Raw genomic sequence first — 142,816 nt, 5'->3', positions numbered from 1 at the left:
AATGTTCCCATCCCACTAATAAAAAAAATGCTGAATTTGTTGTTTTATAGCAGGATGTCTGTCTCCTAGAGAATAGCCAATATTGGTAATATTTTTTTTCATGGGGCGACTGGAACATTTTGCTTACTTACATGATTTACAAGGCTACTTTAGAAAAGGAACAATAACGACTCAGATGTGGATTTGTTCTAAAGTAGAGAAGTTACATTAGAGATTTAGGATGGTGGACAATGTAAAACATACATTATCATACAGAGGATATGGAGGCGATATGAAAATAAGGAGAATCATATGGAAAAGGAGGCAATACGAAAATAAGGAGAATCATAATTCATTTAAAGAAATTCAGTCAAATGTGCACTTTGCACTAAATACTTCCAGAGGTCTGTATTTGATTTTGCATCTTTTGTTGTATCCACAATCCTAGCAAAGACTTCTGTTACCATTTAATGTTAACAAATCACTTATCAAACATGGTGACTTATGGTAATCCATGTTTGCTTAGTCAGCTGCAAAGTCCTTAATATGCGTCAGGTCCAAGAGTCAGTGGTTACGGATGAACTATGTTCCTTAATAAGGAACTTGGCTTCAAATAGTGATAAGCTTAATCTGGTAAATTTGACTGCTGGTCATCATTGCAACATGAATGAATAAAACCCATTCTGACCACCTAATTGTTCCTTAATCTGACTATCACCACTCATCACATTCCTAAAAAAGTCCTATGAGACTTTCTCATTTAAACCTAGTTGATAGCTAATTTAACACTATCAATAAGGTGGCCAAGTAGCTTTATCTGCTTCTTTGAGATCATGAGCTGTCCAGGGATGGAGGTATTCAAAAAGGAACCGGGAGATCTCTAGGGCCACTTTCAAGACTGTGCCTCCCATTCTCTAAAGGAATGTGTACATGATAATGAGAATATGGGAGATGCTCACATGGCTGGAGAGTATTGGACACAAAGAGCAATCAGAGTTGTGATTGCCACTTCAAGCAGAAGCAAATTCAACCTGAAATTGCTGATATCACCAGTGAAACGTTCACCCATGTGTTATAAAATGAAAAGCAAAGGTCTAAAAGTCAGGAGTTCCAAATGCAAGTTACAGCTCTGCCACTAAATAATTGTATGTTCTTGTGGCGCCTGGGTGGCTCAGTCAGTTGGGCAGCTGACTCTTGGTTTTGGCTCGGGTTGTGGTCTCAGGGTTGTGGGATCGGGTCCCACATCAGGCTCCACACTCAGCGGGGCGTCTGCTTGGGATTCTCTTCCTCTCCCTCTGCCCCCCGCCCCGACTCTCTCATTCTTTATCTCAAATAAATAAATAAATAAACCTCTTTAAAAAATAATTGTATGCTCTTAAGCAAGCTTCTCAATTTGTTTTCTGGGCTGACATAGAACTCACTAATCCTTTCCAGCCTCAACCTTTTGCCTATTACTTGCCTGTTTAGACTAAACCAACTTTATTTCCATTTCTCAAGGAGACAGTTGTCCACCTCAAGGCTCACCACCTCTCTCAGCTGTTCCAGGTAGAGCAGAGAATGCAGGGAAGGTATTAAGAGACATGGGACCTGGCTTCAAGGACTTTATAATCTAACCCATAGTTCAGATGGTTCTCACCCACAGGGAAGGAAGAGTTAGCCTGCACAATGTTAGGTATAATAACTGCCCAGAGAGGAGAATATGGTGCAACAGTTGGCGACGACTTTGCCAAAGCACAGAAGGAATGGGGCTTGGATGACACTTGGGCTGGACACTCTTGGATGGACAGAGTTTGCTCAGGCTGAGGGCACAAGGAAGGTTATTTGAAACAGGGTGAGCAGCATGAACAGAGTCAGCAAGGTAAGAACAAGCATGGCATGTGGCGGAAACAGTGATTTGCTTGAATGAGAGAAGGTGGGACGTAAGACTCACTGGAATGAGAGCATGGGACGTAAGACTCACTGGAACAGTAATAATGAACCCGATTATGAGGTCACTGAAAAGTAACTTAAGGAGTTCATATGTGGCATGGGAACCAGGAGGGGTTTGGGAATCCTTGAGTAGGTGGGTGTTTTGGTCCATTTGAGCTGCTATAAAAGAATCCCACAGACGGGGGGGGGGGGGGGGCTTAAACAACAGAAATTTATTTCTCACAGTTCTGGAGGCTAGAAGCCCAAGATCAAGGCATCAGTGGATTCAGTGTCTGGTGAGACCTGCTTCTTGGTTCATAGATGCCTGTCTTCTTGCTGTGTCCTCTCAGGGTGGACAAGGATGAGGGAGCTCTCTGGCATCTCTTGTATAAGGGCACTAATCTCATTCATGAGGGGTCCACCCTCATGACCTAATCACCTCCCAAAGGCTCCACCTCTTAATAGCATCACCCTGGGATTTAGGTTTCAACTTATGAATTTGGGGGACCACCAGCATTCAGTCTATAGCAGAGTGGTGAAGTTCTGTTCAGGGAAGGTTAGACAGATGTGCCTTTGTAAACTGAGTACTTATAGGCAGAGAGGGGGAAAATAAGATAAAATAGGATCAGAAGCAGAAGAGATGAGTGGGGAGAGAAGAAGGGAGAAGAGGCCTCTTTGCAAATACCTAGGTGGTTCAGGAAGTGAGGCTAGAGTGCAGGAGAGTTGTCAGACTGACATCTGGATATTGGAGACACCTCATGAAAAAAAAGTGACTTTCTGTATATCCCCAAATTAATTGAAAGGGACTAGAAGACATATTTGTACACCCGTGTTCACAACAGCATTATTCACAATAGCCAAAAGTTGGAAGCAACTGTCCAAAGAGGGATGAATGGATAAAAAAGGGTCCATAGAGGGGTGAATGGATAAAGAAAATGTGGCCTTAGAACATTAGAACATTATTCAGCCTTAAAAAGGAAGGAAATTTTGACACACACCACAACATGGATGGACCTAGAGAACACTATTCTAAGTGAAATAAGCCAGTCCCAGAAGGATAAGTAGTGTATGATGACATTTATTTGGGGTACCTGCAGTAGTCTAATTCATAGAGACAGAAAGTACAATGGTGGTTTCCTGGGGCTGGGGAAAACAGGGTAACAGGGTGGGGGAGTTATTGTTTAATGGGTACAGTTTCAATCTTGCAAGATGAGGAAAGTTCTGGAAATGGGTGATGGGAATGGTTGTACAACAATGTGTACTTACTGCCACTGAGCTGTATACTTAAAAATGGTTAAGATGGTAACTTTTATGTTAAGTGTATTTTACCACAATTTTTTAAAAAAGAAAGAAGAAGTGATCTTCCTTAGTCCAAGGCTCTGAATGCCATCATCCCCAGCTGTCTCAGGGGCTTCATTCCATTTACCATCCTGTCTCTTTCTCTCTCTCGCCTGGACCTTCAAACCCTCCCTTTCTCTCTCTCTATCAACTCTTTCTAGCCAATAGTCTTCAAATAATTTTCTATGCTTTGTAGAATCTATTTTTTCACTCTTCAGCCACTACCTTCAGACAATTGATCAACAACCCTCTTCTCCTAAAATTCAACTCATGCTTTTTAGTTCTTACCTGGTTGAACCACCAAGCCAGGGTTTATCCTGTTGACCTCCTCCTCCTTCAAATTGTTTCTGCCCCTCTTCTGTCCCACCGAACTCTCGAGTTATCTTCTACCTTTGGAGTCCCTCCCTGACTCACATTCAGGCTTCTTTGTGGTTGCTCTTCCAGTGTGCATAGTGCTGGGGGCCCCCAGTTCCATGTTGGATTCTCTTTTATCTCTTTTATCCTCACACTTTTTTAGTGGTCATATCCACTCTTTGGCCTCAGGTACCATTAAATGTTGATGATGCCTAAGTCAACATCTACAGTAGAGATCTCACTCCAGTACTTTCCACCCATAGTCACTGGCCTTCTGGACATCATCACTTGGATGTCTCACATACATTTCAAACTCAACATATCCAAACTAGAACTCATTTTGGCCCCTCCCCACGATGCACATACCAACTTCTCCTCTAATATGCCATTTGCTGAAATGGCAGAATTACCAATAACTACCCAAACCAGAAAGTTCCCATCATCCTCTACTTCTCCTCCTCTCTCATGCCATTTCCCATCAGTTATAATCCTGTCGATTATACTGATTCTGGGAAATTGGAAAATCCCCAGGTAGGCCAGTGCTCTGAGAAGAGACTTATAGTGCTCTGCCCATCTGAGGGGCCATGAGAAAGCTTATTAGTGTCAAAAAGAATATTTTAATGTAGTTTGATCTGTGTGTTAGGAAAAAGGATTTGAATATTCAAATGAGTTTACTTTCATTAGTAGTAAATGTTTCGGGATGATGTAGTCTATCCCTGGTGTTGAGTATACTCTTTAAAGTCTGCTTTTGAGGCATTTGAACTGCATTTGTTATAGAAGTATTTAATATCAGCAAATGCGATAAGTTACTTCTAGAAGAACCAGGAACAGCATCTGTTGTTAGATGATAAGGCATCAGTTTTAATGCCTCAAAGCCCTGTTAAGTAGGGAGAAGGCAGTTAGCTGGAATTTGCCTGGGAGGGTTGGTTGAGGGAGTCCCTATCTCCTCCTCCAAAGCCTGTTGGAGGCTGATCTAGATTTCCAGAGCCCCTTTGAGGCTCAAACTTTGGCTCACTCACTTCAAGTGGGAAGCTACATCATCCTACCTGCCAGGACCCTCCTTCCCACACAACTAGGCGGGAAGAAGGCATCTGCAGGGTGATGGCAATTAGCATTCATGAAAGAGAAACAACAGCTGTTGGCTACTGTATTGTCTTTGCTGTGCTTGAAACCTCATAAAGGGTGTTGTAGATTGACTGTGTTTCCCCTCAAAATACGTTCAAGTCCTAGTCCCTGGTACCTGTGAATGTGACCCTATCTAGAAATGGTCTTTGCAGATTTCATCAATTTAAGACGAGGCCATTGGGTTAGGTCCTACTCCAATGACTGGTTTCCTTACAAGAAGAGAGTAATTGGGACACACAGACACACAGGGAAGAACACCATGTAAAGACAGGCAGCAACTGGAGCAATGTGTCTGTAAGTCAAGGAATGCCAAGGATTGCTGTCAGCTACTGGAAGCTAGGAGGGACACATGGCCCAGATTCTTCCCTAAAACCTCAGAGGGGGTCTTGGTTTTGGACTTCGAGCCTCCAGTACTCTGAGAGAATAGATTTCTGTTCTTCTAAGCCACTCAGTGTGTGGTTCTTTGCCTAGGAAAAGAAAACAATGGGGAATCCTGGGTGGGACAGAAACAGGAGCCAAAAGGGAGGCTCCCAAAATGTCCACCCCAGGTTTAAATGGCAGCCAATCAATACATTGTATCTTAAAGAGCTCTCAGGTCGGCCCTCCTCTCTGAACTAGGCCCTGGGGCCCTCTTGCCTGGATTCCACACTGGTCTCCTAACTGGTCTCTCGACTCCAGTCTTACACCAGGGATAGGGGAAACCTAACACTAATCATAGTCACGTGGATCGAGAACTATGGTCTTAATAATGTCGGAAGCAGCTGGCCTGCTGTGTGAACGTGCCGGCAGAATCCCAGTGAGGATCCTCATCCTCCTTTCACTAAATCTTGACGAGAGTCCTGTGATGAGTAATACTATAAACCTCACTGGGGGCATGGGGACATTGAGTAATTTGCCTGAGGTCACACAGCTAGAATTTGAACTCGGGCCCGGCTAACTCACCACCCTTTCCCGTGTTACTCTATCGCCTGGGGAAGGGGGTGGCAAACCACACTTCAGGGCTGGAGGAGCAAGCAGAGCCCCTTAAAGAGATGGAGTGCCCATCTTGAGACAGTCCTTTGAAACTGGGGTGAGGTATCATCACGATTTCTCGGCGGAGACACTGAACTCTGCAATTTGCCTCAAGTGCCAGTGTGAGTCAGAATTGGCCTGGAAACCGCACTTTCTACACTCTCTCTCCCCCCACCAACTGCTGCTTGTTCTTTCCTGGGTCCCCCTCCAGTCTGGGCTGGGAGTGGAGCCCAAAGGACCCCCCGGCCCCACCAGAGGCTGACAAGCCAGAACTCCTGGGGTGATCAAGGCAAACGCTTGCTTACTCAGAGCTCGTGCCTTATCAGTAACTTTCCCAAGAGTGCAGTGAGAGTTAATGTTTATAAAGTGCTCTGAAAGCCTCTGATAAAAGATGTTAAATGGCATTAATAGAACACATTCTGCAGGCCCCATGTCTCACTTGGGCTTGATTGATATGCATCCCTCTTGCGCAGTAGGTGGACGCTTTACTTCAGATGAATTGAGCTCATTAATTAGGATCCTGTGTGCAGTTTATTGTGAAGGATGCTCGGTTATTACCATAATTAGGACCCTGAGCCAACCCCAGACTATCTCACTGTAAACATATGGGGGAAGGAGACTGTCTCCTTGAACCCTTTGTGCGCTTAGTTGCTAAATTCAAGCCCATTATCTTGCACAGACAGGCACCTGAGACTCCAATAAAATAAAGTATCACTGATTTCAACAGGGCTTTTTCTTAGATGACTCTCCGGTAAGCACGTGATTAATGCATTGCTTAATAGTACTTTCCTGTTTCCAGACATGAGCTCAACGCTGGTCCTATAACACCTCTATTCATCATTTCCACTCAGCATCTAATAGACATTTTGAAGCAAAATCAAGCTTCTTTACCCATTTGCCACCAAGGGGCTACTTCAATTAGCCAGAAAAGCAGCAGTACCCTTAAGGCAAATGTTCACAAACCTGGTTGCACATTAGAGGCCTCTGGGGAGCTTTAAGCAAATCTGGATGCCCAGACCCCAGCCTTAGAAATTCTGATTCTGATTCATGTGGTCTGGGGATTAGGCATTAGTGTGCGGGTGTGGGCATCTTTCTTTTTCTTCTTTTTCTTTTAATTAATAAACTTTATCTTTTTAGAGCAGTTTCAGGCTTACAGAAAAACTGATGCTGGTCCAGCTGGGAACCCAGAGTCCCCATATACCCATTCACAAATACCATATAGAAAATATATGTATATATATTTAATGACCTGAGTGATTCAAATGTGCAGGCCGAGCTAAGAATTCAGTTTCAGTGCAATCATTATCTACACAACTAGAATTCAACAGCTTTGGATAAAAATAATTTCTGATTGAACCACAGCCCAAACTGTTCCAGGTTTTCTCAACACTTGTCCCTAATGTAGCAGCCCAAGCTTGAGAGTGGATTGGCGTTCATTCAAAGGAAGATGACTCTGTTCACCATCGTGGTTTATGCCTTATGCATAATGAATGGCCTTATTGATTATTAGAGGCCTTGGAGGGTTCTCTTCCTTGTTAGATTAAAAAGAATATAAATAGAAATAATACAAGTTGGGGCAATCTAGAACTCTTTGAAATGGTTGATGAGTTGCAGTACTTAAGGAAAATTAACATAAAGTGTCACTGATTTCAACAGGGCTCTTTCTTAGATGACTCTCCAGTAAGCACGTGATTAATGCATTGCTTAATAGTACTTTCCTGTTTCCAGACATGAGCTCAACGCTGGTCCTATAACACCTCTATTCATCATTTCCACTCAGCATCTAATAGACATTTTGAAGCAAAATCAAACTCCTACTTCTAAAAAGGAGTTATTTGAGTATTTTTGATATTAGTGGTCTTGCTGTAAAGATAACTAAGTAGAACAAAGGAAGTTATCTGTTTGATAGAGAATAGAAAATATGGGGGGGGGGAATGTATTTTTTCATAGTACCTGAAAGAGAGCTACACACGGAAGCAAGTGTTTTGGGTCCACAACCATTATTCATTAAACAAATATTTATCAAGCATTTACTATGTTTCAGGTTCTAGGTGCTGTGGAAAAACAATAAACCAAGTAGGGCAATAATGCTGCTCTTATAGCATTTATATTCTGGTGGCATATTAGAATATGTACTCTCCCACTTAGGCAAATGCTGTTGGAATTGTCTAACAACAGTTGGATACCTCTGGAAACGTGAAATATTATGTAAATTGTAAACATTATTGACATCACCACGGCTTTTCATTAGACTGGCAACAAGATAAAATGAAACTCTAAAATTCACTATGAAATACACTTAATTACTGAATTTTGACTTGAGAGAAAGTTAATGCACTTTGATACCAGTGTGTTATAACAATTGGATTGTTGAAGTATAAATCATAAATCATATGTAAAATATAGAGAAGAAATGAATTCAGGGTGTCTGGGTGGCTTGGTCGGTTGATTTCTGCTCAGGTCATGATCTCAGGGTCGTGGGATCGAGCCCCGCATCGGGCTCCATGCTCAGCACAGAGTCTGCTTCTCCCTCTCCCTCTGTTCCCCTCCCTGCTTGTGTATGCTCTCTCTCTCAATCTTTCATAAATAAATAAAATCTTTTTAAAAAAAAGAAAAGAAAAGGACTGAAGTTCTTTCATAAGGTTAACAACTTATGGGTATGTTGGGTCTATTTCAGTTGATAGACATGTTTTAGAATTTTGTTAGGAGGAAATGGTATCTTTAACGAAGGGCACTGGTTCTATCAATTAGCTTATGGTGTATAACAAGCTTCTCTGAAATGAAGTACCTTAAAACAACACAATTTAGCTTTTGTTTAGCTCATGATTCTGTGAGTCACCTGGGAGTTTTTTCTGGACTGTCTTAGCTGAGCTCTGTTGGGGCCTCTCAGGTGCTATGGCCAACTGATGAGATGGCCTTGCTCACTGATGGCTGGTCTAGCGCCCCCTAGCTGGGATGGCTCATCTCTTCTCCATGTGGCCTCTCATCCTCCAGTCTCCTGGTCTCCTTCACATGGTGAAAGCAAGGCCCAATGCTCAACTAGTTTTAAGTCTGTGATTGTGTCACATTTGCTATTGTCCCCTTGACAAAAGCAATTCACATGGCCAAGCCTAGAGTCAGTCTCAAGGGCAGAGATGGAAATTATAGTGACATTTGTGCAAATGATTCATTCCACTATCCCATTGCTAGGTATGGGTTTTTAGGTGAGACTCCTAGAAACTGCTATTTTCTGAGAAGTTCCCCCTTTGATCGTGGGCCCCGTGTACACTCAGCTCTAACTGTTCACAGTGCATACAGCCCAGGGAAGACGGCACCTTGCTGCATCACTCCACACAGTCTGGGATCTGGAGATGCACACTTCATCCCCTGGACCGTACTAGGTTCCACCTCTGGGAACCATGCTTTCCTATCCTAAAACAGCTTCATAAATTTCATAAATTTCATATACACCCCTAATTTCCGCACAGACCACACCTCTGCATCTTTAAGAGAAGAGAAAGGTGTTTGTGATAGTGCTATGAATATCTCTCTCCCAGGACTCAAACTCAAACGATCTGCCTCTTCCTTAAGCCAAAAGTATCAGGTGAACAACTAACCGCGTGTAGGGGATTGGAGACCTGGAATTCACAGGGACCGGGTCAAGAAAGAGGCTCAGGAAAGAGAGAATATACCTCTTGGGGGGGACTCAGATTGGACTCCCCAAGAAGAAGTGCAACAAGAGAGGAAAACCAGAAGAGTGTCTTCCAGCATCTATACGTCCTTATTTAGAGTCTGATAAAATTCATTAAAAATTTTGTTTCAACAAGATCAGCCAGGAGTTCAATACTCTACTGCATATTTGAAAGTTGCGAAGAGAGATCTTAAAAGTTCTCATCGCAAGAAAGAAAAATTTGTAACTATGTGTTGTACCAAATGTGTGGATGTTCACTAAACTTAATGTGGTAATCAATTTATAGTATATACATGTATCAAGTCATTATGTCGTATACTATGTTGTACATTATGTTGTACACCTAAAACTCATACAATGTGTCCATTATATCTCAGAAAAAAAAAGATTAGCCTTGTGTTGATGATTGTTTAAGCAGATGATAGTTACATAGAGGTTTATTGTACTATCCCCTCTACTTCCGTCCATGTTGTAAATTTCCCACTAAAAAATTATTTTGTTTGTTTGGAAAAAAAAAATTTTGTTTCAAGTTTGAATATAATTGCCATGAGTAACTCCCCGTCCTGGTACAGGCGGTAGTATAGTCCAGTGGTTAGGCACGCAGGCTTCCACCACGGACTACCTGTGTGACCTTGAACGAGTTAGCCTAGGTAAGCCTCACTTTCTCCCTCTGTTGTGGCCGGTGTTGTCCAGAGAAACAGAACCAATAGATAGAGATTGAGACGGAGATCGATTTTAAGGAACTGGCTCACAGAATTGCAGGGCCTAGAAAGTCTGAAATCATAGGACAAGCTGGGGGTCAAGAAATTCTGATAGTCGATGTTGCAGTGTGGACTTAGAGCACCAGAGAGCAGCGGGCTGGAAACTCAGGCAGGGTTTCTATGTTGCGTTCCTGAGGATAATTCCTACTCCAGGGCGGGGGCTCAGACTTTGCTGTAGATGCCTTCAAATGATTGGACGAGGCCCACCCAAATTATGGAGCATAATCTGCTTTACTCAAAGTGTACTAATTTAAGTGTTACTCATCTCTAAAAAATACCTTCACAGCAATATCTAGATGAGTGTTTGGGCGAACAATGGGCACCATAGCCTGTGCTAAGCTGACACATAAAATTAACTATCACACTATCCATTAAAGGGAAACAAATAGTATATACGTCATAGAATTGTAACACAATGAAGCATACCAAGCAGGGAGAATGGCTCCCAGCATTCATCTTGGCTGTCAATTTTCTTCCCATGCCCTACAGAAGTAGTAACGGCTGGTCACCCACGTACATTGGGGCTATCTAGTTTGGGGAAGGGGTGAGCAGAAGGTTGGGTGGATTTATGGCAGGTAAGTGGTTTTATCCCTTAAAGAACCAGAGTGGGGCATTGGGGGTTAGTTTTAAATTGATGTTTGTTTTCAAAAGAAAAGGAATTTAAAAAGTGCTCTGATCCTTTAAGACTGAACGATTGCTTTAGAGACCCATCACCTAGCAACAGGAAGATAATACCTTCTCTCCTCCAACAGGTAAACCTCTGGCTTATCTAATTGAAATTTCAGGCTTCCTGCCACACTCCTGAAAAACTATCACTTTAAAGGGATCAAACTGTACGCCAAACAGAGTCAAATTTGAATGTGCGAGTTTCCAAATGGCAGGCTAATGAGATTTTCATTGGGAGAAGAGATGTGAAGCTCTGCAGCTCATAATTTAAGTGGCTTTGTTCCACTGGCATTCATTGAATTTCACAAAAAGACTGCAGTAAAATTCCTTTTTTGACTCCTGTCTGGGGATCAAAGATAAGTGTTAGAAGCAGAAACAAAGGGTAAATTGTAAGAAAATAAAGAATTATCTAGACTTTTCACCAGCTTGAGTTATCTTTTATTCTTCCCTCCCTGTTCCCTGACCCCCCCTCCCATGTTCGTTACAAATGCTCTCCATTCTACTTCTGAAATGACTGCTCATTCCATGCTTTTCCACTCCACTGACATTGCCCTTGACAGTACCCCTGATCGATCTCCCTGACCAAACTGTCTAAACTATTCTTGACACCATTGAGCAGTTTATTTCTTTTAAGACACAGCCTTTCCACATTCTATTCTCTGCTCAAAAGTTTCAATAGCTACTCTTGCTTTCTTTTCAACAAAATTCAAACTCCTTTGCTTGGCATTTAAGACCTTCTGTGATATAACCTCAATTTCTTTCCAAGATTATTTCCATATTTCTATGCACCAGTTCTAGCCAAACCCAAATTTCTGGTCCTGAGCCTTTTTAACTCCACATCACTATTTACACTAGCACCTCCTCAAATGCCCTCTCCTTGAATCCCAGTAATTCACCTAGGCCCAGGCATGCCAATTCTTCCAAGAAGCCTTCCTTGATTTCCCTCTTCCCAAGTAGTAATAGATTCTCACCTTTCAGTGCACCTCTCTTGTGATATTTATCACATTTAGAGAAGTCAGTAGGGTGTAGTAGTTAAGTGTACAACTTTGGAGGCAGAGAACCGTGTTGGAGGCCCAGCTCTGCTACTTCTTATCTGTGTTACCTTGGACAAATTGCTTACCTTCTGGGAATCACAGCTTATGTTTGTCTTTTTGAAAAATGAGATAGCCAGTGGTTGTGAAAGTTAAATAAGTTAAATCATGGAACGTGCCTGGCATGTAGCTGACAGTCAGTAAATATTAACTCTTATTTTCTAAAAATCACATTTAACCTTTTTTATAGTCTATATAGTCCCCATCTCATTCCTCCATTGTGAAATCCTTTGGGGGTAGAATCTAGATCATAAACCCACCTGGTTCCTTTCCCCACCGTGCTTGCCATATATTAATATTCGAAAAAAATTGCTCATGGTGGCCTTCCCTGGGTACCCTATCTAAAATGCCCTGCCACCCCACCCCAGTCACATGATATATCTCTTCACTGGGCCTTATTTTGACATGACACTAATTCTCATCTGAGTTACAGTATATGCCTATTGTTTTTGTCAGACATATATTTCATTGTCTATCTCCCCCACAAAAATACACTTTCAAAAAGACAAGGACTTTTGTGTGTTTTGATTATTGCTGAATCCCAGCACCTGGGTCAGTGTGCATAGTGGACATTTAACAAATATTTGCTGAACACATGAATGAATGAGGATCTCCTTTCTCTCTCTCTCTCTCTCTTTTTTCCCTGAGTTGTATCTCTAAATAAAGTGATGATGTTTATTGCCAATTCCCCAAAGCTAGGTTTACAGAGAACAATTGGAATATTAACCAGATGATTTTGGTATATATGTCAGGTGAAGAAACTCCAAATGTGATTGGAAATGTACGGTAGTGATGTCTAGTGCTTACCCATTTCTTCTCTGCCTCTCCTTTGGGGCATGTGAGGAGATCACATCTCTCTGCTCCCCTTCCAGTCAGGCAGGACCATGTTCTGGAGCAGAAGTGAAGCACGTCACTCCAGGCCAAAGCCTTTAATTATCCCTGTGAGACATTCTTCATCTGCCCCATCACCTGAGGAGGTCACATGTTCTAGGAGGCTCAGCTCCAGGATGGTGAGCCCTCTGTTCAGCCAGGATCCTGCAATGTTGCAGAGAGGGCACCTGTCTTAGACTGAATCACCTAGACCCACAAACAGCTTTGTAAGAGTGAGAAATAAGCTGGGTGGGACTCAGCCATGAGACAAAGGGATTGTTTGTTACTATGCATAACCTAGCTACCCTGACTTGTATTAAGGTGGATGGTATGAAGAGCCAGAAGGAGAGTCTTGGTATTTACCAACAAATCTATCAATGCAAAATAGTCGTTCACCTGAAATATTAAGTAACTCACAACATAGTTTATTTCAGTGATCGTGAAAATGTCTTCTTATCTTCCTTGATTATCCCTCATTCTTTGTAGATAAGGGGAATGTACCAACCTTTACTGGTCTTCAGTGGAGTCCTTGCTTTGCATGCTACTATATTTACCAAACCCTGTGCACCCAGAACAATATGGTCATGATTCTAACACGCACGTGTTTCAGCTTACGCTGTACTATGCAAAGAAAGGACTGCCCGAATTTGACTTTACTAGAAAGTACTGAACTATAAAGGGACAACACTTTGAAATTCAATTTCCTGACAGTTTCCTTTGGTTTTCTTTTTTTCTTTGAAGATCCAGAATGTTTTTCCTATAAATTACTGTGACTTCTCATTAACAATGAACTTCACATACTCTATCTTAACATTGCTGATTGTCATGGTCTTCTCTCTTCATACCCAAACCACTGTTTCTCCTATCACATAAGTAATACTGGTTACTGAGTTATGATAATTAATTCATCATCGATTCACTCAAGATATAGCAGAATGAACTTAAAAACAAATAGCTGCCATCTTTTATAAAAATACCTTGACTCTCTGGGGGACAGCCTCCTTGTACAAAAATAATAAGACCAACCCAGGAGCCATGAATTCTTCCCCAGGACTAAGGGATGAATTTGCATGGGTCCATCATTCTTTCTGCCTTTTGAGCAAGAACAGCTATTGGTCAGAGGATGAGATATGGCCCATGTACCCAGGATGGGACAAGTGGATTGACTTTTCAAGGGATGAAGTCCATGTCGTTGGCTGCATTAGCACAGTTCTCTAAACAGCTGAACTCATGAGTCATCTGAGTTCTTAAGGAGGTTCCCAAACCTATTGATTCATTATTGACACCAACCCAACCCATGCTGGTGCTAGGAAAATCAGATGTTTTGAGGTGTAGTCTATGAACTGGAGGGTCTTACAATCTAGTTTGGGTCATGAGTGACTGAGTCTTCTAAAGCAGAAATAGAGAGTAGTGCAAAATAATTACATTTGCTGTTTCAGAAAGTCTAGAACTTTCTGTCATGTCCATATTACATTATAAAAGATAATCCGTGATGAGGGCCAAGAATAGTGTAGGCACAGTAAGAGCTATAGGAATGAAGAGCTGCCAAGGGAGGGGATTGGAGGTCTAGGCAGTTTTATTGAGGAGATGAGATAAAGGGCAGGTAAGACTTGCATCTGAGATAGGAACTCAAATGCCCAGGGGGCCAAGCTGAAAACAGGAGTGAGTGAGAGCAGTTTGGGCTGGAAGTGCCAGGGGCACATGCCCAGGCTAGACTGGACATCCACCACCCCTCTGCTGCGCACAAGCCTGGGGCCCCATTACCGGGCCTTTCAGATGTTTCCAGAAAACTTAGAAATCCATATTTGTAAGAAATGGCCAGATCTTAAAATATTGGCAACTCAGATAAACACGATCGCAGGTCAAATAAAACAGTTTCTGGCAGGATTGGACTACTGCCTTGCAACTCTTGCCCCAGGACACCCAAGCGGGAGGCTCAAGAAGGATTTTCTTCTGCTCTCGGCTGACCCCTCACATTTCCAATGACTCTACTTCTGCTGTATGCAGAATAGAGTGAGCTCTGATTAAATAGATATGAGATATGGCGCATTGACTTTGCATAATTCCTTAATTTCGAGGAGGAAATTTATATCCCCCCACCCCTACATACACAATTTTGCTCTGTCAACAGTAATTGTCCTGAGCCACTGCCCCACTGGGGAGAGCTGCTGAAGAGGGGTTGGCCGTGATTCATTAAATTCTATTTGCTGAGAGCAAATGGCAGAGCCCTCAATCACGCTTCGCGCCTCTTCGGCGGCCTCCAGAGGAAGCCGCTGTCCGGGATTATAAAACTGCCATTTTACTTCTTTTTTTCTTTTTTTATTGTGGTAATATATACACGCTCTTTACCATTTTTACCATTTTTAAGTGCACAGCTCAGGGGCATTAAGTACATTTACAATGTTGTGCAACCGCCGCCGCCATCCATTTCCAGAACTTTTTCATCATTCCAAACAGAAACTGTTTATTCATTAAACAATCACTCCCATTCCTCTCTCCCCACCAGCCCCTGGTAACCTCTATTCCACTTCCTGTCCCTGTGAGTTTGCCTACTCTGCGTACTTCATCTGAGGGAAATCACGCAAGCATTGTCCTTCTGGGTCTGGCCTATTTCATGACGCATGATGTTTTCAAGGTCCATCCATGCTTTGGCAAAGATCCCGTTTACTTTTTATTTTGTTCATTTCCCCCATATTCCCTCACCACTTTCCTTATTTTGGTGGTAAATATATACAAAAAGGATAATACTTTGAGCATAAAAACCACCTAAGAATGCATCATTCAGAGCTTTAACTCTCTTAAAAAGAAAGGATCCTGATTTGTCCAAATCTCTGGCTTTCAGACTGTCTGGATTTGAATCCTGACCCCGCCATTAACTATTATATGGTTCTAGGAATGTTATTTAACCTTTCTGTGCCCTGGAATTCTCACATAAAAAAACCAGGAAAATAATAATTCATATATATGCTAATATCCAATGTTATAAAAACAGAAGGAGCATTCATACAGAGGAGTCTTAGTAATCCAATTTTTTGGAAACATAACCAGGGACTGATTTTATATCTCCATGTGTATTCTAAAAATCTATTTAAATAAGTCCTTGTTAGTAAATGTGGCCTGTTGGCTAACCAGGTACTGCTCTGAGATCCCGGACTATTAGCTATAGGAGAAGAAGCTGCCACAGGGCCTTTGCATAGCTCCCTGTCCAGGGGTCCCATCCCCAACCATCATGCTAAAGTTTGGGAGCAGAGGACACCCCACACAATAGGATCACAGTGACCACTCTCAGTGGGGAAGCTGACCGAAATATTTGTAAGTTCTTTGAATGAAGGAAAAGAGAGAAGAAGGAACAGGGCAGGGGTGGGTGGAGAGGAGGGGTCTAATCCATTGAACAAGGCCATTCAGTGTAGGGGCAGAAATCCTGGCATACCTTTTATCAGCCCCAACAGCATCCACTTTTTCAATAGCCAAGCACTGTTTGAGAAGTACCAGTGAGAGAAAAGATACAAGAGAGAATATTCTCTACGGATCATTTACACAAAGAAACTAAGGATGCCTCCCTACAGGCAGATCACAATCAGCTAGGGGAGAGAGGTAGGTAAGCCAATGAGTTCTGAGAGTGCCAAGCAGAAGAAAGGTAATAAGTTACCGACTACCACAGAGGAGGGACTGACGAACTATCTCTCGGAGGGTCAGAGAAGCTTCCTGGCATATATGACATCAAGGCTAGGAAATTGAGTAGTTTCCCGGTCAGACCAGACAATTGCATTCAGGGAACATTTAAAATCCTTTAACACTGTTGGAGCTTAAAAATAAGCTGGGGAGGTAGGTAGGGGGAGGAACCAGGAGCCCTGTGTGTGATGCCAAGGGACAGGGACCCTGGTCTTATTGATGAGGTGGAGCCAGGAAAGGGTTTAATCAGGAGTGGGGCATCTCAGAGATCTGTGGTTTCTGAAAGAACACACTAGCGTTGGTGAAGAAGACACAAAGTGGGTAGTAGAGATAAAGCAGAAGGCAGGGACATCAGCCAACAGTTGATTGGAGTTTCCTGATGAGCATCGAAACCAGGGCAGTGGCCGTAAGAATGTAGAAGAAAAATAAACAAACTCGATGCTTCTTTTATTGTTTTTTAGTCTTTTTTTCCCCAAGAGATTTAATTTTTTTAAGTTATCTCTACATCCAACATGAGGTTTGAACTGATGACGCTGAGATCAAGAGTCACATGCCCCACCAACTGAGCCAGCCAGGTGCCCTTAATTTTTTAGTCTTTATAGCCATTCATTTGACAGGCATTTAATGAGCATTCACTGTTAACCGAAGCATTTCATTAATACATGCTATATTTTTAAGTTTTTTGAAGCATTTTCACAAGCGTCGTTACCGTGTTTGAGCCCCAGAGCAACTGTGCAAGGTAGTAAGTTCCATCATCCCCATTTTACAGATGCAGAAACTGAGGTCCAGAGAGGTGAACTGATTTTTTGCAAGGTTACACAGAGAACTAGCTGCAAAGCCTGAGCTGGGACCCAAACTTTACCTGGAGCCAGGTGTCCTCTCTGCCCCCACCCCATGACATCAAAACTATTTCCCTGTTTACGCATCCCCAGAAAATGAAAGGCTGCTTGGCAATAGGTTATTGGTCGAGGGAATGGAAAATTTCAAAGAAAGCCAAAACTTTTAGTGAACTATAGAATTCGTGGAGTTACTGATCTAGATACAAGTGGCCCAGCAAATGAGAAGGAATGCAGGGCTGTTTTTGGTTTGTTTTTTAAACAAGCGGGGAGTCCACTTATCCATACACACAGCTCTGGCTCAGTTAATAACCAGGGTTTCTGGGTGCCTGATAGGATGCCTGGGCCTCCTTCCTGCTGTGGGGGTAAAATCTATAAAATCTCTGCGTTAGATGGAAAGGCGGGTGGGGCCGTGAAGATCTGTCTTGGTCACGAAGGAAAAGCAAAAAGCACTGGGTGAGGCTTTAATTTGCTTTCAGGCTTCTCTACCACCTGCGGATGCTGGGAGGTGAGCCTTGTGTGGCCCATCAGCGCCCACGGATTCTGTGTGGTGTCTCCGTTCGCCTGCGTCCCCAACAGGAGTGCCTTCAGAAAGCCAAAGTCACCACTTCGACCTCTTGCTAAGTTGGTCATGTATTTGTGGCTCCCAGACCTGTTTGTTGAAAAACATTTTCCATTCAGAGTTCAATCTGGCTGATTCCGCCACCGTATTTATCTGCTTGGGTCTGTGTTTTATTGCTGTAAAAAGAGATTAGTCCTGCTGTAATAATTTTTTTCTATTTAGAGGGCACTTTGGGCTGAGAGGCCCATTCGAAGCCACAATGTGTTGATGCTGCTCCTTTAAAATCAGCCACTTTCTCACATCAAACTCTGTAAAAATGACAGATGGGCTCTGGGCACAACCCCCACAATCACCACAATCTGTAGAGAGAACAGCCTTAAGGAAGAATGTTGGCAATCTTTTCCTGAACCCCCGTGAGAGAGGTTGCCCACACCTCAAGTTTAGACCCAAATTAGAGTCAACCCAATTCGTGGGGAAAGATTGGCTGGAGAAAAAGCAGAAATCACCTTAGAAATCACCAAGAAAAGTGAATGTCAAGTTTATTTCTTCCAGTAGGACTCCTTTTACCAGACAGAAACCAATGACAGACTGGTCGACACTGCCACAATCGTCCCCTTGCCTTCCCCTGGCAGCCCTATGGCTCCCAGGGAACGTTCTCTGAAAACGTCTATGCAGGCCAACTTTCTCATTTTTTTGGATAAGAATACGGAGGTCTAGAGAGATGAGGTGACCTGCTCAAAGGCTGACAGCAAGCGGCAGGGACAATGTGGTGTCCGACGGGTCTCTTCAGCTGAGGAGGGAATCAAGGGAGCAACCCAAACAGCATTCTGGATCCTCTTTGATCATGTCACTGTTCGTGCTTTTCTCCTGAGTGGGAAACTTAGGAGGTCTTCAATTTTGGTTCTTCTTCAGTGTGCTCCTTCCTGACCTCCCCTTGGGGGGACCAGCATCTTTCTTTTTTTTGCCTTGAACCTGGGTTGAAACTCCATGACCTTTTGAGGACATGCAGAATCATCCACCCAGAACCTTCCCCTTTGTGAATCGAAAAATAGACCTCCAGCGGACAGAGCCCAGGCCTTTGCCTAATGGCTGGGGGGCACCTCCCCCACTTCTGGGTCCCCCCCACTGCCCCGCAAGGGGCCCCTCTCTGCCCACCTTCACCCAGGAACCTCTTTCTTCTTGTCGTATTTGTGAAAGAAAGAAAGAAAGAAAGAAAGAAAGAAAGAAAGAAAGAAAGAAAGAAAGAAAGAAAGAAAGAAAAAAAAAAAAAGCAACAATGTGAACATAAAATGTCAAGATCCAAGAAAACTGAAAGACCAACCTGCTTAACCAAGCATTTCTGGAAGGGAAGAATCCTTTTGACTAATGTTTTCAGATGGTTTGCTCACTGTCCATTTATCACCAGTTCTTGTTTGCCAGTCCCAAGCAGATCATTTATATGTGCCCAGAATCCCTGGGTAATGGGCATGCTGTAAAAATAAATAGAATAAATAAATTAGTTCTTGAGCTCCTCAAATAAATCCAGTTGAATTAAATGCACCTAAAGTCACTCAGTCTTGAAGAGCAAAGTGAAGACTGTAATGAAACAGACTTTTTGTTTGGGAAAAAGGGAAAAGAGGGAAAAAAACTTCACCCAAAGGCATGAAAAATTTTAAGAAACAAAGGGAGTCATATTTGCACAAAGAGTTAGTCATTGTTATTTTCTAAAGGCTTTGTCTCCCAATTGCCTTTTTCCATAGCCTCAATTTCACCTTACATTTCTAGAACCTTCCACTGAAATTTGAATGCAGGTCTTTTCCAAAGTGGAGTCAGTGACAGTTACCTGACAGTTACTATATATGCCCAAAGAAAAGGTAAGATCGTTTACTTCAAAAAATGACCCCTCCGAAAGGAGAAAGTAGTCCAAATTTTCACATCCTTATTGTCTTTCCTGTTATGAGGTTTATATATTTTGAATAACAAAGCTCTACTGGATTCGGCACGTGGACTAGAAACGCACATGCCCACACACAGGCAGGCATGCACAGTCCTTGGATGAGACCTCACAGCATACCAGGCGCTGTTCTAAGTCCTTTATTGCATTAAATGTTTTAACCCTCACAACAACCCTGTAAATCATGTACTATTATGATCATCTCCATTGTAAAATGAGGAAATTGCTAGTTTTTTTTTTTTTTTAGTTTTTAAAAAATATTTTATTTATTTATTTGACAGAGAGAGACACAGCAAGAGAGGGAACACAAGCAGGGGGAGTGGGAGAGGGAGAAGCAGGCTCCCCGCCGAGCGGGGCGCCCAATGCAAGACTCGATCCCAGGACCCTGGGATCATGACCTGAGCAGAAGGCAGACGCTTAACAACTGAGCCACCCAGGTGCCCCTAGTTTTAAATTTGTATAGAGGTCACCTGATAGAATTTTTTTTTAAAAGGCACCTAAGATTTAAAATATATTGTACAATTAAGGTAAATTATATTTAAAGCAGACATTTGATATCTATGCCTATAAAAGTTTATATATTCAAGTTGACCTAAACTGCATTTTTTTTTTAAGAACTTCTCACTGGAAAGATAAGGTATCACCTTATAATTTGGATTATTTTCTACTTGAGCACACTCAGTGTTTCCTGAGCACCTACTGTGTGCAGAGCACCTCCTGTGTGCAACTGTTGGGGAAACCGACATGTATCTGGCGCCACCTTAAATCCAGTGCAGTCAGTACTCATCACCCTCACACACACTCACCGATGCACACTCATGCTCACACATACTCACCCACACTCACACTCATTCTCACACCTGCACTCACACACCGATGCACACTCATGCTCACACATACTCACCCACACTCACACTCATTCTCACACCTGCACTCACACACCGATGCACACTCATGCTCACACATCCATGCTCACGCTCACATACTTACCCACACTCACACTCATGCTCACATACTTACACACACCCATACATCCATGCTCACGCTCATCTATTCACACTCACACACACACACACACACAGTCACACTCACACATATCCTCCCTTGCTCCTCCCAGAGCCGGGACCAGGCCGAGGCAGCGGATGCCTCTCAGAGTGAGCGCCTCCCTACGTGTCCCACCCCAGCAGCCTCCCCTGTCTCCCCCGACTCCCGGCCCTGCCCTCTCCCTCCTCACACACACACACACCACAGACCATAATTAAAGGCAACAAAATCAAGCGCCGTCCTGTGTGCCAATGGGCTACGGGGAACGCACAACATCTGTAGATGGTCAGGTGAGAGGGCTGGAATAGACGTGACATCAGTTCCTTCTGATTAACAAGTGAAGTCACCAAGGCAGTCAGCCTCAAGCATGAACATTTTAAGGAAGAGAAAATGACTGTATTGTAGGAAGACAGCTGAACAGGAGCAGCTTATTAAAATGAGCTTGATGGGCAGGAAAGAGAAAGCAAACTATTCCCACAGCAGTAGCAAGAATCTAAGTGCGGAAAGTGATGAGATCTGCAAAGAAGAGAATCCCGGCCCCCTTGGGTATTCCAAAACCCGCAGTGCATCCGAACCTGACCGTGCTGAGCCATCCCAGCAGACGAAATGACTCATACCCTCATTCATTCAGCAAATACTCACCGAGCCTCCATCACTCCTCTGAGTGCTCGGGGGTGCAGTGCTGAGTGTCAGGCACAGATAGGTCTATCAGGATAAATCCAGGGCAGGACTAACCCGATCCCCTCTCTCAGTGGTACCGTGTTCAAATTCTCTTATAGGAAGTCTTTTCCCAGGCAGTCGCACATCCACTAATTCTACTTCTCCAAAATTTACATATTCAATCCTTTTTTTTTAAGATTTTATTTTTAAGTAATCTCTACACCCAACGTGGGGCTTGAACTCACAACCCTGAGATCATGAGTCACATGCTCTACTGACTGAGCCAGCCAGGCATCCTATCCTCTTTTTTTTTTTTTTTAAAGCAGAACACCATGTTTCAGAACTATATAAACTGAAGTCATTCTGAAATTAATAATGGTTTCCATAGAAATAAAAGCCACCAAGTATTTGCTTTGGAAAAGGCTAGAGGAGCTGGGCTGAAATTTGAGGAAGTGCAAAGCTTCTACTTTGGAATGAATGTTACCCTTCTGATGGCTGGGGGATGAGGCACATTAGAATGGGGTAAAATCAGGACCATTTCTTGGTTGTCTGACATAAAGCTAGGAAGGAGGTGTGATTTGTCCTAAATGGTGGGGGTGGGGGATGTAATTTAACAGGGAACTTAACTGTGCAGTGGGGCCAATTGTGTTTAAAGTTTATATAAACTGATAGAAATTTATAGAAGCATAGATAACCCTTACATTGCTTATGCATTGAGTATATTGAAAGTAATTATTACATGGACACCTGGGTGGCTCAGTCGGTTAAGCATCCGACTCTTGATTTTGGCTCGGGTTCATGATCTCAGGGTAGTGAGATGGAGCCCTGCATCAGGCTCCATGTTCAGCAGGGAGTCTGCTTGAGATTTCCTCTCTCCCTTTCCCTCTGCACACCACAGCCCCTACCCCCGCCATGCTCAAGCATGCGTACACATGGGTGCGTGCTTTCTCTCTAAAATCTTTTTTTTTTTAAAGATTTTATTTATTTATTTGACAGAAAGAGACACAGCGAGAGAGGGAACACAAGCAGGGGGGGTGAGGGAGGGAGAAGCAGGCTTCCCACCGAGCAGGGAGCCCGATGCGGGGCTCGATCCCAGGACCCTGCGATCATGACCCGAGCCGAAGGCAGACACCTAACAACTGAGCCACCCAGGCGCCCCTCTAAATATAATCTTTTTTAAAAAAGTAATTATTACAACTATTGATTTTATTCCACGAAATTTATATTTCTATTAAAATGATTTTCTATGAAATAAAATAATTTTTTAATTTATGTTTTGCATATATTCGTAAATTCCTTTATTTGTTTGCCTAATCCTCTATGTAGTGGTTCTCAAAGTATGGCCCTCAGCCCACGGCAGGGCCAGCGAATCTTCCCAATGGGTTGCCCTTGACAATTCTAAAACTTTTTCTTAATTTGAATGAGATCAACCCATTAATAACTGTCTATATATGTTTTGCTACATTTGGTATTTTTAAACTAAAATCAGTGCTTTTTAGACTTTGGAGAATGTAGGCATGGATCCAATTCAGTATTTTACTAACACTGCAAGGTTCCAGTTACATGTGTGCATATGCAAGTGATTGGATTCCTACAATCTGGGGGAAGGATACATATTAATTATCAGTACTGCCTTGAATAATCATGTTTTTTAATTGCCGCTCTTCTGCTTCTTAACAGCAAATTATTGTTAGTTTTGTTCATCATTATCAATTTAGTTTGTTGTGAGTTGTTTTTAACCCCATAGCATATAGTAATGAATATTTATGAATTTTTAGGCTATAATTTTCCAAAATTACTCTGGTATGTATGCACTGTGTTCAAGTATGAATCATCCATTCCCTTATTACTAAAGCAGATGTATACATATTTCCCCCATAATTTGTTAATATGAGAACATTTCATCAGGAATGTGTGCAGTGCATGGAATTTTAGCTTGCAAATTACAATATAACATGAAAGTAAATCTAATAAAAGTATTGGGTTATTTTACATTTACATGTTATTGTCTTAAAAAGCAAACATGAGTAATGGTTTAATCTTATTACATAAAAAGTAAGCACTGCATATATATATATATATATATATTTTTTTTTTTGGCCATATTTTGATTATCTGGAGCAAGACAAAATTGTGAATCATTATTCAAGGTCAATAGTCTCCAAACTGTTTTACCAGATGTTAATAGGTGTTCTGCAAACAATGAATTCTTTACTCACATAAACTGGGAGGAAGTGATATGTATTATGTTTCCTTTTTCCAGATTTGCAAGGCCCTTTAGCATACTGTGATGGTTAATTTTATGTGTCAACTGGGATAGGCCATGATGCCTAGATATTTGGTCAAACACTGGCCTGGATGTTGCTGTGAAGGTATTTTGTAGATGAGATTAACAGTTAAATCAGTGGACTTTGAATAAAGCTCATTGTTTTCCCTAATGTGGGTGGGTCTATTCACTAAGTTGAAGACCTTAAGAGAAAAAATAGTGACCTCCGAGGAAGAGGGAATTCTGCCAGCATTTGGTTTTGGACTCAAGCCTGCAGCATCAACCCTTCTCTGGGTCTGCAGCCTACTGGCCTGCTCTGAAGATTGCCAACTGCTACAGGTACACGAGCCAATTCCTTAAAATAAATCTCTTCATAGATAGATACATACCCTAATATGATAGATTTATACACATCTGTATATTCTCATGCATAAACATAGAGTTTTCACACACACATCCTATTGGTTCTGTTTCTCAAGAGGACATGCCACACATGTTAAAGGCTCTAGAAAGTTCTACAATTAAAAAAAAAAATCCCTGGGCGCCTGGGTGGCTCAGTTGGTTGAGCGACTGCCTTCGGCTCAGGTCATGATCCTGGAGTCCCGGAATCGAGTCCCGCATCGGGCTCCCTGCTTGGCGGGGAGTCTGCTTCTCCCTCTGACCCTCCCCCCTCTCATGTACTCTCTCTCATTCTCGCTCTCTCAAATGAATAAATAAATCTTTAAAAAAAATAAAAAAAATAAATCCCTGTTTAACCCAGTGTTTTCCCAGGTTATTTAACCACAAAACCTTTTTCATATAATACCTACAACTATCACAAATACCGCTTGGGCAATGTTTTTCTCAAGACTTGACCTTAGAGCTGATCTGTAGCCTCTTGTCAGTAGCATCAGACTCTAAACCTGTTCAACTCAGAAACTAATAGCATAACTATTGGAACAAAAGTCTCCACCTGTCCTTTCCTTCCGCACAGGGCAGCGGCAGAGGGAAACTGCCGTGTTTTGTGGGCGCAGCAAGGTGAAATAGTCACTGTGGGGTCGGTTCCACATACAGTGCTGTCTGATGAAAATAACTACTGGTGCAACAGACCCTGTAGCTGGGCTTTTGTAAAATGCTCTTTTGTGGGTATTTCTGGGGACTGGCGAGTCGTCCTGAAATACCATCAATTACAGTGCGACGTGACATAAGGCAACGCATGAATGGCAGGGAGCCTGACCAGAAAAGCCAGTTCTGCCTCCGTAAAAGGCATCATGCCTCCTCTGTCTTATTATCCCTTCTTACATGTGTTTTCACAAACGGTCCTCACTGACCCCAATTTATCCTTCAGAGCTTATTCTAGAAGCCATTGCCCTTTCTGACTGATCTCTTCCCCAGAACCCACCAGATCAGCCTGCCCTGTTCCCTGTCATGTGCGTTCAAACACCATGTGCCCCTGCATTGGACAGAAACTGTATTTATTAGTGCCTGTCTTCCCTCCAGGACTGGGAGGGCCAAGAGGACAACGGCCATTTCCATCTCGTTCGTCTGGGCAGCTCTAGTGTCTGGCGAGCAGCCAGAATGCCCCGAGAAGGAACGAGTGACCCGAGAAGAGCTTCCTCCCGCCTCGTTTTCCAAGGGAGTCCATATCAATTTTCCTTTCTTGGTAGCCCAATTGGTGTACTTTTCTCTACTTTGATCTATCTCGAAAGATCTTCACTCTTTCAACCTTTAAAAAAAATCCATGCCAAGAGCCCATGACGTGTTCACATGTATGTGTATGCACACACACACAACGCACATGCACGTGTGCACACGCAGGCACACCTCTACCTTCGCTTACTCTTACAAATAAGAATAAATACATTCATTTATCAAGCAAAATAGTGTGAAGAGATGGGGAATGCAAGGAACAGGAGGAGGAAAGAGAGACTGAATCCAATTACAGCTGTATCATTTTCTGGGTCAAGTAGAATTGTGCAAAAGTTTTCAAACCTATAAAAAGAAAAGCAGAGGCTCAGTCAGGTTCCAGGATCAGTTCCTTTCCCCGCAGCTGCCATTTCCCCAGCCTAGTGCTACACTCTGTACGCTGAACATGGGTTTCTCTTCAAGAGTCCTCGCTGGAAACAAAAGCATTGAGAAAACTCATGCATTGGCAGGTAAACAGGCTTTCATTTCAGGAAATTTGGCCGAACATTTGGAGGGGACGCAGATGTAAGGACTGAGGGGGAGGGTGGCAGACAGTGGATGCCGGGCCTGGCTCTAATCACTCCCTGTGCATCCTCTACCATCCCCTCCAGACCCTCGGTTACTCACACAGTACCCCTTGGCAGGGAGGGGCCAGAATGGCAAAGACCTTGGGGTTGACACAGGTTCCCCCCCACTTCTTCCAACCCTACACCCAGAGGCAGAAAACTTGCACTAGCTATCCAAATAGAGCCTCATCTGAAAGAGGTTGCCAACATGGGCCTCCCCAGGCAAGATATGCTTGCAGGGCTCTCCTGTGTCCCCCTGTCATTTACCCCAATTCCCACTAAGTCTACAGAGAAGTCTCTAGATAAGGCTATAGGTACAATCCAGTCCTGGGCATGGAGGAGCTAAGACCTGGAAAAGCTAAGGTCTTTAATAAATGCCTTAAATGCCTTTCTGCCCCTTTTTAGAAAAGCTCAAGCATGCGGAAGCAGTTACTATAAGGGAATCCCTACTGGCCCCAACACACACACACATGCCCGCTCACTCTGAGATCAGAGAAATCCATATAAGAAATTCTAAAATATGTGAAATAAATTTCACATTTCCAAAGATCTGGACTCCCTAGTACAGAGCTTGCTTTTTGGTACAAGAAATGGGTATTGAATCACAGTAATCTTACACTTTTAAAACTATGGGGATTGTTTTTTAATTGCCCAGAGAGCCAGGTCATGCTTATACAAGCATGTGTTATCAGATCATTGATAACCCCTTAAGAAGGATTAGGCCACTTGCTAAACTGAACTGAAATTCACTGATGTGATCCAGAGTTATTGAAAGACAGGATGCTTTTATCAAAAAAGGCTCTCCCAAACACTCTCAGTCCCACTGATGAAAATACGCATTGAAGGATACCTTTCCGGATTCAGAGCCAAGAGGCAGATCACACTGCCTCTCACTACACGAGCGCCTATGTGAAGTTGTTCTACACATAGTATAATAAGATGGTCCATCTGGGGCCTGACACACGCAATGCCACTTCTAAACAGGAGAAGGAGAAAGGTAGGGCCACCGGAAGTCATGAAAACTCAAGTTACAACACCATCCTTGCTACTACTCATTACAAATGCGCTCTTCGGCTTCTTGGAGGAGCCACTTGAAGGTCACCTCCGCTTAAAATTCTTGGCTCAGGAGCTCCTTGTTGCTTTATTACCTAAGTCTATTAAAATTCTTAGAGTAGCTGATGATGAAAATTCCAGCCAATTTTTTTTTTCTCCATGGAGTGGGAAGAAAAAAAAAAACAAAAAACCAACGCGTGAGTCTATTTGAAATCGTTTTATGAATTTTAATCATAGCAAATGTGTTTTAACAGTAGTCATAAAATCAACATTACCACATATACAAAGGACAAGACACCAGTTTGGCATACAAAAATACCATATATTAAAATTGGGTTCATTGGAAAAACTCAGGACTTGCTAAGACACCATCTACACCAGAGAGAGCAAGCAAGAATGCTTTTAAGACATTCAGATTTATAAACAGCAGCTTGATATCCCCCTTACAAAGTCAATTATTTGGCAACATTTGAACAATATTTTCTACACAGCCCAGCAGCTCATTTATTTGTAGGGCTATTTGGCCCTTTAAAAGAAAAGCTCCTAAAATAAATAATCTACATAATTGTGAATGAAACATGTCAAGGACTTGAGTTAGCCTCTGAGCAGCATTAATCTAGCCATCTGACTGGAGTATTAGTTATCAAGAGGGCCAGGGAACCCACCAGTGGACCTGGAAGATCGGCAGGAACCCTCCAGAGCAGCCGCATGGCTTATGATGGGGAAGTCTGCATCCACCCCAAGCTGACACCAGCCTCCCCTCCTGCAAGTGTCAAGTGAAGCAAACAGGAACATGTGGTCAAATAAAGAAAATATAATAAATGACAACAACCAGGATTGAAAACCAAAATATTCTTGAACGAGTCTTCCCAAGAGCATCAACCTACTCAAGTCGGGATACATCCACAGGCATGGGCATTGCATTCCACTGCTAAGAGGGTGTTATTAGAGTTTATCTGTAATGACTCAGCAACCAACTCTAGAGCAGGCTCTGAGATTGTCTAGCGTGTGGACAACCCAGGGGGGCCCTCCTTGGATCCTCTCATTGGCCGAGCGCATTCCCTATAGGTCTTCAACTTAAACATCTGGGATTTAATTGTGCTTGTCTAAGTTATTCCTAGCCGTCCTTGTGTTTCTTTCTTCAGCTGGTTTCTGCCACGACTGACCTTCAGCTCCTATATATTTTGTTCTCGACCCAGGTTCCCATTACAGATTTCTCTCCTTTTATGCAACTATTTTCTCACTGTCTTGAGCACATCTCTCTATTGCTATAGACCTGAGGCCACATCTCCACTGCTCCCACAGATCTGTCGTTCAGCCAGAAAAATCAGACCAGGGTTTCCTCAACCACAGCAGCTACTCTGTCCTCCCATTTAAATAGAGATGACACCGATTGAGGTCGAACCTTGCTCCCCTTCAAGGGGACGTCTTCCTCCTCTTTTTCCGCCTTCTTACAGCCCATGCAACTTTACCACCCTCACATTCAATCGTCTACTTCCAGATTCTCAAAAAGCAAATGTCAAATTAAAAATGGAACATCCCCTTTGGAAAACTCTTGTTGGAATAACCCAGTAACTCACAGGGAGAATACAGAAAATTGTCACACAGGCTACTAGCCCTACAGCCCATAGTGATGAATTTAGAGCAGCGTTCTAGAAGAACAGGGACACCTATAAGAGAGCACCCCCGGAAAAACAAAGAAAATGCATGCTGTTGCAGACTTCAAGAGACTCCTCTGTACTTTGCCCCAAATATTACTGATTGTCCCTAAAAAGATCATAACATGAATCATATCAAAAATCTTAGACTAGAATAATAAAGTCCAGCTAGCGAGATGAGTGTTTTCAAGCACCACTACATCATAAGTGAGATATACATAGTGGGATACCCCAGGCAGTGAATCCTGAAAAAAAAAAAAAAAAAAATCCCTTGGTCCAACTGTGCAAGTAAACTTGTGCTGAAAAACTGGAGCCATGCTGCAAGAGTTCAGGAATAATGGTACTCCACCCATGATGCCTGAACAGAGCCAAAAAACAAGGCATTTGAAAGACAGAAATTAAATGCCCCACCTGCTTATGTTCTTCGATCATCAATGGCTTTCCAATAAAATGTATACAGTAGAACCCACCTCTTCATATGCTTGAAGTCTCAGGGGTTTATTCATCTAGACATTTCCAAAGGTGGTTGGTTTGATATAATGTATGCAGCCCATAGCATTTGTTAAGAAATTAATATCTAAATTCAACATTATATAACCCACAAATTGGAAAACATGACTAACAATATTTTTTACTTGATTTTTTAACTCCTGCTACAGCTAAGTCATGTGTGTGTATCTACCTATATGTCTATACCTATATGAGACAGAGATATGTGTATCTATATATAGTGAATCGTGTCAGAAAAAAAAAATCAGTGGCTTGAATTTCCACTTATTTTTTAGAAGTATTTCATGCTTAATAATATTTAACTGATCTTCATTGCTTTTGAGATAGACTACTACTTTCAACAGTTACTGAATTTTCTTGATTCCTTCATTCTTTTTTGGAGCTTCTGTTTTGGTAAGGGTTATATTGTAAGTGATCTTTTACTGGGAGTGATGAAAATGGCAAGGAACAGTCTCTCCTTCCAGGTCAAGGATGACAGATCAACTGATGGGTGACACGACTTGTGTGGAAACAAAACGCTGACTGATTGGCAGCATCATTCTTTTAGGAGAAGATAGAAATTCAAACCTTTTCGATATCACTCCTCTCATACCAATAACCTCTGGACCTCTAAATTCCTCTTAAGTCTAAAGAAAAACTACCATTTTGGCAAAAAAAAAGAATTAAGCAATTTTAAAAGCTAAAAAGGTCATGCCCACTGACAAGTTCTAGAAAAAAAATTCACCAGGTTTTGCTAAATTGACACAAATGCATGTTTACGTTACATTCAGCAACAATGAAAAGCAGACTAGCCAATTTTGACACAGTACAGGATTTCAAATAAAGCAACGGTAACTCTTCAAATCAAAATCTAGACCATAATAAATACCATAGTACCAGGAAGAGTCTCATCTTTCTATGAAAATATACCTCAAACTGAATTTTCTGCTTTCCTTTACTCACTTAAAAAGCAATTTTAGTAACTTTAACAACCCTCAAGTCTTTAAATTCCATGGGCAACGTTTTTTAATGTAAAAAAAAAAAAACATGTCTTTGTGCAAGGCTGCAAATTGGCAGTTTGTTCAGGGACAAGGGATAAAAGGAAAAGCCAAACAAGACGACAAGTGTCCAATCTCACTCTAAAAATAGTACCTCTGTTGTAGTCTGGTATTCGAAAAAGGATGCCCACATGTGCCCACACCAAACACGACGACGAGCCGGCAGACTTCAGGGGCAAACAAAAACCCTCTATGAACACTGCAGAACATGATTGCTCTTGCATTTCACACCTTACTCATGCAGTGATGAAGTCTGGGTAAGATGCTCGAAGTGAAGAGGAATTTCATTAGGCTTTTGTTTTGTTTTGTTTTTCTGTAACATTTACTTTTTGGCCTAAGACCCTAAACACAGTTTCAGAGTACGGGTCACGCGTAGCTTGCGAGTCAGAAGTTTTTGCAGCTACTGTCTAACTACTATTTCTGGACAATCGATTCACATGCAGCTACTGATCCCAGAAAAGGGGCTTCATAAAACACTCTTTAAGCTTCACTGACCATTCTTTGGCCCAAAGTCTGGAAGTAATAACCCCAAAGGGCAATCGATGAATTTTATTTTTTCAATCAATGAATTTTAATCGTCATACTTGAGATCTACTTTTTAAGCCCAGAAAGGATTTTTTTTAGCCAACTGCATGTTACTAAACCACAAACTGTCTTCCTAGCCTTACTCTGTTAACACTCTCATGTTCGATCCTACTGTGCAACCCTCCAGAATTACACGATCCGATATGGTGGCCACAGCCAAAAGTGAGTGACTATGTTTAAATAACTTAAAATGAAATAAAATACAAAATCCAGTTCCTCAGTCGTACTAACCCCGCTTCAACTGCCCACTAGCCAATGTGGCCAGTGGCCACTATATTGGACCGCAAAGGTCATAGAACACTTCCATCATTGGAGAAAGATCTATTGAACAGACTAGATCTCAAAGGCTGCACCAGCACATGGGTTAACCTTCAATGGACCTACTTTTAAGTCACGCTCGAGACTGAACTTAATTATATTCTTAAAGAAAATACCTTTTAGCTTTCTAGTCATAAAGTATGACTGAAACGGAGAACCAATTTGCCTTTTCATCACAACTTACGCCCCAGGTCATTATACAAAAATCTCCCAAAGACAATGCTTTTTGAGAGCATACTCGGTTGGCTCTACGTAACATATTAAGCATTCTCGCGCTTATGTCAAGATCATTAATAAAGAAGAGAATCATGCTTCTTAAAGTTTACTATTTACACAACACTCATTGTCCTTTACATAACGGGGGGGGCAAATGGTTTGCAATTTTAAAAATTCAAATCACATCATCTTTCTTAAATGTCTATACTCATCCTTAAATCAACCCTCCTTTCATTTCCCAGAAAGGTAGATGCTAACTAAAACAGATATATATATTTAAAAAACAAAAAACAAAAAACTAAAACACTATTTAGTTAAGGGAATTCATCCACTCTCCAAAAGACCATAGCCCAATAGAGATATCAACAGGCCTAGGAAGGAGCAAGAGAAACTATAATGTAGTTCTTGTCTCCCTTTTGCTGCAGAATTATAAGGGGCCACATACCTCTGTGGGCCTCCATGGATTCATGTACAAAATGAAGCCACCAGAGGTTGCTTTCAGCTCTGAATTTCTGTGCTTTCAGTTGTGATTTTTTTCATTGATGTGCAACTGTGAATTCCGGTTGATTGTGTCACTGGACTTTTGTCACACGGGGTAGATGAATTGCTAGTGTCGTGGGGAAATGCCAGAAGAGGCCAGCAGGATGGGATGCCAACTAGCATGAAAACATCAAGTCTACAAAAATTCTATCTGCAGGCTGAGATAGGACGCACACAAACACACACACACACGTGTGCACAACTGCACACTTTAACAAGCAATGCACAAATAACTGCAGGCAGAATCCATTTAAACAAGATTTCTTAGGTCAGTAAGATGCACACACAAAATTCTGATTTTGGTGTTACTGTTACCTTAAATTGTAAAGTCAAGAATCTATCACAGAGCCGATTAATTTTGCACTGCTTCACTGCAGCTCTAGCATGGGATAGTTTTTAAGTTACGTGGACATTTTTACTCTACGGCTTTGCACTAAGAAACACAGGGCGCTCTATCACCACGCACATTAGTGTCTATGTACAACCTACTTAACACGTAGAACTCTAGGACATACTACACTACAGGGCCAGTCATTTCATACTGTACATAAACAGATGTAGATATCATTCACAAAATTAACTCAAATATGGCCTGGCTGAAAATTGCAAGGGTCAAGTCCATTTGAAATGTAGCATTCTTAATGCAACATTTCCTGTGGGGTTTTTTCCTCCGAGAGGAATAGAAATTAGGTCAGACATGCATCACGGCAGCCTGGCAGAGTTTGAGAAATCAACACTAACCCAACAGTACATTATGTTACGTAATAGAGAATAGTATTCAGCTAATATGATACCTAAATTGTTAATACCAAATAAATCCTAGATTATTTGTTGTATAATGCCCAATAGCTTACACAATAAAATGGCATTTTAACCTGATTTCTACTTTGAGCTCTCAAATACACTTGCTTCATGAATTCCATAAAAGAAATTAGAAGAGAATTGTAAAGCTCACAGCTTTTTCTGAACACACACACATCCAGGCACAGGAATTTACCACTTAACGCCAGCAGACCTTTCTTCACCAGGGTCTGTAGACCACTGCACACTTAAGAGTATTTGAGAATTTATGATGAACTGATCCACTTAGATTGGGAATGTGAGTTGTTAGTTTATCTTGTCACTTTTCTCAATAAAAACATATTTTGAAATACAAGAGATTTTCTCACTTATACCAACAAGAAGAAACTGGAATCCTAATGGTTTAACTTTCACGGAACATCTTTCAAAAAGCAATCATGGACTGTCTATTAAAATGTCAGTCCAGGTTTGTCATCGATGAACAACGCTCACGTCTATTACAATACCTCCAAACTGGGAGAAAAGACAGAATCTTCTGTTACTTTCCATTTGTGCCTCACAGAATACAGGACTTGAATACACAGAAGAGGAGCAAATGTTGGAAGTGACGGGTATGCGACACTTCACTGGGCAGATCCCGGTGCCCAAGAGGTGGCCACCGAGTCAGACCCTGGACTCATTCAGGCCCACAAAGTCTTACTCCTGGGATTCTTCTGAAAAGATTCAAAACCTGAGGTAAGTCAAATGACACACATACACATGAACACACATACAAGTACACAATATTTACATTTAAAATTCTTATTTCTTGAGATGGCTTGAGAAAAATTGGCATATGGGGTTCCTGTGGGATTAGGCATTTCTCACTATTACTCAGTTTATTGCTCCCCTGTTGGGCTTTCAGTTCAAAAAACACATAGCGAGCTCTAATTACAAGGGAAGAAAAATGAAGGTATGTAACAAAACACAACACACTGGAAACACTTGTTCAGACGTTTTCTCCAAAAAAAATGACCGTCCACTTCACTTATTTTCATTTGAGTGCCATTCAAAAAGTATAAAAAGCCTCAGCAACTAAATGAAGACTGGATTTCCATTAAAAAGGGGAAAGAAACCAGCACTGCATGTCATCGCTGAATTTTTACGTGGATTCTCAGGTTTAATTCTACTTATATACATAAGCATCTCTGTTTTAATCTACCACATTTAGAGAAGATCACATTGTATGCACTTGCACGGTTTAACGTCTAAGTAGATTAGGTCTATCTCGTAACACGATTTTGACAAATCATAAATTACAGTCCATTTAATAAATGATTATGAGGATGCATGCAATCGTCTTCGAAGCTGTTGCCACCAACACTCAGAACGATTTGCCCGGTATCTCGCTGAGACCTCACGTCTGCCCTTCGTGTCTGTCTCCAGTTAACCAAGCAGTAGCCCAGAGGCCATGGCTGGCACCAAATGATCAGCGTCGCCCCCCATCTTCTCGCTGCGATCCCATCACCAACACCTGCTCAACCCCGAGTGGGCACCCACGAGAGACTTCCCTGCAGCCCTGTTCAGCCACAGGAGATCACAGTGAAGCGCTTGGAAATGCAGGACATGTTGTGTAGCACGATGCCCAGCAGGAAGACAAGGACGCAGGCCACCAGGATCACAGTGCACACCCCAGACCAGGTGGAACTTTTCGCCACACCCCGCCTGTCTGGCTCCTCCTCCCCCGCCTCTGGCGGCGCCCCGCCCTGCAGAGGTTGCTGCTCGGCGGGGACGGTCACCACGGTGACGGCCTTCTGCTGGCTCCCGGGCAGCAGGCGGCAGCTCATGTCTCCTGGCAGCAGCGCTCGCTCCTTGGAGATGGGCAGGGGCAGCATGTAGCACCCATTGCTGGGAAGTTTGATGAACACGGGGGTGTGCTCGGACGCGTGCGGGATGGCGATGACCGCAAGGACCTCAGGGTCGTCGGGGAGCTGCGACACGGAGAAGCCCGGGGGCAGCTTGGTGATGCCCCGGCACCAGGGGCACCTCACGTCCTTCTGGCTTGTCCTCATCTGCTGGAGGCACACCGAGCAGCAGGTGTGTTTGCAATCCAGCAACTTGGGCCTTCGCCGGGGGCTGTAGTAGTTGAAACAGATCTGACATTCCAGCAAGGAATCTTGGGAGAGCGTCTCCATCGCGGCCGTGCCTGTGGCCGGGAAGCAGGAGGGCCAAGGCCAAGGGCAAGGAGCTTGTGTTCAGGGGCCGGCACTCCCACGCCTTCCTTCTTGTCTTTCCAAAGTCGTCAGGTGACTGGGGAGCTCACGGACATAGAGCATACTCAAGTGTGTTCATTTCTGAAGAAGATAAAAAAATGCAGAAAAGTTAATGACTTCAAACAAGCGGAGATGTCAGCACATCTGCTGGAATTCAAAAGTCTTGACACTGGGTCAAAAACGTAAAAATGTCCCACTCGAGAGAGATTACAGGAGTTCCTTGGGTAATGCCCAGTGGAAGGTAAATGAGTTGTCTCAGGCGGCTTCTTAGGGTAAATACTTTGCTCATTTCTAAAGGGAATACCTTCATGGGGGTACACAATGCCCCGTATTTCATAAAGAGGGAGTCTTGATTCTGTTTTGTGTATTTCGGTGGACCCTGGCTTGTTCTTCTAAAATACACGGGAGAAATGCTCTTGCTTCCAATAACTTTGTAGCATCTCCTAGAAGTAAATTTCTTTCCTTAGACCCTCTGGTCTTCTTTTCCTGACTCTACTGTAAGTATTCATTGCCAGATTCAGGCGCAACTTCCCAAATCTAGTGACTCCATGTAACTAACTAGTTCGCTCAATTCCTCTCTCATAGGAAATTAAAACAATGCTGCCAAAGAAGTGCACACAGGCATCTGGTTTTTGGTTTTGTTTTTGTTTTTTTCCCACCAAATCACTGAAACAAATTCTTGTCACTTGGTTTTAAAAGAGACAAAAACTCAAAACAACTGCAACAAAGACCAGCGGCAACAATGAACCTTCAGGCAGCAGGGGTCACAAAGGCACACAAGGACCCCTAGTATTTTTCAGTCCATTCTTTTAATTGCATTACTATTTAGGCTTGCACCAAGTAACAGGACTGCAAGCAAATACTATTAACTCACCAGTCAGAATCAAGTACTGTCTAGCAAGAGGCTGTCAGTGAAGACTGGCACCCCCCCACCAGGCAGCCCCCCACCATAAAACAAAAAGAGTGCCAGCCTCCTGGTTGAAAGAAAGCAAAGTAACTTAGTTCAACTTAACTGGGGTCTGAGGAACCCAGGGTTTCAGTGAAGGCTGCCCAACTCTGTTTCCTATTGAAAGCGTCCAAATTACGGGTCTCTGGATGGAGTCATAATGACTCTGGAAAGAACTACCCAACCACTATTGTAGAAATAATTGCCAGTCATTGAACCCCACCCACTCCCAGAGCCAGGAGCTAATAACATGGAAAAGCTCCAGCACGTTTCTTAAAAAGCAAACCTTCTCTTTCTAACTTCCCTTGTGAAATTAAGAATGTACTCCTTGCCAATGATATGATTTGTTAAAAATCAAAATTAGAAATGCAGAAAAAGCATAAAGCAAAAAATAATCACTGGTAAAAGTTAACAATGACAGTCAAAAAGAGCAACATAATTGTAAAACATTTTAGCTGTAGTAAGAGCGCCTAGATTAAATTACTGAAAGTCAAATACAGTAATACAGCATTCGGAAAGTTCATATCATAATCAACTGCTTATCTAGCTACTAATTCAAGAATTTTTTATAGAATAATTGAAATTTGCTAAGGGTAGAACTCAACTGTTCTCACTGAAAAAAATATACCTATGAAGTGGTGGACATGTTAATCAGCTAGATTGGGGGGGTCCTTTCACAATGCATATAGCAAATCACCACCATGCACACCTTAAATACCTTACACTTTTGTCAGTTATACCTCAATAAAGCTGAAAAAAAGTAAAAATTAAAGATATCTGTGGAGCATATCAGGAACAAAGCACAATGCTAGCTAGCTACTCTAGGGCATCAAGATGAATCAGGTCCAGATCCTACTCTTAAGCAATTTCAGGTTAGCTAAGAAAGAAAACATGAATAGATTTCCTCTTCCATTCATTTATTCATTCAAATTCTTATTGAACATCTGCCATGTGTCAAGCATTATGGTATTTGTTTTTGTCCCTTGTAACTAAGACCTTGTCACTGCCCACAAGAAACTCCCAGCCTAGCGGTAACCAGTTATGCATGTGAACAGTTGAATAGAGTGATTCAAGCCATACAGGAGCCGGAGGAATCAGGGATGGCTCAATGAAAGATCTGGATATGGAGAGGATTTAGACATGTAAAATCAGGGGGCAGTTTATTTTCAGGTTCGGAAATCAGTGTGAGCAAAGGAAAGAGGGTGAGCAACTACAGAATTATTTCTAGACTCTACCTGTGGCACTGGCTAGACGATTTTTTTCTTAGTACAAGAGTAACTTTAAAATGCCCCCTCTAAGAGTTTTATAGTTTTAGCTTTGATGTTTAGGTCTTTGAAACAGATGCCTTTTTAATTTATTATTATTTTTTTAAGGTTTTATTTTTCAGTAATCTCTACACCCAAAGTGGGGCTCAAACAACCCCGAGATCCAGAGTACAGGCTCCACCAACTGAGCCAGCCAGGCACCCCCAGATGCCTTTTAAAGAAACAAAATTCTTACAGCACCTGCAAGCACCCTCCTGCTGGCCCAGCCGGAGAGCACAGTCCTGCAGGGAGGGGAGAAGTGAGCATTGCCAGGCACAGACCACACACCGTGGACAGCCTTGAGTGCCAGGCCAAGGATGCGGGGCTTTCTAGCAGGTGATGGGAAAACCCAGACAGGTTAAGAGTATGAGAATGAGGGGACACCTGGGTGGCTCAGTCGGTTAAGCATCTGCCTTCCCACTCAGGTCATGATCCTGGGGTCCAGGGACTGAGCCCTGTGCGGGGCTCCCTGCTCAGTGGGGAGTCTGTTTCTCCCTCGCTCTCTGTACCTCCCCATCCCCACCCCCTGCTCATTCTCTCTCTCTCTCTAAAAAATAAATAAAATCTTTAAAAAAAAAAGAGAGCATGAGAATGATTCATTAGGTAGTCATATTCGGGATACACTGGAAAGAACTGCTGGGAAGCTATTATAATATTAGACAAGAGGTAACGAGTCGTTGAAGGAAAGACTGGCAATCAGGATGAAGAGATGAGAGGTGCCAAGTGATTCTAGGGAAGCCGAGTGGGATCCGGCAGTGAATTACAATGTGGCTGTACGGTGGGGAGAAGGCACGGAAAGTCTGGAGAGGAGAGTGGCATCATTAAGAGAAATAGGGATCCCGAGAGAACGACAGTGAGTTCTGCTTGGGCCATATTCCAGTTGAGGTGCTGGGAAGATATACGAAATAAGTTATGCAGGAAGATAGGAAAGAGTCAGACAAAAGCTGAAAGTGTGGGGCTGATATTGTAGAGAAGAGTCAGGTGTGGACCTGGAGACCCAGGTGACGGCCACAGAGAAGAGCTATCAGCCAGAGACAACGGAACAGAACAGAGAGACACCCTCGGGGAGCACACAGCTCCGTCTCATGGAAAGGAAGAACGGGGACAGAAGCAGAAGGAAAGCTATCAACATCTCCCAGCACACATCCCCAGGCCTGAGCAGCATAAGGGTATGGAGAGGGAACCTCGGGTTTTCGTGACCAGGGGATCCTTAGTATTTTTAAGAGTGTTTTCAATGGAGCATCAGGGAGGTGATGCAGTCGGCAGGGATGCTAGAATGGGAGCACCAGAGCCCCTTTTGAGGTAGTGCGAGACGAAGGGGCAGGCCAGGAGCTGAGAAGACCAGGAATCGAACACTTTGTTTTGAGAACAGAGAAATTTGAGCAAAGAGAAGCAGGGGAGGCAGGAGCGCTCCAAGCTTCAGGCTCTGCGCTTTGCTGCCCAACGCCGTGACCGCCAGCGACAGGTGCAGGTGAGGGCAGCGTGTGGAGCTTAGAGGGGGGAGAGCCGACAGACCTCTGCAGTGGCGAATGCGTGACGGAAATCCCCAGTGGGCCAGCAGTTAGGGTAGACCCTTCTAATTTCAGACCCCAGGTACGGAATGTATTCTTTCTTAAAATCCAAAAGCAAAACACAGGGTTTGCTGGTGAATCTTGGCAAATGCTCCTCTCTATCCTTAGCGTTAAAGCCCAGGGACAGAGATAAGGCCACAGCGACAGACCACAGGGAGATGAGATGTGAATGTGTGTGGATGGGAAGGATTGACTGCTTGGAGCTATGGAGGCAGAAATGACAGAATTGGGGAGGGGTAAGAGAAAAAGCACAGATTCTTGCAGTTTTATGAATTTGGAGACAGCTTTCCTTAACAGTGGCGCTCAGGACTACCACCCTCAAGATACACGGAGCTGGGACAAAAAATATTTCTTGACACCAGTATGGAAACAGTTACCATCGATTTATTACCCTTCCTGCCGTATTCTTTACCTTACTTCCATATAAAAATGTGGGAAGCGGCTTAGCAGAGGAGGAAGAACAGAGGCTTTGGCCTCAATGAAATTTGGGTCCAATTCTTGCTCCGTCACCACCAGCTGTGACACCAGAGTGAGTCACTGAACCTCTGGAAGCCTGCGTCTTCACCAGCTAATGAGGGAAAATGGAGTTGTAGCAGAAGTCAAGTGAAGGGCTCGGGGAGCACCGGTGTTATCTCCCTCCCTCCCTCCTGACTCCAGACTCCTTCCGGTGCCGGGTGCCATCTGCCCAGGGAGCTCTCCCTGGCTCTCAAAGAACTGCCATTTTGAACAGCTTGGGAGGAAGAATGCAAGTGTTCTCCTTGGCCCTGCCCCAAGACCTGACACACCATCATTTTTCAACAAAACCAACATGCAATTTTATTCATGAATTTATGTTCCAAGTAATGTTCACTTAATTGGCGTTGAGCTCCCTTAAAACTAGATTATGCTACTCAATTTCCAACTCTATCCAAGTAAGCCTAGGCCCTAGGATAGAGGCTGAACACCAAAGCAGAATGGGGAAACAGTTCCTATCTTCCACGCTTAGCCACTCAAGCCATTTTGGCAGCAGCATCTCTGATTTATCCGTGGACGTGTTCGGTATGAAGCCAGCCTATAGTGTATTCCGGTTTATTTTCCACAGCATAATTAGGAATGATGATGATTAGTTAGGTAAAGAGAAGAAAATTTATGAGCCTATGGACCGAAGCTAATGATGAATCATCCCTTTTCCTTTTCTTCGGAACCTGGAAAGGTGTGAGTCAATCACAGAAGAAAGGGAATGCAAACAAAGCCCATGTAAGCTGGAAAATAAACTCGAGTGCCTGGTCAAATGCATCATACACAAGGCACACACTGGCGAGAGCCTCAGGAACCAGAGTTTGATGTTATTTCCTTACTGGAGCAAGATACGGCAGTCAAGTGAAACACCCATTACATTTAAGAGGAAAGGGCACTTCACTGGAATGCATACAAACAGGTGTATACTGAAATATATTGGAACAATTTATTTTGAAAGAATCTGAAAAACCAGATCACAAGAAGAGAAATAGCCCCTGAAGGAGGACATTCTCAAAATAATTATGATTTATAATAAGATAGAACGTACTTTCAAATATTTTCATAAAACAGTACTTAGTTTCATAAATGATGTCAGTAGTACAATATACAGATAAAAGGCCTTGAATAATCACTGAACGCAGTCCTAACGCATGTCTTGGTTTAAAATGCCTTTAAAAAAAAATTTTGTTTATTTATTTAAGAGAGAGCAAGCACGTGGGTGGGGGGGGCGGGGAGAGAGAGAGAGAGAAGGATAGAAGCAGACTCCCCACTGAGCGTGGAGCCCGATGTAGGGCTGGACCTCATGACGCTGAGATCACAACCTGAGCCTAAATCAGATGTCGGGCACTCAACCGACTGCACCACCCAGGCACCCCTAAAATGCTTTCCTTGGTTTCGGCTCAGGTTGTGATCTCAGGGTCGTGAGACGGAGGCCCGCATTGGGCTCCCTGCTCCTCTGAGTCGGCTTGAGATTTTCTCCCGCTCCTTCTCCTTTGGCCCCTTGTTCACGCGCACCCTCTCTCTCTCACTCTCTCTCTCATATAAATAAATAAAATCTTTTTAAAAAAAATGGATTGAGATTTGTGTAACTAGAGGAGGCATGATTGGGGGGGGGAAATGCCAAGAACTAAAGGGTTGTGTATGTTGCTATTGTTTGGGGGCAGCGGATATTCAATGCTTTACCATATTGATGCATGTTCACAAAATAAAACTTCCCCCTTTTTTTAAACTATATAATTTTTTAATAAAGATTATTTATTTATTTATTTGACAGGGAGCGACACAGCGAGAGAGGGAACACAAGCAGGGGGAGTGGGAGAGGGAGAAGCAGGCTCCCCGCTGATGTGGGGCTCGATCCCAGAACCCTGGGATCCTGACCTGAGCCGAAGGCAGACGCTTAACGACTGAGCCACCCAGGCGCCCCTAAACTAGATAATTCTAAGCACCTTTATAAAAAGTGTGGGCATCATAAAGTGCTACTATGAACTCAGTGGGTGGTAAAGCAGCACAGATCTCCAATACCGAGTTTGTATAGTCCCAGTTACTTTTATTTTTTTTTTTTTAAAGATTTTATTTATTTGACAGAGACAGCAAGAGCAGGAACACAAGCAGGGGGAGTGGGAGAGGGAGAAGCAGGCCTCCCGCCGAGCAGGGAGCCCGATGCGGGGCTCGATCCCGGGACCCCAGGATCATGACCTGAGCCGAAGGCAGACGCTTAACGACTGAGCCACCCAGGCGCCCGTCCCAGTTACTTTTAGAAGTCCAGGCACATGAGGATAAAAAAGCTGATGAAATAAATAATCCAGATAATTTTACTCTGCTTAGACTCTTAAGACCTTTCATACATTCTGATTTAGATTTGTGGCCATGACATTCATTGGGCGGCCTCTCCTCAGAACTGTGGCATGGACTAATAGTGATTACATCTGGCTGACCTTGAACCTTTCCACCTGATGGTCTCCATCAGGACCTTCAATTCAATGGTCATGTTGAGAAAAATCTCAAAGTCAGAGATTAAACTAGACACTGTACTGCTTTTCTTCCTCTATTGAAATAGCACGTCTTTCTGACGCAGGCCATTTACTTCATTCTTCAAGAAAAAGTAAATATTTGAAATGGGATCAAATGAAATAATTACAATTCCATTTAATGTGGTATTTCAGTTGGCAAGACCACTTGGTTACATTGGATCTTAGCAAACAGTCTGATTAGTGGCAACAATAGGAATGGCCTGGCAGTGACCGGTGTGTCGCTGACTTCCTTCCGGTCCTCTGGTAGCAGAAAGCAATCCTCTCAGGACACAATTGCCTGATACACGCAGAGTCCAACTGGTGTTAACCGCTCTCTCTGATTTAATGGAGAAGGAGTGGATTCGAGGACTCTGACAAATGTTAAATGAGAATTCCATCGGCCCAAACTCTAATATTTGCATTGTTTCCTCCCATGGGCACCCGTGGTTTGCTGTATTTAATGATGTCAAGAATCTAGAAAGTGATTGGTCTTGGATGACCACAGGGATGCAGCAGGGAATGGTGACCCCATCTGGAGGCAGAGTGGCCTTGGTAGCAGGGGCAGGCCAGGTGGGACAGAGAGATCGTGGCTAAACAGGCAGAGGGCAGCAGACCAGCCAGAATGCCAAGGTCAGCCTTGGGGACCTGCCACACGACCCGCAGTCCTGACAGACCGGGCTCACGACAGGCGCCAATTCTGTTCTCTGAAAATGCAACTAACCGAGCAGCTGAAGCTGAACCATGGTCTCTGGAGATGTTATTTACTTGGGGGCATTTCATTTACTCAGAAGCATTTAAGTCAAGTTGGGAAAAAGGTAAATGAATGTGATCCATCCACAGTTTGGCAATGCGTATTTAAAATCCAAGTATATTGGAATCAAGACATTTTTAGGAATTAAAACCAAATTTCACAATGGCCATGAGTGACAATAACCGCTGGTGTTTGTGGGTTTGCTTCTTCTAATAGCTATCAAACAATCAGTGCTCTTAGGGGTCAGGAGATGAAGATTTTAGCTCTAGTTCTGCCCTAATCAGATGGGTGACCTTAAGCGAGTCACCTCTCTGAGAGCTGCAGGGTCCTCACCTAGGAGGACACTGGACTAGATGATCCTAGCAAACAGAGATCTACTACGTGAACACAGTGCTGGGTTTCCGACAGCATGACAGCGCTGTCAGGCAATTTGTTCCGTGCTTATGATACCCAAGAGATAATTTGTAAATATCATGTTACAAGAATGTACATCTATGTGAGAGAGTGGGCAGCTAAATAAATGGGAGGCAACTTACATTAGAAATTTCTTCCTTTGAGCACTGGGTATTATACCCAAACAATGAATCATGGAACACTACATCAAAAACTAATGATGTAATATATGGTGATTAACATAACATAATAAAATAAAATTTAAAAAAAAGAACATCATTATTGGTAAAAACTTAAGCATTAAAATCAGGGAAGTAAAAATGTTCTCACTGCTAGGATTCATTCTTAATGTGGAAACCATAGTTAAGACAGACAAGTAGAAGAAATAAGCAGCATACCAATTGTAAAGAAACAAAGATAACTACTTATGGACTAAACAATTGTATATCAATAAAAAATATCAGGGTAAATGATCAACATAATAAAAAATAACAATACTAGCAGAAATTTGTACAGTACTGGACATGTATAGAATGTGTTCTGAGTCTGTAGACATATTAAAATACATTCTTTATAACAAAAAAAAAAAAGGAAATTTCTTCCTTTGTGCCTCTGGTTCAACGAATGAGTCTAAGCAGAGCTAACGTGCTAACAGAAATAGCCACAACTTTGATTTGTAGCAACAATCCAAGGAATAACTATCTTATGTCTAATCAATAACCTTCTTAGACCAAGGAAGATATCGCTATTACCCAAACTTGTTACCGGGGTAAGGTGGTCCCAACTTTCCCTTGAAGAGCCGCCTGCACAGCTGTCCACCTCATACAGAGGTTAACCCTGGCATAAATTAGATGCTCTGCTTCACCTTCACTTGTTCTGATCACCCAGTAATGGTAAAGAAAAAGTTGCAGATGCTCATAAAAGCAGGGAAGAGATATAAAGGACCGTAAGGGGATCCCTAGGCTACCTAGAGAGAAGGGATAATAAAAGATGCCATCAGACAGACAGACAGACAGGTAGAACAAAGGGAAAACGATCCATTACTCCAACTCCTAGAATTCTGAGTACAGCTGAAGGAACTGACAAGTCAGGCATATAAGTAAAGCCAAAGAAATGAAAAACGAACAAAAATCCTAAGCCTTCCCAATGGCTGGACATCTACTAAGGCAAAACATTCGGTAGGTAAACAATTATTTACTGGGAATCCATCATGTGCCAAGCATTATCCAAGACACCGAGACACTATGGCAAACTAGTGCTTTTGCCCTCAAGGAGCCTAGACGTGCACTTGAGGGAGGAGCTATGGAAAGAGAACCACAGGAAGGGGTGGGCGCAGACAGAGCACTGAAAGGAACTGCTTCTTCAAGTGATCATATGTGTTCTTCAGTTGATCATGCACAGGGCTTAGACAGAACTACCAAGCAAAGAACTATCACTGTCTGTTAGAACCAGAGAGGATGCTGGAATGGAAGGGGCTACCAGGCGGCCCACTGTTCTTTCTACTCCAACGACACTGGAGAACAGGAAAAGTCAGAGGGAAGGACACCAACATTTCCTTTTATGATTAAGCATCACATCGGACCCATGTGGGCATCACCCCAGATAGCAAGGTGGGCTCTGAGCCTATAAGCCTCAAGAGAAGCAGGAGTTTGAGGTGGTATCTCAAGGCCATCTAAAGACGGCCCAGTGCCAGGGAAGCACATTAGGTCATCACTGGGGAGAAGGGTCTGAGGGCTTGGAGTTGTGCATTAATGACCGTGAGGCTCTAAGTAAGTAAGCTCCCTGGAGAGCAGAGGCCCCTCTCTGCCGTGGGTCCCCATTGCCCTACTCTTCATGTGCGGGCTAAAGGGGAGCTCTGAAGGCCCCAGACAGACTTCCTATGTATATATTTGCATTTCTATAATATGAACCATGTATGTGCATTCCCCACTTTGTTTTTTCTTGCCCAACCACAAACAGAAACCTTCAGGCAATTTGTTGTTTAATTTTTTCCCATTGTATTTTATCTTTTATCTATATCAGAGACCCTCAACCTTCTGTAAAGAGGCAGATAAGTATTTTAGGCTTTTAGGCTTTGCGGGTCATACAGGCTCGTTCACAAATACTCAACTGTGCAATCAAAGTGTGAAAGGAGTCATAGACAGCAGTCAAGGAACAGTGCCTTTACGAAAACTGGCCTAGGCTGGAGTTGGCCAACAGGCTATCATTTGCTGACCCCAGATCACCACCATTTCTCCTCAGCCCTGCCCTTAATCCCCTAAATTCAGTGTATTACTCTGGAGACACCCATCCCCACATCAGCTTCTTGCTCTAACATTAGTTATCTCAGCTGGTATCTTTCTGTCATGCCCCAGAAGGCAAAATATTTTCATAGTTATTTAGGGAAGATAAGAGAATATCAGCTATATAGATGCAATACCTTTTTAAATCACTGTTTTCAGACAACAGGAAAAGAGGTGAGCAAAGAACATTGACAATGACCATCATTCATCATTCACCATCACTGACGGTCCTCAATGACCATCACCCACCAACAGCAAGTACTACGACCATTTGTGAGAACACAGAGGTAGGGTTCCAAATTTCTTTCCCACTTAGAAATATGGATCTATCACTTCGACAAAATGGGCAATAACTCTAGAATTTATCATGACCACTCCAGATTAAAGACAACCCCTAATTTGATGGAACTTCACAGAGACACAATGGTAATGCTGCCTGACTGCCTGAACTTTGGATACAATCCTGTGTTCATCTCCACAGTTATGGTAAGCCAAGAAGTAGCTGAACCAATTTAGATATGGCCAGGCTGATCTCAGCTTTATGTTGCTATCTCATGGTGCTTCACCTTTATCAAGAAGGGACATTGGGTACATTTCCCAAACACATGGAGAAGTCCTTCGAAGTGCCACAGAACATGCATGATGATGATAACTCCATTAATCTGAGACACCCTAAGGCTAGAAGGAAGTGCAGGACAGGAAAGTCTTAGCTCAATTTTATCTTTTTTTTTTTTTTTAAGATTTATTTATTTTAGAAAGAGAGCACATGGGGGGAGGAGGTGGGCAGAGAGAGAGAGAGAGAGAGAGAGAGAATCTCAAGCAGACTCTGCACTGAGCGCAGAGCCCGACGCGGGACTCGATCTCACGACCCTGAGATCATGACCTGAGCCACAACCAAGAGTCAGACGCTTAACCAACTGAGCCACCCAGGCACCCTTTGGCTCAATTAAAAAAAAAAATCTAAATATTAAGACTCACCTACTTCTACACATTTAAAAATATATGTATTTCTTAAGATTTCTTCAGATTTCCTGGAAAACATTCTAAATTAAACATTTGAAAAGAACAGCACATTAAAAACCTGGTGGGTTTTATGGATATCTCTTTAAATAAATCTATTCAGAAGCCATTCGTAAGATTATTTTCTTTGAGCAGAGTGTTTATTGCTGCAGTCTCCCTACCTAGCATCAATTTCAATGATTCGTGGCGTAAGTTAAGTCTCAAACTGAAGTTGCAAAGGATCCCTAAAGGCACCAGTATTGAACCAAACCCAAGAAGGGCCATGGGGCGTGGGGTGAGGGGGTAGTCAGCTGTCAGTCTGCTTGTTACACTTCTGCTTTTTCTGGCATCCAGCTGTAGTAACTCAGCAAGACCTGACTTTCCATTTAGGCAGGGTAGGAAGAAAAAAAGCCTACCCCCCTCCAAACTGGATATCGGACGGCGGTACAACCAAATGCCATCAAGCATTAATCCATCTTTCCTAACCTCACAAGAAATCCAAAAGACTTCTCCTTTGCTTTCTTATATTTATTTCTAAGTCAACTCTGAAGTAATATTTGGCAACAATAAAATGCACATACTTTAAACATACAGTTCAATGAGTTTTGACAAGTATATACAGCTGTGCAACCACTCTGCCAATCAAGTTATTTCCATCACCCCACAAGGTCCCTTTGTGCCTCATCCAGTCCATCCTCCTTCCCTGCCTCCAGCTCTGATCTAGCTTCGAATTTGTAGTTTATCTGTAGGTGTAGGTTTAGGGGAAGTGGCAATATTCGGAGTGTACTTTCAGATGACCCAGGACCATGTTCTGAGGAATAAGGTGTTGAACCAACTTCACATTCATATTTCCCAGAGAAAACTACAGAGTAACAAATAGTACTCTGAATGCATTCATTCAAATACGTACTGAATACAAGGCACTATTCTGGGTTTGGGGGATCCAGAGGGGAAAAGATGGGACCCTCCCTGCAAAGATAACCATGTGCTGTGGTCTGGGCTTCATGTAGGGTATCAGATGGCAGTGGAAGAAGAAGAAGCAGCACCTGTGTGGGCCTGGGGAAGCCCGGCAAGATTTTTCAGGAAAAGGTGGCATTTTAAGCTCAGGGACGAGGCCACAGCATGAGCAAAGGCACAGAGCCCTACGTGAGGCAGTCCAAGTGGTTAGGGGCAGGGATCGAACCCGTGGCCTCAAGCAGTACTCACATATGTCTGCAAAAGCTGGTAATAACAGCACTTCATAGGCTGTGCAGATTAAAATGCGCTATGACACAGGTAAAACTCTTAGAACAGTGCCTGCCACCCAGCTGGCTCTTCCTGGTATTATCAGTACCTGATGAGGAAGGAAAGGGAAGGCGTGTGCCGAGCCTGACAGACGGGGAGGTGGTAGAGTCTGAGCAGCGTTAACTAATCAAGCAATTAAGCACAGTCCTTCCCTCCGGGCTCTGAGCCCGGTGGAAAGGCAAAGAAACAGAGGTGGGGGTTAAAATATAGCCTTGGCTTCACCATCCCAAAGCAAGACAGGAGGAAGGCCCCAAAGCCAAAATGGCGCTTCCTGTTCCTTCGCATGCGGGTTCCAATGAACACAGCAGCTGTCCCTAATGGCTGGGGAAGGTCAGGTCACTAGGTAGCAGTAGGAACAGGGGGCAAAACATGCCCCCAAGGAAGGCAAATAAGTCAGCTAGAGAAGAAGGGAGGAGAGAAAGAGAATGAGGAAGGAAAGGGGAAGGAGGGAAGAGGGGGGTAGGGGAAGGAAAGAAAGCAAGACATGGCAGGGCCCTTCCCTGTCCTCCTTGCAAATCCCCAGCAAGGGGCACTGAGAAAGGCCCAGCACCTGGTAGCAGGCAGAAGCAGCAGTTTTGATTTTGTGGGAAGCTCAGGAATGGAAGGGCGGGCCCCTCCCCTTCCTATTTCTCAGGGTTTGGATTTTATCCTGTGAGTGACAGGGCTGGTGAAGACTTCACTGGGGACGAATATCACAATCATAACTGCATGATCTTTTCTTTTGTTCCTTTTTAACCATTTTACAGTACACAATTCAGTGGCATGAAGCGCACTCATAATGTCCGGTAATCATCATCACTATGTCCAGAAACTTTCCATCATCCCAAACAGAAAACTCTTGGAGGGCCAAGGGCAGGCTGCCCCAAGATGGGCCACTCTGACTTGAAGATAATTTTGAGTTGAAAGCAATCCAAACCCAGCAGATTCAGGAAAAGCTCTTTACCTCCCCTCAACTGTCTGCCTGTACCAGGAAGAGATGTATTCACAGAGATTCCTCTTTACCTAGAAATTTATCTGCACAACAGGGCAACCTCTGTTTTCCAAGCATCTCCTCCCACCTCCCCACTAATGGTCTTTCTCCCCTTAGTGTCCACAGACCCTACCCCTCTCCTTAGCTCACATAAGCCCCATGGTGCCTCACTGTCTTTGGGATTTCACGTCTGTGTGGATTCCCCTTATGTATGAAACTACATTTGATTTTCTCCTGTTCATCTATCTCTTGTCAATCTGATTCTCAGTCCAGCTAGAATTTCGGTTTGGGGCTCCTTGTGAAGTTGAATATTCTTGAAGGGCAGAGGAATTTTTTCCTCCCTGACACTCAGTACTCCTGAGTAACAGTAACTCCCCACAGCCCATGGTAACCTCTATTCTGCTTTGGTTTCTCAAGGAATTTGCCTATTCTAGGTGCCTCATATAAGTGGAATCATATATTTGTCCTTTTGTGTCCAGCCCATTTCACTAGCATGTTTTCAAGGTTCATCCATGCCAGAATGTCATTCCTTTTTATGGCTGAGTAATATTCCACTGTGCATTATTTGTTAAAGTTCCTGGGGCAGCAGCTTGGGGAATTAATTGGGACTGGTTTGGGGGGACGGGTGGTGTCACTGCTGGAACATAGGCAGTGGGGATGAAGGGAAGGGGGAAGAGCAAACAAAGAGAACTTGAGGCTGGTTAGAATTTGACAGGAGAGGGAGTGTCAGGGAGCCCTCTTACGCAACTATAGACCCCAACAGTTAAAACCAGACATAGACAAGACTGCTTAACTCATGCTCTAACTGAAACCCATGGTGCTTATTTCTTATCACACTATCTTGAGGCATTGACCAAGCTGTTTTGCAATGACTGGAACATTCTAACTGCCAGGCCAGAAAAGCCCTGATAGCAAGGTCATGCCTAGAAGACCACACCCTGCACACCCCCTTTCTGGCCCATGATCATGTGCTGGAACACATACCAACCCCCACCTGTGATCACATGCTCCCTGCCTGCTCTTACACATAGCCCCTCCTGAACCTCTCCTATAGAACTCTGGTTTCGGGGCGCCTCGGTGGCTAAGTGTCTACCTTCTACTCAGGTCATGATCCCGGGGTCCTGGGATGGAGTCCCCCATCGGGCTCCCTGCTTGGCGGGGAGTCTGCTTCTCCCTCTCCCTCTTCCCCTCCCCCACTCTTGCACACACATGCGCTCTCTCTCTCTCAAATAAATAAAAACCTCTAAAAAAATAAATAAATAAAACTCTAGTGTCCACCTTGCAGGCATAGAGGTCAGTTGTTACGACTTGAGCCTGCCACCTCCCCTGGCTTCCGGCACCCAAAATAAATTTTTCCCTTTCTCTTTTCCAACTCTCATGTCTTGAGTTATTGGCTTCTCTTGCAACAAGTTTATCCAAGTTTGTTTGGCAACAATGTTGGCCAACCCAGCCAGAAGCTACGCTTTCGATTTGTCCGGTCCCCTTGGGCTTTCGATTTGTCCGGTCCCCTTGGGTTCCCCGGGATGGAGCAGTTGGCCACAGCAAGGCTCAGGCGTGCGTTTCCTGAGTTAGTGACTGTGCTAAATCGTTTGGTAGCACGACGGGGGAGGGAAAGATCCCGAGGTTTCTGGTTCAGACAACTGAATGGAGGGCAGATTTCTGAGGAGAGCTGCTTACGAAAATGCAGGACAGGGTCTGAAGGTTACAGAGATGGCCAAAATGCTCTGAATCTTCAAGTTTTCCAACTACTCGAGTCCTGACTTCTATGTGAAACTTAGATAAGCACTGGGAAACTAGCATTACCGCATAATTTTAATTATATGATGTTATATTTCACCAAATCAATTATTAGACAACAAAGAAATGGGTGTTTTCATTACTGGGTCCTCTAGAAAAAAAACAGGGGAGAAGAGACTATGAACTACAAATGTTCAAGTTCACAGAGATTAAACCTTAGCAGTGTTCAAATTATTCTCATCTCTAAAAAGGCACAGTATAAAGTATTTGTAAAAGGTTCTGTGGTGCCAGGCTAGAGCTGTTTATTGGGACATCACACTGTCAAATAATGACTGTCACCAAGCTCGAAGCTATCTTTTGCCATGTAAATTCCTTTCTCTAAACCCTGGCTGTGGTCACCGCCTCAACGCAAGGAAATGCTCAGATTTACCATCTCTCTCTTTGTTGCTTATTCAGTTTGAGATCCCCCTCCTCTTCAAACAGACATTTCTTTACAGATTAATAAAGTTTGCCAAGTCCAGTAGATGGTATACAGTGGGTGCTCGTTTATTAAATTACACCCAGATAAAAGAGCATATCTTCATCTTGCTGTCATATTATCTCAATAATAAGAATATTCAACTTCACAAGGAGCCCCAAACCGAAATGTGAGGTTATAGATTATCCAAATGTTTCTATCCAAGACCACACACAAAGTATTTAAGTTTCAAGAAGAAAAAAATTAAGCAATTTTGGACATCATGCTCTCCCCCCTACTCTCACCAAGTCCCCTTGAAGCAAAAAAACACTGTAAATACTAAGCCTGTTTAATCTTCCAATTAACTTATTGAGTTTCAGCTTTCATTTCCTTTGTGAAAAAATTTCTCATAACTTACCTTTCTCAGAAGAGTCACAAAATATATCTAAAACAATAGGTTAATATTTTTTTAATATTAACCCAATTCTACTTTGAATTTAAAACACAGAGATGTAGCAACAATAGGAGGAAAACAACAAATACAGATTTAAATGAAAATAGATGTCTCACAAACCGTTAGCCGATGTAGGTCATGGGAATCAGATTATATTGGTTTATTGAGACAGCCAGTCCATTTCAGAAAATAATTCTCTAATGCTCTCAAGTTACTGAGTAACTTAAAATAAAACAAGGTCGAATTTAACCTACACTGAAAGGAGGGAAGAGGTAGCAAAGCCTCAAAGAAATTCCAATCTAAGGTGATTCACAGCGCAGATCCCGCCCCACCCCCACTCCCCCTCTGCAGCCACGATCCAGTTCCACTCCGTCCTTCCCTCTAACTGTGGCAATCCCTCCGTGTTCCCGTCAATGGAGTATCAATGAGACCAGAGAACCACAGACTCACACACAAATACAATTTCCTGAGGAAGTGATTCTAGAGCTAACATCACTGAACACAAGGTCCCGTCTGTTAGTCCCATCGGTTTGTTTTTCTTTAGCTGATGGGAAACATTCTAGGGCTCTCAAGGCCAAAGGGACTCTGCATTTTTGAAATGCCATCTATCCCTGAAACTGGATTATAATAAGCAGATAAAGAGACACAAACATCATGACAATAATTTGAAATTTTTATTTGAAATTTTTTTTTCTGTCCATCAAGCCGGGATGGGGCAATACATCATACAGGTGACTCTTCCCAATTACGGATACTTTCATAACCTGATTGCCATTTGCATTTTAAAAAAAAAGTTCATCCACAAGATAAAACATCAGATACACTGGCACAACTCCTTTTATTAGGGGTGCAAAACGCTAATGCAAACCTGCTTTATTCCACAAATCAGCAAGTCATCATTCATGCAATCAGCCATCCAGTGAATTATTGAGTACTTACTCTCACCAGGCACTGGAGCAAATGATGTGGCCCTTGGTTACTTATTCAAGTACTTGTCGTGCCCTGGCTTGAACTCCACCCTCCAGCCACTCTGAGTCACTTGCACTTCTATAAAAGCAATGTGCCTCTCTTTGAGCCTCTAAGCTTCTACACACCTCATTCTCTTAGCTTAGCATGCCATCCCCTTTTCTGGCCTGGAAACATCCAGCCCAGATGTCCACCACCAACTCTTAGCAATCATCTCTTACCCTTCTAGCTGGGTTAGGTGCTACACTTATGTTCTCATATTCTGTTTACTTGTGTCTCCCCATTGGAAAGGGTTCCTTCAGGGCAGGAACCTACACACCCCCTGTGTCTGACGAACTGAGGGGTTCAGTGGACTCCTGTTCACTGGCATCTCCCCCCACCCCAGCCAGAATGAATACCTGAGGACAGGGATCTGGCCTGTATTCTATTCTTTCCTTAATGACTGCCATCAAGTGAGTGCTCAATAAATGCTTGGAGACTGAATGAAAACTAACTGAAATCAGGCCATTTTTGAAAAATTAAGGACATACGGTCACCAGTATTATAGGCAATTCAGAAATCATGAACATGGTAAGATTCATGCATTAACAGTATGCTTTTATTTACCTCTTCCTAGAATGGTAAGTTAAAGGAAGGAGTTACTGGGTAGGAAAATAAACTCAGATGTTAAACTAGGACTTCTACAAAATAATTTGAGTCCATGCCTCATAATGTCCACTGAAGACTGAATAAATCAGGGCCTGGGAGTGGGGGCCCAATGTAAATATCTGCAAAAACCTCCTTGGAGGATTGTCATGGCAAGTGAGGTTTGAGAGTCACTGATAATGCCTTACTCTAACCAAAAAGGGCTTTAACATCTACCCCACAACAGGCACTCACTCTCACACACCGCTCTTGGGAGAACACAACGGCAGGAGGGGGTGGTATCCTTATCTAATAAACCCATATGTGATTTACCTGTCGACCCAGTAACTCCACTTCTAGGTATTCACCCTGAAAATACACCTCCATTCATACAAAATAAAACATTCACAAGGTAATTCATTTCACCATTATTTGCAACAGCCATATGTTGGGGGGAAAAGAAATTTAAATTCCCATTCACAGAAGCTAATTGGTTTCTATCCACTCAGTGGAGTAGTATGGAATGTGGTCATACAAAAGAATGAGGAAGATGCTATGAATTGCTTTGTAATGACAGCCTGGTTATACTAAGTGGGGAAAAAGCAAGGTGGAAGAAAGAAGGGGAGTAAGAAGATACATTCGCTTATTTTTATGAAAGTAAACAGAGAATAAACCAATTAATGTCACAATGGTCACAAATAAGGGGGTGGGTGGGAACGAAGAGGAAGGGCATGGGGCGGGTGAGGTCTCTCTCAGTATATCTTTTGTACAGCTGTGACTTTTGAATCACGTACACATTTTACATATTTTAAAAACTAATTAAATCAAAAAGGATGAACAAAGTCAAACCCTAAAATTGAATATATAAACAGAAACAACTGAACTGAGCTCAGATGGACAACATAACCATCATAATCAGAGGGGGGGAAAAGTGCAGAAAGAGAAGAAGAACGAGAGGAAGGGAGAGGGAGTTCTTTTTTAATGACAAATCCCAGCTAATATATGAAAAACGACAGACTAAATTTTTTAAACCACCATTTTGCCTTCTCCAGTGTAGTGACTGATTTAGGCGAAGATCATCCATAAATGCCAAAATCACTGGGTGAGAGGCTGCTGGAAGGCAGCATAGCATATTGACTCGCCTCAAAGATCAGCTCACAGATTGCTTATTAAACGCTGAAGACAAAAGTCATCTCTACGATGGAGAGATCTGGCAGGCATCACCTTAACCAAAGATCCAACCGCACAGGCTGATGTCACGTGCCTCCTGCGATAGCACATGGAAGAACACAATTTACCTGTGCGGTACCGTGCCGAGGGCTTCATCTTGAATTTACCACAAGGAACAAGACACGGAGGACTTTTATGAGCTCCTCAAAGCTGGCAATGTTGTGGAAAGGAAATCAAAAGCAAGGAGACTGTTCTAGGTTATAGGAGACTAAGAAGATGCGTGAACCATGTTGGGAATCCACGACTGGGGGGGTGTGTGGGGAGGGGATCTCTACAGTGATAAAGGACATGTTTAAATATGGACTGTATATTAGATGCTGTTATTGAATTAATGGTGAATTTCTTGGGTGTGATGATGTGATTCCGAAGGAGAATGTCCTTGTTCTCAGGAGATATAGGCAGGAAGTATTCTGGGATTGAAGTGTCATGTCCGCAAATGTGGTGAAGTGTAAAATTCATCTCCATTCCACCTGTTTAGTTATTCCTTCTATTTCTAAGATTATAGGTGAGAGAAAGCTAAATGCAGCCAAAGCAAGCCTCCTACACTTCTTGAAAAGCTGCCAATCACCCCTCAAGAATGTGTGAGGATCTACGAAAATAAAACTTCCTGACTGTTATGGGCTGAACTGTGCTCCTCCCCCCCACCCCATAATTCATACATTGAGGTCCTAACCCCAGGCCCTCAGAATGTGACTGTACTTAAGAGCCAGGGCCTCTAAAGAGGTGATTAAGTTTAAATGAGGTCACTAGGGTGGCCTTAATTCAATATAACTATGTCTTGATTAGGAGGGGAAATTAGGGCACAGATGGGTATTCCGAAGACCACATGAAGACACAGGGAGAAGGTGGCCATCTACAAGCCAAGGAGACAGGCCTCAGAAGAAACTAACCCTGCTGACACCTAGATCTGAGACTTCTAGCCCCTAGAACGGTGAGAAAATAAACTCCGGTTGCTTAGGCCACCCAGTCCAGATACTCTGTTAGAGCACCCCAAGCAAACGAATACACTACTTTGTGCTTTTCTTTCTTTCTTTTTTTAAAGATTTTGTTTTTAAGTAATCTCTACTCCCAGTGTGGGACTCGAACCCACAACCCCGAGATGAAGAGTTGCACGCTCTACCAACTGAGCCAGCTAGGCGCCCCTTGCACTTTTCTTGATTCATTTTCTATTTTGCCAGGCCAAGTGCCTAGCAGAGTTCCTGGCTCACAGCACCCAAATGCACTCTTTCCTTCAGACTTTGTAAGAATGGCACACAAGGTCCTTCGATCCCATCCCCCTTAATCACACAGGCTCCATCTCCCACCACCACATCCTCCCCTAGGCTCCAGGACACCGTCCAACTCCCGGTTCCTTGCCTCTGGGCCTTTCTTTGAAGAAACACACACACTCTCCTCCTGACTTGAAGGCTTCCCTCCACAACCCTTACCAAATTGGAGGCTCCCTCCTCCCCGATTCTTCATCTCTTTATCAGCCCCTATGAAACCTCTCCCCATGCCGCATTAGAACTACCTGTTCACTTACAATTCCCACTCACCCCCCAGATTTAGTTGCTGTAGAGCAGGAAATAGGTGTTCTTTATCTTTGTGAACCACAGCATTTAAGCACATGCTAGGCATTCATATCTTTGGTGAATTAAATTAGTATGAAACATGAACCATCCTATACGTTCAATTTCGGCCTCCTAACTTTTCATGCACTTGGCATGTTCAAGGGACCAGAGAAGCAATCGCAAAAAGGACTCCAAAGTTCAGCCCTGTAACCAAAGGTGGAGGAGCAATACTTAAGTCCTCACATTTCAGCCTGTACTTGAAACCAGCCTGAGTTTCATTAGTATTAGCAGAAATGAATCTCGGAGAACCAAGATCAAATGAGATGTACCTCAGTGTGAGCTTAAGCCAACCTCTCTTTCCAGAATAAACTGTTGTAATCCTTCTTTAGTCCCTGGCAAAACCACCTCTCCTGCCACCCCTCCCACCCAACTTGGCCCCAAAGTATCTACAAATAGCCACAGAGCATCCTCAGATAGCACTAACATTCATGGCTGGAAAGAGGTGGAAGAGCCACCGTTTACTAGAATGGCATCAGAGGGTCCGCAAAGGACAACACATAGATTGATGCACTTCTGCTGTCCAAAGCCCCTCCCAAGGTCCTTGCTTTCCCTCCCCATCCAGATCAAAGTCTTACCTATCCTTTTCTCATGACTCACCTCCTTGCCTCCCACCTATTCCCTCCTGGGGGACTTCTGCCCGTTGTAGGCTGATGTTCCTTTATCCTAAACTGCCTATACTTGCTTTGTCCTTCTTGTCCCTCCTGGTACCTGCTTCTCTGCCCACACCAACACAAGCTGCCGATTTACTCGCAACCCTCCTCACCCATCAGCAGTCTCAGCTGACCTTTGCCATCATCTTCTACAACTTCACTAAACACAATGATTATTCATAGGATCCCACCTTGTTGCAAAAAAACAAACAGCTTCCCCTTCCCTAAAACATTTGATAGTAAGCTGCAGACCAGAGGTCCCATTACCTGTTGTACCCTCGAGGTATTTCCTACGTAAGTGCTGTACGACCATTAAAATCAGAAAATTCCACCAAATGTCCTAATGATGCAAAGGGATAGAATCCAGGGTCACGTTACATTCTATTTACATGTTGTGATTCTTTATTCTTCAATCTGGAACAGCTCCTCAGGCTTCTCTCGACTTTATTATAACCTTGACAGTTTGAAGATTATCAGGGGTTACTTTGTAGAATACCCCTCAGTTTGAGTTTGTCTGTTGTGTTCTCACGAACAGATTCAGTTTACACATTGTATTTGGTGGGGAGAGGAGAGAGATTAGAGAAGTGATTCTAGCAGATGGTTATGTTATATTAACTTGATACTTGCCTCGCCCACATTTCTCCACTCTAAAGTTACTCTTTAATCCCCTCCCTTTTGTATTTAACAAGTATTTTGTAGAGAGGTATGTTGAGGCTATGTAAATCTTATTCCTGACGAAACTTTCATCCACCCACTTTAGCATGCTTTAAAATTTCTTGCCTGAATTAACTATAACATGATGGTCGCCAGACGGTGATTGTTAATTCTACCCTTTCTTCTACCTTTATTAGCTGATATTCTGTTGAAGGTAGAATGTCCTCTTTTCCTTACTTATCTTATTCATACTAGTATGGACTCATTGATTTTATATTATTCAATGAGTGAAGACCCATTACTGCTATATTTATTCTGATGCTGTAAGTACCCTAGGTTTGGCTATCGGGGGGCTCCTTCAGGCTGTTCCTATGTCCCCATCATTCTTTGAGCACTTTCTTACTTTGTGACACAAAAAGATGTTTTAGGCTCATCTGACTTTCCCTGTCCCAGGCCCAGAATCAGCCACTTCTCCCAGGAACCCATTCCTTTCACTTGCAGAATGGAATTTAGAAATCAAGATCTTGGGGCGCCTGGGTGGCTCAGTTGTTAAGCGTCTGCCTTCGGCTCAGGTCATGGTCCCAGGGTCCTGGGATCGAGCCCCACATCGGGCTCCCTGTTCAGCAGGACGCCTGCTTCTCCCTCTCCCACTCCCCCTGCTTGTGTTCCCTCTCTCACTGTCTCTCTTGTCAAATAAATAAATAAAATCTTTTAAAAAAAGGAAGAAAGAAAGAAATCAAGATCTTAGTGGGGTGCCTGGCTGGCTTGGTCGGTAGAGCATGCAACTCTTGATCTTGGGGTTGTGAGTTTGAGCCCGACGTTGGGTATAGAGATAACTTGAAAATAAAAAAGAAAGGAAGAGAGGAGGGAGGGAGGGAGGGAGGGAGGGAGGGAAGGTGGGAGGGAGAAGGGAGAGGGAAGGAAGGAAGGGAGGGAGGGAGGGAGGAAGATAGATCTTAGAAACCAAAGGTATCCTCATGGCAATCAATTATCACTGGTCCCAGGACCTGTCAGTGGACACAGCTAGGAGTTGAGCTCCACTGGAGATGTCCAACATCTTGCTCCCATGTAGCTGACAAGCCTCAACATCAGTGAAATCGCCTAAGATCCTGCAACTTGGACTGGTCTGTCTTTTCTTTATAGCCCACAACCCAAGGAGCTAGGCTTACAAAGTGGCGGTCCTATCCTGTCACTCATAGCTCCCCTTCCTCTTCCAAAGCCTCATGCTCTGGTCTGGGAGCTTTTAGTTCTGATTGTGTCACCCTTGGTCTTTCTCCTTGTCATACCACCCTGTGTGTTCGTTTCTAACTTCTTGCCTTCCCAGGTGGACTTTCAGAGTCCATGGGTTCCAGGCAGCCCAAAAGCCAGCCCTGCCCTGTACACAATCCATCCCAGCTCCCAGAACCCCAGGAATCTGTTTGTCCCAGAGGAGAATTTTCCCACTAAAAAACAGCACTAAAAAAATATTTACATTCTTCACGGTGACAGTCCATCTTTCCCTATGTTAATTTCTAATGGATAAAAAAAAGTTTTAGGTGGTGTAGCAAAGTGATATGTACCTTTTTAAGTTTGTGGGGGTGATATTTTGGTTCCAAAATCAGGGCTCCTCAGCTAGTCCTGCATTTCTGAGCTTCTTCCCTGTCTCTGCCTCTGACACCACAGTTTTTTCTAAAAGCACCATTGTTGTTCCTTCCTCTACCGCTCTGTTCAGCTTCCATCGCCAGAAACGTGTCCATCCAGGTAACCTAGAGATGACATATAAATCTTCTAGTTCCTACTACCTACTGTAGGAGCCTATTCTGGGGTGAGAAAAACTTACAGAGTCCTTGAAATAGCCATTCATGGGAAAGGCGACCAGAAGTCAGCCCTAGCCCACTGTACAGTCCATCTGCTGGTTTTTTGGGCGTTTCCACAGGGTTCCATACGTGATGGATGTTTAATAACGTTGTCAGCCTAACTAGCAGTGATTGCGAGTGGGTACCCATCAAAAGTTACTACAAAGGCCTATAATTTTGGACCTCAGAGCTTTCATTTTTCCAAATGGGAAAGGCATGTAATAAATATGTCCAGAACCACAACGTGATATGACACCAGCTATTAAGGTCAAGGAACCAATATCCATGAAACAGTCCCTTATCCATTAATAACAGTTACAAAATGTCATATCCCACAGCTGTGCTAGGCTGCAAATCTTATATTCCTTATTTTAAGAATAGATAAATAAATAAGCCTATGCGTTGGCCTGACTTTTCTGGGCACAGGGAAGTGAGATCTTTCTAACCATCATGTCAAACATGAATCCGTGAGTTCGGGGTCAAGGTCTCCCTCTTCTGGACTAATGATTCTTCACTCTCAGGGGCTACAACCATTCTGAGAAAGTGATAAAGGGTACAGACTCCTCTATGTCTGAGAGGGTAGAGGTGCAGAAAAACACATGTTCACAAGCAGAGTGGGCCTCTCACTTCACGGAGCTAGATCACGGAGGCCCCAGGGGAAGAACTCCTGCCCTCCGCCAGCGCTTCTCCAACGTTAATGTGCCAACGAATCACCGATGCTGCTTTGAGCGGCAACCTTCTAGAATAGAGGTCAGCACAGTTTTTCTGTCCAGAGACAGAGGGTAAATATTTTTGGCTTTGTGGGCCACACAGTATATGCTCCAACAACTCAGCGCTGCCGCTGTCCCAGAAAGCAGCCATAGACGATACCCCGACAAATGGGATGTGCCTGTGTTCTAATAAAACTTTATTTACAAAAACAGGAGGCAGGCTGGATCTGACCTGAGGAACATGCTGGAAGGTATTACTTTAAACCCGGCACAAGGACTATAATAGCAAATTACAAAACTAAACGGATTTTTTTAAGGTCTATCACATAGTCACTTTGTTAAAAACATAACCAGCAATTCCCATTAGCACATTTTTCCTACTGAACAATTTGTTAGGAAGAAGCCATTGTTCCATTCTGCAGCCGACACAGCGAGGGTCGGAATAACTCCACATTATAAGCATTTCCTGAAAGACCCTTTGTGGCCTGCTTTTCTAACTCACAGCACAGTTCTAGTAACTGACAGCTGACCACACGCCAGACGTGAAAGCAGAACACATTCCTTCGTGTTCCAAGCTGCCCGTTCCTCTTCTGAATCCCGCTGTCATTTTAACAGGCCCGGCAGCTGTCAGACTCAGGCCGACCGTCACAAGGGCTTTGTTTCCACAGAGACTTGTTTTCACAAAAATCAGGACCCACACAAGGCCCTTCTTGGGCCTCGCCCGTCCTCTGCAGCCGAAGGGCAGATGCTCGACTATTGAGCGCCTTCCCGGGTGAGCTGCCCTGAGTCGCTTCCTGTTTCCTGCCTGTTTCTGGCAAAGCCCCTTCAGCCACAACCCGTTAGCTCCACAGAATGGAAGGGCTTTGGATGGGCTTTCCTCCCAAGAGTCTGCATTCCGAAGTTCACACCCGGCCAGGTGCCCGCCGACCCTGCCCTGGAGGAAGGGGGTCAGCATGGCCTGTGTGGGTCTGGAGTCATTTCTTTTTTTTTTTTTTTTTTTAAAGATTTTTATTATTTATTTATTTGAGACAGAGAGAATGAGAGACAGAGAGCATGAGAGGGAGGAGGGTCAGAGGGAGAAGCAGACTCCCTGCCGAGCTGGGAGCCCGATGCGGGACTCGATCCCGGGACTCCAGGATCATGACCTGAGCCGAAGGCAGTCGCTTAACCGACTGAGCCACCCAGGCGCCCTGGAGTCATTTCTGAGGGCCTGGAGGACTGTTTTCTTTTCAGCACATGCACACCCTGACAGAAGAGCCCGCTCTCACTAGAAAGGACTTAGGCTCCTGGTGTGTTTCTAGCCGTTTTCGCTGGTTTCTCAAGTTAAGCCTCACCCAATTCGGTATGAACTTCTTCGGGATTGCCAACTGGTGTTTAAAAACCTACAGCCTGTAGGGGTCTAAACAGCACAGAGCATAAAAGCTACAAAGCACAAACGATGCTTATCCTTTTGTGTGAAAGTCCAGCTCAAACTCACGAGCAAACACACAGCTCCCACACAACTCATCTGAAAAGAGTTGTGGGTAACAGGACACCGGACGTCAAAAACACAGCATCGTGCTGCCCACCTCTTGCTTTGGCCGAGACGTTATCGCCTGGATCTGGTGGAATAAAGCCACAGGGACTCTGGTGTTTCTCAGGTGTTTGTTATTGTTGTTTGTGTTTGACAAACATGTCGGGGACTGTGGGGCATTCCCAGCAGCATTTTTTACCCAGAGGTCAGATTCTCTTTCTAAATCACTAGCACAGATTGTCCAACAAGTTATTCATCTTGTGTCTCCACAATAACTCTAGAGATTATGAGGGAATAAAAGTAATAATAACATGAGTCTGCAGGTCATATGTGCTTAACACTTGTGTCTCCAAGGAGGGCAATCAGCTTCAGTGAAACTTGATTTCTTAAGGGAATGAGCAAAATACATTTTACCTTAGTTTTTAAAGGCTGTGATGGCCCTTAGCTATTCACGGTGGCTGCTGCTCACCCTAGTGATGAACACTTTATGGAGGGCAAGTAACAAAGAGGCTACTTCATTTGTTTTATTCCCTCTGTTTCTCCTGGGGGCCATAAGTGGATCCAAGGGCAAAAAAATGTTGGTGACACTGGGAAGACTTTTATAATAGTAGGGAGGCTGGGTGAAAATGACTTTCTTATTCAGTTGTAGAGGTGACAGTTTGAAGTTTGCTGTAGAAGAAGGGAAATGCCGGGGATCTCAGATAAAAGCTAAACAATGAAGGTGGCTTGGAGTGCCAGACCTCTCTCCAAGTCCGCAAGCCGGCCCATGGCAGCTGGGCATACAGCGCATGCCCACCAAGCCATCCCAGAGCTTTCCTACATAGATGGAAGGTGTCCAGCACCTTCCATCTATGTAGGTGCTGACGTGTGAAGTTTATAGTCAAAAATTCTTCCCTGACAACAGTTTTTCTTTTTTTTTTTTTTAAGATTTTATTTATTTATTTAAGAGAGAGAACAAGAGAGAGAGCACAAGCAAAGGGGAGGGTCAGAGGGAGAAGCAGATTCCTCGCTGAGCAGGGAGCCAGATGCAGGACTCCATCCCAGGCCCCTGGGATCATGACCTGAGCCAAAGGCAGAAGCTTAACCGACTGAGCCACCCAGGCGCCCTACAACGTGATTTTTCCAGCCTTTCATCTTACACAGGTAGGCACATGCATACTTTCAGACGCCGCTGGGTTTATGCGAGCATCCTCTATAGCACCCACACTCTCCACCCTGAGACACTAACTGTCCAGCTGCCATTCCTCCCACTTAAAACTGTCCTCCCAGGAATCACACTAGCACGTGGGGAGCCTGAGAATAAGCCCGCTCAAAATGCAGCCAAGCACAGTCATCCAACCATGCTTGCACTCGCTCTTGCCTTCTTCCTAACCTTGAAAAAAATTCCCAAAAAACTTTTTTTTTAAGTAGGCTCCATGTTCAGTATGAAGCCCAATGCGGGGCTTGAACTCACAACCTTGAGATCAAGACCTGAGCTGAGAACAAGAGTCAGACGCTTCACCAACTGAGCCACCCAGGCAGCCCCCAAAAAACTATCCTGAAGAGCAGCTATGGTATCATGAAATAGAAAGTCAAAGGTACAACCGACCACCACTCAGCCCCGCAGAGTAGACCACATCCATCTCCCCTTGACCCTCTTCTCTTCCCTTCCCACTGAACCTGTGCAATCCCCTCCACCCGGTCTCAGCCCTGCCTCAGCTTTGGTCTTTGCTGTGCCCGATGCCAGAGCTTCTTTCCCCACCTCCTCTTCTTCCCACTCCTCGCCAACATAATCCCTTACTTCATGTCTGCTCAAATATAAGCCCTGAGGACTTGCTGCCCCCTTCCAACACTGAGCTCACCACAGTAAACCTGAGAAACATCTACAAAACGGGCAGCAGACACAGAAATATTAGTACTTCTTAACTGGTAAGAAGGCCAGACAAAGCAATGCACTACCATCTGAAAGCACTAACCTGCCTGAAGAGAGAACTTTGCTTGGGCAGAGCTGAGGCCCTGGACCCTGGAAAGTCACTCACTGGAATCTCAACTCGTCACTAATTAGCTGCATGGCCTTAGGCCAATCATTTGACCTCACTAAGTTTCAGTTTCCTCACCTCTTAGGCAAGAACAATTACACCAATCTCAAAATACTGTTTTTAGGATTAAATGGGTAACTGGTAAGGTACCCAGCCCAGTAACCAGCACATAATAGCTGCTCAATAAACACCAGTATTCTTTCCCCTACTTGTGGTCTGACTTCACTTGGGGAGCAGAGGGGACATTGCCAACAAGAAAACAGACCTTTTGAAAGAGGTGAAGAGAAAAGCACAAGAAAGAGGTAACAGAATAATATTTAAAAGCAAAAATATCGGGCGCCTGGGTGGCTCAGTCGTTAAGCGTCTGCCTTCAGCTCAGGTCGTGATCTCAGGGTCCTGGGATCGAGTCCCACATCGGGCTCCCTGCTCGGCGGGGAGTCTGCTTCTCCCTCTCCCACTCCCCCTGCTTGTGTTCCTGCTCTCGCTATCTCTCTCTCTGTCAAATAAATAAATAAAATCTTTTTAAAAATAAATAAATAAATAAAAAATAAAAGCAAAAAGATCTCTGAAAGGGCAGCAAAGTTTGAACACACAAGCAAATAGGACCTTTGCGGAATGTGCTATTTCCCTGTGCATGAGGTCTGCCTCTGTGGCTGACTTGAGACCCCCAGTGCATCATGCCATGGCACGCAGCTCTGCCCTAAAAAAGGTTTGGTGCAGTTATAGTAGGAGCTGGTAAAACACTGCCAAAAGTCTCTTGGCTCAGAATAAATTCCCACAAGTGTCCTTGAATCTGTTAACTCTGCAAAGACAGCTCTGCATCAATGGAAAATAGAGGCTGCCTGAGGCTCGCTCTCAAAATCATTACGGCCATGGCATAAACATTGCTTTTTCTTAAAACACACCTCAGAGAAAGCCAGCCACCAAGGGTAATATAATCTGAAATAGAAATTACCATTCAAACATGGACAGTAGTCACACATCTGAGATCACCACTGGGGGTTCTCATAAACATCTCAAAGTTAACATGTCCAGAGTGGAATTCTTGGTCTCTCTGCAACACACCCCAAAATCTGCTCTTCCCACAGTCCTCCCCATCTCAGTTACTGGCAACCCTATCCTTCCAGCAGCACAAGCCACAACCGTCAGCATCATCCGGTCTCCTGTCTCTCACAGCTTCACTCTTTTCCCTCCTCCCCTCCCCCACCCTGGTCCCGGCCACCACCCATCTCACCAGGAGCGCTGGCAATATGGTGGTCTGACTCCCTGCCCCCTCCTCTGCCCTCTACAGTCTACTCTCGGTACTGCAGCCAGAGTGATGTTAGGACAACAAAAGTCAGGGGCGCCTGGGTGGCTCAGTCGGTTAAGCGTCTACCTTCGGCTCAGGTCATGATCCCAGGGTCCTGGGATCAAGCCCCACGTCGGGCTCCCTGCTCCCCGGGAAGCCTGCTTCTCCCTCTCCCTCCTGCTCGTGCCCTCTCTCTCAAATAAATAAAATCTTTAAAAAAAAAAAAAAAGAGCAAGGGACTCCTCCCTCAAAGCCTATGATAGCTACGCATGCCGTGAGAAGTAAAAGCAAAGTTCTCACAATGACCCATGTGTGTGCCATCACACCCCGGGCCTCCCCTGGCTCACCCCTTGCTCCGTCTCCTCCAGGCTCACTCTTCCCCTGGCCTGCAGTCTCTTCTCTCAGATATCACTGTGTCCTTCCTGTCTGTGCTCAAGCACCACTTTCTTAAGAAGGCCTTCCCTGATGGCCTTTTTACAAATTGCAATGCCTCCCAGCATTTCCTCCCCTCTTTCTCTGGTTATCTTTGTCTAGACACATCATCTTCTAACACTGTATGTCACTTAATCTATTTTATTTTGCTTGGCGTCGCCTCCTAAATCCCCAGAACATAAGCTCCATGGTGTCTTATTTGGTGCTGCATCCCCAGCATCTAGGACTGTGCCTGGCACATACCAGACGTTACACTGAAAAGGTGCTTCTGGGCTTCTAGCACATCAGCCAACTAAAGCTCTATGGGGGGAGGAAACGGGGGGGGGGGGGCAGGAAGAACAGGCTCTTACTCTGCTCTCCTCTGTCCTCTTTCTCTCTCTGTCCCACCACACCAAAGCTTTCTAAGTTTCCCAGTATTTTTGCAAGAGATATCAGGCTTCCACAATTTTTCTGATCATTAATAATTATACCACGTTTGAACGATTCCCTAAAAGAGAAGTGTATATGTCAGATACAGTAAAAATTAAAAATAAGTCACTACCCCTCCTCCGCTATCACCTTCCTCTAATTAAACTGGAACTCAGTAAGAGAATATAGCAAGCAACACTCATATGCTTCCCATTTTAATACTCAGTGATCCAGTCTGTGCTTGACCTAAGCTGGACACGGCTACATCTTCCCGAGGAGTACTTGAAGAGATCTAAGGAAGGACCTGTGTATAGGTCAGGCGGGGAGGAGGGTGAGGGTCCTCGCAAGGCCACCAGGGATTAGCAACAGTCGAAGACCCCTACCAACCCCAGAACTGAAAGGTAAGAGGAGGGAGCTGTCACCACAATCAACAAAAGCTTGAAGTTCTGGAACCTGTAAAGTGGGCCTGCCCAACAGCAAGGAATAGAGTTGGAAGGGAAATGGGGCTCAGGCAGGGAGGGAGCAAGGATGTGGGAAAGGAGAGGTCCTACCATCTCCTGCCAGTAGTCAAACCCAACTGAAGCCAGAGGGCAAGGGAGGCAGGGGGATACAGCCCAAGATCTGAGAAGACAGGAGATTGGTCTGGAGGGATGAATGGAAATGTCCAGCACACCCCTGTTAGCTAGTCGAGATCCTGGAGTCTTGACCGGTCCAGGGAAGAACATGGAAGGGGAGCCTGGATAGGGGCTGGGAGCTTTCCTTACTTCCCCTCACCGTTAGCTGTGGATCCACTAGGATTTAGGAGCAAATGTGTCAGGGAAATGTTGCCCTGGGTGGGAGGTGGGGGGTGGGGTGGGTTAACAGCTCATAACCTAAGTACTAAGTGCCCTGACCAAAGCAAATGGTCTCTAGCAGCCACCCCCCCAAAAAAAACTGAGATGCAATTGCTATGTGGTACAGCCAGAGAATTTCTTTTACAGAACATCTCCATTTCTGCTACCTTGAAGTTGACCCTGAAGGATTTCCCTAGGCCCATGATTACAGTTCTGAGAATCCTGCTCTCTCTTCTAAAGTTACTTCAAATGCATAATAAGTGACCGGTCACTGAGCCATTACAGAGAATACCTACCAAGTTCTAGGTGCCATTAGCACCCACTCCTGCCAAGAGCCACACAAAGGAAGCATTCACTGCTGAGCTGGAGTAATCTGCCCGAGCTGACCACTGAGCAGATGCCAGAGCCTGCGCACTTCTCCAAAATATGAAAAAAGAAGCTTTAGAATTTAACCCAAATGAAAAATCCTTAAACCTCTCACTTCAGAGGACCCATAACTTAAAAACAGATCTCTCCTTCATCAACGCATCTGAATTGATGTAGATGGTGCAATGGTGTGGGGTGAACCTTCACTGGATGAGTTTGAAGAACACCCGGCTTCCGGATTAAGTTCTATCAGTGATTTACTTTGTGACCAGAGGCAATATTCAATTTCTCAGCAGCTCAGTGTCCCTAGCTCTTTAAATACAATGACCTTTCATCCAAATCTGTCAGGGACATATGGAAGGGAATTACTTAATATATCCTTCCAGTCTCTTCCAGAGGCTCTTCTTCCCCAACCTCCTAAATGTGGATTTTGCCCAAAGCGACAATACAGCAGAATACAAAGCACATCTATCAGACCCATCTGGAGTCAAATGGTAGACCTTTCACCGGTCAAACCATTTGAACTTGGACAATTTATCCAACCTTGTTGTGCCCTAGTGTTCTTCATCTGTAAAATGTGAACACTAAGAAAGCATGCGCGGTCACACAGTTGCTGGGTGATAAAATGAGAATATGTGTGCAAAGCCCTCAGGATAGTATCAGGAATAGAATAACCACTTGAAAGCAGAATGTAATCATTATCATCATTATAATCCTCATTATCATTTTTCATATGTGGTTCTAAGTAGAATTGGTCAAAGTACAAAATTCCTTTGAGCATTCTCCAGAATTCTTCTATGACCTTAAAATAATTCTCTTTTTTGTCTTTACAAGCAGAATTGAAAATAACACAAATAGGGGGCGCCTGGGTGGCTCAGTTGGTTAAGTGTCGGACTCTTGGTTTCCCCTCAGGTCATGATCTCAGGGGTTGTGAGACTGAGCCCCAAGACAGGCTCTGCACTCAACAAGGAGTCTGCTTGAAGATTCTCGCCCTCTGCTTTTCCCCTTACTTGTGCGCGCTCTCTCTCTACTAAGTAAGTAAATCTTAAAGAAAGAAAAGAACACAAATGGATATTATGATCGCCACCAAATTTAATTGATAGCTCGCATCGAGAGTAAAACCCAAGTTACTGAAAAGCAGGGTCAAGCTACATAGACTTGATTAGAGCCCAAGTAATGTGTCCTGAGAGAAATCTTGGGGAAAGAGGATTTCATTTTGGACTATTTTCTTTGAAAAAGCTCTCAATTCATGACAACAAAGTAAACCTGTTTGTGAATGAATGGTACCCAAAATACAGGTTAAAAAATAAAAAATTTCATGAACCATAAAATACCCCAAATGCTTCTTTGAGCTCAGGGATCTGGTGAAAACTTCCTGAAGCTCCGACCCAGCATTCATTGTATGTAAGTTCCCCACCCTCCACCATAAGGTCTTCTGATACTCAGGAAGCTCCACCTGGCAGGGGCCAGCCCCCCGGAGAACTGGCACAGCGCCAAGCACACAGAAATGCCCAGCCACCATGTTTGCTTTGATAAATGACTGCTTCTATGGCAAATCGGATCAGAGAACCACGTCAGCTTCCCAGGGAACCACTCAGTGGATCAGCAACATGCCAATGACCTTCCTCTGTTTGGTCCCGAAGACCATCTACTGATAGCCACAATTATAAAAAAACATCTTCCAATCTGACCCTGGTTGGTACAGATAAACCATCTGAAGTCCTACATTTCTGATCTAACAGAAACAGACAGGCTTTACTCACCCAGTCCTTCCCCATCAGCACTTTGTACCAATATTTTAAATCAAACTTTTAAACCATTCAAGTTCTGGACCACAGTGTCTACTTTGCATTAACACGGTAGCCACACTATAGTTCCTAGGAGTGGTAGGTATCCAATAAACATTTATTGAAGGGAGAGAAGGAGGAAAGAAAGAAAAATAGGGAAAAAAACAACACTGAGCCAAGCTCCTGAGCTGCCCCAGATTGAAGGGTAAGGAAGTGGAAGAGCTGACCGATGTAACACAGTACCTTGTTTTCGATGGGCCTCACCTCATCCTTGTAACAGTCTTATGAGTAGGTATCTCATTCACCCATTTTAAGGATGCAGAAACTGAGGTATAGAGAAATTAGTTTTCTAAGTGTCCCCCAGACAGTAAGTTTCAGAGCCAAGATTTAAACTGAAACAATATAATCCAGAGCTACACTCTAGCACTGGACACCCAAATTCACCCAAGGCAGCCTGAAGAAAGCCAATCATTAAGGTTTTCATTTATAGATAAGGAAATTAAGCCCAACTGGTTAAATGACCAATAAAAAGAATCACATGCCATCTCATGGTATCAGACCCAGTGCTTCTACTCGGTTGCTACCTTAGAACCTAGATAATAAGGACCCCCAACTGTTCTTATACGTGAATATAATAAGTTCATGCTACAGGCTTTCTATCATCTTTCTAACTTCAACCCAGAATTCCCACTGAAAATATAACAGCAACATTTGCATAGCACCTTGTGATTTATAAAAACAATTTTATCTACAATACCCTCCCTGTGACATACACCATGCAGATAATGTCACCAGCTGTCAAAGACCAGGGCAATCTTAGTGACAGGCAGCCCAGAGAGGCCCTCGGTGACACATCTCAGCTCAAAGCACCCAGGAACACAGGGAGGCAACTTTCAAAGACCACGGCTTCTGCCAACAGTGGTTCCCAAGGGAGAAATTTCAAAATGATTATTTCCTCCTTCAGACTGGAGACATAAGGACACAGAATGTAAGGAAAAGCAATATTTCTCAATCCTCAAGGGGATCAACCATTTAAGGAGAAGGTCTCCACATCTTTCTTCTCTCTCCCTCACTATTGCTTTTCAAAACCTTTGCGCAATACAAGGAGAAAAGTATTTGCTTATTGAAACTGTGTTTGCCATCGGGGCAGACCAATCTATTTGTAATCGTCTCAAGAGTTGATGGCTAATACGTTTGTCTTTCTTGCCAAAATTAAACCATAGCTCATAAACTGATAAGTTAATATCATTGAAAGATACAACCTAGAGTCCTCGGCAGAGCATCTTCCCCAAAACTCAAAAGAACATCTAGGTCATCAGAAGACTGATTTAAAATCTTACTTAGCAGACACAACACCTCTGCAATGGGTCTCATTCTTGGCTGAACACTACAATCACTTTTAAAGCTCTTGGAGAGCTTTAAAAAAAAAATACCATTGCTCAGGTTCCACCTGCAGAGGTTCTGATTTAATTGTCCTGGGTGAGGCCTGCACACTGGGGCACTTAAAAGCTCTCCCCGTGACTCTACTGCATCCAAGCTTGGGACCCACAGATACAGAAAGTAAGGCGTATACCTGCCTGCTCAAGTAAAAAGTGACTCACTTTTGACCTACTGACCAGGAACAATTACACAATTTAGGATTATTTGATAACATGGATTTAAATTTTCAGACCCAATCTGTTCACTGCTTAATTGAAATTGTTCTCCTGGTCTTCCTGACATATTCTAGACCACCTTCACCTGGAAATGCAGATGAATATAAAAATGCATTTTGAAAGTACTAACATCTATGTAGCACTTTGAGATTTATAAATATATAAATACGAAGTCACATTTAATCATTACAAGAGCGAGGAGGTATTAGTTTTCTATTGCTACTACAACAAATTATCCCAAGCTTAGTGGCTTAAGACAACATGAATTTATTCTCAGAGTTCTGGAGAACAGATGTCTGAAATTAGTCTCCCTAGGCTAAAGTCAAGGTGTGGGCATGGCTGGTTCCTTCTGGAAGCCCTGAGAGGAAAAATCTGTTTCCTTGCCTTTTTCAGCCTCTAGAGGCAACCTGCATTCCTAACCCATAGCTCCTTCCATGTATTGCTCTGCTGCCTCCCTCTTATAAGGAAGGACCCTTGGGCTTACTTTGGACCCACCCAGATAATCCAGGATAATCTCTCCATTTACAGATCCCTAATCACTTCCACAAAGTCCCTTTTGCCCTGTAAGATAACATTCACAGGTTCCAGGGATTAGGACAAGGACATCTCTGGGGGCCATTATTCAGCCTGCCACAGAGTCAGGCAAATGTCACCACTATTACGATTATGCCCATTCCCCCTGCCCACCATCCTTAATTTTCCATTAAAACTGAGGCTCAGGGTTGCATGACTTAACCAGGTCCCATGTCTGGGACAAGGCTGAATTTAAATCTGACCTCATAACGCTCAGTCCCACTTTCTCTCTGCCACAAGTGTTGCTTCCCCACAATAAGGTGATGTTTGCAATATTACTTTCTTTTCCAAGTTTTCACCACGCTGTTAACAAGAAGTGTTTGCACTCCCCCTCAATCATTATTTCTGTGCCTCAGTCAATATATGCCAAGTGGAAACTTCCATGCACTACTCCTGGTAAACATGCCTCAAGCCAGGCCCCTTCCCTATGGCCCAGAAGAACCAGCAAGCCCCCTGAGGCAGTAATTCATTATATGGACTATGATGTCACAACTATCTGAGTTAGCTGCACAAGATAGTACATGGAGAGAAAAAGCAAGCTCTCGGTTGTAAGAGAGCAAAACAATCTGAACTTGCTAAGACATACACATACACATAACCACCTCGAGAAAAATCTATTATCGGTGATGTCCATACACTGTCTGCTTAAAACAGTCTAATCAGAACTACTTTCTCTTCTCAACTGAGGAGGTGGTATGTATTTAGAAGCTCAGATAGTGGTCTTCTACAATGTGGTATCATTTTAGCTGAAGCCATCAGGAAGTAGTGGGTAAGGCTTTCTACACAAAGGACATTCTAATATGATGGTCACACCTCCACTGATGCTTGGGATTTCACATACCCCTCCCTCCCAAGCACATGGGGGACAGAAGAACCTGGTGCTGAATCACAGCCACTTTAACAATGGGGGGAAGTAAACAAGCCAAGCAAATCTCACTGCCAAGTTTATACCTGGCCTGAGTCTGTGTTCAATCTGATGTGAAAATGGTAGGGAAGAAAAAGAAAAAAATCAATGCCGCATCAGAATGCAACTAGTAGAACACCAGCAAGTTACATGATTTTCCAGGAAGAAGAGAACGCATCGACTCTCTCCCCAGAACTATAAAATAATGGCAAACAGGGTTTTAAAGGTCATGTGGAATAATTCAAGCAACCAGAAATTATATTTTAAATAAGCTAATGCAGTTGGGGAGAGGGGGAATGCTGGAATATATTCTGTGGCTTGTATTCATGCCAAATCCTTGCTCTGAAGCTACCATTTTATACGATTATAACCAATATTTGGAATGATTCTCGGGGGCAGCAAGATTCTCTGACCTCTAAGAGTCAGTTTGGGTCACTCATTCAGAAAAGTAAACCAATGCACGTTTAAAGCTTTTCAACAAGGTAGCATTATATGGGAATTCCGGTTTACCAGGAGTCAACCATAAACTCGTAATAAAATTGGGATGCTCCAATCCATGTGATTTAGATATAACTTGGCTAAACTAAAAGAGAGCACAGCTGCTAAGTAATCCTTACTCCATGTTTCCCGACATCCAGGTAGTTACAGAGCCCTGGGTTCTGGTCCTGGCTCTGCCATTAATTCACCTGGACCAGTAACTCAACTTCTCTGGGCCACAGAGTTCTCATTGGTAAGGTAAGAGGGCTGGACAAGATGACCTCCAAGGGCTCCTCCAATTCTGACTCTAGAAGCTTCCAAAAGATCCATTAACAAAGTTTACTAGCTGTCTTCTGGAATTAGATTCCAATTGAGTTGGGGAATAAAGTGAAGACAAGGAAGCTGATGGTCAAGACTCTGAACAACTAAAAGCTGGAGAAGACACGTAAGCTGGAGAACAACATGGCGGAATAGAAAATGGGTCCCCCTCCTGGGGAAAGTTACAAAACCTGGGGGACCCAAGAGTTTATTTCAAAGACTCCTGAGAGTGCTTATACTTAACTGCTGGAGGGTCCTGCATTTTTATGCTGCCTCCAGCACTCAGAGCCTCCCAAGTACAGAAGGGATGGGCCAGAATTGGGGGCGGCGGTCATCCTTGGGATGGGAATTCCACAGGCAGCATCATCGAAGCATCATCACTAGGGCCCTTTTGGCCACCTAGGGTCCAGCACAGTGTTTAAGGTCAGTCTGATGCAGGGATAGCTATTCATTTGAGTTGGAGACTGAGTGATTAGGAATTTGCTGTACCATCTTCCTCCTGTCCCTACCTGGGGTGCGGAAGGGGGACAGTAGAGCAACCTTCATCCTCTGAGGGTCTGCAAAATGAGCCACAGCAAATGAAAAGTGGATTCACAGAGCTGTTGAACTCGCTCAGGATTCAGATCCCCGAATAGCTAGTTCCAGGAAACAAATGTGCTTGCTTAAGTGGGAGAGCCCAGAAAAAAAGTGACAGGAAAATTGAACACTTGCTATAAAACTCATCTTCAAAAAGCCATAATTATCACAATCGTGTCACCTAAGCATTATTTACAAACATCCTTCTGCACAATTTCTCCTCTTGGAACAGCCGTTGTCTAGATATAGTGCCATTACTCAGGGTAACATTTTAGATTAATTAAGTAGTAAAACATGGAAAAACAAGCATTTTTCCATCAAAACTCTGGAGTGAATATAATTAAAATAAGATGCAAGGGAACAGGCATAAAAGAGGGAGAATCTGACTTTTCACCTTCATGCTGATAATCCCCACTTACCAGTTTTATAACATGTCAGTTTCCAGGGTTGTGTACATTACTCAGTGTAAGATTACCCCCAACACTGGAAAAGGGAGAAAATGTAAAAAAAATTTTCCAATTTTGCAGATGAGAAAAACTGAGACTTTAAGGAAATTAAATGACTCATCCAAAGTCGAGTCACAACAAAAACCCTGATCACCAAACTCCTTATTTCAAGGCTTCAGGACATCAAACACAGTCTAAGTGATTTTGTTTTCATGATGAAACTAAAATAATTTTTACATCAAAAGCTGTCATCTACTTTGTCTGGGCCTTGCTTCTGAATCTTTCAGGCCTCAGAATATGCTGGTTTGGCTCCTGGCAAAACGAAGCCAATTCTCAATAGCCACACAAACAGGGTTTTCTCTACAAGCAGAGACGGCAAGAGAATGCTCCTCACGGTCTGTTATATTAACTGCAGTTCTCCTCATAACCTGCTATTCCTTTTTTTACATTTTTTAATTGAAGCATAATTGACATACAGTGTTATGCGAATTTCAGGTGTACAACATAGTGATTTGACAGTTCTATACATCAATTGGTGCTCATCACGCTAAGTATAGTCTGCATAAAACATGATCATTTCCTGTGCTATACTTAGCATCCCCATGACTTATTTGTATAAGTGATAAGATAACCAGAAGTTTGTACCTCTTAATCCCCTTTACCTATTTTGCCCCTTCTCCCATCCAACCCCCACCCGCCCCTCTAGCAACCACCGGTTTGTTCTCTGCTTTTATGAGTCTATTTCTGTTTTTGCTTGTTTTGTTTTTTAGATTCCAGGTATAAGTGAAATAGGGCATTTGTCTTTCTCTGACTTATTTCACTCAGCCTAATATCTTCTAGATCCATCCAAGTTGTCCCCAAAGGCATGATTTCATTCTTTTTTGTGACTGAGTAATATTCCATTGTGCATACAGATATTTCTTTTAAATCCCAAGGTCATGGTTCATGGCCATGATCTGCTTGTACAGGGCACAAAAGTAGCAAACGGTTCCACACTATTTCCATGTCTTCTAGGCCCTGGCCTGAAATCAAAAATAGGACTGTGGGCCTTTGTTCATTCTATTTGGGGATGGCATCATATCACCAAACACCTCTCAGTCCCAGCTCTGTTAATCAATAGTCATTTTAGGTAAATTTGTCATGGAGGGTATATAAACATCTACCTTCAATGGTGTTTTCCCAAATAATGCATTTGCCCTGTGATTTTAAGGAATGAGACAACTAAAACAACAGCCGCAGGAAAAACATCTCTAGTCTAAGCTCAGGCGGTGGAGAGGAGTTCAGCCTTATTTTGGGATCTCTGCTACCGAATCCACAAGTCTACTCAAATAAACAAAAGCAGGGTAGGAGGATGGCTCTGTCCCAACCTGGAGTCAGGCTGCCCCAGCCCTCTTTTCTCACAAATGAATCCCCCCCACCTACCCCAGTTTCTACAACTAACCCTAACCTTAGTGGAGACGTCCGGGAGTTTGGTGCAACCCGCCAGGGACCCCGCCCAATTCCCCCAGAACGCCAGCTCAGCGCAGACTTCCTGCCAGCGCTCCTCTACCTACACCTGGGTCCTTTTTCCTGATTCCTTAGCCTTCAGGTCTGGAGCCCACTGGACCCCTGGCCGCCTTTCCCTCCCCCAAGCATCTGGACCTGCTGTCCCTTCAACCCTGTACCCTAGGACCGGGACTCTGTCCCTGAGATTCTGCCACCTCTGGAAACATTCCCCAATCCTGCCTCCTTAAACTTCCTATGCAACCCATCACCCCAAGGGGACGCCCCCAGCCCCCAGCCTTCCCACAGCTCCTCCATCTTATCTTGCAGGTGTACTTCCACCCAGGGCTCCTACGGAGAAGTCTACCACACTCCTTCTGGGCCTGGCAGGGCCCTGAGAATAAGACCAGCAGCTCTTCAAGTGACCCTCTGCCTTTCGGACCATGTTCTTATTTAAATGCCTCTGTCTGAGCCTAAACTCCATGTACGAGTGGAGACAGAGCTAGTGAATGGCTGTCCTCATCATCAACCCCTCACTGTTCACTTGAGGTCTGCCAGCGACTTGCATACAGCAACCTATTAATTGCCCTGCAGACATCATGATGCAGCAAATTCCACTATTTTCACAGAGCTGAGAAACCGAGGATCCCATTCTAATAGGAACTGTGCCTACGTTCCGTTGGCAAGTCGCGGGCAAAACGAGGAGTAACCCGGAGTCTCGTGCCTTCATGCTTACAGTACGAACCCTCTCTTGGGAAACCACATTTCTTGCGCACGGAGTTATGTCAATTACCCAGTGCGGGAGGGGGCAGAGGAGGTCCTTTCCAACCCCCGTGGGCCGACCCCAAGGCAGGGACAAGCGCCTGGGCTCCCTGGTGTCCCAGTCACCTGCCCGCACGACCCCAAAGTCGCCGCACACTCATTCCACCTCGCAGAAGGGGCCGCAGCACGCATTGGCTCAAATTCCCAGCCCAGCACTTCTGATAAAACCAATGGTTTCAAAAAACTGGAAGGACTTTCGTACTTCCCACCGGCCCCATCGAGGCTTCCTGGTTTCAGGCTTAGTTGACTTAAGTGAAATCGGCAGCAGAGCCTGAAAGCGCTGTTTGGTGTTAATTCAAACTCTAAGCTGCTTCCGGAAGGGGGGCGGCATAACTCTGGCAGACCATGTTTGGGGGCGAGAGGGTGGGGGGGGTGGGGGGGGCTCGTGACACATCCCCGGAGACACGCAGCTACCAGTTCTGGAAGGAGCCGGGGGGTGGGGGGGGGGGCTGCCTCCCTGTCTAGGCTGGCACGTGCTGCCCTCTGCAAAGACCTTGAAGCTGTGGTGGCAGTGAGTAGATGAGGAGCAATCCACTTGTGTGTGTGCGTGTGCAGCAATCTGTGTGTGCGCACGCGCGTGTGCACACGGGGTATGCAACAGAGTCTCCCAAAAACATCTGTCCAAGTCCTAGCCGCCTGTACCTCACAATGCGGCCTCGCTGGGAAGTAGGGTAACCGCCCAGGTGGTTCGGTAAGATGCGGTCATACTGCTGGGAGGGCCTTTAATCCAACACCACGGGGGCGCTCGTCAAGAGGGGAAGAGACGCCGGAGGAAAGAGGGTCCTATGACAACAGGGCAGAGGTCAGCTTTGCCTACAAGCCAGGGGCAGTTGGAAGAGGCAAGGAAGGGCCCCCCCACACACAGTGCGGGTTTCAGGGGAGCGTCGCCCTGCTGACACCTTGAATTCGGACTTCCAGCCTCCAGGGCTGTCAGAGGATGCGTTTCTGTTGTTCTCAGCCACCCAGTTCCTTGCACTTTGTTAGGGCAGCCCTAGGAAATTCATATAAGGTGGAAAGGAAAACTGAGGAATCCCAAAAGCCTCTTGATTTGGAAGGAGCACCAAATAAGAAAACTATATGCTTGCGCTCGGGGACTTCGGCAGCGTGGCCGCCCACCAGATGGAACTGGAGGAAGAAAGACAAGGCTCTGCATCCCTCAGAGGAACCTTCCTTCCCCTAAGAAGTGAGACTCATTCGGGTCCTGAGTGGGGGAGGTAATGGAGCCGGAAGTCCTGCCTTCTCCACCCTGAGCCTCTTGGCGCCTCTCTGCCTCACAGACTTATAAAAGGTACTAGGTAGGTGATGTCATACCCCGGATCGCCTTTCATCATCATGACCACCTGGGTGACACAGGAAGGGGGCAGGTGTTATCATCCCCATTTTACACACAAGGACACTGAGGCTCAGACGAGGTCACGGGCTGCCCACAGACGAGACGACCATTCCAAGAAGACCTCGAGATGACAAAGCAAAAGGTTTCCAAAAGAGGTGAGATGGGGAAACAAAACAAAACAAGCTAAACAAAAGTTCTAGACACCTTGCACATCCAAACCAAATCAAATCTGCTGGCCTTGACACATAGCCCCTTTCCCTTTTTCTGAAGGTAGCAACAGTCCCAGAACGTGGCTGTCGACACAATCTGCCGATTCTCTGGCCGGCTTTTTACATTCAGGTGTCTCTGAGGGAAATTAAAAAAAAAACTGCACATGTTTTCCAGGTGTGAAATACAAGCTGTCTGCATGCCGGCTCACCGTGTGCTCTAAAATCTTCAAGCACTGCTCTGTCCTTGCCCAGCGGTCACCTGCGCCGGGGCGTGCTCTCCTGAAGCTGGCCTTGAGGGTTCCAGAGGCGGGAGCTCCCACATACTGCATCCAGCAACCTCTATCACTGAGTGAGCCCTCTCCCAAAGCAGCCCTTGAGAAGGCAGGGACCCAGTGGGATGGCCTGGGTCCCAGGAAGGGACAGGATCGAAAGGGTTAAGCTGGAAGGCCCTGGATATAAGGCCCTTGGGTGGAGAGCTTGGACTCTGTAATCAGCTGCCTTTTCCAAATATTTAAATCTTTCCCCTCTGGAAAACACCCAGTCGCTGGCCACTGGGAAAACTTGGATTTCTTCTTTCCTGCCCATTAAAGCCTGCAGCCAAGATGCCAGGCAGACACACATTCCCGGGACCAGCCACTAACCATTCTGGGAACGCACGGCCACGAAATGCCATTCCACGTTTTGTCAGCTTGAAAATATTAAACACCACTGAACAAAATTTAAGGTTTCTTTTTTAGACGTAAACGTCTACTCATTTCAAAATGAATTAGTAGTTCGCTGGGTTTCATAATGTTTAATTCATTAATGATAACTACAGCTCGAGAATTTGAAAGGAAATTGCTTTCAGGATAAAATTAAATGCGAAACTCAAAGCAGTGATTCATGGCTGTTCCTATCTAAATTACTAATCCGTGTGACAAACCTGGTTGGCAGCGCACAGAAAAAGCAATACGACTTCCCCCACTGCCTTTATATACTTTGCTGAATTGTTTTGCAAACTGCCTAAACCCAAGTCCTAGATAATCCCCTGCTGGAGGCCTCCATCCCTTAGTGGGATTCAGTACTGAGAGTCCCTATTGCCTCGGAGAGGCTCATAATGGACCAATACTTTTGAGCCTCGGAAAAGAGTTTTCTCGACATTAAGAGTTTAGACATATAATCCAATGGATTTCCAAGGAAACTCATTTTAAATTAAAGACAAATACCCCATGATATCTGTCTGCATCTCCCCAAAGAAACCCGCATAGAACTGTAAAAATGGCAATTTTCCTTTCGTTTGCAAGGAAGCCTAGCCAGCTGAGATCTAATTACATATCTCCCCGTTAGAACAACTGGACACTAGAGTAACCATGCTATCCAAAAGACGAGACAATACAATGCTTCTGAAGTTTCATCAAGGCTTCTGCTTCCGGAAACTTCTCTCAGGTCGGTTCCAGCAACCACTGCCTGGGTTCACAGCCGAGGCTAGAGAGGAGAAGCAGGCAAGGACATTCCTGACCACACACAACACACCCCACCGCCAAAGGAACTCAGAGGACCGGGGTCCCCCAGGGCACCTCTCTGGAAACTGCTACCAGACTGCCACAAACCAGGTACCCGGTCTCCAGGCTGTGTCTCCCTCCAACCAGCCTGTGTGCTGTTCCTAAATGGGAGGTCAGATCCCCACCAGCCCTCAGGGGTGCCACCCCATGCCAGGGATTTACATACAGTGACTCCTTTATCCTTGGGACAACTTGGGGAAGGTGTCCTCCTCGTCCCACAATGCAGAGCAAGAGATGGTGGCAAAGAGGTTCAAAAAAGCCCAAGTTACAGAGCAAGTAACAGGCAGAGCCAGGGTTCACACCCACACTTTCTGCCCAACTGCCCATGTGTCGAACCGGCTGATCATGCCCCACCACCACTCCGAATATTCTACTCACTCCTTACTACCAAGGGAGCAGCGCCCGTGCAGCCACCAGGCTCTATGGGTCCTTTGGTGATTCGGTTACATTTGCAGCCTCATCTGACAAACACGCTCTTCTCCACCTACCTCCCGTTCTGCCTTTTCTAATCTATGTGCACCTGCTCTTTTCTCCACCTCTCCCCTGGGACAGCCTCCAAGTCCCCCTCTGGGGTCTCTTCCCCCCACCTTTATGCTCCTGGAATGCCAAGTTCATCCCTTCAGCTGACCATCCACCACTGCCTACCGACAGTGGGGGTGCACCTTTGTCTCCCTGAGTGTGTGGCCTTCTCCCAGCCAGCTCGCTGGCTTCTCTACGACCTGCCCCTGGTTCCCACGGCGTAGCAGGGCCATGGTGAGATGCTCTGTAACCTCTGGAACTACGGAATGTGCTACAGCAAATCATCAGTGACACTTAAGCAAAACCAAACCAAACCAGAGACTCAGGGGCTTGTCCCCAAATGACCCAGTTCGGTCCCTAAAGAGTGAAGACGAGGAGATGGTGGGATTTATGTGAACTTTGTAAAAGCTCTATCAGGGAGTATTTTTTCCATCAAGCATGCAAACATTGCAACCATGAAGGGAAGAACACCTAGCTATCTGCTCGCTAGCGAGTGGCCTTATGAAACAAGCCTGTTTGGGATTTAAAATCAGCAAGAGATCATCTTCAGAATGGGAACTCAAGAGTTACCCATGCATCACAAAAATGGGATGGCAAACTAAATCCACAACTCAAGACTGGTTTTTATTGTTGTTTCCAAGAGCAGCAGGAGGGGGAGCGAAGAGAGGCTGAAGGAAGTTCTTTTTTGATTTTAAGGAGGGAGTGTACCCACTCCCTGCAGCTGGCCCGCCCCTAGTACCAGTCTTACCAGGCGGGCATCCATTCTTGAGCATGAACTCAGCATCAAATAAACCCCAATACCATCAGCAATGCAGCATGAAAAGCAAAGATCACAACGGTAACTCATGGTCATAATTTAAAATATGATAATGCTCCTAAATCCCATGAAATGGTTTATAAATGTCCAATGAACGCAAATTTTCTGAAGAACCCCGCAGCATTGTGGAAATACACAAAACGCACATAAAAATACAACCCTACTGTTATGTAAAATTAACCTAAAACTAATATGCTAGCTAAAACAAACTATATATTAAATCCGTTTGGCTCACCTTCTTCGAACTTAATGAGCCCCCCAGGGGGCGGGTGGAGGGGTTGCGATTTGGATGCCGGAGCCTCTTTCACAAAACCTTCCAAGGAGATTCACGGTAATGGGTGGAGCTGGGTTTTTCCCATCTCTCCCCATTTTCCTTGTAGGCAGAACAGGCATTCAGAACAAGCTGCTGACTACAGAGGTCAGCTCCAGGTGTCGCCGTAGGCTTACAACACTGTGGTCGGTGGTGTTTCTCCCAGGGAAAAGCATTTTAAAAATATTTTCTTTTCCTCCCAGCTTATTCAAGGTCTCAAGAGCAGCCACACCCGCCCAGTGTCAGCTCAGAGAGCACGGGATGGGGGGAGTGCATCTCCCATCACTGTTCGCTGAGCCTGCAGGGCGCTCCAGAAAAGCCATTTCAGGTCGCAAGGCTAGGCACAGGCTTTACAAGTAACTTCAAGGTTGTCCACTAAACGAATGAAAGGCATAAATCAGTATCGTGCCCTGTAGTGACATGGAGGAAAGAGGCAGAGCAGGAAAGTGTGTAGGGAAGTCAGGAGTAGGCCTTACAAAAGCAGTTTGCAGGAAAAGGTCAATGACGTACAGGAGGCTTCCCACATGACGTAAAGGTAAAGCGGGTTGATAAAGGGACTGCCTAGCCTTGAGGTTCTCAGGGTTCCCACTTTAGTGATTAAATAGAAGAACTAAAAGTATTCACTGTTTATAAAAATATAGGTCTTTCACAAGCATTTGAAATTCTCAGAAGTTTTTTTTAGAACATTCTAACACCTTGCAGGTGATCTTGTTTGCTCCACGAATAACTTAAGTTCTCCCGTTTCTTTGTAAGTAGAACTAGCTAAATAAAGGAAGCCCCGGTCTCCACCATTTCAATTACCACAAAATTCTAATTAGAGCAATCCACAGAAATGGGAAATCTCAATCTTCAGGTTTTAACTGCTAACGACACAACAATGATATAAAGAAGAAATGAGAAAGTTTGTAAGCATCTGTGCTTTGAACAGGAAACCACGACAGTTGACAGTGTCATCAGGATTCACTATAAGCATTTGTATTTTCTGGTGGAGACTTCTGCGTGGATCCTGTTCACTCTGAATTTAATCCATGAAAGAAGAAAAAAAGATGGGCAAGTCTTATCAACCCAAAGTAGGCCTCACCATATACCTTGTCATATCATTTCTTTCCACTGCTCCTAAACCTTGCCCTGTCTGGGAAAGAAATCATTTGGAAATGCGGAAATATTGTTTTACTGGACCCACGTCTGACTCTAATCCCCTGCTTTTAGGATTATAAAGAGGCTGGAGTGGCGGTGGGGCTCAGAGCTCAGCGAGAAGCCTTCGGTAGCCAAATGTCACTGCAGCCAGGACATGGCCTATGCACTCCAAAGAGAAACAGGCTTTACGGATCAGTGTCTGAGGATGGGGTTTATTATTACAAATATGCTCATGGGTGGCATTTTTAAAGATCTCCATGTCATACATTTCCTCTGCTTGTCTCCCACACCGCTTTTTTCCTACTAAGTGACCTCATCTGCTCGGGCTTTCTTCTACCCAAGGAGAAAAGTGTGCAGCGCTCCCTTTCGTGTTCCCAGGGTCAGTCCCCTCACCCCTTGGCTCTTCACAGCCGGCCTGCTTCCCCTCCAGGAAAGACTCCCCAGCCCACCATCTGCACCGCTCCAGAGTCCAGCCAGGGTCTGTGTCTCGGCCAACGATGACCCCAACCCCACTCCCTTTAGGTTTTGCTTCAGGATGTCACTGTTCTTTCTCTCCCTTTTTTTCTTTTTTAAGGATGTGGAAAGAAGAGTTCCTTTAAGGTTAACCAAGAAGGAAAAAGGACCAGAGTCCTATTTTCCTGACAGCATGTTTGTAGACCTCACTTCTTCAGATCCAAGAAAAAGAAAAGTGAAGCCAAAGGGGCCCAGCTCCATCCAAGGCAAAACGATCCAGTTTAAATTGAGTGCTTCCGGTCTGCCTGCATTCACACCTCCTGCCCTGGTTTTGGTGCTCAAGTCAGTCCTCCCACCACCCCATCCCCAAGTCTTAGTGGGGCCAATCTGTCTGGATAATGTTACAACCTGTGGTCTTCTGCACATTCCCTCCATCAGACCCGCCCACACCCCATCTGCACCTGCTTCCCAGCAGGGCTGGCAGATACTTGATCCAAGCGATTAGCTACAACACCCTTATGGAGGTGATTGTGTTTCCCTTCACAAGGGCGCTCACATTTTAGCAAAAGATTCAGGGACATAAAACCCAAAAGGAAAAGGAACTAATTTATAATGAATTGTCTATGTACCAGCTTCAGACCCCAGACACATCATTTAATTTCTCTGGGCCTGCCTCTGGTTCCCACCTCAGACGGCTGTTCCGATAATTAAGTAAGCTAACATATACATAATACTTAAAACAGCACCTGACGCCTTGCAAGGGCTCCACCACGCATCAGTTTTATTAACCTTCACCATGACCTTCTGAAATAAGTACTACTGGTCTCATCTTAAATGAAGACACAGAATGACTTGCTCAGGATCATAAAGCTGATGAATTAGCAGAGTAGGGATATAGCCCTCAGTCTACCAAGTGACCACAATCCCTGCTGTTTTCAACACAACACAAGGAATGACTGGTAAGACCATGGACACTCTGCAGACCTGTGGGGTGAGATCCCATGGAAGGGGTCCTGTGGTGTGCTGATGGTGGACTATCAGAAGGAAGGCAGCTGGGGTGAGCGTGGAATGATTGCTGGAGCGTGACCAGAGTTGAACAGCATGGTGTATGTATCCTGTCGGGGCTAACTCAAGGTCCACCTCTGAACCACAGACCTTGGTCTACCCATTCGCCTCCTTTAGGCTCTGCTTTTCCTGACGATAAAATGGGACATAAAATTTACTTGGGACACTGCAAGCTCCTGACCCCGGAGTTGTTCATGGCAGAAGAGAAAACCTCTTGTGGGGAAACTCCAGAAAGGGAGTAAGCCCTACAGTCAGGAGGACAGCAAACCTGGGAATGTAAGTAACTTCCAATGTGAGAAATCGAGGTTTCACTAACAGGCTAGAGATGAATAATGCTTACTTAGGGAAAAACAAAACAAAACAAAACAAAACTGCCAGAGCAAAAATATTACTAATGACCTTGATAGTATCTGGTTAAAAATTCTGAATTAAGTCTGCATGGTGTAATTTTTAATCTCCAAAATATTCCTGAAAATTCACCTATTTCCATTATAGGTTACAAATCCATAATTAGGCCTCTTTCCTTTCTGGCTTGTTCTACATTTGAAAAGCATTCACTGTTCCACTGAAGTGGACATCCTTCAAAATAACCTCATTATTCTAGACTTGCACAATTATGTCACAGATATAATTACTACCATCATGATTCCAGTGGCTATTTGTTGCACCATAATTTCCAGATGAATTTCTGGTGTAGAAATAAAATAGCCACAATAAGATAATTAATTACAACTCTATTATGACTACAGCACAGAGTGACCGAAATTAAAACTCTGAAAGCTTCAGTATTTCATTTTTAACATCATGTTCATCTTTGTGGCCAGCAAATAATTACTATAAAGATGCTTATTGTTAGTATATTTTGTTTCTAATAGCATTGCTTTCTTGGTATTGGTACTTTTCCATAACTTCTACTGCAAAGTTTTGAAAGACCACTATATCATGATGGTCTGAGTAGCAGTGCTACTACTAATCAGATTCAGGGTTTTCTTGTTTGTTTGGTTGGTTTGGGGTTTTTTTTTTTAAAGATTTTATTTATTTATTTGAGAGAGAAAGAGACAGCACGCCGAGCGAGAGTGAGAGAGCACAAGCAGAGGGAGAAGCAGACTCGCCACTGAGCAGGGAGCCCGACTCGGGGTTTGGTCCCAGGACCCTGGGATCATGACCTGGGCCTAAGGCAGATGCTTAACTGACTGAGCCACCCAGATGCCCCCAGATTCAGGGTTTGTATGCTCCTTTTGCCCCTTGGGAGCATAATCTTAACCTTAACCAAGCTACCGAATTTCTTTGGGTCTCAGTTTGCTCATCCAAAAAAAAAATGGGGCTTAAAACAGAACCTACTCCTAAATCATTGTGATAATTAGGTGGGGTAACTTATATAGAGCTTCACAAAATGCTTTGGATTTAGTTACTGCCAAGTAAAGTTAGCAATTACTTCTTTAACTTGTAAATTCAATTCAAAGGTATTTAATATTTAAAATTTTACTCAAGGGGCGCCTGGTTGGCCCAGTAGGTGGAGCATGCGACTCTTGATCTCAGGGTCATGAGTTTGAGCCTCACATTGGGCGTAGAGCCTACTTCAAAAAAATAATAAAATAAAATTTTACTTAAAATGTTGTCACCTCCATTTGCTTCTTTTTCTGCTAATGTACTAAACTTACTATCCAACAGTCAGTTACGAACATCAGTCCACCTGACACATTCTCTGAAGGAACAGAATAAGGTTCCTTTCCAGAACCCAAAGAAAGCAGACTCGTTTTCTGAGACAATGGAACCAGCTAGAACAAAGCACGGGGCAGCTGATTCAAACTAATCGGCGCTGATGATACTAGAGTTTTTGAGGCTGAGTGGGGGCAGAGACTGCATTGGTAAACAACCTCACAAAAGGAAAATGAAAGCCTCTCCCATCTTCAAAGTATTTCCTAATCTATCTAAACGAGTAGTTTATTCTGTGTATTTGTGACCATTCCTCACACCATACTAAGTGAATTTGTCTGATTAATTTAATTTCAGACATATAAAAACTAATTTCAGGCCTCTACTACTGTTTTTTTTGTTTTTTTTTTTTTTAAAGATTTTATTTATTTATTTGAGAGAGAGAGAGAATGAGAGACAGCACGAGAGGGAAGGGGATCAGAAGGAGAAGCAGACCCCCCGCCGAGCAGGGAGCCCGATGCGGGACTCGATCCCGGGACTCCAGGATCATGACCTGAGCTGAAGGCAGTCGCTTAACCGACTGAGCCACCCAGGCGCCCCTCTACTACTGTTTTACCTGTTTGGGGCTCCAACTATATTTTGGTTCCTGAAAACCTACCCCCAACTTCTTACATGAAACCCAAAGGCCGAACTACAGGGCACTTTGCCCCAATACTATCCCCTTGCTGCTAGTTTCATAGCACGTTAACTGACCAGAGAGAAGAATCAATCAAGATACCCAACATGTCTTTGGAAGAGCGAACCAACATACTTCCCATTGCCAATACGAGACTCGGCTACCAAGATGCTATGCCCCCCAAAAGAAAACTTCCTGATGATACAGCCCTTAACCAACGAGTAGCATGAAGATACCACATCCAAGATAATGTGGGGGCTATACAAGTGTTAGATCACTACAGTCTTTGAGGAGATTAAGAGCCAGTTAGAGATAGAAGATAACCAGTCCCAACAACATTTACTGGTGAAAAGAAAAAAAAAAAAAAAGCCAGGTCCCTAGATGCAAAGATGCATAAGGTAGGCACAGCCCTCAACCAAGCCACATCCATCATCACTCAGCAGCCGGCCACCCCGGGGCCCCACGTTAGGTCTGCAAGATGGAGGAGGCAGCGAAGATCCCTTTCCCCTGCAATCATCAGTGATTCAGAGATGGGCCTTGGGCACGGTACCAGAGAAAGAGTTAGGATTTGAACTGAGGGGTGGAGGAAGAAAAAAAAAGGCAGGCATCCTCAAGGAGGCCATAGGAAGAAGGCAGACCAGCCTGAGCATGCCCAGGGGCTTAGTGAGGTAGAAACACCATGGCCAGTTCGGGTGAGCAGAGCATCGTCCCACCAGATTCCCAATATTCCAGGCAGGGCCCCCTAGGGAACCCTCTTCATGCACGGTCTGCAAAATATCTCAAATGTCTTAAATCTAGGAGAAATCATAATCAATCTGGGGAGAATAAATATAAATTTAGCTCCACTATAACATGAAGTCACACATTACCTTTTAGTTTTCAGTACATGCAAGTGTCCTATGCTCCAGGAAACAAATGTGTTTTCCTCATTCCTGCCTCCCTTTCGATCTATGTCCTTTCGCAGAAAGCTCTCAGAGGCTCTCTCTCCCCTCCTTGGCAACATGGTTCAACCTCAGACTCACAATGGCCGTCTGGATGTGGATACAGCTCTGTCCTCTCTTCCGAATGCCATTTCCAAAGAGAACTCTTGATTTCTTCCAAATCTGGCCTTTTCCACGTCATTTTATATTTGTTACTGTTATTCACCCTGTAACCCAGACATGAAAACCCGTTTATCTCCCACCTCTCATTCCACTGGTCTCCAAAATTCCACTAATTTTGTCTCTGAAATGTCTCTTGCATTCATGCATCCTTTCTATTCCTGTGGCCTGCCTCCTGGGGTGCAGGTCTTCACTACATCTTCTCTGGACCCCAACTGGTCTCCCCACCTTTGTCCTTTCCCATCCATATTGACTGCTGCCAGATTAAGCTCCCAAAAGCACAGCTTCCTACCCACATGCTCCCAACCCCCAAACCATCAACGACTTCCTACCAAATAAATCCCCAAGGCCCCCTTCCCACCAGCTATTCTAATCCTTTTCCTCCCAGTCCGGCTTGCCGACTCGCACTGTAGTCATAAAGCATTGTTTGTTGTCCGGCAGACAAGATCCACCCTTCCCTAGCACCTTGCTGCTGCTGGAATGCCACTCCCCTGCCCACGTGGCCAGATTACTCCCTCCGCTCCAAGAGCATGGCCGAATGCTACTTCTTGCATGAAGCCATCTTAAATCCTTTAGCAGGAAGTAATCTCTCCCCTCCGAATTCTAGTACCACTTCATCCACTACCAGCTGGCATGTGAGTTCCTTGTGTGCATGTGTTCTTACTCCTACCGACGTGACCTCCTAAAGGAGCAGCTCTGTAGGAAAAAAATCAAACCACCGTGCTAAGTTAGTACTTCCTTAGGAGGAAGCATTGTGCCAAGAGTTATGGAAGATCCAAGAGCATCAGTTGACAACTAAATTGGAAAATTATGCTCAAACAATGCAAAAATAAAGCAATAATATCAGTAACTCTTTTTAACCATCATATACAGATGTTCACTGAATTCATGAAAATACAGAACATCTCAGAAAAGGAGTCTCCTGAACAGAACGAAGAATCTGAGGCAGCATACTGATAGATCATAGCCTCAACTCTGGAGCCATTTGGGGCTGAGTTCTAATCCAAGCTCTGGCATTTACTCACTTTGTGACCTTGAGCAAGTCATTTGGCCTCAAGTTCTTATAGAGACAAATTAAAAAGGAGATATTAAAAGTACCTTCCCCTTCAGACTGTAGTGAGAATTATGCACGCACTATGCAAAAACACTTAGAGCCTGGCATATAACTAGTCCTATCCATGTTCGCTAGTCTTATTATGGTGCAAATGTTCTATATGGGGGGAAAAAACCACAAGAATCACGTATTTGGTAGTTAAGATGCCTAGCAGGATTTTTACTAGAAAGGAAGACTTTACCATCTTAAAATCGTCAATCCACATTGGCTCGACATCCTGACTGGTAGGGTCTCTGGCTGACTGACAGGTAGGGTGAAATTCACCAGGGGTGGATCTTGTACCACGGACGGAATGCCGTGTAAACAGAGCGGGCACCGCGGCCACTGAATCAGACACAAAGCCTTCAGCCGTCGAAGGGCTCACCCGCAAACAACCCCGCTGTTGTCGTCCAGGTGGGGGCCAAATGAAACCGTGTGACTTACGCATTTTGGTCCGTGGCTCTGTGTAGAGACAACGACCGATACAATTAATTGCTGCACAAGAAATCCAGAACTAGGCACTGAATTTGGTCTGATAAGCAAGGTTTCGGGGTCAGATTTTTAAAGGACACTAATCCACAGCATCCAGCAGGACTATGCAAATAGGAGTCTGTTTCAAGGCCCATCACATCATACGGTGACTTATTAATTCCTGGTGTGGGGAACAGCTGTGACTGTAGGGTATCAACATCTGTCATTTCCCCCCCCAAAATGTTAAAACACATTATACATAAATTGCCACAAATAAACAACCTGAGCCTGGACCACGGGCGCATACTCCCACACAGTGAAGTGAAACCTGCCAGGACATTTGATGTTTTATTACTTTTTACTAAAATTATTTATAGCTCAAAAGTGCTTGTTAGTCACATGTCAGAATTACCAGAGTGGTGGAATCACAAATTCACATTTCTCCTCACCTTAGTTTCTGACAAAATCTAGAAATTAACAGAGTTATAGCACTAAGGCTGATGCCTTACGAGAACAAACAAAAATATCTATCCCTTTCTCCGTGGTTGGAAGATCTGTTTTTACTTATGACCTGGAATCCTGCTACAGCTGCTTCAGTGAGATCTCTTTATCCAAATGTCAGGGAAGGGAGGCAGGGGAGACTGACGGCCAGAAAAAATACCCCCAAATCTCACGGGCCTAAAGTCACACATGGTTTAACCTCTTCTTCACGCTGCATTCCAGTTCTGCTTGGTGAGGGAGGTTCTGCTCTACACAGTCATTCAGGCTTCTCCCGTCCTGTGGCTCCATCATAGCCCAGGGCTTCACAGTTCGCCCCCCGCCACCCCCCTGCAGCTGGTCAGCAGACCAGAAAGAGAGCAAATGTGGAAAAGGCACTCCCACTCTTAGCTGCCTCTCATTCCCACACACATCCCATTGGTGAAAATCGGTCACATGCCCCACCCACCCCCACACATGGAAAGTGGTCTAGTACAGTGGTTGTCAGCGGGAGGCAACTGTGACTCCCAGGAGACACTGGCAATGTCGGGGGACATCTTCACTTGTCACAACGAGGCAACCGGCATCTAGTGGGTACGGTCCAGGCATACTACCAAACACCCCACAGCGCACAGGTCAGTCTCCCCACAACAAAGAATCATCCAGTCTCAAATGTCACCAATGCTGAGATTCTGGTAAGCATCTAGCCACTCACCACCATCATATGACCTGTCAATGCTCAGGTCTACCGCCATTTGTCACAAAGGTACCCTCTAATCAATCCCAAGGAATCCATATTTGAAGTTTGTTCATTCATTCCCTCGTTCGTTCCTCCATCCACTCGTCCAGACTCCTGAACAAGACAAGATCCCTGCACTCAGAGAATTCTCAAGTGGAGCAGGGCGGCAACCACATACAGAACCATCACACACAGAGGGAAGTGGGATCAAGAAAGAACAACTGGAAGGAACACTAATTCTTCCGGAGAGAGTTGGAGGAGGATCCATACGCAGATGGACTGGGAAGGAAGTCTTGAAGCGCAGACGTACAGCTTTCCAACAGAACAAGGTGTTTTTGTGGGAAGGGGGACAAGGAAGACAGGAAGAAATGGCATCCCAGGAAGAGGGAACTACATGAACAAAGGAATGGCCATATGAAAGGATAGGACTGGGCGCCTGGGTGGCTCAGTTGGCTAAGCGACTGCCTTCGGCCCAGGTCATGATCCTGGAGTCCCGGGATCGAGTCCCGCATCGGGCTCCCTGCTCGGCGGGGAGTCTGCTTCTCCCTCTGACCCTCCTCCCTCTCATGCTCTCTGTCTCTCATTCTCTCTGTCTCAAATAAATAAATAAAATCTTTAAAAAAAAAAGAGAGAAGAAAGGATAGGACTTCTTCCCCTTTTGGAATGGGGCAAAACAGTAACTAGGGGAGGAGGGTCCACCCACAAAACAGCCATTGTAAGAGGTACTTTTTTGTTCAAACAATATTTTTTAGTAGTGTATTCATGATAGTCATAAGCGCCCGACTACACACACTGGCTTTCAGTCAGGTGGCCCTTCAAGAAACAATTTCCATCACCCAACTACATAGAAATGTGTTAGCACAGGGCAAAGCTCAGATAATCGTCGGAAATCTCACTGCAAATTTCCCAGCAGAACTCATCACTGGCGCTTTCAAACCATTCGGCCTCAAAGTCAGCATCAAACTGATTCAGGGAGATGCGGACCAAAATCATCCATCTTTGTTCCCAGAGACAGAAGAGTGCAGGAGTCAGATCACTTCCTGAGTTATATGACACCGAACCCGTTTTTTTAAAAAGGAGTTACTGCTTTTTTCAATCCCGAATCCCAGCCTTGGATGTGGCTCCCAGGCTGGGGTTAAGAGCACAGACCGCACAGGCTCATATCCCGGGGCTCTGGCATAAACTCGCCGTGTGACCTTGGGCAAGTCCCCTAACTTTTCAGGATCCACTGCCTCTCAGATAACATGCTTAAAGCAGTTAGCCCTGAGCCTGAAGCATATAATACACATTATCTGTTATCTCTGTACTAGAGTTATCTCCCCCATTCCCCCCAGAAATACACTGTGGAATCCAACACAGTTTGGGAAGGAAAACATCTGATAAGCTTCCATGTCATTTTGTAAAACATGCATTATTAATAACAACGTCAATTTTGCTTCGGGCAAGATGCTTTTAATTAGGAAGTCAATACCACCGTGTAAACAACAGTTGTTCTTAATGTTGAAGCTAAAATTGAGTCTAAAAAATACCACCCTCCTACACCATTATTTACCCCATTATTCGCTTAACTCACTTTTCCTCCCTCAAACTGTTGCCCCTCACTCTCTTTTTCTCATTTTCGCCGTGATCTGCTCTGGGGAAACAAAGTGTATTTAGCTGTTAAGTACTATAGATTATATCGAACGACACCAGTCACCTAGCACTAAAAAGCCTCATAAAAGGAAGAAATTTGTTTCTTCACAAGTCGGAGTCTCAAAGGAGAAGTTAAACCCAGGGAAGTGGACTCCAGAACCCAGAGGAGCGTCAGCCCGTGCCGAGCGGCCTCCTCCGCCGCCCCACTTCTGGGGTGTCCTAGGTGATCACACGGGAAGCCCCAGTCACCTTTACTTACAGTGGCCACAGAGTCTAATGGAGCTGCCCTTTGCAGTAAGCCAAGGACAAGGAACAAAATGAACACCAAGGCGACCAGACGACCGAGGCTGACTCCCATTTACACTTCAAAATTGATTATCACTGCCCTCCTAATTTATAAGGAATTCTAAATGGTCTGGACAGCATCTTTTTTTCAATTTCCATTCCAGACTGGCCTTGATTCCAGAGAATGTTATTTTAAGGAGCTCATTAAAGACAGGGTTTGGCACCTCCACGGACAGGTTCCACAAATAAGATGTAGTAAATCTGGGGTAAAACCTCACATATTCTTTTTAACTTCTTGGTGAAGACATTTTTTCTTGCAAATCAAAGAACTTCTTGTTGGGAAGAATGACTGCCCTAAGATCCAATTCTCAAACACCTCGTTTATTATTTTAACATAAACTCAAGGTGTGTGAACGACTCATTTTGGATAGCTCTGATTCTGCTGTTGGGGAAAAAATAAAATAAACGTGTGATTCTGTAAAAAAACACAAAAAACAAAAACCAAAAACACCCCACTAACTCTTTCAACTAATATTTAGTATTTGTGTGTAGAAATAAGGGCAATTTATAAAGTGAATTCTGCTTGTCCCCCCTTCCCTAGACAAACCATTTACCTTTTCCTCAGGTGAAGCAACAGGCCCTGAAGAAATCTGGCTTATCAGGAACCGAAATGAGTATTTCTCAGTGTGCATGGTGATTACCCAGGAATCTGAGTTGAAAGAGTGACGTAAATGTCTAGCAATTGCCCCCAAGTGCTATGTGCATGGGGTTTGCAGAACTAGCAAACTAATTACTGTTTCTGGCAATTTGCTGCAGGTCCTAACATCCCCAGATAAATAGTTACACTTCCCAAAAAGAACGAGAACACAAAGGGTTATCGTTGGAGGCATCAGCTAAAGACCAGAAAAATCTGTGGCTTATCCCAGGGCCTTATCAGTTGCCATCAACCCCATGTGTTAGTAATGGAGATTCAGAAAGAGGGAATGCAGGCCAATTGGAGCCCTTTGCCAGGTATCTCCACTCAGTAGTATGGAGCTAGGCCTGCTTCCCTTCCCAACCCCCACTTGGAATGAACAGACTCATCGGGAAATCGCGCCCTTAACTCGAGGAAGAAAGCACTGGGCAGTGTGTACACAAGCACTTGATCACACAACCGTTATGTTCACAACATGTGCACGTTCTAGAAGCATCCTAGCTGCAAACAAAAGACAAGGCAACGCATCAGCCGGTGTCACGTGGTTCCACCAAGAAAGACAACAACAACAACAACAAAACGGTCAAGAAAAGCCTAAGCTGATACACAAATACACTCCAGATAGCAGCAAAACAAGGAACCCAGAACAGATAGAGGGCCATGCATTTCCAAGGTAGCCACCCAAGGGCCCAGCCTGAAATCCTGCAACGATCAGCAACCCAGCCCTGAACTGGAACCCAGCTCTCAAAGTTATTCCTCAAGATTAAATTCCACCATTCCTTCAACAAGTATCTATTGAATGTCTACTGTGTACCAAACCCTGTACAAAATCCCTTCCAGGCACAGCAAATACTATGGCTTAAGGAGAATTTTTAAAAGATCCCGCCAATTTTACAGTCCTATTGTATAGTCTAGTGGCCTTTCTTGCCTGTGCTCAAGAGACCTCTTCTTTAATAAAAAGAACAACAATAATAAAGATCCTATTCCAAAAAGCATAGTCATACAGAAAAGGATTGACAAAGCCAGGCTCATCCAGCCCTGTTCTCTCCTGCCTCTTTTCTGAGGATGGCTGCCTATCCAACCATGTGAAATGTCCACAAAGGCTGCCTCAGGGGGCCAAAAAAACAATCCCAGAACAAGGACAGGACCCCTGAGTAGGGTAACCAACTGATGCTAGGTTTCCTGGGACCGTTCTGGTTTTAAGACAGAAAGTCCCTCCACCCAGGTATCCTCTTAGTCCTCCTGGACATGCTGAGTCAGTGGGTCATCCTACCCCCCAAGAAACCAGACCCTGGAAACCAGATGCTTGCCTAGCCTGGGAGGAGGGAGGCCACAGGAAAAAGGAGGCTGGTGCTCTTGAAGGAAGGCCTGATTGCTTGCAGCCTGTCCCAGAGCCTCTCAGCTTCCTCCAGCTTCCTCCTGAGAAGGCCTATCATCTTAAACTCCACACCATTCAAGCAAAGCTTTACAAAGACTCTTCAGTGACAAGACTCCGATGACATGACATACAAAGGAAATCCTCATAAAAATGCCAAAGGCCGTAGTTCTTTGGATGTGGTTATCTTCCTGGCTAGTTAAAGAGCTTCTTCAGAGTAGAGCACAACTATCCATCCCGAGATTTCCAGATTTCAACACCACAACTGGTGGATGGCAGATGCTGAATAAAAGGGACATTAATAATAGCCACCACAATGCAGCATTTACAATGCACAGGGCAACATGTTAAGCACCTTCTGTAAAGATCTGACTTACTCTCAAATAACTCAGTGAGGCTGTCCTCCATTTTCCAGGTGAAGAAACCAAAGCTCAGTCAGACCTTATTTACTCGAGGTCATTACGGCAGAGCCGACACTTGAACCTAAACCCATCTTGCTTCAAAAATTCCAGGTTTTTAATCACTCAACTAAATTAGGATCAAGTAAGACGGGTATGTATGGTAACAGATCAAGAATTGACAGAGAAGAGTATCAGATACATTTCTTTTATTCTGTCCCCTTTCAGCTTTGCCACCACAAAAAAAAAAAAAAAAGGCAGAAAACCAAATTAATTACAAGTTAAGTTTGTACATTAAGCTAAGGCAAGGCAAGGGTTTTACTTAGAATTGTGCAGAATTGTGCCTAGTAAACAGCAGGCACAATTTAGTATATACAATTTAATATATACAATTTAATATATACAATATACAATTTTATACCTAATACAGGGTTTGAGCCATTGGTTCTCAGTATTTCAAATGCTATTTTACCCATCACCAGAGGTGAATAGATGGATTCCTACCTTAGGTTTCTCAAGTGTTAAGATGATGGAGTAGGACCAGATGGACAAGTACTTACCCTGGATAAAGATGTCTCTCTACCTGGATGGTTGAATTAGCTATCACTCCCTTACAATGACCATGATCCTTATGTCGCATGCAACAAAGGGGCAAATTCTCCAGACGAGGTACAGAGATCTACCCACATTCTCTCCAACCACTTTTAACCTCATATTAACCTACAAGGAAGCAATTTACAAACCCACCCCAGAGCCATACAACTGGAAAAGAGTATCACACCAAATACTTTGTTTTTGAGACATTGAGCTCAGCTCCATTCATTAGCCCTCAAACTGAGAACATTATTTTGATGTTAACGTATCCGTGGCCATTTTCTCCAAGCAGCTAAACACATTTCCTCTTTCCTAATAACGCTATCCGTAATGATCAAGCATTCCAAGGGTTAGGGTTTCTATCCTGGGAACGAGTATTCCAAAATCAAAAGAGGTAGAGCAAACCAGATGTCTGTTGTTGTTCTGGAAGAAGCAGACAAACAGAAGATGAAAAACAGACTACCAATAACAATTCATCTTGTTAGAATGTTCACTTCCCAGCTACTGAAATGCACACTGACGCCTGGCAACTCTAATTTGATTCAATACTTAATCATTATTAATGCAAGTAGGGGAAGCTCTTAAAAATAAGTTTCCCTCGGGGTGCCTGGGTGGTTCCATCAGTTGGGCATCCAGTTCTTGGTTTCAGCTCAGGTCATGGTCTTGGGGTCCTGGGATCGAGCCCTGTGTTGGGCTCTGCGCTCAGCAGGAAGTGTCCTTGTCCCTCTCCCTCTGCTCCTCCCCCACCCCACTCACGCTCGTGCTCTCTCTCTCAAATAAATAAATAAATAAAATCAGGGGGGAAAAAAGTTTCCTTCTTCTTAACTTCCTTTAAGTCTAAGGCCAAAAGCATCTATAATTCCTTTATCAGTAGGTCAAAATCATTTCTGTGCTGTCAAAGATTCATCGATGATTGAGTATTTATTGAGCCCTTATGTTGTACAAACACAGCGGGGAATACAAAATAGGTTCAAACCTCATCCAGTATTCATCTCTAAGGAGCCTGCAAGAGATACGAGATCTTGCTGGTTTCAGTCCCTACATCCACCAGCTCCAAGGCCCCCTTGGAGGAAACTGGATCCCTCACCCTCTCCCCCAGCTGAGCAGTGACTGGAAAAGTCCCATTCACATCCTGGGACATCTTTTCAGTATATCATCCTTTATCTGAACTAGCTTGAGTGGGTTTCTGTTCCTTGCAATTAAAAAGAAAGAAAAAGATGGGCGCCTGGGTGGCTCAGTCGATTAAGCATCTGCCCTCCGCTCAGGTCATGATCCCAGGGTCCTGGGATCGAGCCCCGAGTCCCATCGTGGCATGGGGCTCCCTGCTTAGTGGGAAGTCTGCTTCTCCTGCCCCTCCCCCCTGCTCGTGCTCTCTCTCTCTGGATCTCTCTCACTCTCTCTCAAATAAGAAAGAAAGAAAGAAAGAAAGAAAGAAAGAAAGAAAGAAAGAAAGAAAGAAAGAAAGAAAGAAAGAAAGGGAGACCACTCAATCTTGGGTGATAATACAAGACCATCTATGATAAGTGCCCTTTGTAGAATGAATGAATGTTGAACAAAATGAGAGATGAAGGTAATTTTACCAGAGAGCTCTGGAGGAGTGAAGGATTGCTATGGGCTAAAGTGACAAAGTTAAATTTTTTAGAAGAGTTATAAGAGCCAAGTCACACCTTGACTGACAGAATATAGGGAGAGGACATCGTAGGCCACAGAATATTCCAGAATTTTAAACAGGCTATGCAAAGCATTTCTGGAGACTTTTGGGTTCACCATCCCGTGTTTTAAAGTCAGGCAGAGCAAAAGTCAGGGATAGACATGAAGTCTGGGTCTAGGTGGGAAAAACCTTAAAGGGAAGACTAAAAAATATGAACTTCATCCCCAAAAGACAGAAGCCACTGAGAAGTATTAAGCAAGGGAATGAACACTTACAATGGCCTACTGTCCCAAGGGTATCAGCATTTTGTCATATGGATTGGGGTGGGAAAGCCAGGAGGTAAGGGTACCCACTCTCACAGTCCAGAGAGAAATAAAGTCCTCAGGTGGGAGACGGCGGTGAGGAGAGACACTAAGGGAGATGGGAACTGTCACTAAGGAGGGACAGTTCATCTGTTAATCAGCAGAATCCCAATATTCATAAGAACGTTCCCTATTTCCACGGTATCTGTCAAAGCTTTTGCCAAAATCTCATCAATGACTGTAGAACCTCAGTGAGGAGTGTACTAAATGTGCTTTTCTGGATTTATAAACGGAAAGTGAGGCAGGAAAGCCACATTTCCTTGGGAGGTAGGTCGGAGGGACTAGAGAGAAAGCACGGGCACAGAACATGGCGCCCCAAGACCCCACTTCATCACGTCTTTGCCCCTCCCAGCCGCATTCGATCAATACCTTCCCTGCATGAAGTCTGGTAGCCTAGGAAGCCTGCGTGATGTCAGAATAAGTTTTAGCAGGCAGGATGTTTGCAGCGAGCTTTACGTATGCGAGGATGAACAAATCCAGTGGCAAATAAGACATCCTGCCCTACTCACGCCCTCCACTCCCAGTAGATCACGAAGAGCCCCCACAATTCTACAAAAAATGTACTCCAGGCCTCAGCAGCCATAAAGGGCCTAGGCTGGAAAACCACAGGCTTCAAGGGCCACCCAAAGGAGAAACAAGTCACACACGCAGCTGCTGGCCTCAGGTCTTCATGACAGCAAGCCAACCAGGAATACAAAATCCTTAAACATAAAACGAGTACTTAATCCAAATGGTGATCTCAATCACTTAGGCGGACTCCTGGAACACCAGGCAGCTCACAAAGTCAGGAGGGAAGGAGCAGGAAAACCCACACCTTCCTCCCCTCCGGCTTTCTGGACATTTCGACAGCGCCTGGGGCCAGGCACCGCATTCACTCCACAAGTATCCTCTACCTGGTCAGCCAACTAATTATGAAATTAAGTGGTGGGCCCTCAGAGGCCAAACAAAACACAGAAATGTCTTTTGGGGCCTCCCAAATATATTTCGAGACTAGTCCCTCAGGGCATCATTTTCCCTCCTGCCCCGTCTGCGCCTCACCCTCAGCCCAACCCCACGCACCCCGATTCTTTCCTGGAGGTCGTGGACGGGCTATATTTGGCTCTCCCTGCCGGCTTCTCAGCCACTCATTTCCCACTTTCCCTCCCTTTGGGTGCAGTATTTTGTCACTGAGGGGAAGCAGAGGGCAGCCTCTGCATTCTTCGGCTAACACTGATGTCCCCTAGTCACTGTGACTCAGGGACCAGCTGTCATTTCACCGTATCACCTGTCTAGGGAGAGCTCTTTTTATAAAAATGACTTCAGCGAGCGAGGTGATTACTGAGCCAGAAGCAACACTATTTTGTTAAATTCCACACTTATGCCGAAGGTACTTCTCAGATCCTAAAAATTCTAATCCATGCACGCGTTTACCACAACATGAACAAAGATATTTGAGGAACCAGCACTTCCGACAGCAAAATCTCTCTACAGGCCACCAACTACTTAATCCGCTGCCCCTTGCAATGCCTATTCCTCAGCACCCAACTATTTTTAGGGACAATGCAACAAGGCAGGCTTTAAAACTTAACCACTCTCCTTGTCAACATGGTTGCTGATGGGGGCATGAATGTCCCAGAACTCTCTGGGTGTTCTGCTGGTCCCATGACCAGAAAACGTCACTCATCCAAAGTGCTTTTTCTAAACATCGGAGTAACGAGGGGGTGGCCCAAGGCCACCCTACACACACTCGGGCCCCCTCGATGTCTTCTCTGGGGCCCTGCAATCTTTGCTGTGGGAGGCCACCCCCTTTGCCACTCCTTTCTTACCCTAGGCTGTTCAAACAAACTCAGGAAGTCTTAGATAAGAGGCAGATGGTGAGGGAGAGAAAGTCTGTAAGTAACAGCTCTGTTACATAATGCTAAGCACAGAACCTCCTAGAACTAGCCCCAGAACCATCTCCCGGCCTATCACATCAGAATAAACAACTACACAAAACAGGCAACAAGAGAGAACATTATAATTTTTTTTATTTGATGGTCAGTGTACCATCGTATTAGCAAATATAATACCAACACATCAGTAAATACCATGTGCGGGTAGGACTGGATTCTTCAAGATAGTGATCATTCATTCTTTCAAGTGATACTTGTGTAACACCCAGTGTCTACAAAGCATGAGCCAGCCTCACAGGAAGACACTTTGTAACCTCATCTGGGCCACATTACCTGTGGAAGTCATTAGTGATCACTCACCTCTATCCATTTCCCCCTTTTTCAGGACAAGAAATACTGAATTGTGGGGCGCCTGGGTGGCTCAGTCGGTTAAGCGACTGCCTTCGGCTCAGGTCATGATCCTGGAGCCCCTGGATCGAGTCCCGCATCGGGCTCCCTGCTCGGCAGGGAGTCTGCTTCTCCCTCTGACCCTTCCCCCTCTCGTGCTCTCTGTCTCTCATTCTCTCTCTCTCAAATAAATAAATAAAATCTTTAAAAAAAAAAAAAAGAAATACTGAATTGTGGTTTCAGTGGGGTCCTAGCACTTTCTGGCCAAAGCAATGTAAGTCACTTCTGGGCCCAATCATGTCATTAATACAGCAAGATCCTCTAGTTTCCATTCCAGTGCTGCACACTCAAGATCACACCTCCATCAGTTTGGGTCTTCGGGTGACTGCGACAAGCAGGGCCTACCTGCTGACCACGCCGGGCACACAGCACGGGAAAGAAAGAAACTGTGTTTAGCCACTGAGATCTGGAGGTGATTTCTTACTGCAGCATAACCTAACCTAAACTGCCAATAACATCGCTGCTTTAAAAAAGAGAGAAACCTGCAAAAGTTCCTGTCCCCCATCTGTTTTCTAAATCAGATAATACCCAAAAAGCAGAGTTTGTTTCAAAATTCAAGTAATTCTTTCCAATGTAGATGGTGCAGACAGGATAGACAGGTTCAAGCAACTCTGAGGGGGATAAGGAATGAAACAGAATGACCTTTCAACAACAGTGAAATCTAAACATTTGTGTGGAATTCAGCTGCAGAGTTTAAAGCCTATGAAGAAAAGGTCACCTTCTGACAACAGGTCCAGTCACTTAGGAAGTAGTGATCTCCCCACTGAAAGAGGCATTGAATGACCATATGCTCCTCCCTCAGAAGTCCAGTACCACCCTTTGTTCCTCTCTCTCTGGCTTCCATTGAACTTAATTAGAATCAGGTCTTCCATAAGCTCCCCGAAGGTGGTTCATCTTTATGTCTCCAGACAGCACCCCCCCACCCCTTGGCATTTTTCACAGAACCTATTATTTATCAGGTGCTTGATAAACATCTGCTGAATGACTTAAAGGAACATTGTAGAAAGGACTTGGGCACTGGAGGCAAAGGTTGGTCTAATAACCCTTCTAGGGCCCCCCCCCGAACCACAGCTAAACACACTACTGCAGACCTCTGGGGGTGGGGAGCCTCCACCTAAAAAAAAAACAAAATAAGCATCAATACAACACTTTATTATGATTTATTCCTGCACACTGTTTAAAACCACAGTGAAACTGAACACTGCACTGTGGCTATCTTTGTTCTTGAACGTGCATTTACATGTGCAGGCAGCCGTTTTCCCATGTGGAATTTTGCGTGTGAGGTATTTATTTTTTCTATTAAAAAAAAAAAACCACACCCTTTGTTTCTATTGCATTATTACACTCCTTATTATCCCATCACGTGGCTTTTCCTCTTGCAGGAACACAGCACACACCCTGCGTTATTGCTGACATAAAAATTACTTGTCAGAATCCCTCTGTCCTAGCACCATCACAAATCTGATCTTCCCGAAGTGGTGGCCTTTGTTCGAGCAGGGACCCGATACCTCCTTTACTTCTCCCGGTGATTCCTGGATGCTCCAAGGAGAAGGATACATGCCAGTGTCACTTAGGTTTTCTTAAAGTCACCTTTCAGAACTACCCTAGAGGTGAATGACAAATCCTTCAAGTTCTTAAATTTTAATTTTTCAAGGGATGGCGGGGGGGTGGGGGGGCGGGGGGAGGGCGGGGAATGGTGTGGGAGAATCTGCCACAGACCCTGCGCAGCTGTTGCTGCAGGAGCACCAGGAGCCTCGGGCCCTCAGCAATGCCTTCTTCCTACAAGATGAACCTTGAGTCCACCTCCATAACCACTGTTATTTTCTGCTCCTCGTGCAGGATGCCAGGACTCTGCCCTCTAGGAGACAATGCCAATGCCAAGGTGATCTGACACGTCTGAAGGTGACATTTTCATTGAGCCCCGTCCAGAGAACCCCAGATTTCGTTAGGTTGACATCAAAAGAGAACTATCCTTGGAAAGAAAGGAACAGGCCAGAGTTTTTGGAAAAGAACCAACAACCTAAAGATAAAATGCAGCCTGAGAGCCTAATAGTTCATAGCTACATAAATGGAAACTTAACCAAAGCACCGTTTCTCTGTTCTCTTTCTGCTCCCCCAACTGCCCTCTGTTCCACCTCCCAGGAACTTACTGCTGGCATGTCCCTCCTGATATTGCAAACACTATTACAATGAAGGCTTGCAGGAGAGACATTATTTCGTAAGGTTACTACATTTGACCAATGCCCTAATTGAGCACTGGTCAAATTTACAATCGGCCTTACAATGATACCTTTTCAACAAGCGATATCCATGAACAGACTGAAGCCAAAATATATTACTACAGATAAGAAAGCAGGCATCTATCCAAACCCCACGTTCAGATACAATTGCCTATGTACAGAATACATCAAAATTCCCATCAATGGAAACCCGGTGGAATTGATTCAACCCCAAAGGCGCCCTGCCCTCAACGACTTCTTCAAAGGAAGGTTTCAAGTCATTTGCAATTTCTTTCTCAGAACCAGGAGTTATCAGCAGCCCCCCGCGGCTCTTCCACACAGACAGGAAAGGAATGGTGTGATGCAGAAACCACCCAAACAGCCCCGTGCAAACACTGTTGGCCCAAACGACCCAGGCGGCTACCCAGACTGCTGGGGGTTACCTGAATCTGTCACCGAGTCCCTTTCACCCCCTTCTGTGTGATGACATCAAGTGGAAATGGTACGCGTTTGGGAGGCAAGAGGCTGACAAGCGGGAAGCACAACTGAGCCTGAGCTTTGTTCAGCCTGCAGTGAAATACACGCGGGAAGCGTTAGACTCGCGTAGCAGAGAAAGAAATCCAAGCACCCTCCCCGGCCGGCGGCGGTGAAGTGGGTGCGCGGGGAGGTGGAGGGAGGCGGCGGAGGTGTGGAGAGCCGGCCGGCCGGCCGCGGAGGGGGCGTAACGCTGCCCAATTGTCTCTATAGGATAAATAACCCCCTCCCCCCACGCCGCTGCAGTCTCCCCCGCCCCCAAGTTCTCCTCGGGTGGTAGAGCTTCCACCAGCAACTCTATGTAACCCCTTAGAAAGAAAGAAACACCAGAAGGCGTAGAATAATATTTCGGGGCAAAGACACACTAGCAAAATATACTAGTAAACCGGGTTATCAGGGAATGCGGGGCGCCGGGTCACCCGCCCCGACAGACACACCAGCGCTGCGTTCGCGAGCATCCTCTCCCTCGCCCCTGTCCGCCACCTCAAGTCCATGTCACTGTTTTGCCGATTTCTCCACTCTTTCCAAAACCGTGCAGCGCTCCCCCCGCCCCACCCCCACCCTAGGCGGGATCGGGGACCGCCGCCTCGCGTGCAGCGTCCCACGCGTCCAGCCGGCTTTGTCCTGCCACTGCCCTTCCAGAAGCAAGCGCCCCAGGCACGTGGGTCCGCACAAAAGACCCCCAGCATCTGGCCCGCCACGGCTCCCTCTCCTCCCGAGAGGGGTCCCGGGTCGCGGAGTGGCGCGCGAGGGCAACTTCTGGGGGTGGGGACCTTGCCCGACAAGGGGCGTGCTAGGGGACCGTCCCGCGTGCGTGCGGGGTTGGGGCGCAGCTGGGGCGCGCGCGCACGTGCACCCTCCGGGGTGCGCGCGGCGCGGGCGCGGGCGCGAGACGCGCTCCCTCGGACTGGAGCTCCAGGGGGCATCCGAGGACTCCGCGGAGCCGCCGACAGCGCCGCCCCCCCGCCCCAGCCGCCAGCCCAACTCCGCCGGCGCTCCGGAGAAACGCAACTCCAGGGAGCCCCCTTCCCCAGCGCCCCGGGACCGCCCCGCTGTGCCCCGCACCCCCCTCCCCGGGACCCCCGCGGCCCGCCACCCCCATCCGCTGCCCAAAAGGAGCCCCCAACACACCAGGCGGCGGCTCCCCTTCGCTGCTTCCCTGGCTCCGGGCTCGGCCGCCGTGGGGGCGAAGGCATCCCACCCTTCGCGCCCCTCTCGCCGCCCCCGACCCGGGAGGAGCAGAGCAGAGAAACAAACCGAAAGTCACCGACCTCTCATTGCAACGGGCTCGGGCGCTCCCTACAGAGGCGGCGGCGGCGGCGGCGGCGGCAGCATCGCGGGGTGGTCCCGGCGCGCCCGCCACCCGCTCGGCCAGACGCGCGCGGCGGGCTGCGGGGCGGGCGCGGGGAGCGCGGCGTCGGCGCCTGCAGCCCCGGCTCCCGGCTCGGTCCTTCGGGAGGCGCCCCACCTGCCCGCCGCCCTCGGCGCTCCCGGTCGGACACCGCCGCTAGGCGCTCGGCTCCAAGCGGGAGCTTTTTGTGTCACCGCCCAGACTAAGGCACCGGGGCGGGGTGGGGGCGGGAGGCCGGGCTCCGCTCCCCGCGGCACCGCCCCTCCCCGGCGGCTCCACCTCCTCCACCCCCCCCGCCCCCCCAACGGCGGCTCGTCCTGGACGTCCGTCTGTTGGTCCGGAATCGCACACCCAGCCCCCGAGGGAGGAGCTGCCCACCCTGGCCCGCGCGCTCCCTAGGCCGTGCCCCAAGTGCCCAACCTGGGCCGGGACCTCGATACTGTCTCTGCACCGCGCGCTGGTCGGGGCGGGGGTGGGGACCTGAGCGGCGATCAGGTGTGAGACCGGGTCGCGTTCAGCCGGCAGGAGGGCAGGGCTGGGGTGGGGGCCGAGGCTGGTGGGGACCAGCGTGCGGCTCGCGACCGGGGGACCGAGCCAGGGAGTTGATGTCGCGTTTCCAGAAACTGCCCTGGCATCCGCGTCGCCGCAGATACTTTTTGGCTGCCCCTGAAAGTTCACGTAATCCAAGCAGGGAGCGGTCCTGCTTTTGTGAAGGGGAGGACGCTTCCAAAGAAGCCCGAATGGATACCCCCCACCTGGCTCCATGGGAGGGGGTGCGGGGGGGGGGGGAGGGTAGAGAAGAGGGAGGTGCAAATCCTGAGGATTCTGTGGCAGGTGCGCACCACCGCGGCCCACCTTATTCTCCACCTTGAAACCTAACTTCTACCTTAGGGAACATGCTTAGAATGACTAGTTACTCCAAGAAAATGTAAAGACATGGTCTCTTGCCTCTTGTGTTGACTGCAAAACTGGGGAATGGAGGAGAGGGGGTGGCTGGTAGAGGATGGTATCCATGCTCCTTGGTGCCTTTTTAAAGGATTTCTATGCAGAATGAAGATCCAGAACTCTATTCTATGACTCTGGTAAGGATAAGCCTACCCACTTGCCCAGAACGCCAGTCAAACAACAGAGAGCATGCAGCCTCCTGGCTGCTGGAGTGGAGCTGTTTTATGTTCTGCTGTCTTGTCCACAAAGAAAGAACTCCCATTCTAACCTCTCCCAATAGCTCAGTGAAGTGCTTCTGCCAAGAAAATGAAAAGGAAACCCTGCAAACCATCGAGGGGGCTCTGAATGACCTACTAAAATTCAAAACGTACTCAAGCAAAACCTGTTCATAGTGTTTCCAAATGTGTTGTCACTAAGCACATACAGAAATCGGTCACCAAGAGACAGCTTTATAGCTTTATAGCTTGATGGCTGTCGGTCCTCTCTTAGGCTCCTAAGTAAAGCGTTCACTTGGCTAGCCCGTGTCCTTTTGTTCCCCGAAGTTATAGCCCCACTGTACACCTGTCCAGCAGTGAAAGCTAGATGTGCGTTTCAAAAGCCTCGGGTATACTTGAAGTAGAAGACTTCAGGAGTCTTTATTTTTGGCCTCAAATTTAGGGCAGAAAAAAAAAGGTTTTTTTCAATGAGAAGCTAATGAGAGTATCGAAAACTTCTGATGTTGACCAGGAGCTTGGAATAGGATGGTGTGTTATCACATCCCAAAATTTTACTAGGAACGTTTAGCCTATAAATATTATGATTATTCAAGAAGTGACTTTAAAGACTACTTTTAAGAAGCTAATTTCAGGGACCGGTAATTATTCCAAAATGCTGAAACTCTTTTGTCAGCTGCTTTCAAAACAATTCTTTGGGAGGATTCAAGCATTCAGCATGGTGTGGGGTGACTTCCATCCTTACTCATTCATTCCCGCTGGCTGGTATTTTAATTCACACCACATCCTGGGTGTTCTGCCTTCTGTCCAGTCTTGTAAAGCTGTCATGTAGAGAAGGTTAATTAACTGGGGCAGACTGGGATAGACCAGTTCTAAGACTAGTCGGGGGCCGCGCCGGGGTGGCAGCAACCGTTCGAGTCAGGGGAGGAAGAGGCAATGACACGTCTGAACAGATCCTTCAGTGAGGCAGCCCCGGGAGCAAGGCAGCTGCGACCAGGCCGTGGCCCAAGCTGCAAGCTGGTGGGCAGCGTGGCCAAAGCTTCTGGCCTCCCCGTCCAGACTGAGAACGCTGCCCGTGGTGGGAATGAGCCAAGGGGCCAGGCAGCGTCCGGGGTCTTGAAGAAAGAGGCTTATCAGGATGGGCTCTGGCACTGGGGAACAAGATAAAGATCAGATATTCATGAATTCATCCGACAAGTATTCCTTGAGTGTGGACTGTGTACCGGGAACTTGGCCCTTGGATCAGAGCAGAGAAGAAAACAGACCCAAACTCCTGCCCTCACAGAACACACATTCTAATAGAGAAAGCAGAGAATATACAACATAATAGGTAAAATGAATTGTGTGTTGGGGGGTGAAAAGGGAAACAGGAGCAAAGCAAGCAGGAAAGAGGGTGATGAAGTCTGTGTGAGAAGAGGGCTAAAATTTCAGTTCGGTGGCTGGAGGGGTCCCCCACTGAGAAGGTGCCCTCTGAAGAGCACGTTGCAGGAAGTGAGGGGGCAAGGCAGGCAGTAAACAGGGAGAGTCGCCCTTATCAGACAGGGTACAAGAGATGGGTCTGTACTTCCCACGGGCAAAGGTTGAGATACTAGGACTGGGTCACAAGGTCAGTCAGACCAGTAACACTGACCGATGTTTAGTCACCTGAGGTGGAACGAAAGCCATTTAAATCCCGACAGGGATGAGCTCTTACTCATCTTTGTACCCACAGCATTGAGCACAGTACCCAACAAATGTTTCTTGGGCTGAGCCCTTAAATCTCTGAGAACCTGCGATGGAGCTGAGAGAAATGTGACCCCAGAAGACCAGGGACAGCCCTTCTATTGGGGATGACACTTCCACAAAAGAATGTGACGATCTTGGGGCAGCTGGGTGACGCAGTTGGTTAAGTGTCTGACTCTTGGTTTTGGCTCCGGTTGTGATCTCAGGGTCCTGGGATTGAGCCTTGTGTAGGGCTCTGGGCTCAACACGGAATCTGCTTCAGATTCTGTCTCCTTCTCCATCTGCCCCTCCCCACGCTGGTGCTCTCTCTCTCTCTCTCTCTCTCTCTCTCTCATTCTCTCAAATAAAAAAAATAAATCTTAAAAAAAAAAAGAATGTGATGATCTGTTTCATGGCTTTTTGTGACTGTCTTACCGATCTTTGAAGGCAGGGATTATCTTTTACCTTCTACCCTGAGCACCTAACACATGAAGAGGGAGGGAGAGAAGGAGAAAAACAAGAGAAGAAGGGAAAGAAAGAGGGAATTGGGATGGGAAACAAACAAATCCTACTCAATGCTTATAACCTCTAAAGATCCTAATCCAGCCCAATAATGAGGGTGAGTTTTCTGTTTAACATGTATGAGTTTTATATATTAAAACTGCATCTTGAAATCGAATTACGGAAATAGTTGCACACTTAAAAACAAGGGGATTTTATGGTTTGTAAATCGTACCTCAGTAAAGTTGTTTGAAAACATTGAAGTAGCACCCCATGGTGAGCCAGCTTTCACACGCTGTCAATGATAAGGCAAGGAGGCATATTCAACCAAACACATTATCATCCTTCCTAAACTAATAACAGTTTAAACCAAATTGATTTGTGTGAAATAGCAGAAAATATATTTATTGGTCTCTGCCCCCAGTTCCTGGCCCAGAGCTCCTGAAACCCTTGTAATTTTCTAAGTGATAAGAGCACTAGGAGCATCTTTTGTTCTAATATTTGGCCTTTGACCCCAGTTCCTGACACGGAGTTCCTACACCCCTGGGAATTTCCTGGGGGATAGGAATGTCTTTTGTCCTAATGAGGTGACTCTTGGTGGGCTCCTAGGTGAATGCTGGTCACCACAAACACCAAGCCATGATGAGAAGCTTAGAATTTTCAGCCCCACCTCCCCTTCTTCAGAGAGGGGAAAGCCACTGGAAATGGATTTAATAAATGATCCTATGTGATGAAGCCTACATAAAAATCCCCAAAGTACAGAGTTTGGAAAGCTTTTGGGTAGCTGAATATGTGGAGGTCTGGGGGGAAGAGGTGCACCAAGGGAGGGTGTGGAAACTCCCAACTCCTTCCCATCTTCCTTGCCCTCCACATCTCTTCTATCTGGACAGTCATCGGTATCCTTTATCATATCTTTTATAATAAATTGATAAACAGTAAGTAAACTTTTCCTGAGTTCTGTGAGCCACTCTACCAAATTCACAAAACCAAGGCAGGAGGTGATGGGAACCTCTGCTTTCTGGCCCATCAGTGGTCAGATGCACAGGTGATCACCTGGACTTGCAATTGCCATGGGGGGACAGGGGCAGCAGTCTTGTAGGACTGAACCCTTAACCTGTGGGATCTGTCATCTAGGTAGCGTCAGAATTGAGTTAAATTGTAAGACACCCAGCTGGTGTCACAGAGAATTGCTTGTTGTGGGGGGCGGAGCGGGGGGAACCATACCTTTGGTGACCAGAAGTGTCAGAAGTGGAGTGTTCTATGAACGTAAAGGAGAAACACCCAGGAGGAAAAGTGAGTTTTTCTTATTCACTTTGCAAACTTACTTTTCCCTTATGTGATATTTGCCTCCTTAAGGCATATATAATCTTTTTAAAAGTCAAAAGAAGAGTCTTAAAGTCTACAAAGCCTAGATAGTTTACTAATAATGACTGCTAAAGAGAGTGCACATTTCAAAACTGGTTTTTATTTTGGGGCCCTACTTAAGCCAATTCCGACAGATTAATTATTCTTTTTTTTTTTTTTTAAGATTTTATTTATTTATTTGACAGAGAGAGACACAGCGAGAGAAGGAACACAAGTAGGGGGAGTGGGAGAAGGAGAAGCAGGCTTCCCGCGGAGCGGGGAGCCCGATGCAGGGCTTGATCCCAGGACCCTGGCATCATGACCTGAGCTGAAGGCAGACACTTAAGGACTGAGCCACCCAGACGCCCCCAGACTAATAAACACCTTCTGATAAGGTGTTGTAAGTGAGAAAGGTACTGTATTTGACACACTGTCTAATGTCTTACCTACTTAGAATCAGGTGCTATCTATCTAAGGACAATGAAGCCTCATCTGGAACAAAATACTGAAGTATTCTGGAAACCCCAAAGGATTTTCATCGGAACTATATCTAAATTGCATTTCTAAAAGTGGTGATGGATTGAACAAAGCCATCTCACTTTTTTTTTTTTTTTTAACCTCATCTTTGATATGTACTGCTGACACTGTGAATCAGCTGTCTAGAACTATGTGAGCATAGTCAGGGGTAATAGTCAACGTGTTTAACCAGCCGTAGGCCTAGGCATCCACCTGTAGTGGATAATGACCATACACAATATGGCCATTTGGTGCATCCGGGCTGAATGTCAGCCTTAGACTATGACGCCAAAGTCCTTTGGACACCCCCCTCAACAGCAGTCAACAGCAGGTATCTGCTGTGTTCTCGTCACATTTGGACAGTTTGGGGTTAAGCAAGAGCCTCCTATCCACCAGTCAGTTGCTAGTATCTGCTCTAAGTATGGTAGCAGGAAATCATTATAAACTGAACTCAATTCCTTGCCGTGTACGATCAACTCACACTGTTCTCACCGCCTAAAGGGCTGGAGTGGCTCCATTCGATCAGCCAGGGAAGGTTTGGAATAATGCAGCTCCTGCGTTATTCACTGTCCCTCCGCTTATCAACAGTCCTATTGTCATTCCCTCCAGGTGTGCCTTCATCCATGCCCATCAGTCACTGTTCTCCCTGTTTCCTTTCCATCAGCTGTCAGGCTCCTGGAACCCACTTGGCTCCCCTCCTCTTGGCCACGAAACCCGCTGATCCAGCTGCCAGATGGTACAGCAGTGCAGCTCTGAGACAGGAGAAAAGGAAAAAAAAGAACAAGGACGCTCCATCTCCATTGTTCAGACCCAAGTCTGAATCTAATGCTTTGCTCTACTGCTCCAAGAAGCTGGCTCCATCTTGTGGACTCCATTCCTAGCCTGCATCTTACTCAAGTTGACCTGGCACCCCTTTACCTGACCCAGGTCCAGACCCGGCTTCACCCACCCCTTCTCCCCACTGTCTTTGCTCTGAGCCACAGTCATTCTGAGCAGCAGTCCTTCCGACACAAGGGAAGCAAGCATCTGTTTCTGGCCCTTCTGGATCCCAAGGGTCAAATCAGGGCACCCTCTAGTGGTCAGGAGGAGAGATGGCAACCCCTGGCTGCGTCTCCGAGAGGTCCGACCCTTTGTGGAGGTCAGGATAGGGCAAAGCAGAACAGGATGTTCTCCACATACTTTCTACCTCTTTTTGCTTTAACGTCTTTCCTCTGCTATTACTTCTCTCCCTCCCGGTGGGTGGAGCGTGTTGGGAAGGGGGGTGTAGTAAAGCACGCCCTACTGCATTCTCAACCTTTCTGCTTGAGTGCTTCCTATCTCCCCGTTCACGTACCTGTTTTAACACAAATTATTCTGCTACAGGGCAAGAGAACTTCGAGATATAGTCAAGTCCAAAGTCAGTAAAGAGCAACTTCTTTTTTTGCTAGTGAACGGTTCTTGGGCCTGTGTACCAAATAGTGTTGCTGACCATTACCAGAGTATTTCCATTCATACTCACAACAACCTGAGAAGTGGTATGATCACCCCCACTTCACAGACAGGGAAACTGATGCCTACACCATTTACACACCTTTCCCAAGAAGACAGGACCAGTAAATGGTGAGCACAAACTTGACGCAGGTCTGCCAAACCCAAGGTCCTTCCCCTGAATATCTGCCATAGACTATGCTCTCCAGGTAATTCCAGGTAATTCCACTTGATTTGGCTTAAATGCATCTCAGGCTCTTCCAAGCTGCTCCTGTTGTAGCTCAAGGTCAGCAAGTGGCTTCCAAGGCTGACACTGTGGCTCACAGTACTGCAGGGCCCCAAGTGTCCCCCAGATTTCAAGAGGATTTGCTCTTCCCTAGCCTCACCGTCACACTTCCTTTGTACCTTACGCAACCACGTGGCCTACACTTAAATGGCCAATCTCTAAAGATTTGGTGCTTTCAAAGTTTCCAAGGGTATATACATCTCTGTCTCTCACCATGGCCTCGTGTCCCTTCAAAGCACACTCAGATTTCTCCAACCAGATTCATTTTTACCTTCTGTGAACTCTTATGACCCATCAGTCGTTATTTCGCACTTCCTGTGTTCTGCCTTACATCTGCCTTACAGCTGCTCACATATTTATCCCATCAACAGGTCCTTAAAGACTAGAATTCTGGTTTATTTACTTCATCCACCCAGGCACACATGCCCCAGCATCATACAGATTAGCGTGCTCCTACCCTGCACACACTCAGTGCTTAATAAGTGTTCATTTTAATGACCAGTCAGGAGTTTCCATTTTCCCTTCCAGAGTCATGCTTCCTACATCCCCTCTCAGGGGATTTTCTTTAAGTCGTTTCTCCACAAATCTGTAAGAACCTAGCTACTCCAGCTCAGCCAAAGTGGGATTTAGGGTTATTTCCAAATCCCAAGGGGTGGGGGGTGGGGGGTGGGTACAGATGGGATAAAGAATTATGACGTGAAAATTCTCTCTGGGCTCTACAGGAAAATGGACTTTCCAGTAGCTATTCTTACCCTATGTTATGGGTTGAAATGTGTCCTTTCAGCACTTGTTTGTTGAAGTCTTAACCTCCGGTACCTCAGAACGTGCCCGTATTTGGAGGAGAGTCTTTGTAGAGGTAATCAAGTTAAAATAAACATATTAAAATGGGCCCTAATCCAAGATGACCAGTGTCCTTGTAAGAAGGGGAAATTTGGACACAGACACGTACAGAAGAAAGAAGAGGTGAAGACAGGCAGGAAGATGGCCATCTACAAGCCAAGGAGAGAGGCCTGGAACAGGCCCCGTCTTCACAGCCCTCAGAAGGAACCAACCCTGCCAAGACCTCAATCTCAGCCTTCTGGCCTCCAGAACTGTGAACCAAATCTCTGATGTGGAAGCCACCCAGTCTGCAGCAGTTTGTTATGGCAGCGCTACCAAACGAATACACCTTAGACTCCTGCTCACATAGAACTGGATACCACAACCCATGGTGGAATATCCAGGGGCCATTTATTTCCCGAGTACTTACCTACAGTGGCAAAGCTAAAAAAGATAACCAAGCAAATCCTCATTTACATGTTTGGGAGAAGAAGAAGAGCAATGATGGCTACCATTTGTGAAGCACTTATTGTGTGAGTAATGAAATAATGTTTAATACAATAATGTGTCTAATCACTGTTAGGTGCTTTGCAAACATCATCTTACTTAATCCTCCCATCCACCCAATTGAGGTGGGTATTGTTACTCTCCTCCTTCCTTTCGAGCGTTCTCTGGGAAAACTCCCCTTGTTACAAGATGGTTGCCCCCATTCTGACATCATATGGAGATCAGGTAACATCCAGCAACAAAAAAGGGAACTCCTTCTTCCCAGAGTGATGAACTCTTTTCTAGAAGCCTTCCAGCCAACTTCCTCTTGTGACTCATAATCCAGAACTGTGTCACATACTCATCCCTAAACCAATTCCTGGTAAGAGAAATGGCACCACCACAAGTGACCACATGACAAGCTGGGATTGTTGAAATCATGTGGGATAGGGTAGATGCTACAACAAAAGAAGGGATATGCTACATGGAAGAAGAGCAAAATAGACTAACAGGTTATAGCCACACACTGAATCTTATGAGAAGTATGATCCTGGGCAACTTACATGAATAATCCCCTTACTGTATAAGACACTTCTTCCCATTGTTTTCTACTACCTATAGCCAAAATCATCCCAATATTCCACTTCCACACGTATGCTTGGATTTTCCACTGTGAGAACAGTATTTACATCATTTTATGAGAAACTAATAACGCCAAGTTGACTGTCATGCAGAGTTTCAAAGGCCTAACAGACAGAAACAGCATTTTTTTCTTATTGTGATAACATATACATAACATAAAATTTATCACTATAGCCATTTTTAAGTATATGGTTTGGTGGCACTAAGTACATTCACACTGTTATGTGACCATCACCACCGGCCATTTCCAGAACTTTTCATCATCCCAGACTGAAACTCTGTATCCATTAAACAATAACTCCCCATTCCCCCTCCTCCTAGTCCCTGACAACCACCATTCCACTTTCTGTCTCTATGAAATTGACTTCTCTGGTACCTCATACAAGTGGAATCATACAACATTTGTCCTTTTGTGTCTTATTTCACTTAGTCTAATGTCTTCAAGGTTCATCCATGCTGTTGCATGTATCAGAATTTCCTTCCTTTTCAAGGCTGAATAATAGTCCATTGTATGGATATACCTACCATTAATTTATCCATTCATCAAATAAACATTTGGGTTGTTTTCACTTTTTTCCTATTGTGAATAATGCTGCTATAAATGTGGGTGTTCAAGTATCTGTACAAGACCCTGCTTTCAATTCTTTTAATATATGCCTAGAAGTGGAATTGCTGGATCACCTGTTAATTCTACTTCTAATTTTTTGAGAAATATCCATACTGTTTTTCACAGTAACTACATAATGACATCATTTTGCACTCCCACCAACAGTGCACAAGGGTTCCAATTTCTCCATATCCTTGCCAACACTATTTCTAGGGGTTTTTTTGTAAAATAGCCATTCGAGTGGGTGTGAAATAGTATCTCATTGTAATTTTGATTTGTATTTCTCTAAGGATTAGTGATGTTGAACATCTTCTCATGTGGTTATTGGCCATTTGTATACCTTCTTTATTGGAGAAGTGTCTGCTCAAGTCCTTTGCCCATTTTTGAATCAGGTTGTTTGTTTTTTGTTTTTTTGAATTTCAGGCATTCTTTATTCTTCAGAGATTACATTTAACTAAAACTAATCATTTATATGAGCTCCTAGATGGTCAGCTTCTTGGTTCACTTACTTCTGGTTCATCTTTGCATTTTCCCAAAGCTCTAGCTCAATGCCTTCATACAATAGGAACTCACAACCTTCGTTGGCTGGCTGGCTAGATAGGTGGTGGCTGGATGCAGATGAACCCTATTTAGGAAATAGAAGATAAGGTTAGAAAAGTAATTTGGGTTTCAATTTGAGGATGTATCAGTTTGGTGGGAAATGGAAAGCAGGATAGTTTTTGAGCAAGAGAGTAATTTAGAAAAGCTGACGTGGCCCTGGTATATAGGTGGCATTGGAAGCAGAGATCCTGGAGACAAGGGTCACAGAAGAGAGCCCTCGTGGCTCTGGAGGTGATCAGGGCTGGAAATCAGACTGGCAGTGCCAGGAGTGTGATAATCATAATAGTACCTAGTTCTTTACAGTTACCATGCCTTTTCACACCACTATTTCATTTGCCCCTTCAATAATTCTGCCAGGAAAGTTTTATCACCTTCTACAGAATTGTAAATTGATTCTCAGAAAGTGTGAATTTTCCCCAGGTCAGAGCAATTAAGGGCCAGGTCAGCATCAGATCCCAGGCAATGCTGTTTCTCATCTACCAGCACCAGCTGACTACACATTAGAGTCACAGGATAAACTTCCAAACAATAAGATGTCTAGGTGCTCTATCCCAGAGAGCCTGACTTATTTGGTCTTCAGTGAGGCACAGGTGAGGGAGTTCCTGAAAGCTCTGCAGGGATTCTAACTTGCAGCCAGGCTGAGAACCTCTAGAGAGGGGAAGGGGAGGCAGAGTCGATGAGACCCAATGACTAACTGCAGAAAAATATCAATGTGACAACAGGGTTCTAGCCTGAGGGACTAACCTTCCCAACAAACTCATCTTACCAGGACAGAATTATATGCACACACTTGCAACAGCTGTATTCAGGGTTAGAATAAATGGAAAATGGCTGCTTTTGATGGGATCTCAAATAGTCATCCACAGATGGTAACAGGCAAGTGTATGACAAGTGTTGGGGAGAGGAGGTGGCTAACTCTAAAGGTAGTGATATGGACAACGCTTCCTCCGGATTGTCCCACAGACTTCCATTCAATGACATTAAATGGCATCCTTAGAAACATTCCACAAGAGACTTCCTCTTTTCCTCAAATGCCTTTTCTTCCTCTTTTCCACAACTATCTCCATTAACGATCCATGGGAAAACCAGTAGCAGTGCCATCCTTGAGGTTAAGTCAGTCAGTTATGGAGGATGGCTGGATGGGATGATGAACTTAGGAGCCCAAAGTATTTGAGATGCTGGTGGCGTATCCAGGTGGAAAAGATCAGCAAGCATTTGGAGCTGAGAGACTGAATCACTTGAGGTTAGGTCTGGGCTAGATTTTAAAACAAACCAGGTAGAAACTGGTTAAAATTTATATATGAATGAGATCACCAAGGAATTCCATAAGTAAAGATAAAAGGTCCAAGGACCAAATTGCAGAGAATGACTCAGACCATGATCTCAAGGTCCTGGGATGGAGCCCCACGTTGGGCTTCCCGCCCAGCGCAGAACTTACTTGAGGATTCTCTCTCTCTATCCTTCTCCCTCTACCCCTTCCCACCACTCATGTGCATGCTCTCTCTCTCTCTCTAAAATAAGTGAAATTTTTAAAAAACAGAATACCAGTTTACAGGTATCCATGAAGTACACACACACAAATAATTAAACATATAGGAAGAAAAAAAGATAATTTCAATAAATTCCAGATAGTAAAAATTATATAGGTCACATTCTCTTTTAACAATCAATTCAAATAAAAAAGTAATAGAAGTTTAAACAAAAAACACTCCACCATCTGACAACTAATACACATCCTATTACGTTATCATAAAAATAAAAATTATTTAGAAAAAACAAAAATTAGAAACACACATATTAAAACTTAGGATATTTGGCTGAAATTGTGCCCAGACACAAATTTGACATTTTAAAAGCTTACACTGTTATTCAAGAAAGGTTGAAAAAAGAAAACTTAATCATTTGAATGTGGAAGCTAGAAAAAGATTGTAAGATACCTAAAATAAAGAAAAGGCAGAAAATAGAGGTAGAAATCCCAAAATAATAAAATTAGGGATTGGTAAACAACTTCAAGAGCTTTATATGTGAGAACAAATAACCAAAATGGCCTATCTCTGAAAAATTAAGTGAAAAAATAAAAAACCCCACAAATTTAGAACAGGCAAAGTATGCGAAAATTAATATGGAGGGGAATTTGAATAGACTAGCATAGACTTGCATATGCAATTCTCAGATCATAGTCAACTCTATGCTAATACATTTCAAAATCTGGCAATTTTCTGAAAAAAATGTAAATTTCCAAAATTGAAACCAGAAATACTATAAAGCACTAGTAGAGTAATAACAATAACTATCAAAGAACTACTTCCCAACAAAGCCTCCAGAACCAGATCATTTACTAACAGATTTTTCAAATTCTCAAGGAATAAGATCCACACCCTCCACAATTTGTTCCAGAGCACATAAAAATGGCAATTACCCCATTCATTTTGTGATCCTTCCCTTCACTTTCTTTTGCCCCTATCTTTCACCATTTATTTATTTTATTGGTCTTTTACACTCGATTAACCTCATATTCTATCAGACTTGCAGCCTCACCAAAGTGCTTTAAAGTATTTTTGCTTCTGAGGATTTTTGAATAGGCTGTGACACAGGCTTATAGATAAGAGGTAAACCAGAAAATGATTTTCTCATCCTTCTCAGAATCCAAACTTTCCATAATAAATATCTATAATGTGGGTGACCCTATCCTGCTTTTTTTTTAACACAGGCAAAAGAGTAGCTGACACTTGTGATTTTTATCCTGTCTTTTTGTATTTTAATTTTAATACATAATTTTTTTTGGCTTAGTTTAGTTTATTTAATGTCCTTCCCTCTTAAAAATCTCTGCTCATACTCAAAGGTCTAGGCCAAAATCTTGGTGTTGCAATTCTTATATTCGCAATGACTTTATAATCATGAATGCTGTTCTTCACCAATATTTTTTTTTTTCTGAATACCAGCTGTTTAATATTCAGGATCATCCCGGGGCACCTGGGTGGCTCACATGGTTAAGCATCTGCCTTCAGCTCAGGTCATGATCCCAAGGTCCTGGGATCGAGCCCCAGGTCAGGCTCTCTGCTCACCCTGGAGCCTGCTTCTCCCTCTCTCTCTCCCTGCCCCTTGCCCCCGCTCGTGCTCTCTCTCTCTCTCGCTTGCTCTCTCAAATAAATAAATAAAAGAAAATAAAATAAAAAAGGGTCATCCCTCAGTTAATAAGTCAGAGTTACGAGCAAATGGAGAAAACTGCTTGACTCCAGGAAGAAGGTTGCTATCGTGGGTGGCACACTTGCTGGAAACTTGAACAACGTGGAAACCTCAGAAATATTTCCAGTTTGCGGGCACCTGGGTGGCTCAGTTGGTTAAGCGACTGCCTTCGGCTCAGGTCATGATCCTGGAGTCCCGGGATCGAGTCCCACATCAGGCTCCCCGCTCAGCAGGGAGTCTGCTTCTCCCTCTGACCCTCCACCCTCTCATGTGCTCTCTCTTTCTCTCATTCTCGCTCTCTCAAATGAATAAATAAATAAAATCTTAAAAAAAAAAAAAAGAAATATTTCCAGTTTGCACAACTGTATTCACCAAGTTCAAGGGCAAAACTAGTGAAAGGAAAATTTTGTCACCATACTTCTTGGTTGTACCTCTTCCATGGGGGTGGGTGGGCGGAGTCCTTTCTCTACCCACCCACAAAGATTTGAATCCTTCTCAAGGGCAAGGGCCCAGTTTTGCTGAAAGCTTTCATAGTTAATTCAATGCGGTCAAAATCATTCATTTTTGAAGTTGTCAGCATCTGGAACACTGAAACAGGTTCCCTTCCCTCTGCCTTCTTTGTGTTTTGTTGTTACCAGGGCAACAACTGTATTAAAATTAAAACACACACACACACACACACACGTGCACTTGCATACACTCCTGTTTGATGGAAAGTGCCACTTAACTTTTTGTTCCTTGGAGCCCAGCACAGTAACTAGTACCTAGTTTATACTTAATAGATGTTATTTGAAGCTAAATCAAATCAAATTGAATTGAATTTAGCTAAAATAGAGGTATAAAGACAAAGCTATGGGAGCAACAGAGGAGAGCAGTTTCTAATTCTGCCTGGGAGCATTTGAAAAAGTCCAAATAACACAAAATGTGTTTGGAGGAGTCGAACACACCATTTTGACAATGCGATTTAATTGCACGGAGCAAACATTTATTTAATTTTAATAATAAATGCTTATACATTTTTACACAGCATTTTAATCTTTGAAACTCTTCCAGGCACTAAATAATTGAATTTTCTAGATTACATTCTTCAAAAATCATCCACATTGATTTAATATTCCCAGCAGAGCAGTTAAATGAAAATGTAAACAAATTAGAGACAGCACAAAGATCAGGACTCTTCTCTACATTATTCGGACCACCCACTACCTAAGAGGTGAAGCCAAGAGGAGACAGATGGCCCAGATTCTGTCTGTGAGAGAGGCGAGCCACCCACGTCACTGTGGACACCAGTGTCACCTTATCATGCGCAAAAGGGAGATAAGCAAAGAAGACACTCAGATCCTCTGGCCTTCAAGGGCAAAATAATAACATTGAAAGCTCAACACGGGCTATCGTCTCAACGCTCACTTTCTATAGTCACTTCTTTCGTAGTAATAGACGAAAGAACTTCGAGGAATTATGTTGATCTTTGAAGAGCTCTCTAATCGTGTGAGGTGAGGTTTCTACACTGGAATGTACGCGTGCTGTGATATAAGTAAACAGATGCTTAATGGGATTGTTCCTTGTTGTCCTAAGTCCATCTACAGCTTATTCAAGAAAGACTAGAAACAGGGGCACCTGGGTGGCTCAGGCGGTTAAGTGTCTGCCTTCAGCTCAGGTCATGATCTCAAGGTCCTGGGATCCAGCTCCGTCTTTGGGCTCCCTGCTCAGCGCGGAATCTGCTTCTCCCTCTCCCTCTGCGCCACCCCCCCCCACCGCCCCACCCAGCTCATGTGCGCACGCAAGCTCTCTCTCTCAAATAAATAAATAAAATCTTGGGGTGCCTGGGTGGCTCAGTCAGTTAAGCATCTGCCCTCAGCAAAGATCATGATGCCGGCGTCCTGGGATAGAGCCCCACATCTGGCTCCCTGCTTAGTGGGGAGTCTGCTTCTCCCTCTCCCTCTGCTGCTCCCCCTGCTCATTCTCTCTCTCACCTTCTCTCTCGCAAATAAATAAAATCTTTTTTAAAAAATCTTAAAAAAAAAAAGGACTAGAAATAAAGAGAGTAATCAGAGAAAGTAATCAAATCAAAGAGGGAAAGCTTTCTCCCACTCCAGGCCAGAAATGGGAGGGCACTGAAAGACCCCCTCACAGAGGCTGGGGTTGTCTTCAAGAAGACAATCTGGGGGACAAAGAAAGGGGGGAAGAAGAATGAGGGTGCTGGCCCTTCCCTGCTGGACCTCTGAGTCAAGAGGGTGAGGCCACAAGAGGGGAAAGAAGAAACTCTGGATTGAATTGAAGTTTTGATTTAGACTAGAAGAGATACTTTAACTCTTGAAAATGAATCACAGCTACCTAAGTGAGATTATTCTTTTTTTTTAATTTTTCTATTCTTATATTATCCCCATACATTGCATCATTAGTTTTAGATGTAGTGTTCCATGATTCATTGTTTGTGCATAACACCCAGTGCTCCATGCAGAATGTGCCCTCCTCAATACCCATCACCAGGCTAACCCATCCTCCCACCCCTCTCCCCTCTAGAACCCTCAGTTTGTTTTTCAGAGTCCATCGTCTCTCATGGTTCGTCTACCCCTCCGATTTCCCCCCCTTCATTCTAAAAGCAATGAGATGTGCCCACTGTGCCACCATGGATCAGGGAGCAGAGATCTGGCAAAGCTGTGAAAGGAAAAAGAAATTGCGCCATGTTCTGTTTCTATCCACTGAGATCGTTCCATGTAATAAACTAGTTACACAGCCTTAACACATCACCTCATTTGTCCTAACATGGCCAAAGAAATAGGCTGTTACCTAGCTGATTCTGTTAGCAGCTGTAATCACCCAGTTGGCTTAACGACATGGTAACGCAAATAATAGTGCAAAAATCAAATAAACAGCCACACGAAAGGTTGAATAGCCATGGATAGTGCAGCTTTAGACTTCTTCCCTTTTTCCTCATAACTCTCAATAAAACTGAATAATAAAATTTAGACCAAGCTGTCATTAACATGACATTATGTCTTGTCCAGATCATCAAAACCTGGCAGCCATTCGGTGGAACTGTTGTTTTAAGCAAACACTTTTCCACTCAGGAACAGGTTGAGGGACCAACCTCCATGATCAGTAAGGACCAAGTTTAGCTGAAGAAACACGTTTCAGCCTTGCCTTCAAATGTCCCAGGCTTAAGCTACTTTTTAGAAGGACAAGATGCTTAAGTGACAACAGCCTGCCTAAATTACTGTGAAAATGGCCTCTTGATTTTGAATCACTGAAATGCCCTGTTCTCATCTATTACCTGCCAGGAACCTGGAAGCGATCTCTGTCACGATGAACTGCTTTCATTTTCCCCTTGCTGTCAGGGTCAGTCATCCCAACCAAAACAAAAAGCAAAAAAGCGAAAAAATAAACCAAAAACTAAACTAAACTGATCAGGAGATAGCTAAATGAATCAACCAATAACATTTGGAATGCTTTGTAATTGTATGATAATGACAGAATCTACAATAATAAAATGGCTTGCAATTTGAATTTACAATCCCTACTTACTCCATAAAGCCCTAGCATTTTAGAGGCAAGATTATCTATTCACGAGCCTTCTGCCCAACTCCTGTAAGAGGATTCTATTATGGTTAAACTGGAGATAAAATGGGAGTTTTAATATGATTATAGGTCAGTGGGTTTTGAATTGTTAATGTATAAAAGACCCCAGAGGCATATGCTGAATATATAGTCCGTGAAAGACAAAATTAAATAAACAAAAAGCAGTTTAGAAGCTGGAAAACATTTTTTAGTTCTCATGGAGCGTTATAACACATGTCCTCTAGCATCCAACTTAACAGGGCCGAGCTGACACCACGGAAAGGAGGCGAGTAAATTAATTTTGCTTCATAGGCCCAGAACTAGAAGAAAATGGTTTGTGGAAAAGCTTTGCAAAATGGAAAATATGAACCACAGGAGTAGACACATGATTCCCGAGGGCATGGAAGTTCCTGGAAATGAGATTCATCCTAGTAATGCTACAAAATAATGAAGATGAGATATATTTATTTATGTGTTTATTTATGTTTGCTCTACCCTACCCGCTTCCAGAAAGAATTGTAGTGACTGAGAAAATCCTGGAGAGTAAGGGCGGTGTTCCCAGTCTGGGTCAGGCGGTGTTTTGCACATATTGGTTAGGCAGTCATCCTAAGTACGGCACCTCTGAGGGGCCTTACACACAGCTTCCCCCTTAGTAGTTCAAGGATGACCTTGGCTGTGGTAATTCACTTCCCAATTTTCTTGACCCTTGGCCCCTCGTTGCTCATTTAGGCCACTGAGTTCTTGCCCTAAGATGCCCATCTGAGAACAGCTGTCCAGAGGAGAGAGACGCCCCTCCTCATCAGTGTCATTGCATACACACCATGGAGACTCTGGGAAGAGACACATACGCTTCTCCTTCGCAGCAGCCTAGAAGCATGAGAAAGGTTGTCCCAGCTACCCAGCCTAGTTACTGGTTTGAAAGAAGAGACACAGGTGGGTTTGGTTGCAAAACTTACCAGAAATGGTCATTATAGCTCTCAGATTCCATGATGCTCCAGCACTAAGTGGGTATCCAACAGTTAAGTTCCATTCTGACACTAACCCCTGGAGTAGTTAGTTCAAGACCACTCCCACTTCAAATGCCAATTGCGAATGGAATGCCTAGGCTGCTCACACTTCCTTCTGACTTGGCTACAAATTCTAGGGTTCCCATGCCCCCTTTCAGTTTTGATGGTTATCTAGAACAACTCACAGAACCCAGGAAAGTGCTACACTTACTACTACAGTTTATTATAAAGAGTGCAAATGAACAGCCAGATGAAGAGGTATAGAGGGAGAGGTCCAGAGAAATCCTGAGCACAGGAGGCTCTGCTCCCCTGGAGTTGGGGTGCATCATGCCCCTCGAACATGGAGGTGTTCACCAACGTGGAAGATCCCTAGACTCCCTCATTTGGGAGTCAAGAGGTTTCATCATGTCGGCATGACTGAGTAAATCCTTGGCCATTGGTGACTGAATTCAAACTCCAGCCCCTCTTCCCTCCTCAGAGTCAGGGAGTGGGGCTGAAAGTTCCAACCTTCTGATCATGGTTTGGTCTTTCCTGCCACCAACTCCCATCCTGAAGCTATCTAGGGACTTTGCCCAAAGTCACCTCATTAGCAGAGACTCAGGTTGAGTGGTTCAAAGGAGCTTATTATAAATAACAATAGATGCTCCTATCACCCCTATAACTCAGGAAATTCCAAGGGTTTTAGGAGCTCTGCCCCAGGAACCTGGGACAGAAGTCAAACACATATTTCTTATACTGCATAGGCTCATCTAGCATTAAACCTCAAAGGGCCATGAGATCCTCTAATGCAAACCAACCTATCCCACAGTAAGATCAAATAAGGCGCATTTCCTTTTCACCTCCAGAAATCCCCAGCATATATAGTAGAGATTTCAGTTTTGTTCCATAAACATTTCCTATAAGCCAGTTCTCCCTGTTAGGCATTGCCAAACATAAGAGAGTAAGACCTGGGGACGCCTGGGTGGCTCAGTTGGTTGAGCGTCTGCCTTTGGCTCAGATGATGATCCTGGGGCCCTGGGATCGAGTCCTGCATGGGGCTCCTTGCTCAGCGGGGAGCCTGCTTCTCCCTCTACCTGCTAATCCCCCTGCTTATACTGTCTCTGACAAATAAATAAAATCTTTAAAAAAAAAAAAAAAGGATAGTAAAACCTGGAGCTAATTCATACCACTGGCTACCACTGAAGAGTGCTGTCCCTGCTTTATCCCATTCAATCCTGTTAACCATCCTGTGTGATCGGACCCATTTTACAGATGAGGACCCCCAAGGGTTAAGGAGTTGAGGAAGGCCAAGATCACATGCTAGTAAGCTGTGGAAATGTCATTTGAGCCCAGGTCAGTCTAACTCCAGGGGCTGAGTTCTTTACCTGGCACCACTGCCTCCCAGCCACCATGGGAGTGCAGACCACGAACCCCTGGCTCAGCATTAACATAACCTGTAGTCATCACTAATACTGTGAGTTAGGCAGGTCTTCACAATTGATGCCTCTGATAGGGCGGTCCTGAGTGAGGGTGGTATCTTTGGCTCCTGTGAGTGGGGACTTACAGTTACTGACCACATCATGGATGCAACCACCAAAAAATGTTATATAATCAAAACAAATTGTTTTAAAAAGTAAAGTTTCACTCAAAATAAAACCTCATTAATTCAGATGCCACTAATTCATAATCAGTGCTATATTAATAGGAACCAGGCTGAGTTTTACCTTTGCAAACATTTTCCTAATAAATCAGGAAATTAATCGCACAGTTGTGTGAGATTTATTATATTCATTATCAGGTTCCAGAGCACTATATTGTTCTCAATTAAAATTCTGCAATGCTATATTGACTGTTTTCATTATTTTTTGTATCCATGCTTGCAAAACTTAATGAAAAGGCAAAATATAGTTCCTAATACATTCCTAATATAGAGTATAGATATTAGAAATATTTATGCCCCAAATATTTGTTTATTTTTACAAAACTTGCATAATCATTTTAGCAAGTTTATATTGTTTAATGCATGTATACAGAAAAATCTATACTTTTGAGGTATAGTCTATATAATCCTTACAAAGAATGTGGTTCAGGTGGTTATTTCCTAGGTAATGACATCATTCATAATAAAAACTGCAACTTCTAAGACTCCAGTAGCATTGGGATTTAAAAGTTATTTAATGATAAAGCTCTAGGGAGATCCTAAGTGTTCTTCCAAGCTATAAATATGTCAGTTGCTTCATATGTATGAAACAAATAATCTTTATGGAGTGTTTGCTGGACAAAAGGGCTTTTTCCCCGATTTCAGGTTCACATGAGGTGTGAATCTCTAGGTCCACTGTTAAACCAATGAACCACAGGGACATGTTCCTCTGCATGGGATGAACATAAATACATTTGAAGTTCCGTAGGTGGGCTTTCCTATCTGCTACCCCTCTCCAAAAAAATCTGCGTGTTCTAGCCTGGCTCTTAATAGTATTCAAAAGTGGGTGCCTGGGTGGCTCAGTTGGTTAAGCGACTGCCTTCGGCTCAGGTCATGATCCCGGAGTCCCGGGATCAAGTCCCACGTCGGGCTCCCTGCTCAGCAGGGAGTCTGCTTCTCCCTCTGACCCTACCCCATCTTGGGCTCTCTTTCTCAAATAAATAAATAAAATCTTTAAAAAAGAATAGTATTCAAAAGTTGGGGCACCTGGGTGACTCGGTTGACCATCTGACTCTTGATTTCAGCTCAGGTCATGATCTCAGGGTCGTGGGATTGAGCCCCAAGTCAGACTCCACACTGGGCATGGAGCCTTGCTTGGGATTCTCTCTCCCTCTGCCTCTCTACCCCCACTCCCTACCCCAACCCCTGTGCGCACACACGCACTTTCTCTCAAAAAAAAAAAAAAAAGTTCAAAAGTTGCCAACATGGGTGCCTGGGTGACTCAGTCAGTTGACCATCTGACTCTTGATTTTGAATCAGGTCATGATCTCAGGGTCATGAGATCGAGCCCTGCGTAGGGCTCTGCCCTCAGCAGGGAGTCTGCTTTTCTCCCTCCCCCTCTGCCCCTCCCCTGCTTGCACGTGCTGTCTCTCTCTCTGTCTCTCTAAAATAAATAAATCTTAAAAAAAAAAAAAAAGTTGCCAAGAGTAGTGATTGAAATACAGTTTGACCCTACAGCAATCTACTGAAATGGAGGCACATTTTGTAAAACTCAAAATGAAATTTAGTATCAGTGGCTTAGAATGGGGGAAAAAAAGGTAATAAAGAACAAATTTTGGTGGGAAATGGGCCCCCATGGTTTGCAGCTCCCAAGGAGCTGCTCCTGGGATGCAGAGGAGGTGAACACCTCAGGTGGAACCCATCCTGGCTGACGCCCCAGGACTCACCTGTGAGGCCGATGTCCTTCCTTCAGTTACCTCAGACCACCATTAGAGAAGAACCTCAGGAGTTCAGGTTTCATGGATTTGGAATCTGAAAGACTTCATGAAACCTGAAAATGTTAAAACCAAGGGATCTGAGCAAGTGCGTAATCCAAGCTCCTCATTTCACATATGGTACAGATAAGGAAACTGAGGACAAAGGATGTTAAGTGACTTGTCCGAGGTTATACAGCCAGTTCCTGAAGAAAACCGTCTCCTCTCTGCCAGCCTATGTTCAGGGTCGCTATTGTGGGTTAAATTGTGTCCACCCCAAAAGAAATGTCCAAGTCCCAAGCCCCAGTAACTGCGAGTGTGACCTTATTTGGAAATAAGGTCTTTGCAGATGTACTTAAGTTAAAAAATGAGGTCCCACTGGGTTTGGGTGGGCCTTAGTCCAATGACTGATGTCCTAATAAGAGGAGGGAAATTTGGACACAGACACAGAGGAAAGAAGGGAAGAAGGTGATGAAGTAATGTAGCCACAAGCCAAGGAGCACCAAGAACTGTGAGAAGCCATGAGAAGCTGGAAGAGGCAAGGAAGGGTCCTCCCCCAGAGCCTTCAGACGAAACTTGGCCCTGCCAGCACCTTGATCTTGGATTTCTAGCCTCCAGAACAGTGAGATCATAAATGTGTTGTTAAAGCCACCCAGTTTGTAATAAATTGTTACAGCAGCCCCAGGAAACTAATACGGTCCCATTCATATTCTACACTCACACTACATATTCATAACAGCATCAAAACCCTTTCTGTACTAAGATAGTTTACAGTGACATAAATCTCCAATGAAGATTCACAACTGACCACAAACACCTATCACAAAAAGCGTATTTATTAAGCATTTGCCACTTTCTGAAGCGCAATACCTTACTTTATTTAATTCTCATAACAACACAATGATGGATAAATCACCCATTGTAAAGATGAACAAGTAAAAGTCTGGAGATTGTTAAGGAGCTTACATAGAGTCAATAAACTAATAAATGCTGAAGTTGGGAATCAAATCTGGGCATATGCATCTCCAAACCCAGGCTCTTAGCGCTACCTCAAGCCAGCTGCATATGGTGGGTCAGCCTGGACACTGAACATCCCAGAGTTGTGTAACACGGCAAGCCTGCACTGGGTCATGGGATTGTAGTAATTGTAAACGGTTGTCAAAGAGGAACGGCCAGACATGCTAGAGTCGTTTCATAGGCCACTAAAATGTCAGACAACCATCTGACTCTAATAGTTCACCTTCCTACCCGTGCCTCCATGTTCATTCACTCTTTCCTACAATAAACATAGGCTACGTGCCTTCATATGCCAGCCAGTCCCTTGAGTGCATCAGTGACCACTCAGGGAATGAGATATTAGCATTGCCCGGACAGAGCTTGTAGGGAAGTTGTGGTTGAAGTGAAAAAGACTAATTCTTGCCTGAAAGAGAGTCAGAAAGCTTCCCTGTGGTTTGCAGATGCTAGCGCTTTCGTGAATTTAGAATTTTCCTCTAAGTATTAAAAATGTAGCTCAGAAGATCCCCAGCAGTAGAGCACCGATTGGACCCGTGGAATTTCTTCTCACTTGCCCGAAGGTGTGGGAATGAAAGCAAGCTCAGAAACGGGAGACTGAAACAGAGGAGCACATTTCCCAAGTATGCTCCAAGGAAAAGAGAAAGAATTTGGTTTCATGTTCTTCACAGCCAGATTTTTGGGGCAAATGCATGGTTTCAAGCCACAAGAAAGGCATGAAAATAGCAAAAGCAAAGACACAGAAAGCATGAAAGTTTATGGAATATGTAGAGAGCTATGAGATTAATGCAGCCAAAGCACAGTGTGTGGGGTGTGTGTGTGTGTGTGTGTGTTCATGCACACCCAGGTACATATGCACAGACATGTACACACAGGGGGCTGTAGGGGCAGTGTGGGCTGGTGATGCTGGAAAGGTAGATGGCTGCAGCTGACTCAGGCGTTGACCAAAACGGGACACAGAACATGTAGTTTGGAACAGAGCAGCTTAGAAGGGTGGCCTGGGAGGAAACCACCACCCCTGGGGAGATAAGAGGAAGCTTTCTCTATCTTAACTGCAGTTTTAAATAAAGAGCCTAGAAACTTTTCCAGTCAAGCTAAGAGATCTGGTGCCAATTAACATTAAAGCCTTATGTTTAAACCTCAGCTTTCCCCTCTTCTGCAGTTATCACTGATAGCCTGACCTGAATAGAGAAGCTTCACAACTTGTACTGACAAACAAATTTTTTTTAAGATTTTATTTATTTATTTATTTCATGCAGAGAGAGTGAGAGAGAGAGAGCATAAGCAGGGGGAGTGGCAGGCAGGCAGAGGGAGAAGCAGGCTCTCTGCTGAGCAAGGAGCCCGATGTGGGACTCGATCCCAGGACCCTGGGATCATGACCTGAGCCCAAGACAGCCGCTTAACTGACTGAGCCACCCAGGCGCCCCCTGACAAAATTTTTTATTTTTAAAATTCTTTTATTACAAAATTAAGATCTTTTACTGTGATTTTTTTTTTTTTTTTTTTACAGAATAAGAATTATTCCCCATTCATATATATGTTACAAATTGCCAAAGAAACAAATTTTGTCCGGCTCAAAGCTTATCTCTAGACTAGAGGTTGGTAGACATTTTCTATGAAGGACCAATGAGTGAGTATTTTAAGTTTTGCAGGCCATACTGTCTCTGTCATACCAACTCTGCAGTTATGGTGTGAAAGCAGCCATAAACGATATGTAAATAAGTGAATGTGGCTGTGTTTCAATAAAACTTTACAAAACGAGGCAGGAGCAGATTTGGCCTATGCACAATAGTCTGCTAACTCCTGTTCTAACCACGTAACCTTATTCTTTCACAGTCAAGGAATATTTAAGCCCCTTTTATAACTTGCCAATTTTAGTTGTCTTATTATTCAGTTTTCTCCTCATGTTGATCATTCAGATTAATATTTTCATACATATTTGTATAAGCACCGACTTTCTTCTTCCCTAGGGCAGTATTATACAGATTGGAAAGCAGTCAAAAGAATGGTTTTACCATTTCACTTTCATTGTTATCAATAACACTCTTATAGAGTCCCTTTAGTTCATGCGATTCTTCGATTCTTCGTAGAAAGTGTGAATAGGCATCCAGAATGATGGCCCTCAGGGCACCTGGGCGGCTCAGGCGGTTAAGCATCTGCCCTCCGCTCAGGTCATGATCCCGGGGTCCTGGGATCGAGCCCCACGTTGGGCTCCCTGCTCAGAGGGAAGTCTGCTTCTCCCTCTCCCCTGGACCCCCACTCATGCTTGCTCTCTCTCTCTCTCAAATAAATAAATAAAATCTTAAAAAAAGAAACAGCCCATAAAACAAAATGACAGCCCTCTAAAGGGACGAGGTCATAGATAGCATAGATAGCAAAAGGTCTCTCCAGCCTTGACTTTATATATTAAGATTTTATTAAAACCATGGCTGGGAGGGGTGCCCAGCTGGCTGGGTCAGTAGAGCACGTGACTCTTGATCTCAGGATTATGAGTTTGAGCCTCACATTGGGTGTAGAGATTACTTAAAAATTAGAAAATAATACATAAATACATAAATAAATAAATAAAAGCACTCCTGGGCATTTTGTCTGTACTTTTGAGCTAGCAGGCCACACATCTCATTATTCCACTCTACAAATTGTTCCTGATCAGATAGTAAACAATATGGTTACCCTTCAGGACAGGGTAACAGAAAGAGTCATGACTCAGAATCTCAGAATCAAAAAGTATCCCAGACAGTGGTAGGTCCCAATTATATGTGGGTCCCTTTAAATAAAAGGAACAGAGCGGGGCACATTATGAATGCAAAATTAGGTACAAAAGTGAATTTTATTTCAAATGAGAAAACAAATTTCAACAGCTATAAACTAAAAAGCTGGGAAATATGACGACCATTTTATTTCAGATTACCTTTTGGGTTTCCACTAATATACTTCCTCTCTGTCACATTTAAAATTTTGGCTGGGTTTAAAGAGTACACTTATCATGATGAGCACTGAGTAATGAACGGGATTGTTAAATCGCTACATTACACACCTGAAACTAATGTAACAACTTTATGTTTACACTGGAATTTTAAAACTTAATAAAATAAGTTTTGGTTGGTTAATAATTTTGGAGAAATATTAAAAATTAATCTGAAATCAAAGAATACACAAATGCAATTTGAATACTTCCGTAATTACTGTTACATTGCAAAGTGACAGTGTTATCAAGTCACTCTTAGTGTAAGAGTTCTGTCACTGGGCTTTCTTTCCTGCCACTGTCACTGGTTTCTTCAGGCTGTTCTGCTGTGTGGGTGGCAATTTTGCGTGCTATTTCATCTGGAACCACCATGCTTTGTCAGGACAAGACGTGTCAGATATTCTAAAATCCAATCTGATATGTTGGAATCCATAAAAACATGCAACTTCACAATGAACTGTACTCATTTCCAGCACTGCTACACACGTGTTATCTACAAACCCTGGAATTCTGATAAATTCTGTTTCAGGAAATTCCTAGAAAAAGTATTAAGTTGCAGTCAAAACAGTCAGTGGTCGGGCCACCTGACTGGCTCCGTCAGTGGAGTATGTGACTCTTGATTTTGGGGTTGTGAGTACAAGCCCCACGTGGGGTGTGGAGATTACTTAAAAATAAAACCTAAAAAAAAAAGCACAACCAAAACCAGCCAGTGGCCTTGATCGATAGTGATACAAAGATCTGCACATTTATGGACGTGTGTGGCCATGTAAGCACATTGCTAGGACTTAAAAGGGTCTGTGAAGAGGAGGACACACAAGTTTCAGCTTCATTATCACGGGAAGCCCACCTCTGACCTTCAAAAGCACTTAGTTTAGGTTTCATAGCAATCCCGTACCCCTGGTGGTCAGCCAGCCTCTATAAAACACCCCAAAGTGTATTACATCCTAAAGCAACCCATTCCATTTTTAGGCATTGTATTAGTCGGGGTTCTCCAGAGAAACAGAGCCAATAGGATAGACATAAATATACCTTAGAAGAAATTTATTATAGGAATTGGCTCGGCAGTTATCAGGGCTGAGAAGTCCCACGACCTGCTCTCTGCAAGCTGAAGACCAGGAAAGCTGGTGGTCCAATGCAGTCTGAGACCAGAGGCCTGAGAACCAGGAGCATCCATGTCTGAGAGCAGAAGATGGATGGCCTAGCTCAAGCAGAGTGAATTCCGCGGCTGCCTTTTGTTGTTATTAGGGCTTTCGACAGATTGGATGATGCTCACCCACACAGGTGAAGGTGATCTTTACTCAGTCTAGTGATTCAAATGCTAATCTCTTCTGGAAACACCCTTAGAGACACACCCACAAATAATGTTTCTGGGATGTTCTCTGGGCATCCTTTAACTCAGTCAACACATAAAGTTAATCGTCATGGGCATCTTAAGTTATTCTAGAATACTTTCTTATGCTAAGCCAAAACCCACCTCCTAATAACTACTATCTAGTGGTCTTAGGTCTCCTTTTCTATTATAAAAGTTTGTTTGTTTGTTTGTTTGTTTATAAATAATCTCTATGCCTTACATGGGGCTTGAACTCACAACCCCAAGATCAAGAGTCATATGCTCTTCTGACTGAGCCAACCAGGCACCCTCTACATCTCCCTTTTGAATAGTAAATCTAATCACTCACAGTCATCCGTACGTTTGAAGACTGTGGTCACATCATCCACTGTCTTAGTTTGGGTTCTCTAGGATGCAGACTCTGTCATAAAGATTTATTCAAATGCTAGTAGTTTATCTGGGAGGTGGTTCTAGGTTCTAGGAAAGCTTCCTAGGTTCTAGGAAGAATTATGTCACTTTTTGGCAAAGAACTTACTATTTTTGATCATCTAATATAAGCAATTGTTCATGCATTCTCCATAGTTCAAATTTAGATCTTGTTTACACGACAGCACTAAAGAAGAATATCCTTTTAGGTGACAGGTGGTCATTTGGCCCCAGTCAAGCCTTCACATGACCCCAGCTCTGGTTGACTTCTTGACAGCAACCTCATATGAGATCCTGAACCAGAACCATCAGCTAAGTCACACTTGGATTCCTGACCTTCCAAAATTGTGAGAGAGAATACATAATTGGGTTTTCTTTTTGAAGTTGCTATGTTTTGGGGTCATTTGTCTCACAGTAATAGATAACTAATACATGGAGAATACATGCATGGCTGATTGGTCTTCTTAGATCATCAAAACTTGCCAACTCTTTACCTAAAAATGGCAGAGTTCCTTCTTGTGATTCATGGCCACGAAATCTCCATTTTCCTCTAGTTCTTAGTGAAATTCTAAATCATTTGTCAATAACCTTCCATTACCGTTTCTTGAATTGCACATGTTTTTAACCTACCTTACTGCACCCCAAATCCCAGCAATGTAAATGCTATTGAAGACTGCACTACAGAGACTTAAATCCCATCAATGGATGGGGCCCTGCCACCTTGCCCCAAGAGCTATAGAATAAATGTCTTACTTAGAATAGGGCAGAGGTAGTGGGCATTAGGTCAAGGTTTTATTTTGATATGTTTCATTAATTATCTCTTTTTCTTTTCCTAGCACCTTTCACAAATGATTTTTTAATAGCAATATGTGAAATGCAACTGATTAGTCTCTAGCCCATAAAAATGCTTTCCTGAGCAAAACAGCCCAGCCAACCCCACTGACTCTGGCCAAGTAATGTTTCAGCAGACAAGTATTTCTACGTAAGGCAAGGGGTCCCTGTGCCTTCCTGGCTGCTATGGGGAAGTAATAAAACAGTAAATTATGGTTGGGTGGAGAGCTAGCCTTTGGTCCTTGATCCTGCTTCTCTGATAATAGCCAGTAGGCTTCTTCTTGTGGTAGATTGAACTTACCTTGTTTCCTTTTTTTCCCCAAACAGCTGCAGTTGCAAGTTATTGCTTGCCAGAACTCATTTCTCTCATACCTGTTCAAACATCTATCTATGAGTGAGAAAAAGCTGATGGAAGGAAAAGGATATTTTGCTGTCCTCAGATTATAGGTGACTTGAAGAACTGAATTCATACTGACACCAGGATGGAATCAAGAGTATTTTTTCCTACCTAGTTCCTATCAGAACTAGAGAGTGAAATAGAATGCTGGTTGTGGTTGTAAATATATACGCTCCATGTTCTTAAATTATTTGCATTATTTGGAACTTCCAAGTTAATTAAAGCATGGCGCATCACAGTTACTGGATTATAATTATCCCTCAAAAGATATGCATGCTTTACCTGGCAATAAAAATTCTCAGGGTGAGTCAGTGAGTTCATGAGCAGCTCAGCTGGTGCATTTGCCCCTCTGATTCTGGCCACTCAGCTGCCCCAAAGTCCAGACACCACAATACCAACGCCCAGTTTGAGCCTCTTCCATTTGGATGCTTATCTGTGGGCCTCCCTTGACTTCCCGGTTCACATTTTAAATTGAAATGTTATAAGCCAAGCCAAATTAGTGTATTTCAAGGGTTTATTCCCATCTCGTCTATTGTTCTGTAATTATGAGTTGGGTCCAAGATGATTTGGAATCTTGTGCCAATCCTGAAGTTATTCCAAACTGCTTATTTTGGGGATGAGTCCGAGAAAGTCTGGCACACAGTAGGCGCTCAATAAATATTTATGGACTCCTAGTATATACACGTGGTATTTTTTTTTTTGCTGAGACAATTTCTATTTTCAATAGACAGTAGAAGCTAGACATGCCTGGCACATGCCACACTGACTTGGGTGACTGTAATAACAGGGAGCACTAAACAGAATTCCTGGAAGGAGTGATTTCTTCCAGCTTCTTTATTATCATTATCATCTCTTACTCTTAATTCATTTCCTCAAAAATCCACAGATAAGGGCGCCTGGGTGGCTCAGTCGGTTAAGCGACTGCCTTCGGTTCAGGTCGTGATCCTGGAGTCCCGGGATCGAGTCCCGCATCGGGCTCCCTGCTCAGCTGGGGGTCTGCTTCTCCCTCTGACCCTCTTCCCTCTCGTGCTCTCTGTCTCTCATTCTCTCTCTCTCAAATAAATAAATAAAATCTTTAAAAAAAAAAAAATCCGGGGCGCCTGGGTGGCTCAGGTGGTTAAGCGTCTGCCTTCAGCTCAGGTCATGATCCCAGCGTCCTGGGATCAAGTCCTGCATCGGGCTCCCTGCTCCTTGGGAGCCTGCTTCTCCCTCTGCCTCTCTCTCAATCTCTCTGTCTCTCATGAATAAATAAATAAAATATTTAAAAAATTAAATTAAATTAAATTAAAAAAAATAAAAAATAAAAAATCCACAGATATTAGAATAAATATGCTGGGGCCTTAACAGTTACCTAGTTCATAAGGATACAGAATTCAGTAGTCCATCCAAGACTTCTCACTACCTGAGCAACAAGAGCCTTTATCACACACCCTCTGGTATAGACTCAGATACTAACATGACAGCTTGGCTCTAAGGGTTTTCTTTTAATAAAATGGAAGAGGAAGGGGGAAAGAGAGAAATAAGAGAAAGGGTCCTTCAACCCCCAAACTCAGCATATTCATATGAGCACATAAGAACAGAAAGATACAGTTCCAAAATTGAACTTTAATAATTCCACCCTAGGAGTGACCTCTTTTTTTTTTTTCTTTCATAAACTGAAATCTTCCTATCTCCTTATTTTGGTGAAAGAGATGAGAAAGACTGATGAAAGCACCTTTCTTGCCAAAGTCCTCTCTGTCAGTTCAGAGCAAGGAAAATGAAAATACCAAACAAATTCATCCATCATGATATACTTCTTGTCTCCTTTTCATCTTTCTTCTACTTCCTAGATTACTAATTTCTCAGTCACCTTGTTTTCACTCCCAGTCTGATGGGGAGCATATTTGTAATACTTAATACTTGCTATATCTACCAATACTGATGCTTTAGTACTTAATATCTGCCATATATATAGGATCTCAAAAAGTTTCAAGATATGAAGTAGGTGTCTAAAGCTATGTTGGTTAAGCATCCGACTCTTGATTTCAGCTCAGGTCATGCGCTTGGGGTCATGAGATCGAGCCCAACATCAGGCTCCCTGCTTAGCAGGGAATCTGCTTGAGATTCTCTTCCTCTGCTCCTTCCCTGATCATATTCTCTCTCTCTTTCTCCTTCTGTCTTTCAAATAAATAAATAAATCTGTTTTAAAAAAAAAAGAAAGAAAGAAATCAGAGGGCACCTGGGTGGCTCAGTCGGTTAAGCCTCTGCGTTTGGCTCAGGTCATGATCTCAGGGTTCTGGGATCGAGCCCCATGTCGGGCTCCCTGCTCATTGGAGAGCCTGCTTCTCCCTCTCCCTCTACCACACCCCCCACTTGTGCTCTCTGGCTCTCTCTCTGTCAAATAAATAAATAAAATCTTAAAAAAAAATTAGAATGGGGCACCTGGGTGGCTCAGTCATTAGGCGTCTGCCTTCAGCTCAGGTCATGATCCCAGGGTCCTGGGATCGAGCCCCGCATCGGGCTCCCTGCTCAGTGGGGAGTCTGCTTCTCCCTCTGTGTTCTCTCTCTCATGTTCTTTCTCAAGTAAATTTAAAAAAAAAATAAAATAAAAATATAAATAAATAAATAAATAAAATTAGAATAGGTAAGGAAAGTGAGCTTTAGAAAATCAAAGGATAACTTATTGTCTCTAGCAGAAACCTGAGGATTTCATCAGGACCCTGGGGCTGCCTATCACATTTAACCATTGGCTGCTTGACCATAGGCAAGGGTATCAGTCAGTGCAAGTTAGGTTATGCTGTGGTAACAAACAATCTTTAGAACTAAGATTGTTTTCCACTTACACCACATGTCCATCACAGGAGGTTGTGGCTTTGGGCCACCTCATCCTTACTCTCAGATGGAGGCTGATGGAGCAGTTTCTATCTCAGATCTGGCCAGTTTTGTGACAGAAGGAAAAAAGCACATGGAAAATAATATGCTAGCTCTAAAAGCATCTCTCCAGAAGTGACCACATCATTTCCACTCAGTCTGTTGGCCAGAGCAAGATAAATGGCTCTGTCAATGGGACAGGGACACGATCCTCGCATAAGGGGGGGGCAGCAAGTATTATACATATTATATGATCTATCCCAGTGAGAGGCCTCTGTTATCTCACTTGTGAAAAAAGTTTGGCCTAAGTTATCTCCCAGATAAAACTTATGATCTAATAATTCTGGAACCACTTGGCAATAAAGGAGCGTAGTATAGTTGTTGCTCATACCTGCCCTCTCTAAGTATCATAAATGCAATAGTTCCTCATAAAAGCAACAAGCAAAGTTAGGAATGGCTTCTTGTTCAAGTCATGGTTGGTCCAGTGTTTCTGGAAGATACCAGCAACTACTAGCGTTCTTTCCCCATCAAAATTCTATGATACTCTAACACAGAGGGGGTTAATAAAGGCTGAGAATTCTGTGAAAACACTCTAGCCAGGGTTTTTTTTAAAATGTTATATCCTTCATAATTATACTTAAAATTTCAAAATATTAATCTGAGTCTTCAAACCTGTCACCAGAAATCTTTGCCCCTGAGGTTACTTTACCTAGGAGGAAATCTCAGAACCCCTCCCAGTCTTGGCTTATGCAAGCAAAACCCATGGATTTCCGGTTCCCATTCAACTTGTGCTGTGAGAGTTACATTATTTACCTGGCTATTAAAATGGGAGGCTAAGTGTTATAGATACAATTCTTTAAAAAAAAAAAAAAAATCCAGGGGTGCCTGGATGGTTCAGTTGGTTGAGCGTCTGACTCTTGGTTTCAGCTTAGGTCATGATCTCAGGGTTGTGGTATCCAGGCCCACATGGGGCTCCCCACTCAGCACAGAGTCTGCTTGGGATTCTTTCTACCTCTGTCCCCCACTCCCCACCTTTTGTGTGCGCTCTCTCTCAAATAACTAAATAAATAAATAAATAAAATCTTTTAAAAAAAAAAATCTGGGGCACCTGGCTGGCTCAGTGGGTGGAGCGTGTGACTCTTTATCTCTGGGCCATGGGTTCCAGCCCCACATTGATCATAGAGATTACTTAAAAAAAAAAAAAAAAACAGAAAAGCAAAAACAAAACAAAACAAAAAACAAAAATAGATGTTGGGAGAAGGAAAAAGTCTAAAATTACTAATAAGTGATTTGTATTTTGCGGGTGCAGTATGCCTTATCTGAAATCCTTAGAGAGTCAGATATATTTCAGAATTCATAATTTTCAGGTTTCAGAAAGATAATACAGTGCATATACCATATGTTATTTAACAACTCATCAAGCTATGAGGCTGGACAAGGTGGAGAAGAGCATGTATAATATGTTACCTTTATCTTAGGGGGGAGGGAATGAATATTTGCTTATATTTTTTAAAATTTGCTCATAGTAAAAAAAAAGAAGAGGAGGAGGAGACGCAAGAAAAGATAAACCAAAAGCTAAAACAGTGGAAGTGATGTGGAGAACAAAGGCAAAAGAAATGTAGAAAAAAATTAAATCTCCTTATAACTTACAGCCCATTGCCAAGTCCTTGGGACAGGCAGGGCGACCTTTATCTAGGAGCTCGGTTGTCTCAATGTGAATACTTTGCTAGGGGCAAAAGGCAACCTTAGCTTGACATTAGCCCGACCTCCAGGATCCTATAAGTCTTCTTTAACATATAAAAAAATCCCTTTGGAAACTTCCTTTATCTCTACCCCCGCAAGATACATGTTAGCAATCATCCTCCAAACATATGGTCCATTGCTACACAGCTGAAGGGTCTCATGATTAATGTTTTACTAGACACTAGTAAACTATCTTAACAGCAGCTAGCCCCTCAAGGTCCTGGAAGTCTTACTTCCAAATTCCTTAGAAACTTAACACTATCCCTGACCCCCTCCCAACTTAAAAGTCTATAATCAGTCACTCCTCACAACCCCACTGCAGCTCTTTCTGCCCATGGGTCCTGTCCCCGTGCTTTACTAAAACCACTTTTTTTTCATCGAAGACCTCTCAAGAATTCTTTCTTGACTGCTCCCCAACCCCAAAGCATTTCACATCAGAAGTAAGGCAAACGGGATGAAGACTGGGTTCAAAGCTAGCCTTCTATGAATGCACCTTGACTGTGAAGCAAATTTAAATTTTAAAAACATGCAATTCTTTAAAATCTAAAGCACAATGAAGTGAATGAAGGGGCTCCTGAGAATCAAGCTGACAGCATAACCTCACCAAAAGGGATTATTCTATGACTCTAAAACACAGAATTTAAATGAACATCTTCTAGGGAAATGTAACCTAAGGACAAAACAAACTATTAAAAAAATTAAACTGTTTTCAGTTATCACATTGTTGGTGGTAGTGCTGCAATTATTATTGTGAAACTATTGTCTGTATTTTGGATAAAGCAAATGAGTAAGTATACTGGTTTGAATTGGCAACCAGGATTTTAAAACCTGAGTAACTGAATTTGAATTGGAAGCATCAGTATGAACTCAACAACCAAACTGAAAGAATATATCTGATGAGGAGAACAAAGGCAAAAAAAAAAAAAAGTAGATAAAATTAAGTTCCCTTACAACTTGCAGCCCATTGACAAGAGTGGACATTCTTCAAGGAACTCACAACTGCCTTAAAGTTAAGGCTTTGCTAGAGGCAAAACGCAAACCTTAGCTTGACAATAGCTAGACCTCCAGGACCCTGCAAGTCTTCTCCAACATATGAAAATCCTTTTGGAAACTCCTTTTATCTCTACCCCGCCCCAATTTAGAAATATATAATTGATTGCTCCTCACAATCCCAATGCAACTCTTTCTGCCCATGGGTCCTGTCCTCGTGCTTTAATAAAACCATCTCTTTGCACTGAAAACATCTCAAGATTTCTTTCTTGACCGTTTCTTCCCGGTCCACATCACATCATATCTAAGGAGAAAAAATGAGAAGGAAAAACAATACTTAAGGGAGACTTAATAAACACGCCAACCAATTATTGATACATGTATTTCCTTGTTCTATCCATTGATAAAACCTAAAAGTAATGACCAACTCAGAAGTAATGAGCACTGGAAAGCAATAAGATAATGGTTTCCAAATACAATTTCCCATTAAAAGGAACAGGGCTTTTTGGAGATATGGTTGAGCCCAGGTCTGAGATAGGAAATGTATAATATATGCCTGGAACTTTTCTCATCCCTGAAGACAGGAAGCTCACTGGTGTTCTGTCAAAAAGAGTTGGGGCAAGAAGAAGCTTCCAGTGGCCCAACATGGGACAATTTCAGCATCAGTAAGAATAACTACAGTGGGGACACCTGGGTGGCTCAGTCAGTTGGGCATCTGCCTTTGGCTCAGGTTATGATCCCAGGGTCCTGGGATTGAGTCCCGCATCGGGCTCCTTGCTCAGTGGGGAGCCTGCTTCTTCCTCTGCCTGCTGCTCCCTCTGCTTGTGCTCTCTCTCAAATAAATAAATAAAATCTTAAAAAAAAAAAAAGGAATAACTACAGTGGATTGAAACTGATCAAGTATGTTTAAATCTCCCTTTCAGAGGATGCTAACAACAATGCATTATTTTTGAAAACAGGTGAAGGGAAAGAATCTAGCATTCAACCTACCTTTCCTGTGCAATCCATCTCTGAGTTACCAAATAGTTGATGAGGAGACATTTCTTTTTACAGAAAAAATCATCATGCTAGGAAATAAAGAAGGAATGGTAGAATTAGAATAACCCTCTTTTGCAATTCCTAATTAAATAATTAATCGAGACATCGCTCATCGGTGGCTGCTAGCATAACAAAAAGAGAAATAATTGGATACTATGTTCTTTGGAATGGAAGTCACCAAAAAAAAAAAAAAATCGGAATTTGAACCTGACTAAGGCTTAAAATTTCATTACCAATTTGTAGCAAATACAGGGGACAGAGAAAGATATAATGACAACATGGGGATGCAATAGACAAAATTTTGTGTATTAAGCATGTCTTTTTATTCCAGTATTTTGACATCTGGTGTCTTACTGACCATGGGAGACTGTCAGCCTACGGTTAACCAATTCTTAGGAATAGTAAACAACTCACCTTCAAGCACACCTTTCATATGCAAACTAACCAGTACAGAGCCACCCCACCCCCATCTTCTACTGGGCTTTCACAATTCAGGGAAATATTCCCTTGCCCTAGTCACACCAAACAACTAGAGATAGCCCTTATGTCCCAGAGCCCACTGAAATTAGTCCAGCCAGCCAAACTTGCTTACCCACAGACCACAATAAAGGCTCTTGCCCACATTTTCTTACCGTCCTTCTACCTCGCCACTGACACTGATGTTTCCCAGTGTGGCTTCCTCGGCCTGGTGCGCCCCCTCCTCTTGGGGGTGTCTCCTGATCTGTTGGCCTCACCAAACCTGAACAATAATAAACTCTACATTTTAAAACACCTTGACTGTGGGAAACCTCTACAAGACAAATGACAATTACAAGGGAATTGGAAGGAAGGCAGGAAGGAAGGAAGGAAGGAAGAAGAAAAAGAGAAATAGCAAGGGAGTAAACTAAGAGGGAGAGAGAAACTTTAGTTAAATGAACTGTAAAAAAAAATACATCAACCAATTGCAAAGAATAGACTATATTTTACTCTGAATTTTAACCATCTCTTAAAAACATGAGGAGACTAATGGAGAAATGTGAACACTGATTTAGCCGCTGACATTTGATATTATGAAATTACTGATCATATTTTTAGGTGTGATTACAGAATTGTTGTTATAGTTTGAAAGATTTTATTTATTTATTTTTTAAGCAAACTCTTTGTCCATCACAGGGCTCAAACTCAAGACCCAGAGATCAAGAGCCACATGCTCTACCGACTGAGCCAACCAGGCACCCCTGTTGTTATAGTTTTAAAAAGAGACTTAATCTTTTAGAGGTTCACACGGAAATATCTACAGATTAAATGACAAGATGCCTGTGATTTACTTTACAATAATCTGGAGTGGGGGGAGGGGTGTTGGGTAGAAGTAGGAAAAAAGTAAGATTGGTTTAAAGTAATAGGTGTTGAAGCAGGGTTATGAAAACATGAAGGGTTATTATGTATACTCTTCTGTTTATGGAATCCTCAAAATTTTTGATAACAAAAAATAAAAATCCTTTGAGGAAACTTCTTTTTTTTAAGATTTTATTTATTTATTTGAGAGCGAAGAGAGAGCACTAGAGAGAGAAAGCAAGCAGGAGGAGGGGGCAGAGGGAGAGGGAGAAGCAGGGAGCCTGATGGGGGGCGGGGGGGGGGGGTGGCTCCATCCCAGGACCCTGGGATCATGACCTGAGCTGAAGGCAGAGGCTAAACCGAGCCACTGAGGCACCCCTGAAGAAACTTCTTTGAAGAACATGTTAAATGGCCCAAATTTTTTGAAAAGATAAGTGAATTCAGAATGACTAAATAACTTGCCCAATTGCTAATACATGGTGGGGCCAGAGTCCAAATCCGGGTCCATACTACCACCCAAATTCTGCCCTCCCAAGTGAAAAGAGAGGCTACATTCGGAGGCTGTTCCTCCAGCTCATCTGTAGAGGAGAGGATGGGGTTCTCTCTTAGTCCCCAAGGCCCCTGTCAGGAGCAAGAGGGACAGTTGAACTTGTGGCAACAGCAGGCTCGTACTGAGGCCTCCAGCTGAGATCTTATTCCTCAGTTTCTTTGGGTTGTACCCCAGCCCTCGTCCCCAACTCTCCCCTGCAACAGAGAACACCCTGACTTTTTTTTTTTAATTCCCTTTTCAACACCCCATACTGCTCTGCAGAAAGTTTACCAGAATGGACACATCCAAGTGAAGCTTGTCACCTTAAGCATGCAGAAACTTACTGTCAAGATATTTTCAAACCATTCTCTTCCAGTAATTTTTAGTGAAATATAATCTCTCACTTTCAGCTTATGAACCACATGAAACAACCTCACCATTTCTGAAGCCTGCATTTTGGGCTCCAAATGTCAAGTTTTGGCTTGACCCATTCCCTTGTACATCAGACTTCCCTCTAAATTACTTTTGATTGCTTACAAAAATCAAATCTAATATTAATAATTGTCAAAAGAAGCACAATGTTTCCCTCATATTCAGGGCTAGGAAATGCACTAAGTGCTTTAAGAATATTATCTTCTTCAATCCTCAGGATAGTCCTTCAAAGGATGAAGATGAGCCAGCACTAAGGATGTTCAGAGAGAAAGAGCGGGAGGGGAGGGATTACCTCGGTCCCAAGGTTAGAATTAACCTCAGGCTTGACAAAGGATTTAGCAGTGTGGACATTAATATGAGTCTTTAAATATCACTTTGTCCTGTCATCTGTGAGTCTTGAGATCCTCCTCAAACAAAAAGAGCCTGTGAATATCAGTAATCTGCACTCTCCAATCTCCTCCCAACCACAACCATCAAACAGCAACCCCGATAATTCTCTTCTTTTTCTGAATCCAACATTCTTTACTGGGGATTGCGTGGGATTTGTTTTAGCATCTCACAATATATAAAACTATCTGGGTAAACCACAATATTCAGAGCTCACAACCATTCCCTGAATTTGCCCTTTGGGTTCCTGTATGGAACGGAATTGAGAGGACATATAGATGCAACTAGTAAAACTTCTTTTTCTTCCTCTCTCTTAATTCTTCTTGACAACCCCTCCCCGCCCCCCCCCCCCCACTCCCCAATGCCAGGTCCACCTCATGGTTCCACTATTTTTCTTCACCCAAACATCAAATTCCTACCTGTAAACATCTCAAACTGCTACAGGGCAGAGTGAGTGCTGCTTTCTCCTGTAAGAGTTTCACCTTATACAAACTAAATTTAGAAAGTTATCGACATCTTGAAAGGGTTAGGGAGTTCTCAGATTCGATTTCCTCGTTATAGGCTTTAAACTGTTTCCTAGTCTTGGTGCGTTAAATCCTGGGCCTGGAGAAAAATATTTGCCTCCAGTGCAAGTTTGAGAAAGAAAGGCAGGTTGGGGGTGAACATCCCTGTTTAGGAGCCAGTGCCTTTTCCCTGCCTCCTAGCCAATAGGACAGAGACTATGATCTGAAATGATTTTAATCCTTCTAGCTAGGCAATTTTCATTCCTCATCAGACATCAAATTTGACAGCACTAGGTGTCACATTCGTAAGACCTTCACCATAGATCACTTACATCCCCACTTCAAAATTAAATGCATGAGCAAATCTTTGAAAATATTTGCAAAGTAACATTTTTCTTTATTTGATGTCCAAGTGCTATTCTAAATAATTCACTTAATAAAACCATTATTCCTAGGGGACCTGAGTGGCTCAGTCAGTTGAGTATCCTACTCCTGATCTCAGCTCAGGTCTTGATCTGAGGGTTGTGAGTTCAAGCCCCATGTTGAACTTAAAAATCAAACCAAAAAAACCCTATTACTTCCTTTCTGAGTTTAGTCTCTATTCCTCTTAGAGGTTTGTTTCTCTTAGCTGTAAATGCTGCTATTCCTCCCTTCATCCTTTAAAACCCATCTCGTCCATCTTTCTGGATTAACTCTGCTACCACCCCCACCTCCATTCTTTGGTCTACAGACCTTAGTCACAGATACATCATGTAGCCTCAATCACTCACTGGCTTTGCTTTTGGATACCTTTATTGCTTCTATTCCTATTTAGTCTTGTTAACTAGATTGGAAACTCTCCAAGGGCAGGATCTGTTTTCTCTCTTACTGTATCCTCTAATGCAGGACTTGGCTCTCAATAAATGCATAGTGACTAGTTAACTCACAGCAATTAATTATTTGGGCAAGTCTGAAATGTATCAAGATGATGGTTTAATAATAATCACCTTCAGTAATGACAACACTCAAAATCACATTTAAGCCCTTGTCTCTCCTGGCTAACTTCTTCCAGACAATACTTATGAATTTTGCAGAAGATTGCTGTCGTCTTGACATTACTGTTTCATGAGATTTATAATCTTGCAAGCCATTTGTCATGGAAACAATGTGGAAGATAAAAGTAATTTCAGTAATACATTAAAAATGTTCTGCTGCTGAAATGTTAGTACAAACATCCTAGAAAATGAGGAGACACATGTTTTAGAAATACTCCTGGCCGGCAACAAGCTTAGATATAGAAAGTAATGTCACTGGGCCCTGGGCAAGGATGTACCTAACCTGCAATGAGCCAAGTTTCTTGCGCCCCAACTGAAGGTTGACTGGGGCCCGTAGGGGACAAAGGCCTGCCTACCTCTCCCTCTCATTCTCTGAGGGACCGGGTTTATGGCGAGTCACCAGATAAGAATAACTCCTCCTCAACCAGCTCTCTGTCAGAACAAGAGAGATACATTAATTTTCAGGACTGAGAACTTCAGGATGGTGAAGGGGGGTGTGGCAATTGTATAAGTGTCCCACCATTGATGTATTCACTCATTCAACAAACACTTATTACCTCCCACATGCCCGGCATGCAGGACCCTCTTCAGTATCTCACAGTCCAATGGCAGAGATGGGCATAAAGACAACACAGTGCCATGGGAAATACACCATCATACAGCCGTTAGACAAAGTGCCAGGGGGGGTACCTCCTGCCTGAGTCCGGGCCACACCCCCTAAATTAGGCTTAGAAGCTTCAAAAATGCTTTAGCAGGAAACCATTTGCTTCCCAAATAAATCGAAGATTTAGCGCCTCCCCCCAAACAGTTGGAGATAAAATCCTGGAAGTTAACATCGCCTTAGGTGTATTCCAAGGACCACTCAGTGATGCAGGATGGTAACAGCCCATTACCCAAAGGGAAAAATAAAAGGGAGGGTAATTGCTGGTCACTGAAGTCTGGAAACTGCACTTCTTAGATCCCTTAAAATGTTTGCGTGCATTATGAATCCCCAGGAGAAGACACTGTAGGCAGTATTTCCCAGAGTTAGCCAACTGGAGATTTCTTCCTTCTACAGCCATTTTTCTCTTTGAGCACACTCTGAGAAATACTGCTCTGGAGATTTCCCAAGATGGTCCATTCTACTCTGTGCCCTCATCCAGGATCAAATACTAAGGTCCTACAGAAACGTATAAATCCATTTCAAAGACCAAGAAATTATATAGATGATGGATTTTTAAAAAATGATTTCATGATTTCTTCCTAGTTCAAATATGTGTAGCCAAACTATTTTTCCCAGCTCCTAGGAGTAGACACTGTCTACAGTCCCTTAGGGTCCCTTAGGGTGCCCTACTCTAGGTTTACTAATTGGAACACAAACTTGGTTTCCTGTTTCTCCAGCAGGATTTGGAAAATATGTTGATGCAGCTTAAAAGACACACACCATAACTCAGAAGCTTAGGTAGACTAGCTTTAGGTAGATTAAAACAGCGTTTGTAAGACCTTGGGGCTGCAGATG

General features: G+C 44.1%; 1 protein-coding gene and 1 non-coding gene across 2 annotated transcripts; both read right to left on the bottom strand.

Moving 5' to 3' along the window:
* Positions 1–21,700: 21,700 nt before the first annotated feature.
* TRNAM-CAU (transfer RNA methionine (anticodon CAU)) lies at positions 21,701–21,773 on the bottom strand. The gene has a single exon. It is a non-coding gene; the product is annotated as a tRNA-Met (tRNA).
* Positions 21,774–27,218: 5,445 nt separating this feature from the next.
* Positions 27,219–102,483, bottom strand: RNF152 (ring finger protein 152). Its single transcript, XM_045886611.3, has 2 exons — positions 102,210–102,483; positions 27,219–35,028 (listed from the first exon to the last, which is right to left on the bottom strand). Exon 2 carries the CDS (start codon positions 34,867–34,869, stop codon positions 34,258–34,260), a length of 612 nt encoding a protein of 203 aa, XP_045742567.1. The 5' UTR covers positions 34,870–35,028; positions 102,210–102,483; the 3' UTR covers positions 27,219–34,257.
* Positions 102,484–142,816: the final 40,333 nt, after the last annotated feature.

Source organism: Mirounga angustirostris, unplaced genomic scaffold, assembly GCF_029215605.1.
Source record: "Mirounga angustirostris isolate CCGP_5_RB_7025 unplaced genomic scaffold, mMirAng1.0.hap1 SCAF_14, whole genome shotgun sequence".
Taxonomy (NCBI): domain Eukaryota; kingdom Metazoa; phylum Chordata; class Mammalia; order Carnivora; family Phocidae; genus Mirounga; species Mirounga angustirostris.
The sequence above is the reverse complement of the archived record's forward strand: the minus strand, read 5'-3'. Positions and strand labels throughout refer to the sequence as shown.

Excerpts from the sequence above, each read along its gene's own strand:
- RNF152 (XM_045886611.3), bottom strand. The coding sequence starts at position 34,869 with ATGGAGACGCTCTCCCAAGATTCCTTGCTGGAATGTCAGATCTGTTTC.